The 123,515-nt window shown below is 31.8% G+C and overlaps 12 protein-coding genes across 15 annotated transcripts; 7 read left to right on the forward strand and 5 right to left on the reverse strand.

Moving 5' to 3' along the window:
* Nucleotides 1-3,875: 3,875 nt before the first annotated feature.
* On the reverse strand, nt 3,876-5,425 carry LOC124823211 (1-aminocyclopropane-1-carboxylate synthase 7-like). The gene is made up of 3 exons (XM_047295384.2): nt 5,187-5,425; nt 4,814-5,094; nt 3,876-4,731 (listed from the first exon to the last, which is right to left on the reverse strand). The coding sequence occupies exons 1-3, from the start codon at nt 5,355-5,357 to the stop codon at nt 3,876-3,878; spliced, it is 1,308 nt and encodes a 435-aa protein (XP_047151340.1). The 5' UTR covers nt 5,358-5,425.
* Nucleotides 5,426-16,529: 11,104 nt separating this feature from the next.
* LOC124823245 (Metallopeptidase M24 family protein) lies at nt 16,530-24,756 on the forward strand. Its single transcript, XM_047295425.2, has 16 exons — nt 16,530-16,729; nt 16,807-16,856; nt 16,958-17,018; nt 17,317-17,412; nt 17,498-17,647; nt 17,894-18,025; nt 18,541-18,668; nt 19,252-19,294; nt 19,815-19,898; nt 20,170-20,211; nt 20,572-20,642; nt 21,157-21,210; nt 21,310-21,415; nt 21,529-21,597; nt 23,292-23,435; nt 24,282-24,756. Exons 1-16 carry the CDS (start codon nt 16,598-16,600, stop codon nt 24,414-24,416), a joined length of 1,497 nt encoding a protein of 498 aa, XP_047151381.1. The 5' UTR covers nt 16,530-16,597; the 3' UTR covers nt 24,417-24,756.
* A 2,238-nt stretch (nt 24,757-26,994) lies between these two features.
* On the reverse strand, nt 26,995-30,574 carry LOC124823254 (protein NDL1-like). 2 transcript variants are annotated; one of them, XM_088103151.1, is made up of 11 exons: nt 30,358-30,574; nt 29,150-29,249; nt 28,875-28,972; nt 28,683-28,771; nt 28,484-28,544; nt 28,265-28,351; nt 28,067-28,175; nt 27,952-27,986; nt 27,801-27,856; nt 27,571-27,706; nt 26,995-27,493 (listed from the first exon to the last, which is right to left on the reverse strand). In XM_088103151.1, the coding sequence occupies exons 1-11, from the start codon at nt 30,430-30,432 to the stop codon at nt 27,272-27,274; spliced, it is 1,068 nt and encodes a 355-aa protein (XP_087959277.1). In that variant the 5' UTR covers nt 30,433-30,574; the 3' UTR covers nt 26,995-27,271. The 2 variants fall into 2 exon arrangements, with proteins under 2 accessions (XP_087959277.1, XP_047151387.1); XM_047295431.2 differs by having other exon boundaries at nt 27,952-28,008; nt 28,098-28,175; nt 30,358-30,572.
* Nucleotides 30,575-37,130: 6,556 nt separating this feature from the next.
* LOC124823262 (uncharacterized) lies at nt 37,131-41,599 on the reverse strand. Its single transcript, XM_047295439.2, has 3 exons — nt 41,441-41,599; nt 40,170-40,380; nt 37,131-37,590 (listed from the first exon to the last, which is right to left on the reverse strand). The coding sequence occupies exons 2-3, from the start codon at nt 40,349-40,351 to the stop codon at nt 37,404-37,406; spliced, it is 369 nt and encodes a 122-aa protein (XP_047151395.1). The 5' UTR covers nt 40,352-40,380; nt 41,441-41,599; the 3' UTR covers nt 37,131-37,403.
* A 2,565-nt stretch (nt 41,600-44,164) lies between these two features.
* Nucleotides 44,165-45,631, forward strand: LOC124823263 (Pyridoxal phosphate phosphatase-related protein). The gene is given in 5 exon segments (XM_047295440.2): nt 44,165-44,410; nt 44,505-44,626; nt 44,707-44,908; nt 45,091-45,351; nt 45,353-45,631. Coding segments are annotated over 5 exon segments (807 nt in total). The 5' UTR covers nt 44,165-44,263; the 3' UTR covers nt 45,428-45,631.
* Nucleotides 45,632-50,787: 5,156 nt separating this feature from the next.
* LOC124823264 (inactive protein kinase SELMODRAFT_444075-like) lies at nt 50,788-54,883 on the forward strand. Its single transcript, XM_088103152.1, has 9 exons — nt 50,788-51,645; nt 51,979-52,133; nt 52,240-52,334; nt 52,435-53,459; nt 53,616-53,776; nt 53,883-53,959; nt 54,054-54,201; nt 54,305-54,454; nt 54,549-54,883. Exons 1-9 carry the CDS (start codon nt 51,459-51,461, stop codon nt 54,582-54,584), a joined length of 2,034 nt encoding a protein of 677 aa, XP_087959278.1. The 5' UTR covers nt 50,788-51,458; the 3' UTR covers nt 54,585-54,883.
* A 12,518-nt stretch (nt 54,884-67,401) lies between these two features.
* Nucleotides 67,402-68,721, forward strand: LOC124823220 (transcription factor MYBS3-like). Of its 2 annotated transcripts, none has more exons than XM_088103153.1 (3): nt 67,402-67,824; nt 68,002-68,198; nt 68,288-68,721. In XM_088103153.1, exons 1-3 carry the CDS (start codon nt 67,551-67,553, stop codon nt 68,519-68,521), a joined length of 705 nt encoding a protein of 234 aa, XP_087959279.1. In that variant the 5' UTR covers nt 67,402-67,550; the 3' UTR covers nt 68,522-68,721. The 2 variants fall into 2 exon arrangements, with proteins under 2 accessions (XP_087959279.1, XP_047151352.1); XM_047295396.2 differs by having other exon boundaries at nt 67,405-67,824; nt 68,285-68,721.
* Nucleotides 68,722-73,982: 5,261 nt separating this feature from the next.
* KEA4 (K+ efflux antiporter 4) lies at nt 73,983-88,501 on the reverse strand. 2 transcript variants are annotated; one of them, XM_047295441.2, is made up of 20 exons: nt 87,917-88,497; nt 87,419-87,462; nt 86,595-86,653; nt 86,398-86,476; nt 86,186-86,247; nt 85,999-86,074; nt 85,837-85,911; nt 85,548-85,619; nt 85,325-85,408; nt 85,161-85,229; nt 83,767-83,844; nt 83,505-83,593; nt 76,876-76,972; nt 76,746-76,799; nt 76,289-76,384; nt 75,775-75,963; nt 75,601-75,678; nt 75,325-75,369; nt 74,678-74,767; nt 73,983-74,575 (listed from the first exon to the last, which is right to left on the reverse strand). In XM_047295441.2, exons 1-20 carry the CDS (start codon nt 88,158-88,160, stop codon nt 74,495-74,497), a joined length of 1,761 nt encoding a protein of 586 aa, XP_047151397.1. In that variant the 5' UTR covers nt 88,161-88,497; the 3' UTR covers nt 73,983-74,494. The 2 variants fall into 2 exon arrangements, 1 of the variants encoding a protein (XP_047151397.1); XR_015783255.1 differs by lacking the exons at nt 73,983-74,575; nt 74,678-74,767 and having other exon boundaries at nt 75,327-75,369; nt 75,601-75,696; nt 87,917-88,501.
* Nucleotides 88,502-96,962: 8,461 nt separating this feature from the next.
* On the forward strand, nt 96,963-98,478 carry LOC124823267 (1-aminocyclopropane-1-carboxylate oxidase 1). Its single transcript, XM_047295444.2, has 3 exons — nt 96,963-97,305; nt 97,395-97,618; nt 97,703-98,478. The coding sequence occupies exons 1-3, from the start codon at nt 97,204-97,206 to the stop codon at nt 98,295-98,297; spliced, it is 921 nt and encodes a 306-aa protein (XP_047151400.2). The 5' UTR covers nt 96,963-97,203; the 3' UTR covers nt 98,298-98,478.
* A 2,084-nt stretch (nt 98,479-100,562) lies between these two features.
* On the forward strand, nt 100,563-103,149 carry LOC124823268 (tetraspanin-2-like). The gene is made up of 2 exons (XM_047295445.2): nt 100,563-101,137; nt 102,579-103,149. Exons 1-2 carry the CDS (start codon nt 100,640-100,642, stop codon nt 102,888-102,890), a joined length of 810 nt encoding a protein of 269 aa, XP_047151401.1. The 5' UTR covers nt 100,563-100,639; the 3' UTR covers nt 102,891-103,149.
* A 4,713-nt stretch (nt 103,150-107,862) lies between these two features.
* Nucleotides 107,863-109,165, forward strand: LOC124823269 (cytidine deaminase 1-like). The gene has a single exon (XM_047295447.2). The coding sequence runs from the start codon at nt 107,975-107,977 to the stop codon at nt 108,872-108,874; it is 900 nt and encodes a 299-aa protein (XP_047151403.1). The 5' UTR covers nt 107,863-107,974; the 3' UTR covers nt 108,875-109,165.
* A 9,815-nt stretch (nt 109,166-118,980) lies between these two features.
* LOC148205407 (uncharacterized) lies at nt 118,981-119,830 on the reverse strand. Its single transcript, XM_088110703.1, has 2 exons — nt 119,791-119,830; nt 118,981-119,628 (listed from the first exon to the last, which is right to left on the reverse strand). The coding sequence occupies exons 1-2, from the start codon at nt 119,824-119,826 to the stop codon at nt 118,981-118,983; spliced, it is 684 nt and encodes a 227-aa protein (XP_087966829.1). The 5' UTR covers nt 119,827-119,830.
* Nucleotides 119,831-123,515: the final 3,685 nt, after the last annotated feature.

Here is a 123,515-nt window from a genome sequence, read left to right on the forward strand (position 1 = left end):
TTAAGAAACAAAATGTCAATATGTAAACAAAGATCTAATAATGTACGTAATGTCAATGATAATATGTAGAATTAATTCACAAATTAATTCTATCATGTAACTTATTTAAAATATTACTATGTGATTTAATAAAATGTAACGTTTGATTGATTATTACAAGAAGTTATAATAAAATAAAACAAAGATAAAACGGAAATTAATTTATAAACGTTAGTTTATAAAATGAAATATAATTCTGTCTTGACTCATAAAATTCTTTTATAAAAAAAAAGTGTTAGAAAAAAAATAGATAAAAAAAACGTTGAAGAACAGATATATATTTAAGAACATATTATTATGATTTATGTGTATAAATGTGAGAATGATGAATCTTAATATCTATAATAATTTAATTGAATGAATTAGTAACATAAATAAAATATAAATTAATATAATAATAATATGTGGCTTTCCCTATTCGGCGTTTTCGGAACAAATCACCTTTTCTCGTGCATTGCACTTTCACCTTATCTCATTTCCACCACCATATCATCATCGACCACCGACTTTTCCATTGATGTTGATCCAAAAGAACAAAGAAAAACGGCATTTAATTAATTTTTTTAATTTTTTGTATTTCCATCTATGAAAAATTCAACACTTTTTCATTGCATCTTTAGCTTTAGATTGCAAAGTTTTCCATGCTTCTAAATAAATAAATAGCTATCTTCGATCATATCTCAAATGGGTCACCCTTTTATTCATCAATCTCATAATTTCTCATTCAGTACACTCTTTCTATTTTCTTGATTTAACTAATATTTAAGTATATGTTTTTTATAAATTTGAATAATGTTAATTGAGTTTATACTATTTTTTTAGCCTGTTTAATAATTAACATTTTTATATTTTTTCAATTAAGTTTTTTGTGATTTATAACATTAATGTTATGTCGTTCGGTCATATTTTTTTATCTATCTTTATGGATTAAAGAAAGAGATTTTGTAATTAATATAAAATAACATTATAGTAAGTGTTAAATAATAGATAACTTTTATTATTTTTGTTAAAATATGAATACTTATATTTACAATGCTGAAGGAAATAGTTTACTGATTGTCGTAACTGAAAATAAACTAAATTAAAAAATATAAAAAAAATTGAAATATTGAATAAACTAATCAAATTTAATTAAAAACATTCAAATTTGTATACTTTTTAAAAATTAAAACTTAAAGGAAATAATGTGTTATTTTTGCTTTGAACTATAATGTCAGCATATTCTAATTTTTCTGCTGAGTGTTAAATTGTTTGCCTTTTAGTGAGCTAAGAAACCAGTGACATTATTCGATCACACGTGTGAACGAGATTAATTACAACGGCTTACGTAAAGTGGGTTGATTAAAGTGTCTTGACAATGTTTTTTCCTCAAAGGGTACGAAGTAGGTCACATTCTCAGCCTTCAACGACAACACAAGAAAACTCAGAGAAATTCAACTCAAGGTTTACTAAAAAAAATATCTATAAAGTTTGTGTTGCGTGTAAAAAATAATTCCCTCAATTTCAAAGGAATAATTTATTTACTTAGTTCCAAAATGACGATCTTTATTTATTTTTAATATGTTTGTTTTATTTACTTATATGTTTATTAAATGTTCATTTTAATTTTGTCCATGGTAGCTAAATGAATTAATGAAAGGAAATTGTGGTGTTCAAAAAGGAAGGAACCCTTTTATTGTGCTATTTTAGCATTGGCCATAAAGTATTTTGAGAAAATGTTTATGAAGAAAGAATTTGATGAGGCATTGATTATGATAGGGATAGATCACTCTTGCAATCATGTATCAAACTGCAACAAGAAAAAATTGTGGAATTTTGAAAAGTTCATGTACGATGATGATGGAACCTATGAAAGTACCATTATTCACCATAGCCTCAATTGATGCCTGATAGATTCAAAGTCATGGTCAAAAAGGTATTATTCTTTAAATTCTAGAACCAAATGCTTCTAAACTTGGGCAAATTTTCGGACAAAGGAATTGTTTATTTTATCTCATCTAAAAACCCATTTAAATAACAGTTTAATAGATAATCAAATAACAGTTTAATAACCGATAAAATAACTTATCCAACGAACACAGATCTCAACATAAACTCTAAATATAATTCTAAAATAACATAATTTTAAGTATATCTAAATTCTATAAAATATTCCTCTAAATTTATGTAATAAATGTGAGATTTTTAAGTAATTTCATTTATAAATTTTAATGATTCAACGTAGAAAGTACTATAATTTGACGTAACTACTGAAAATTCAATTTGAAAAATTGGAATCGGAGAGCAGAGATGCGTATTTTCATGCGTGGTCGAAAGACAGCTTCTTGCTCACCTTCACGAGCAAAACGTACGGGTTATTCTGTTCGTAGGATATCATAGCATTATTACAGCCTCAGCATGCAATCCAATAGTGTTTTTCTCAGACTTTATGGGAACTGACATGTAATTAATCATTTATGATTGAACATCTTCACCTTTTTATCCAAAAAGAATCCACGTCACACCCAAACTTCCCACAACAGTAACCTTACGTCGTCATTTATATATCAAACACTTCTATTAAAGTAAATATGAAATTAATTAACGAAAATATGTAGAAAACATACAATTATTGACTGTGATTTTCTTTTTTAATAGTAAAACATACGTTTGGTCCTGATAATTAATAACGTGACTCACGCTAAACTCGTTGTTGTCAAATTTCGGCTCTCGAGAACTAAGGAAGCGAAATCATATGTAAAAGTGACAATAAAAAGTATACCTTTTAATTCGAGACTTAAAAAACTTCAATAAAAGTATATAAAATCGAAGTAATATAATACGAAAATCAAAGAGGTAATCCTTTCTTGTCAATTGTCATATCGTATACAATAAGGAACTGATTAGTCAGCTCAATGTTTGGTGGTGAGATTATTAATATAACCAAGTTTACGCATATATAAAGTAGTCGACCTTTAATTAACTAATTCTTTTGAACATCACGCGCACACCATTAATTAATTACTATATGCTTTTCGGGTTAACTATCGTTAACCAAGTCAGATTATCCATAATTCCATTTATAAATAAACAGGACAATAACACTTAGACTTTGACACAAGAGTTGAATAGAGGTTTTAAATGCTTCAATCATTGAAAAGAAGATAACAGCTATGTGTATAAGACTGGTTTTGCTAGCTGTTGCGCCCACACGTGTGTAATAATTCGGCACCTATCTTATTAATTTATATAACAGAAGTGTTATCCAATACTGTTCAATAAAAATTTATAATAAACTCTATGCTTTTTAAAATTAAATATATACTCTATATCAGAGATGAGAAATTTAGAGATAAAAATACATTCTGTGTTAAATGTGTCGAAGAAACATTAGTCACTGTAGTACGATGGATTATGATTACTATAGTCAATTAGAGTGTAAAAAAACATCCTTAAAATCACAGAATTCCATGACATTAAGGAAAATCTAAGTTCTTTTGTTGCAGTTAGTTTTGGGGTGAAAGATCTGAATGAGTTTAGAAAAAGAACAATAGAAGTAATACAAAGGAAAACATTATACATTAATCAACAATATCAACTTAATGATACAGAAGGAGTTGAATTTCTGAGTAACAACTTGCTAAGTAAAGCAAGCAAACAAGAACTAAGACACTAATTCACCACTTCCTCAGCAGTGAATCCGTCCTACAGTGTATACATGTCCTTTTACACCAGTTTTGGATTTTGATGTAACCCAAAAACAAAGAATTTATCAAAATGGCAAGAACCACTTTAAAAAAAATAAAAAAACAAATATATAGTATAACAACGACATCATAGACCTTATGAAAGTACCGTTACTCTTTGTTTATTCTTTCCATGAAGTTACGTATTCTCTCCAATGCCACTTCCAGTGTGCTCTCGCTCATATTTGCGAAGCAGACCCTGAACCAACCCGGTTCAGAACAACGGCAAGAAGACCCAGGAGAGATGTTGAGTTTCACTTCATGCAAAAAGGCATTCCAAAGCTCCAATTCTCCTTCCCTGTTTGGTTTCTCCAACAGTGGACTCAGATTCATCCAGCAAAACAGCCCTGCATTCCCTTTCAAGCATTCTATGCCAACACTTCTCAAACCTTCGATGATCATTTGGTACCTCTTTCTCAGCCTCTCCCTGTTGGTGCCAATGTAGTTCTCTGTGAACTTCTTATCAGACAACATACAAGCCAAAAGGTGCTGTGTCTGAGAGGATATTAAGGTGAAACTCGACATCCTTCTTGCTGTCGTCACAACGTTATCATTGTACGAATAAATAGTGCCAACTCTGAAACCGGGAAGACCAAGGTCTTTGGAGAGACTATAAACAATGTGAACTCTTTCCGCCTCCTTGTATTGCCGTGCTTCAAGGATTTCTGCTACACTCACGAACTCCGAGGAGGAGAACACCGATCCTGAGTATATTTCGTCTGAGACAAGGTGGATATTCTTCTCAGTCACGAAGTCAAGAAGATACTCCAATATCGAGCGTTGAACGGTTGCACCCAAGGGGTTTGAAGGGTTCGTGATCAGTACTCCTCTCACTTTCGTGTTGTTCGCTTCTGCTTCGTTATATGCAGCCTCCAAAGCTTGAGGAGTGATTTGGAAGTTGTTTGAGCTGTCACAGTGGATTGGAAATATGTTCACCCCAGTTCTCCACCTTAAATCTCTATCGAATCTGTCAACAAAGAACAAAACTTTTAGACTCAAGAATCATATTTTCGTGTGTGTAATTAGTATCTATGGAGCTTGATTCTTACCCTGGATAGTATGGGGTTGGAACAAGGAGAGAATCTCCTGGGTTTGCAAGAATGAAGGTTAAGAGTTCATTGGCTGCAGTTGCTCCTGCTGTGAGGACCACTCTATCTGGGTCAAATTTTGCTCTCCCTCCTCTTATCTGTTCCATGAAGCTTGCCATTGCTGTTCTGAATGATTTGAGTCCATGATAGTCTTGGAACAAAGCATTCTCTCTGAAACCAGATCCCAAGGTTGAGGCTTCTGGGTGCTCCTCCAAGTACTTTTCCAGCAAATCAAATGAAACCTGAAGGGTACAGCATGAAAAGATTGATTAGATTAGATTGCCTAAGTAAATAGTTTCTATAATCTTCTGCTATACAGACGCTATAAACTCACTTGATTTTCAGCCAATCCCATTTGTATAACTCCGGAGGAGTTTGTTAGTTCATCATAAGGGTTCTCATCATAAGCTTTCCACCCAGCAAAATAGGGAGAATTTTCCCCATGAGTTTCAGAAACTGCAACTTTGGAAAGCTCCACACGAGGTTGCTCAATCATTTTCCCCATAACTACTTAAAACTTTCGAAGAAAAAGGGGCTGAGAAAAATTAGAGGGTAACCGAAAGAGACAAAAATAATTTTAAGCTTGGTGCAAAAGCAAAAACAAAAATTGTAGAGAGGCCTTTGTTGAATGCAAAAAGCTTTTAGAAGTGAGAGAGAGAGAGAGAGACTAAAGGAGAAAGAAAGAAGAATATAAGAGAGAATGAACTGCTGAGTCCTGAAAAGGAATCCGTTGATGGAAAGTCTGAATCCTCTTTCTGAATTTATAGGTTTGAAGAAATGAACAAAACATCGAAAAAACTATAAAAAAACATTAAATATTGATAACAATTCGGAGCTTTACCTTGAATGTTTTACTAGAGATTTATCTGACGTGACAACTCTGCATGATGCCAGATCATACGAAAACATATGGTTGTTGTTTGAGGTTGGAATTTTTTTTCCAATATAGTCCCCTCTTCCACTTCATGTGTCGGTTTAATACAGAAGTGTGTTAATATTATTTCTTAATGGCACTATATTTTATCCACAGCTTTGCTCTTTATTAAATTAAAAGTGGTTGAGCTCTCAAAAATTATTTTTCTACTCACAATTGTGATACATACGAGGTATGTTTGAATCAACTCCTCTATTTTTTTAAATGTAATAAAAATAAGAAAAAAGTAGCTTAAAATTTAACGTCGTTTATTTTTGGATTAAAAATTCGAATTTTTTTAAAGAAAAGGATAAAAATGAACCAATCTTTGAAAAAAAAAACGAAGTTAAAAAATATTTAATTAAAAACATATTTAACTCAAAATTAAATTATATCTTAAAAATTAAAAATTCAAAGAAAGTTTTGGGTTATTCTATTAAAATGTAACAAAAATATGCTAATTAACTAGGGATGTATATAAAATAGTTAACGTACTGCAAAAAAAATCTGGAAATTTTCTAAAAGTAGTGTCATAAATATGACTTTGCAGAAAAAAAGGCCAAAAACTCCTTTTGTAATGAAACCAAATTAATAATTTGATTAAGATCTGAATAGGTTGTGTATTTGATGATTGTCTAGTATTTAAGTTTTAATGAGCTGACAATTGACAAAGATAGATCAAGTAACTGAAAAGATTGAACAAGATTTTGATGTGCAAGCAGCTAAAGTGGATAAAAGAGAAGTTCTTCCGAGATCTTCTGACCCTACAACCAGAGCCGTACACATTTGACTCAGTGCTCATTACAGAAGGAGCCAATCATAAACGACACAGTTTAACCACTGCATCTCAATTTTTACATTCTTCTTCATCATTTCACTTTCATTCACTTTCATTCAACACCTTCGGATTGCTATGTCTGCATAATTATAACTCTTCTCTGTAATCATTCATTCATTTTCTGAGGTTCTCTTTTCAGTTTGTGGTCACATGACTACTATATTAGATTTGAAATCACTCGAATGAACACTGAATAATGCGACCATGTTCGTTCACCTACTGCTACATGCATGCTTTCATTAATTAATTTACTTCTAATCATTATTCATCTCTTAAAGGATCGATGAAAAAGCTCGATTCTGATCACTTATAGCCGATATAATCTGCATCAAATCAAATTAAAAAATCTGCAAGAACCTTGTCCGCAGCTTATAATTCATCTAAATTAATGAAGTTCAATCTCAACACAGACATATATTCTTGATAAATAGCACACCATATAACTCATCATTATCATCATCAAGAGCTGATTTGACGCCAATAATTCACGAAAGATACTTAGAAGGTGATCTATGGTTGGATTCTCTCAAAATGTATAAATCAACAGATAATATCCCAAAACAAATTTTATATAATAATTACTAACAGTATCTTACTTATCGTCCAATCACACTGTTGTTAAGCTCTAAAACCAATGCTAATAATTGAAATGGTGGAAACGTTAAGTGAATAATTGTCTTCTGCATCTAAGATTAACTACTTAAGCATGATTTGACTTAAATAAAATGGTTAGATGTGGTGGATGTGTGAGCACGCTCTCTAAATAAACAGTGTCCATTATCTTTGCTCCCACATTAAATATTATACATGGTTGTATGATAATCACTAATATTTAGCATGCATGCAGATGCAGAAGAGGGTTTGAGAGTTAGGAAAAAAAATGGTTTCACTTATAAGATTCATGTTGTTTGATTATTAAGTATTGAGTTCATAATGTTAAAATTAATAAAAATTTAGTAAATTAAGTTATTAATGTGTAATAAATATGATTACTTATCTTTTTACCTTACTCTATATTTATAAATTTTGTTATAAACTTTTAATTATTTACGACTTAATCATGATTTAATTGATATTATTCATGTTTTGTTGTAAATTATTGTTATTAAGTCTAATTATTGTTTATAAAGATAACTGTTCGATTTGTATTATATAATCATTTATTATTGGATGGTTTTGTTGATATTTGTGACTATATAGATCATCAGATCCTAGATAGATGAGTAAGATGATCATACTATACTAAGATATTTGTAGAAATGATTATATTATTTTTTCTTGTGTGTATTTATTGGTGGAGGTTAATTATATATTGTTACTCATAATCAATGTTCGTTAAAATTAATATTTTTTGTAGTGGTGAAATAAAATAAAAACATGATGATTATCATGTGAGAAAAAAATCAAATATTAGAAAGGTTGATTTCAATTTTAATTGAACTTTATAAAATTATTTTATATATATTATAAATTGACATTGATATTATTTGTAAGGAGGGAATTTCAACATCAAATGTGTGAATTATGGTAAATGTTAATGCATGAAAGGGGAAGCATCATATGACAAGTGTAGGGTAGAGAGAGACAAGTATAAAACAATATAAGGAAATTCGTTATTTATTTTCGTATGTGGTAACTGTAGAAGTTTGTAGTTGTACCAAAGTACATACCCATCCATGTTTTTTTAGCTAACCGAAGATAAGTATAATTAATTAGTGTATTGAATACAACATGAATGGCTGGAAAGCATTGAAAGTTATCTTAATTTGGGTGATAAATAGTATATTATATTAGTGTGTATGGTTTGAAAATTGAAGTGTATGTGAAAAGGACGAGTGATGTTGTATTGTTTATGGAGGAAGTTTACAAGACTAGTTCTTCAATTGGGGTCTCTCCGACACCAAGTACTTTTCCAAAAGTCTAGAAAATCCAGGAGTACGTGAGATAGGGGATCTTTTCTTAATTGTTAACAGCTAAGACTGTCAACTCAAGATCATGTCACTTGATGTGATCGTTATTCACTTCAACTAATAACAACTACACTCAAATTTCTATATTTCCCAATTTTAAATAATAAACAAAAACATCGTGCAAGCTGTTTAATTTGCTGTACACTGCTAGCCTAATTAATTAGTACGTACAAAACCCAAATGCTCCGTACCAAATATATAATATATACAAATTTAAATATATATTTTTGCTATCATTTTTGCTTTTAGGGTTTGTAAATCCAGAGTTTAAATAATAACCGAAAATAAATAAATAAAAAATTGCTCCTGAAGTTATTTAATCGAGAAAGAGAAAGAACTCCTACCATAAACTTATGTCATTTTCTCATAAAAATTTCCAATTTAAAGGGACAAAATTTAGGCTGCAAAATTCAACGAGGGTCCTAAAAGTCTCTCCATCTTCATTCCTTCTGTAGAGAAATTATGCTAATTCTTCTTAATTTTATTGATGGTCATTCATCCAAATCAATTCTAAAACTGATAAAGGAAATTTGGCGTGAAAAGGAGCACGTAGCCTACTATAAGTGGTTCAAATTTTTTTTTGTTATTTAAGTAACTATGTGCTTAGAACAAGGAATTATAATGAAATTGGATCGTGCATCTTATACGATTTTTCCATTGAAATATGTTAATATAGCATAAAAAATAAGACTCTCAGAGTCTTAAACAAGACTTAAAAATTAAAATTAACTGTTACAATTAACGTTTTGAATTTAGATTACAATTCTAAAATATTCTAATATTCAAAAATTAATATTTATCCATTCCTTATCCGTAACATTTGAATCGCAAATTATAACCTCACATTTATATTATAACATTATTAGATCATTGTTATATTATCGTTATTGATATGACTATTAAATTTTATTTTTTTTTATATTTTTGTTATTCATTATTATTATTATTATAAATTTATTACTAAAGATATTATTTTCATCACTTAACATCACTATCAATTTTTCTTGCATTAAAATAATAAATTATTATTATTATTTACACTAACGTCTAAATGCTAATTGTCCTTTCATCACTACCAATTGTTGACAATATCACATGTAAAATATATTTTATTATGTTTTGTCACAATCTTGTGATTTTGAACCAATTTATGTATATACAATATAGTATTTTAATGTTTGAGTTGATCAATTTCACGACTGACAATTGAACCTACAAGAGAAGTAACCGATTAAGGAAAAAACAAGACGTAAGATGTATTGATCAAAAGAAAAATCCTTAATTAGTTTCTGGGTTTGATAGTTCGATTAATAGTAACACATGCATGATAATATTGTTCAATCGAAGAACATGAAAGCAGTGATAACACTGTACGAGGCATGACAGAAAATAACAAGAGTTTCATAGATTTAGGAAGAAACAGTGGTAAGTATGGTGGGAGAAAAAACAATGCAGGGTTGCAGTATAGAAAACATTTGACATGGTATGTGTGACTATGAATTAAATATAGGACATGAATCTTCAAGGAAGATGTAGCTTGAATGGTGACACGCCTCGAAGGAATCTTTGTTCTAATCATGATAGGATAGTGTGTCTAAGACAGAGATAAGTACAGAATATCGAGTAGGTCGAACGTTAAATACACTCTCACTTCTCATATTAATATTAAACTTTCTGTTTTTTTCCTATCCTCACTTTTTTTAATTATAATTCTTACAAGCTTTAAAAGTTTGAAGTTTGAATCAGTACTCGCACTTCTTCTAGTAGATCATATCCATTTGCATATGTTTATTTTACATGCAGTGCAGATTCCTACCGTGTTCGTACACACGTTTTCGAGAATATAAAATTTCTATTTTAAGTTTAAATAAATAAATATAAATTAATAAAGAAAAGTCTAAGTATGAAGTATGGCCTTCCAATCTGCACGGACACGCAGACCATTTAATTTGTCTCTCAATGTCACTTTCTCTTTCTGCATGTTTATTTCTCAACTACGTACCCATGAGGATGAGGAGAAAGTGGTGAATTCATAAAAATTATTTGATAAATTACTGATTTATCTCTATATCTAATATTTAATTTTTTGAATAATACTATTTATATGATATTTTTTATTGGGAGAATGATTCATTCTTACTTTAAATAATCATCTACGCAATAAAAAGTTATAGATCTATAGGATATATGATCTCATAAATATAGGAAAAAAAGAACTGTTAATTGTGTATACATCAAATGGAGGTATATGTATGACATTGACCTTGTAGCAAGAAGTATTTTCATGTGAGAGTTCAATAATTCAATAATTATGTTTGTTGCTTTCCGTCATGAATGTTACTTTCTTACCAATATTATCATTCTGAAATCTCCAAATCCCTTATTAAAAACATTCGAGATTGCCTCAAATGATTATTGATATGGTTGCATATGAATCCATTATTACAAGTGAATAAAAATAAAACCAAAAATTTTGCAAACAACTTAAAATGATACATATAAAACCAAGGTAACCTAATATCACGCTAAGTTATTTTATGTTCGTTCATTATACTCTAGTTATATAAATAAATAAATAAATAAATAAAATTCTATTGTTTCAACAATTTTCACTTATTTTTGCGAATGGGATAGAGTAAATAAAAACATCTTGAAATAGACTGAAATAATGACCTCCTACTGAATAAAAATAATGTATAATGGATGAAAATTGAAATATATAAGAAATAAAGTAAAAAATTAAACAATTTTTTAAACACGAATGAAGGAAAAAAAAATGAAAAGTGGGATAAATATATTAATAAAAATAAATAATAATAATAATAAAGTATAATTCACAACATTTTTAATTATTTTAAACTTTATATTTTCTCTCTAAACAATTATTTTTATCCCTTAATTTCTCAACCTGTAAAGACGTTATTATAGTTGCTTGGTTGAAAATAATTCAAAAATTCAGATTTGGGAAACCAGTTTTATTGGGTTGAGATTTGAAAAAAAAAACTACATGAATAAGTTGTATTCCTTCTAAATCGAAAACTATTTTTTTATAAATTTTGTTCACTGAAAATAAGTTGCCTCACTTGTTAAGAAAAAAATAAACTCAAGACTTGGACAAACACACCATAACCTCCTGTCTTTAGTTTGATTTCTATAATAACTACTTTTAAATCGTTTTTTCTTTCTTATTATTTTATTTTTATAAACGTGAACCACCGAATATTATTTAATTCTCATAATCTTATTTTATTTTTAAAAATCATACAAAGGCACAAATTTTGGATCTTTTGTCATGGATATGACAAGAATAAAAGTGGTATGAAATATGTATAAACTATTGCAGAAATCAACATATCAAAGTGTATTTGAATTGTACATCTAGAGCAACTAAATACTCGTTTGCACAATTTTATTTTAAATAAAACAAAGTATCTGTAAAAATAATATATAGAAGAATACACGTGGCATTTGTCAATCGGAATGTGGTAACTGTGTCGGTGCCAGAACTTCTTCTCCGGTTATCTCTGTCTGTTCAGTCAAATCTGGACCCATTCTCAAATATTTGGATCTTCGGGGAAGATGCAAATCTCTCATGTTTTCAGTTTTTGGAAGAGATTGTTTGTGTACATTAAATAATGATTGAAATTGTGGGGAAGGGAGAAATATTTAATACTTTTTTTATTAATTTATAATTGTAATATATTTTCTGTCCTCAATATAAATAATTTATCAAATATTAAAAATATCTTCAAGAAGTTCTATTATTACTTTATCAAATTAAATTATTTTGCGACAAAAATGCGACGAGTCATATAAACTGCCTATAATTCGAGGATTGGACATTTAAGTTTTAAGTTCATCGGTTAGTACAGGTTTGTTTAGCAATTAATATATGGATTAATTTGCTTTTTCTCGCATAAATATTTTCAATTTCTTATTGTGCATTATTATTTGTATGCTTAGTGTAAACTTTACATTTGTTACTAAGTAAATATTTTATAAGGAAGGGACTCTTTGTCGTTAAAAAAATAGATTTATCCGAAAAAAAACTTTTTGATATTAAGTTAGTAATAAATAAAAATAAAATGGTAAACAATAATCATATTAAATGATTCATATTTAGTTTTAATTTTAATAAGTGAATATGGTTTAAATAGTAATAGACATACGTTTGGATTTCTCCTTAATAAATAGACTCAAAAGGTTTTATTAGGTCATATTATTTAATATATTTATTGAGTATGATAGAAACACAAATAAATCTATATTTTTGTTATAATTACATTTAGTTAATATCTTATCATATTTGAAATAATGTATATGAACAAATAATCTTTAAATTACTTTTAATAGTTATATTTAGAGTAAATTCTTTGTTTTTATAAAATAATTAAATTTGAGATTAAAATTTCATAAAATATTAATATGTTTTCTCAATTTATGCAAATTGATATATAGAGCTAACTTAATAGATGTGAAGTAGACAAAACCTATTAATTCATAAGTATTGGGTGGATGAATTAATCTCGATCAGTTTTTAATGAGTGAAAATTGAAACCAAATAAAAAGTAATGGGTAATACTATTTTCACGCTTAATCTCACTAAAATATATTTTTATTATAATATCAGTGATTGTTCTTAATATTTAATCAATTTAAAAATATATACATAAAATGAATTATTATTTTTTAACTTTTTCAACAAATAACTGAAATATCGGTTTTTCATTAATTTTCTAGATCTAATTTTTCATTGAATCTTATCTATTTCTTAACAAAAAAGAACCTAAACTATCATTACTCTATGAATAAAAAAACTCCAATGATTTTGAGATCATGTGCTTTAGAACACGGATTGTGACGCAATACAAGATTTTGATGGAGTCAGCAAACTTTTCTGATTTTAAAGAGATTGAAAATACTACGCGCTATCTGTCTAATTTTGTTTTCATCTTAGTTATTAAAATTTACAAGCAAAATAATTTCTGTGCTTCTAAATTTTCAAAAACCATTAAATACATTTATCTTATCCAACGTAAAACAATGAACTGAAATAAAACTATTTTTAAAATAACTGAAATGTATTTAAATTAATTATAAAGAATTTGAGTAAAAATGTTAGTACAGCAAAACCAGTTATTAATAAACAGTTGGTTTATACTATAAATATTCAAACACCAAATATTATAAAAAAGAGGTATTTCAAAAACATTAAATTTAAATTAATATCATATTAATCAATTTATCCACTTATAAAGTCGTAATTTAAATTGGTTTGGCATATTTTAATTTGGTTCACAGTCACCCTATTGAAGTTTTACGCGAAAGCAAAAATCGAACATAAAATTCTCATCGTATGAAAAATTCTGAAACAAAAATTATGTATCCACTGCTAAATTCTATAATTTATTATGAACAAAAATAATATTTTTTATGGAAATTTATCAATTTATAATAAATTTAATCTCACAACTTACAATGGAGTGATTTTTTTACGAAATTAATAATTTAGAAAAAAAGTATACTAGTTTTATAAATGCTCATGTTGCAATATTTATTTATTTTACTTTAGAATGATAAATGCTAAGTAATATTTTACAAACATTGGTTAAGAAAAAAAACAATTTTTTAATTCATTTAATTTTATATATATTAAAATATATAGAAAATTTAATCTAAAGATTACTGAATAGATAACTATTGTTTGTTTTATATTTGGTTGGAGGAAAGAGTGGAAATGAATAAGATGGATAAATTTGGATTTGTTTGCTGCAATATAAATCAAAGTAAGAGAGTTAAAAAGCAAGCGAATATTATTAGTATTTTTTTTTATTTCTTACATAAATTTATTTATCTTTGTTTATTTTATTTTCACGTTTTTTTTATACTTGGTCAATATATTTTATTTATCTCGTTTTTACTGTGGCTGAAATTAAATGTTTGCTGTAAAAGAAACTGGATTTGTTCGCTACCATGTAATAAAAAATAAAAGAATTAAAATGTAAACGAATTTTATTAGTTTTTTTTTTCATTTGTTATTTATCTTTGTCAATTTCTTTTATACTTTTTTATTTGAATTAAAAACTTTATTTCTAGTTTTCTTTGAAAATATTTTTATACCCCACACGTATTATTTATCTGATTTCTATGTTGTTGAAATGCATTTTCCTTCTTACTTGACCATGAGCATTAATAAGTTGAGAATTTGCATGTACTTTGTCGTAGTATCTCTAATGTACTTTGTCTCCTCAGCAAGCATACGTAGTTTCTCTTGTCTTTATTTTTCTTGGGTCAATTTTCTCGTCTTATTTGTACCATTCTAGCATCGGTGCCATTTATTAAAATGCAATATGGCCCAACAAAGACTTTAAAGCAAACAATTGTATTTTATTTTAATTATAAATTTTATTCCACCATCAAAATAAATTATACAAATTGAACCCTAAAATGTTTTTTATTTACATATGATGATTTGAAATGCAAAATTATCTTTTCGTTTCCTTCATTATGCATGCTATTTAAAATGTAAATATACACTTATTTCTTGATAACATGAAAATATTACTCCGAGAAATTAACCAATATTACAATATGTCACTTTTCATCTTCGAATCTTTACATTATCAAACCAACACAGATCGAAGTGATCAATTGCAATCTTAATTAGAATTTTGAGTAAAATTAACTTCTTTTACTTTGATTTTCCTTACACGAGAAGAAGAATAAAGCAGAAGAATACTAATAAAGTAAAATAATATAAAACTCTTTTGTTACCTCCAAATTTCAAATCTTAGCCATCAAAATAAAAGTTAAATGTGCACCCTAAGCTCTCTTTTATTCACTAATTCTAGACATGCATGATATAAAGTAGGAAAAGATGAAATTAAAGAGAAGATAATGAAAAATCAATAGCTTTATTAGTATATTTAGATTTTTGATTAGTCAGTGTTTCTTTAAAAAAAATACTTAATTGTTTAAAACTATGTCAAATTTTGGATTATACTTTTTTAGGATGTCATGTGTCAAATTAAAGAGATAGAAAAATAATTCAATTTTTGACAGCCAACAAATCGAAAATTTGACAAATGACACTTTTAACATCAATTTAATAGAATAATGAGTCACATTAAGTTTTTTTTTTAAATATATACTTAATTGATTAAAAATCAAATATAATATTAAATGGTTAAATATAAGAACTAAATAACTCATTAAGTCAAAATGAAATTACTTAAGACAAAAGTTTTATATAGATGTTCTAAATTATCTCTAAGTTAGATTCTAGTTTGAAAATCATAAGGAAAAAGGTTAAGGTTTTTCTTCGAACTGAAATATACAAAGAAAATAAGAGGAGAATGAAAGGAAGAATTGATTGTGCCAAATCTAAAAGATACGTGCACCCCACAATTACTAATCGAGACTTGCACCCCACAATTACTAAGCTCACCTCCTTCTGTTTATTTTCATCTTACAAAGCAATAGATCAAAGTATTTGCTATTTACACCACCATAAAACTGCTGACTTGTTACTCTTCAGCTTAAACTAACATACATATATCATCTCCATATCTTAAATTAAAAATTAAATATACTTTAAATTTTTTTATCATTTTTTAATTTACCTCATCTATTTATTTTTAACTCAAATCAATTCCTTACATCAGTCAGTGATCGGAATTCTGTCCTATAATTAATGTACTCCTCTTGATTTGATTGTTAACACAACATCCTGGTTATGCCTGTGTTTTTTTTTTAAAAAAAGAACTAAAAAAATATTTTTTACACTGGAAAAATAATTTATTAGCAACCAAAAATAACAGTTAAAATATAAAATATGGAGTATTGTGTAGGTTCTTAATTAAAATCTAACAGGAAAGGTTCTGAAATTTGATTGTGTAGATAAACAGGAAAAAAATTGAAAATTCTATGAGATGTTAAATATGATTAATGTAATTTTCACTCTTTGTAATACGATGAATGCAAATGATTTGAAAAGAAGATAGAGAGAAGAGAACAGAATCAGCATGGGTTCGTCTCAGTGGCCTCCGAAGGTGTCGATGGAGCTTCACGTCAAAAACCGAGAGAAGCTTCTCGCATCTCTTCGTCAACACCTTTCCGATTCTTCTCGTCCTCTCCACGGCTTCGTTCTTCTTCAGGTCTCTCTCTGTCTGCATTCATCTTCCTTCCATCTCTCATTTTTCTTAACAATCTCTATCCAATTTCGTTCGCGCAGGGCGGCGAAGAGCAAACGCGTTACGACACCGATCACTTGGAGCTCTTCAGGTATCCTAACCCTAAATCCTCCGCATCTTTTCACTTTTTGAATGATCACCGTTACAACGGTTGCCTTTCGATCCATTATTCGTTTGCTTCGCGCTTCGCAGGCAGGAGAGTTTCTTCGCTTACTTGTTTGGAGTGACAGAGCCTGGATTCTATGGAGCTATTGTTCGTTCTGTTTTGCTCTGTTACAATCTTATTATGTTTTTTTTTTTTTTTAATTTTATTTAAATGCTCGGAAAATTTAAAGCTAGTTAGGAATTAGCAGGTATGGTAAGAATATTGCCTTCTGTGATGGTTATTTTGTAAGTTGTATCTAAGGTGACATCTAATTAGTTAGTTGGCGGTGTAACAGTCTTTACTGCTAAACTCTTTTTAATTTTTGCAATGCTTACAAATATAATATGATCACGTTAAGTTGTAGAAAATAGTAGTTTTGATTTGTGCATGTTATTGGTTTTTGAAGGACATTGCGACTGGGGACTCTCTCTTGTTTGCTCCCAGGTTACCTTCTGAGTATGCTGTTTGGTTGGGGAAGATTAAGCAACTCTCCTATTTTAAGGTAACTCTTCCAATAATAAATGTTTAATGGATTTGCGTGCCTTGTTATTGTTTAGTGGTTCATATCTATGCATTCTCCTTTGTAGGAACACTACATGGTTAGCACAACATTCTTTTCAGATGAGATTGCAAGTGTTTTGCAACAACATTACCAGGGTGCGGGAAAACCTTTACTGTTTCTCTTGCATGGACTTAATACAGATAGCAATAATTTCTCTAAACCGGCAGAGTTTCAGGTTCTCAACTCTAACCATTCCTTTTCTTACCCTTTGCTGCGATCATTTATTAATTGTTTTCATCAGGACAGCGGGTGAACTGTTGGGTACATATTATTTCTCACCCCTAAATTGTCGTCGAATAAGCCCTGTCATGTACCAATGCTATTCGGTCCTTTTGTGATGATATGATAATACTTATACCAGCTAGCATATCTTTCTTGAAAAACTGATTCTTGGTATTGTATATTTTTAACTTTGATCTAGGGCATTGATATGTTTGATAAGGATTTGACTACTTTGCATCCTATATTGACGGAGTGCCGTGTCATAAAGTCAAAGCTCGAAATTGCGCTTATTCAGTATGCCAATGATATAAGCTCCGAAGCTCATGTTGAGGTAACTAATGTTAAACTGCCAAAGTTATGTTGGTATGTTGAGTACATATTTTAACATTCATGCGAAGTGTAATATGAGGTTTATGGGAGATCTATAGGAGGAAATAGGTTTTGGTATTGTAATTGTGACAGTTTAATGTTTAGTTTCTTCCGTGGGAGACTGTCTGTTGTAGTTGTGAAAAGAAAGTGATTTTGGGAACTGGGAGGTATCTTTTAACTTTTCTGTGATGTCTTTTCCTCAAGACTAACTGACGAAGTAAAATAGCTTAAGTATAGATCAAAAAAGGCAGAAAATGTACTATTTTCCTATACCTGGCTATGTACCCACTTTTCACCAAAACTTTTGGCAATCTTTTTTTTTGTTGAAATAGGAATATCATAGGGCGGGGGTTGCATGGTTACATTATTGATTAGTAGAAGAATCTACAGTGTCTATGATGAAGTATGAATGACTTAATACATATGCTTTGTGAGAATGCTTTCGTAATAGTTGCAATATACATTCCAACGAAACAGGTCATGAGAAAAACTAAGGTTGGAATGAAGGAGTATCAGCTTGAAAGCATTTTTCTTCATCATACCTACATGTATGGTGGATGTCGGCATTGTTCCTATACATGTATTTGTGCTACTGGTGAAAATAGGTATACATTTCTGAATTCTGATATTGTAACCATATTTGTCTCAATAAATGTGATTCTCAAATACGTTTGTTTAACAATACTTACTTGGTGCTCATTCGTGATTAAAATGGATTTGCAAAAGGAAAAAAATACTACCTTTATTCCTAATTATAAGACTTTTTTCCTAGTTGTCCATTTCTTTAAGACTATTTTTTTTGGCTGTCACTTGTATTAAATATGTTTTGAAAAATACCTTTAACTAATTTACAATTCTTAAATTCATAAATAATAAATATTGGGAAATCTCTCTTTCTCTCTCCTCCAGCATTGGCAAAGTTAAAATTGGACAGAGATCGCAGCTACCATTTTCTTCTTCCAAAATTAGTTAGTTAGGTGAAATTAATTAAGTGGGAAAAGGTGATTGGTTGGTGTAACCATTGACAATTTAATTTGTGTAACAAAATTAACTAATTTTCTCAAAGGGTGTGGCTTGGATAAAAGAGTTTTATATTTAGGAACAGAGGTAGTTGTTTACTGTGTTTTAAGTAGTAGCTACCTTTATCATAAAATAGGTGGGCTGGCTATGATATGTGTATTAATGCAGTGCTGTTCTTCATTACGGCCATGCGGCAGCTCCTAATGACAAGGTATGGCATAAAAGTACCCCTTTTAAAGTCATTATCATTGGCCAGCATTATGTTGCTGTATTAAATCATCTTTAAACATTGGTTATATGACTTTCCTAAGATCTTTCGTGCATTCTGCCTTGAATTGAGCACAATTCCTGTGTTTTCTGTATACTATTTATTATTTCCATTATTTGTTTGGTTGAAACGTGAAATTAAGCAGCACCATGCGTACTTATCTGGGTTTTCTCTTTCACTAGCTAGTTTGAAAAGTACTTGGTTCAGAAATATGTAAAAATGGGAATGCAGAAAACAAAAAATGCAAATGATGAGAAACTCTTTGAAAACACTAAAAATTAAACTCTCTGGTATGTGGGTGACTTTGGATTTGGCTAATTGACATATTAAATATTGAAAACTTCATTCCTTAAGAAACAAGATGAGGTGAAGTTATTATAGTATGAGTTGGATTAACAATGATTGTTTATTTTTAGAGATGTTCAAGTCTTTAAATTTTTCTTAAAGCATGACTCTTCTGCAGACATTGGAAGATGGGGACATGGCACTGTTTGACATGGGAGCTGAGTACAATTTCTATGGGTCTGACATAACCTGTTCTTTCCCTGTGAGTCTTTCCGTTAATAATACATTAGTTAGTGTTTGACCAAATTTTTTGGCTTTTCTTCTCAAAAAGGTGAAGTGCAATTTTGAATAAGCTCTACAAAATGAAAATAGACTTTTTTGATGAAGGAAAAGTAAAAATATAGAGCTTCCATGAAAGCTAGCTGGAGGAGTTTCTACTTTTGGGGATAGAAGCCAAAAAAGCTGGGTCAAATGTTATCTTAGCATCTATTAAATATAATTAGTTTTTACTCAACTTTAAATTTGTGGTGCAGATAAATGGGAAGTTTACAAGCGATCAATCTCTTATATATAATGTAAGTGCTCCCTCATAAAACCGTTTTTGTCAAAGGGAAAGTATTTTATGTTTGTTTACTTAATATCTAAAAAACTGAGCCAGTACAAGCATTTGCAGAGCAAATCCCAAACAAACACATGTATTATTTTTCTGTAAGGGCTTGCCTAACTTCAGACATTCATGTGCATGTTTGTATGGCCCAGCTATAGCATTTCTTTCAAACACATGTATTACTTTTCTGTAAGGGCTTGCCTAATTTTAGACATTCATGTGAATGTTGGTATGGCCAGCCAATGTAAATTTCAACTTCCGTGTACCTCTATGGATTTTTATAGCATTTCTTTAGCATTTATTTGTTGGTGCTCTTCATGTTCTGCAGGCTGTGCTAGATGCTCACAATGCTGTTATATCTTCAATGAAACCTGGAGTAAACTGGGTTGATATGCACATGTATGATCAACTACACTAATAACTTTTTTAGCAACTAAATGTCTGCCTTGCTTGGTTTCTATTTTCAAGTGCTAATAGCTGGGTTGTTATTAGTGTTTCTCTTGCGAGGAAGGTTTGTTGACTATTTAACTAAATATGTGAATTGGAATATAAGTATATTACAGAATTGTAACGGAGGTAATCTGTGCACATGCAGTCCCAAGCATTTAGTTTGACGTCTGCAGCTTGATTGAGAAATTACTGTCATTATCTTGAATGGGGAACCTAAGAGAAAAATCTAGCTGATAGCGATCACTAGATTTCTTTGTGAAACAAACAAGTGTGCGTTTTGTGACACTGCTTTTTTGTTGAAAACAATGTCTTTATACAGAGATAATAAGAAATCTAAATAAGTTCACCCAATATCCATGAGCCTTCTATTTTTGTAAAAAAAATAGAAAATTCAAACTACTAATATACACCACTATCATGCTACTATTCCTTGTTTATGCTCATACCGTTTCTAAAATTGCAGATTGGCTGAAAAAGTTATTCTCGAGTCACTGAAGAGGGGAAACATTCTTTTGGGGTAATGTTTTTGTGTTATTCTATATCTGATGGCTAAATTTCATCTTGATACAATCTCTAGGATCTTTTATGAAGCTTCATATTTGTGAATTTGGTGTAGTGATGTTGAGGACATGATGGCTGCACGCTTGGGTGCAGTTTTTATGCCACATGGTCTCGGGCATTTCCTTGGTATTGATACACATGATCCTGGAGGCTACTTACAGGTATTTTGTAAATTTCATCTGCAGTTACATTTTAAACTTATCCTTTCCCATTCCTTAATTAATGTCATGTGTAGTTAATCTTGTATCAACAACTTTTTCATACCAATTTGCAGGGCCTGGAAAGAAGAAAGGAACCTGGATTAAAATCTTTACGGACAATCAGGGATCTCCGAGAAGGAATGGTCAGTACACTTACTGCTTCTTTCAGTAATAAGCAGCAACTGATTAGAAGCATGATAGTTGTTAATGTTTTGCTTTGGGTTATACTAGATTCAGATTGGCATAATGAGGGCCCCGAAAACTTACTCATTTATGTTTGAGAGTTAAATTTTTCTGGTAATAAGCCATCTAGTTGTCGTTACATGCTAAAGTAAATAATGTTTTATGAGCTTCGTTTGAATAAGATTCTCCATAAGGACTTATAGGAGAAAAATATAAGGAAGAAATGAAATTGACTTCTCCATAAGCTAAAATTAGGTTATTCACAAATAAAACTAAAAAAAATAAATTGACAAGTAATATGAGAGAGCTTCTATGAGTTAGTTTATACATAAACTAACTTTAACTTACGAAGTAGTTAAATTCTTTTTTTTTTTTCTCGTTTCTCCTAAAAGTCCTTTTGGAGAAGCTTGTTCAAACATATATATCTTAAGTTAGGAACTAAATTGGGGTTTCTTTTTAAGTTGTAAATTAAAGTGATTGGTACTTACAATCTCATGGACTAAAGTTGTTTCCCAATGTTTTCTTTGGAATGATGGTTTGTATCTTGTAGACTTACTTGTTAAAATTAAGGTCCGAATTAAAAAGAGAAGGATTGAATAGAACTTTTAATTTTTTTTAACAGATTTTCACAATAGAAATTTAAGTTCCAACTCCAAGAAATTCTAATTTCACACAAAATAATAATTTCACATATAATATGTTGGAGATGTGGGAAAAAGAAAAATACTAGAATTTGTATGGGTTTATTGTCACGAGAGAGTTACATCCAGTTGCTTAATTATCTTGATTAAGCCAATAAACTATTTTCAAGTTTTACAACCATCACTAGATAGAAAAAAATAAATACAACACAAATTTTGAATCTTATAAGATCTTGTACAGCAGTTGTGAAATCCTATCACAAGCAACATGCCTTGAAAACCCTTGTTAAGATCTGAACCACTACTGAAAAAAAAATTAAGGAACAAATCACTTGGACGAGTTTTGACTAATTTAGAATAAAAGAAATGGTGATCTTTAATATGGTTTGCTCAATCTATGATGTTGATGTCATTTTTGTAGTAATGTAGCCCCAGGAAGAAGTATTTTTACATAAGTAAAGGTCATCTCAAAGTTTTATAAAAGTTTTGGAAGTTGTTCAAATCAATTTGTATAAGGATTCAATGAGATAACATATACTTATATTTGGTAGTTTTAATGGATTAAAAAACATGGCCTTGTGCCTTCATGCAACATTTTAATCCATTAAAACGCGTTTTTAATGGTTTAAAAATCACTAAAGTATGCACTTTACGTGATTTTAATCAAATAAAAGTTGACACTTGCAGTTGATGAAATTTTAAGTGATTTTAATCTAATTTTACGTGATTTTAATCAAATAAAAGTAGTGAACAACACCGCTTCATATGAAAGTGTTTATATAAAATAAAACCAAACTTTTAACAGAGGAAGGCAAGCGGACTCTTGTTCTGGGAGGGACTGAGCGCTCACAAACTGCTCAGATTTGCTTTCCTTTCATTTTAATGCTTGTAAACAGGATTACAGGCTGTTATCAGTTGGTCCAAGTCTATTATTTTTATACACTTAATACTATACGGATTTTCCTCATTTCTTATCCCTGATCCCCTGACACCTATCATTTATACACTTGTAGGTTATCACTGTGGAGCCTGGATGCTACTTTATTGACGCCTTGTTACTTCCTGCCATGGATAATCCAATGACTGCCAAGTTCTTGAACCAGGAAGCCATTAATAGATATAAAGATTTTGGTGGAGTTCGAATTGAGAGTGATGTGGTATTCCTCCGTTTACTACTGAACCTATGCATAACCTAGTTTTTAGCTTATCATTTCTATACTATCATTTTATCATTTCTCAATCAAGTAACAACATACATATATTCAATCCTATATTTTATGAGGGAGCTGCTAAAGTTTCACCTACTTCATTTTTGGGACTGTGTTAGCGATATACAACAACGAATTTGATAAAATACTTCTAAAGGTGTAACTTGTCTAGTGTGCTCCTTTTAAAAAAATTAGATTAAATTCCATACTAAATTATAAATTTCACGTGATTTTCTTATTGTTTAATAAAAGATCACGGGAAATTTGTGATTAAATATGATCTAGTGAACTTGAAAATACTCCTAACAGGACAAAGAAAAAGGTTGTGGTAAAATATTCTCATAAATCACAACTGCTAAGAGTTGTCATATTTTTTCTCTCTGTAACAAGGGGGATATACACACACTCTCTTGATTAAAAATACTTGTAAAGTGATCTGAAATTTGTGTTTTAATTGACTGTTCATATGATAAAAGAAACTTTCTCATTTAGGGTCATTAATTTTAAACTCTTCATTGTTTATCAAACACTATGAACATTAGACAAGCTTTTCCATTAGTTTTTTTGTAGAAAATAAACATTAAAACTAGTTTCACCATAAAGTAAAATTAGTTAATACATAAATTCATTTGAGATTATATAGAGGCTAATTTCATAATATTTATTTTTTTCCTAAAGGGACTTTTGGAAAATTTTCTTCCAAACAAGTCTTGTTTCATTCTTAAAATGAATTGTCATTCTTGTAGATGAGCTTATTCGATAATTACTTTGTTTATTTCTTTATGATGTGCTCAGCTTGTCACTGCTGCTGGTTGCTACAATATGACAAAGTGTCCCAGGGAAATAGGCGAGATTGAGGGGGTGATGGCCGGGGCACCATGGCCAGCGAAGAACATCTCTACTCATGACAGAAATGGATTAGAAATCTAAGCTTGATTTCAATCTTCCTTAAGGTGAACAGGTCTGCGTCATCTTTACTTTTTTTCTTTTTTCTTTTTAATGAATAACAGAGTGCAAGTTGCAGTTTACCTGTCTCGTGTCTAAAATGATCTTCTTTGCGCTCTGAATCCCTCCTTCCCTTTCCCAAATAAAAGATCCTCGATATAAGCATTTCAATATCAAACTCAGTAGTACTTACGTTTCCTATGACAAATGTTGAGTTGAGATGTTATAGAAGAGCGGGTTCTGAGAGTGAAATTAGAACTGCTTAAATCGTGAGATTTCTCCCAATCAATGTTAATCATCCATTGCCTTTAGTGTTTTAAAAGAAGAGTACTTGTTGGTGCCTGACAAGAAGGAAGGTGTTAATAGCCCCAAAAAATTGGAAAATACATGTACTTACATTAAATTTGAAGAATAATTAAGTAGATCAATTGACAATTTACAACGACAATATATCTACGGTAGAGCAATCTCAAGCATTGCTTCTTCCACTGATTGTAGTAAGTCGGTGAAAAATTCAAGATCTTTAATGCTCCTGTTAATTCATTTCTGAAACAAAACACTTGGATGCCGAACTGTCCATCAGTTATTATAATAATACAATCGAGACCTTTTGATTCATAACAACTTTTATTTTACCGGTATCAACTGAACTATAAATGCAAGTTAGAACTCTGTTAATTATTTAAAGGAACTAAGATTATAGATTTTAGGACATATTCATGTGGAACCCTTTAAGAGATATTATATTAGGTATCCCATGTGACTCGTTAGTAAAAGGATTGATCACACCTAACTAGTAAGACCACAATCTCGAGCATTGCTTGTTCACACTGATTGTAATAAGTCGTTAAAAAATGAAATACTTAAAAATCAAGTGGATTCGTATCTGAAATAATATAATGCTTTTATGCCAAAGCATTTTGACTATCAGTGAATAACATAATACAATTGAGATCTTTTTGGTTCAAACGCATTTTTTTGTTAACTGATACGAAAACTAGTGGACTCAGCTATTTATTTAAAATAATTAAAATTACAGATTCTAATTGGAGTGGATTGTTCTCTAACTGTTGTAAAGATTTGGACCAAGGCACCACATTGAACTATTTAGTAAAAGGATAGATCACTCCCTAACCTTTCACAGTTCACTTCATTGCCTGAATCTGGAATTGACAATGTGGGGGTTTGGAAAATTCCTTGACGCTGATCCGATCCATCGTGGAATGTGTACCTTATGTTGACAATGATTGTTTCTAGTAAATGGAAATGGAGAGAAAGAAGAAATGGGTAGAAATATAACATTGTGAAACAAAAGGCAATTAATGAAATCAAAGAATCTCAAGTTAACAAAAACATTACTACCCATTTTTATAAATGTATGCACGTATATATATATATGTACATATAATCACATCGTGTTCACACTCGACACAGTCATCATAAGCAACCAGCATTCAGTTCAACATTTCAGTCAATCCCATTAACAAGCTCCTTCATCACAATCCATATTCACTTCAATCCCATAAAAAAAAGCAGGGTCATATGCATAACAGTTCGTAGACATTATGTTCAGTTACATCAGTTCAATTATGACAATGATGCATACGTACAACTAAACAAAAGAGAAAAATACCATACTGAGGTAGCATGAGATCTATTTCAAACCATATCTTGGGAGACCAACAATATTCAATACAAGTTCCAAAATACGACTACAAGCAATAATTAAATCAAAGTTGATCTAAACTATCCTAAAACTTTGAAGTAGTTGATCATTCGATGAGACTTTTTGAATGCTTATACTTTTATTCATACAAATCTAAAGAATTCATTATCCCATCAAGTAGGTTATCGTTGAGCAATGTCTTTCTGATTCACTTACACTACATGATCTCGCTCAACCTTTTCTCTCTTCCATCGAGCGCTGCACAACTCAGAAGTGCAAATATCAACTCAGCTAGTGTCTCGAGTTGTTTATGTAAGAACCAAAAAATCGCACAACATTGCTACTTTTGAAGTTAATTTTTTATCTTTTAATTATAGTGATAATCTAAATCACGCAGTCTCAAGATGTCATAAGAGGCGATTTATAGGGATGCCAATGAAGGACAACCCTTTGTGTTTATCTTCAAAATTCTGGAAGATCCTTTATATATATTGGAAAACATTCATATCTTTCTGAAAACCTTCAAGCACGCAATCCCTTTGTAATTAATTGTTTAAGAAAATCGTTTTCCCTGACTAAACAAGACCAGTGAATTCAAACATCACTGTCTTCCGGTCCTTTCTCTAATCCGAAAATGTCAAAAACAGCACCGTTCCACTTTTCATAATTAAAGCATTACCTTAATACCAACTAAGAATTTTAGTATGAACGGAGACTAAATTCAATGCTTGCGCACGCTGAAATAAACCTAGCATCATTAGCTGAGAGAAGCTCAGTATGGCGGGCCCCAACCCGACCAATTCTTTCCTTTAAAGCATCATATGGCAATAATATATTATTAAATAATGTATTATGCAATTTTCCACTTTAAAAAATGATAAATGGGAAACACGCGTCTTAACAAATGATAAATAAATTAATAGTCCATCTGGAATTTACAGATACAGCTCAACGATTCCCTTATTGAAGACAAACCTACAAATGAATCAACATGCGACTTCTCTTATCTATTTTCAGGTTTTATATGTATTTCACGGCCGTATTCTTTCCATGCCCTTCACTTCTATCTACACAACCTTTGTCCATCTCTCCCCTCTCTTAACAATGAAAAAATTTCAAGATAAACTGCTTCCAATTACAAAAGTCAAAGGTTTTATCATCATCATCATTATGTTCAAACCTTCAGTGAAACACGAGTCTTTATGGGCTTCAGCTTCAGTCCCATGCTTTCCGGTGAAAGGAGCTCAGGAGAGATGCACGATGGGCTCAGTGGGCTTCTTGGGCTTTCACTGAAATGGGTTGGTCTATAAAGCCCATACCCCATGAAAAAGTACTCCATTGGTATCAGCATTGCATGTGGCTGTTCTTCTGTAACCATTGATCCACAAGCCTGCACCTGCAAAATGAAAAACCCTTTTCAATTCACATGTTCAATCACTCAAACCACACTTAAAAATTAGATTTTGCACATACCTCAACCAAGGCACTGTATCTCCTATCAAGTTTTGAAGTCATGTATAGAGCCTCTGAATGGAAAGGAGAACTGTCTCCAACAAAAATAAGTGTTCGGCATTTTAGTCTTTTCAATCCATCTGAAATATCAGGCCTCCTGCAATATGGAAAAACAAAGTGGCAGCACGTAAGTTTTCCATTTTACATACTATATATGTAAAATTGGGATGCAAATATGTAGCAGATTTTACTGATTAATTGCTTGAAGAAACCGCAAAACGTTTGTTCTCTTTCTCTCATCTAGCAGCTGGAAAAGAACAAGGTAAAGGGACAAGGAAACAGTGAGAAAAGGAATAACAATGACATTCCACCTAAAATTAGCTTTTAGCAGTTAGCACTGACTTTTCTGCAGGCTTGAACTATCTCTGATTCTGCAACTGCAACGTTACCGCGAACTTCCTATTAAAATTGTCCAAGAAAACTCAACATTTGAAATAAAAGAGGGAATGCAGCAAACCTAAGGGATTTGCATAGTTCCACCACAATACCTTGCTGAAGTATCGCTGAAGTAAACACTCTTTCAGCAAGCCACACATACCGTAGAAATATAACAAGTTTGACATCACCTAAAATTTGACATTTGATAACAAATTAGCATGCTATCATATCAGAGGATTCGTAAAAGGAAAAAATCTGCAAGAATTTTGAAAGAAACCTTGTTATAAAACCATTCAGTCCAAGACGGTGCTTTGCATAAGGGAGAAACTAGTATTAAACCAAGAACACGCTCCCTATATTTTATCTGTAAAAGGTGCCAAAAAAAAAGTGAATCAATAAAAAGAACTGACTTAATAAGTTGATCAGTCCATGCTTGAAAAGCATCAACTATATGTACAGCGCAGTTTTTCCTTTCAAAGTTGATGAGGGTACGTACAGCAAAAAGAGTAAGGATATAAGCACCAGCTGTCACTCCCATACACATCACTGCACCAAGCCTAGACAAGAAAATAGTTCATGCCATTAGTAAATATAGAAAAAGAAGAGAAGCATGGCAAAAGACCAACTTACATATTGAGTTTCAAAGGAAAGAGCTCTCAAAAACGAAAGCTACACTTTAATTATATATTAATTACCCAAAATAGTTGAGGATCTCGATTATTTGATCTGCTAAGTCTTCAGCAGAAGGAACAGGATCCTCGCAACAAATTGCAGCTGCTCCCAACTGCAAGAACTCTTGTGGAAGTTCCAGAGGAAAATCTATGTGAATAACAATATTCAGTTCTAAATGCAATAAAGAACTCATTCAAATTTATCAACTTACAAACCTCATGTCCGGGAGGACTGATATGATATATGCAGAAGTTGTGAAGCAGTAAAGAAGCTGCCTCTGGACAGAAAAATAATCCTTGGAAACATGACATATCTGCCCCAATACACAGAAGTTAAATATTGAATAATATTTCCAGATACACATAAACAATGAAATCATTTATGTAACCTAAAAAGGAACTCAGACAAATTCAAAAACGGGTGGTAAGAAGAATAGGTGATCCTGAAACAAGTGGAAGTATGTAAAAGAAAATAAAGTGGCAGTGCTCACAGTTTAGAGCCAAATCCGGATAGGTGATCAGAGCTGGTTTGTCAGGATCCCCATAGACTATGACAGACACAGAACCACAGCCAGTTCGAATATGATGCTCCTGAAAGGGCAATCCAAAAACGAACGGTAGAATGAGAAAAGGGTACCAAAATTGAAGTTGGAACTTTTAGAATGAAAAGAACCTTCCCCAAGAGCAAGGGATATCCTTTATTTAGTATACACTCCATTTCAGTAATGTTAAAATTCAATCGTGAACCTTTTTCAAGCTATTCGGCAGCTAACATGGTTCCCCATGTGCTCTTGCTGCTTTTTTGGGCAACCCAAACCATCAAGCAATAACAACACATTAATATCACTATCTAACCGAAAAGTGGAATAAGTAATTCCAGATTCCAATCATATTATGCTCAGGAAAATAATAGTAATAATAAGGGAGACAGAGAAAAAGTGGAGAGTATCTTTGGCTTTTAAAAGGAAAAGAATGACTGAAACTTGTTCAATAGCTAGTATATGTATTCCTAAAAACCAGAAAAAACTAAAAACAAAAGGGAAAATAAATAAAACTTCCTACATCACCCAAATCATATCAAACACCATAAAGATAATTTTCCTCCCCAAATGAGTATTGAGGAGAACAACAAGGTGATCAAATATTCAGAAAAACCAGTAACTTCATAAACGGGGGATACGGAAGAGTAAAAGAATACATGACAATCGACATTAAGGAATGCACAGCAGATCCGCTATTTATTTCTCTCATCAAATCTTCAGAAGATATGATAAACATAAAGCTCGAAGAAAGAACACAAAGAAAGTAAACAAGGGTAAACAAAGGGAATACAACCCCAAGAATTTTGAATGGTCAAAACAAATGCAGAAAAAAAGGGCTTCTGGTTCATTTCTGTAAATTTTCCAACAAAGATCCTACGAGAAACCACCAGACCAAGAAAAATAGACACCCAAAACGAAAAAATTGCCATTGGCATATAATTTGGACAAGCATCTCCATTCAGTATCAGCAGAATCCAAGAACGAAAAATGCCGCAAAATGAATGCCATGTTCTGGATGGCAGCAAAAACCAAAAAAGACGACAAAAGTTATAACGCCCGAGTGAGAAAAACTGGAACTGGATCCACCCTTCGGAAAGAAAGCAAAAAAGATTAAAACTTGAAAACGTAAATAAGAGAAGAGATGAAATGGGTGGGACCTTTCCACCGAGGTAGATCTTCTCCATGTCGAATGAAACGGAATCAATGGATTCTGGCATGGCTGTGGTGAACATGGAAGCCTCTCCCTAATGACGAAAAGCCTCCACCCACCAATTCCCCTTTGTGGGTGTTTCTCTCTCTTGCTCCTTTTATAATTTTTGTATTATGGTCATGTTAATGCTTTTAGATTTGAGGTTGAAGAAAGAAATAGAATACAAGGGTCTCTCTCGTGCCTTTAATGGCTTATATACGAAGCAGTTGGATTGTTCTTTTGTTTTGTCTTGTCTTTTTCTCTCTCTCTTGCAAATGTTTTTAACCTGCGGTTTACAACCACCGACGCTGTCTCTTTTATCTTCTTACTGCGCCTTCACACTCAACGACGTCGTTTTCTCCGCCTAAACCGACGTCGTTCTGCTCATGCAATTTTTTACAACTTGACTTGTTAGGTTTTTATTTGATTAAGAAAGATAAATCGGTAGGTAAGTGCGTTTATGTTACCTATGGATGAAATCATATTTAAATATTTTAGTATTAAGATGCGAAGTCTAGGAGTTGACTACATTCAATATTTGTGATTGGGATATTAATTTCACGTGGATTTTAGGGAGAAATTAATTTACTTCCATTTAAAATGAAATTAGTCAATAATTTTAAATTTAAATTCAAGATACGAGTTCATTTCACAAACATGATTTCTTTTATGCCTTTTTTCTCTCTTTAATTTTGATTTATTCAATTTGTATTCCAATAATTTGAAATTACTCCTTCCTTATTTTTATTTACTTCTTTATTTATTCCAATAATTTGAAAATAAAGAAATATTATTTTATTTTTTAATTTAATCTTGTGATTTTAGCCTATAAATTTGGTTTGTAATTTTGAATTCACAATTCATATTGATATTTTAATATAAAAGACTGTCTTTTTCACTCTCTAAATTTGTAAGCAATTAAAATTCTTTTTTTCTTCTCTAAATTGGTCTCCACTCTTAACTTTATCTTACATCACAACAAATGCATCATACTATAACTTTCTCATCTTAATCAAATCTTTTATTTATTTTTTACTTCAAACCTTTATTTTGTATTCTGAAGAAAAATTAATAAATTTAAGAGACGCCTTGGCTATGTTTTTTTTTGTCTAATAAAAAAAATATAGTGTAAAAGCATTTTTGAAAACAACAACATTGGGTATTAAATAGATCAAATAAACAATTTAACATAGTATTAACCTATCTAAGCCAGCCTATAACTAATGCAAATCTATAAAACTATTTGCCATGAATTTTGCATTACTTTATAAGAAAAACAAAATACCATTTTACATTATTTTGCATAGCCTCATAAGAAATAGATGAGAAAGAAAAATAAAAAATAAAATAAAACTTAGTAAATTAGGGTTTTATTTTTTTCCTAGCTGCTTTGAGTTATGATGAACACCAAACAAAATCTAAAAAAGTCGTAATTTGCGGGATGCGTGTGTCTCTCTGACCCCAACAGTTCCTCTGTCTTTCCCTTCAAACCTATTGTGCGTGCACACCTGTCACTGCCACGTTTCATTTAAAGTCTCAACTTTTTCTTACATTTTTTTATTTAACTTTTTTATTCTTATTAAAAATTTAAGATTTAAAACTTTAAATAAAAACATATTATTAAAAATGAAAAAATAAATAATATATTTGTAAAGAAATCATAAATATAATGTTTTAATTTAAAGATTTCAAGTTAAAAACGATCTCATGTTATTTATTGATATATATGTCTCTCGTTGAAAAAAGATTATAATTATTTATTTATCCTTTTGTAATTAATTAGTGTGAATTTAGTTGTGTTTATGAAGAGGGAGCTTAGAAGTTAAAAAATGGAAGGTTGCTTGGCTTTCATTTGACTCCAATGATTAATGATCTTCAAACACATTGCTTTGGCCTTTTCCATCTCATCTTTATTCATTTATCAATATTCTTTCTCATCTTCACCAAACCCTACTACTAATTAATTCTCTATCAAATCATCTTTCCACTTAGCTTTACATGCTAGCTAGCTTCCAAGTGTCATATTCCATCTCATGTACCTCTCATTTCACACTCGTATTTATTTATAAAATTCTCCTTCAAAAATGTGTTATTCCTTTTAGTTAAACATTTTTAGTTAAATCGTACATAATTTTTTAAAATATTCCAATAGAGAGCTTCTTTGCTACATGGCCATCATTAGATTATAAAATTAAAATGTGTTTAATAAACTTCCTTAATGAAATATACTAATGTGACAAAAAATATAAAACTTTCAAATATCATAATAAAAAAATATTACCTTTTTCATTAAAAGTATGTAAAAAAAATTATACCAATCAAACAAAATATTGATAAAGTCTCACTGTTATAAAATTGGTGATGTAACTCGTGATAAAGTTTATAGTGCAGTTTGTAATAGAGTTTGTCCATCATCAATCTCTTCAAATTTCGAAAGAGAATTCTCAAAATCCACCATACAACACTCACTGCTTCAATCTTCACCAAATTTGACAATCCCAATCAGCACAAATGATATCCTAAAAATGATTTTCACACTAATGAAACACAAGACACATGCAAATAGTGTTACTTTGTACAATATTTTGTTAACGATTTAAATATTGTTACTAAAAAAATCAAATTGATCAAAATTGACGAAAATTATGACCTATTTAATATGCAAAAAGTAGAGTCACATTGAACAAATTAGACAAAAACAGAGTTCAGAATAGTATTTAAGTTATAAAATTAATATTAAATATTTCAAAACAGGGACTTCTAATAAGTAATAGTGAATTCTGTTATACTGTGATTTCTATGTAGAAATTTGGCATATTTAATATTATTGATCAATTTAATTCATTTGTTGTTACGGTGATGGTGTTAAATTAAATATTATCATTTTTCTGAAAGAAATCACTGTATGGATAATTTTGTGTTTGGAATCACATAATAGGAAAATAATTTCTTCAAGTAAAAACATGTTCACAAATAAAAAAAAAACATATAAATAATATTATACAAAAAATTTAACTTATTTTGCACCTCAAGGCTTATATTCCCTAATATTAAAAAAAAGTATTGATAGGCGACGCTCCGAGGAGAAAACGAAACTTGAGAGATCTGGACTCCTCGAGGCCTCCTTGACATCGATGCGCAGCGGAAAGAAGCAGATTTACTCGAGAACCCTAGGTTTCGGAGGATTAATCGGTGAAAACTCTAGGGTTGAAGGTAAGGAAGGATTTAATCGGTGGAGAAGAAGGATTCAACGATTAAATCAATGAAATGGAAAGAAATTATGATTTGACTCAGTAAATGGGTGAATAACGATGGTGGAAGCAAAGATAGAACACCAAACAAAGGTTGGATCGGTGCGAAGGTGTGAAAAGGCAAGGACAAGGAAAATCTGAGATATGGATCGGTGGAGATGACTTACGTGAGGTTTTGTGATGGTAGATCTGTGAGGAAAAGGATTGCTGGAGGAGATGCACTGGAAGAAAGAAGAACGCGAGAGTGATGGTTTATTCTCTCGAATGATTGAGAGAAAAATGATGAGTAGCGTTGGAGTCACAGGCACGCGTGGCAGCGACGTAGGCGCAAACCACGAGGACGCTAGTAATTGGTGAGAGTGGCGTGAGCTGGATGCTACGGAGGAGAGAGAATCCAATAATGGAATATGAAAGAATGATAGTGTGAGATGGAAGGTGGCTAGAGGAGATCCTCTGGGATTCTCTAGTCTTGACTTTCAAGGGAATTAATTTCTGGAGTTCTCTCTACAGAAAGTTTAATTCATTATTCTCAAAAGTCCCTTACAAGAGGTGGTGGCATGTCTATATATAGGACTAAAAGTCCCTCCTATCTAGCACATGCCTAACACCTTTTACACATGTTTTTAATAAAAGTAAAAGAAATACTATACTAAACTAATTAGCCTTGGTCCCCGCGTATCAAGTATTATTACTCATGTAACTTTTTTTTGATAAAAATTACAAACCTTCGTACAATTTTTTCTCGATAAAAATACAAATCTTCTAGTGTAATTTTTTTAAACAAAATTTAATCTCCTTATGTTTTGTTTTTTTTCTTTTTGAAAGTTTTCTTATCATTTATTTTTATTTGTTTAAATATATTTTTATGTGATAATTATAGTTAGATTTTGAAATATCAACATAAATGAAAGTTTATTGATAAGTAATATGAACTTATTTAAAAATATTGATATAGAAATAAATAAACAAATAATAGTATGTTTTGTTATCTTTTACATAAAATATAAAGTACAAATCTCGCACTCAACAATAATTTATCTTTGAATGTACAAATTGTAGTTTTTTTTTAACCATAGATAACAGCATTTAAATTAAGAATTTAATTTAAATATTTTTGAGTTGCATGGTTTTTGTCAATCAATGTGACTAATGAATCAAATGGTCAATTGCTTTAATAGGTGGATATGATATGAGTGATACTATTTTCCTCTTTACCCATAGACACTTTCCTAGTCACACCACTCAATTTTTAATATTCTCTTCACTTTTATTGGTAAAATTATTATCACTCCTTTAAGCGACAAACCTTTTCCACCTTTTACACTAAAGTTACTGAGAGCGACCACCGATGTAACATAACATTGCATAAGACATGCGTTATGCTCTCGTTTTTTCCTAAGTTTTAAAACAGAACATTATTTGTATTTATGAAAGGATACAGTTTCGTTTTTAAATATTACAAGACATTAAATTATAAATTATTTTATATCAAAACTTCTGATATATTTGTTACAAAATTAAGAGTCTCATAACACATTAACGTATGGTCTAAAGATTATATTTTCACGCATTTTATTAATTTTTTTTAATATTTGATTACGATTTTTTTTTCCGACACATATTATGGTAACTTTTGTTAATTGAGATAATCAAATTTACAATCTACTTTATTTTCCTTACAGTCCAAGCCAATCTTATATCTACATTTTATACACACACATATATATTAATTGACTAAAAGTATCACTAGTTTTATAATTTTAATTGTGATTTCTTAGACAATATTATTTAAAGAACTTTATATTATTCCCGTTTCGTTAAAAATATGAAAAAGAAGAAAGATTCCGTTATATTTTTAGTTTTTGAAATTTAGAATAATTTTCGATTTTGTTTCCTCAAATTTTAAAAAATAAAGTATTTTAATACTAAAAATAAGTTTGTTTACATTAAAACGACTTTTTGTATATTTAACACATTAAATCGATGTTCCTTTAGGATAAAATTATGTTGCAGGCATTAAATTTTAAAATTTGCAATACTTTTATTACAGTGATACTATTTATGATTATCGGACTTTACGTTAATGGGTTCTCTATTCATTATTCTCATAATCATTCTCATCAACAGTACTCTAAACCTAACAACTATTTAATCATTAATTTCTAATACAATTACAATTTATATTATTATAAAAAGTTATTAAAGGTCACATACAAAATTAAAACTATTTAAGAATTTTTTTTTATATTTTATATTTTTATTTTCTCAATAAATAATAATAAAATCCACGACCTCTTAACTTTTTGTCCTGTGTCATGATCTTGCATGTGTATTGCCTTCATTCTCATGATGACTTATTTTATTTTAAGTTTAATTATTCGTTTGATTTTTACTTTGGTCAAAAAGTTTATTTTTGTTTTTTTAAAGATTTTAATTATATCATAATTTAAAAAAAAATGTTTCAATCTTTTTTTTAACAAAATCATTAATAACATTAATTACAAAATTTAAAACTTATAAACACTTTTTCAAAAATTAAGACCTAAGTGAAACCTTTTCAATGAGAAGTTAAACCTTTACTTTATTGCTTATTTAATATAGTGCTAAAAGTTTCCGTTATAAAACAGTAATTATTTCCATTCAAATAGGACATTAATAAAATGATTTATTGAATAAAATATTTCCATCTATTAGACGACAGTAATAATAACAATAGTCTGTCAAAATAATTATTATTATTAAAATCATAAAATAAAATACAGTTAAGAATACTGTATTAAAGGTTTATTTGATGTCAAAATAACATATTTTATTATTACATTAACAACCAATGTATACCATATTATTTTTACATTTGAAACTCATAAGAAATAATTAATGTAAAATATTACCATATATATAAATATTTTAAAATAAAAGTTGCACTACAGTAATATTATATTTTTGCATCTCTTCATTAAAATTTAAAAAATAAAATGATAAAATGTTTGACAAATTATCTCTAATTCAAAGAATGTCTTCTAAAAAATGGTCAAACAATTTATAGCTTTACAGAAGGTTTTAAGTGAAAAATATTTAAAGGAATGATTTCTTGTGCCCTGGGCATGGTAAATCGGTAACAGAACACCTACGCTCTTATAATGATCCTTTGCATCTCATCATCAAGTCCAATCAAGTGCAACAAGAAAATTGATAATAACACACTATATAATACACTCAATTCTAGACATTAAAAACCATAACGGTATGAGTAAGTTCAATTAATAGTATGTAAATTCCAAAGAGATTGTGATTTTAATAAATTTTTAACAAATAAAATAAGTGTCTAAGAGGGATCGAATTTCTAAGGAATAACAAATAACACTTCAAGTTCAAAATACGTCATCACTTTTGCGCATGGCACTATCAATTCTCTGGGATAAAGTTTTATTTTGGTTTAATAGTTGATTGGAATAAACAGCAATATAAATTTTCAAAACAATTGCGGGAGTACATCATCAATCCATTCTTGTGAAATAATATTACCAGCTCTCCGACATCACAATAGAACAACGCAAGGTTCATCCCGCTTTCAACTACAAGGGGTTATTGTGACTTATGAAAGCTAACCACTAGGGTTTAAACCTTTCTCCCCAAATGAAAAAAAAAACTCAGAATAACAAAAATTGCCTTGTAGAATGCTATAATCCAGTTTATGTCCAGAGCAGCTGGCTTTTAGGAGTATATAAGCACTGATAAAATCTACACTTTCAAGTGGTTTTTGTCAGACATAATAACCGGTGAAAGTAAATCCCCTTCCAACAATCTCACCACCGCAAAACCATGCAAAGCATTCCAGGCCAAACAAAGCAGCAATACCTGCATCTTCTACCTTTAGGTCTTTCCTGTTCTTCCATAAATTCTTGGCATAATCAAGTTCCTTCCAGAATGACTCTGTACGACCCGGAATACTGCAAAAGATTTGAAGAGTTATATGTAGATGCGAGGGCACCCAAAATTAAATTGGCATACAACAGACTTTACTACATAGAGACAATACAGCATCCATAACAGGTTTTCAGAGTTCATTATATCATTGTTTTGCTAATTCACTAAAGATCGTGGTGAAAACTAGCATAATTAGAAACACATGCCAGATTTGAAAAACATATAAAAGTCAGCCACATAAGCATTGAAATTCACAAATAGATGGCATAGCTCGAGAGGCAGCATTGGCTGAGTACCCGACAGAAGTGGGCTTGAACATAAAAACTACAAGCAACAAGTTGTTGAACCATTGATGCGGGCAGAAACAGAAGAGCTCAGAATTGTTAATGTAATTACACACAACTAACAATAAGTTATAGAGTTAAAAAACTATAGGTGCTTACAATGGCAAGCACATTTTGAGGTGCTAAATTCAAGTAATACAGTTATAAACCAAGCACTTAAAATCATATACTGGCAATCAGATAATTCCAATAAAAAAGTTTCCCATTAACAATATTTCAATTTTATATAAAATCAAAGTCACGTAAAAAAGTTATTTAAGATCAGGACTAAATTTACACACTTCCAGAAGCACTTAGTAGACAAAATGTCAACAATACAAACTCAGTACAGATGTCACAAGAATGTAAAGAACAGCGATCTGTATTTGGCATTAGTTTACTTAAGCACGTAACAGTCAAGTCCCAGTGAAGGGTTTGGAAACCATTGGAAGCAGTTATTGTCTGTCATAAAAATGCACATAAAACTTTGCTGTACATTCAATTGTGGGCTGGTTTGGTGTCAATTCAAATCAGGTTACTAAATTAAGCCTAAACAAGTAAAAATCGCACCAATAACAAGCACCAGGTGCCAATCAGCATGACCACCATATAGAAATTTTTTGAAGCAATGAGACTTCGTTTCCAAAAATGTGATGTAGATAAATAATTATTAAACTGTAATAGATATTTACTTTACTAAATGCTCATTGTTTATTGCAAATGTATAGAGCTGCTAAAGGGATGCGTAGTTTGGTATACTTTGTATGTAGAGATTCCATTAATTATGGTCAGTCCAAAAGTCAGTCGAAAGTCAATAACTTCATACCTTAAAACTCAAAGAGTCCAGTTGATTCTCGAAATCTACAGGCTTGTAGTTTGTACATCTAATGCATTTACAACAATATTCACTAAATTATATACCGAATATATTTCTGGTGTTTCTTCCCAACACAAGACTATCCGAGGTGGACTCTTCCACACAAACCCCTTATCTTCCAATACCTACACATCCTATCCCCATATTTCCCTTAAGATCCAATACTAACTTTAGTGTCTATGGTCTATACAGATTTCTGGGCTGAATCAAATTCAGTACTAAGAAAGGAATGATTTTAAGTACATGATCACCAGGACATTTCTAGTATCTACCAACCCCTAACCTTGCAAAAAGAAAATTGTTTCATACACTGTCCATTTCCTTTTTCAAGAGTCAGCTTCCCCGACCCTAATTGACTCAAACAATCAACCTTCCATGCCTACGTGGTGTGAACTTATCCAACCTAAGTCCCAGTTAATGGGTTGACTGACTTGGTGCTTGTTTTGCTCAGCCTATTTTGGAAGAATATCTGATTATCTTTCCATCTTTAGGACAAATCTTACAATAAATAAGCAATTTTTTCCCAAACATAATCCATATTCTATACCACGTGATCAATATAAGCCCCCATTAGCTTCGAATTATAGCTTGACTGAACCCAGGAGATCATAGGAACCACGTCAAATAGAATTTTTTAATAAAAATGGCAGAGTCCCTCTTACCCCATTTCCTTAGAATACAAACTCAGAAGAAAATGCAGATTTTTCCCCATGTACTACTCGTAAGACATTAACTCCAAGTATGGCCTCACAGCCAATCCAGACCCTCCACATTAAACATAAAACTGGTAAATATCCAAAAAAAATGACCACTAACAACAAATTTGTTGTAATTTAGGATATTGATGACTGAGAGCTTATATCAAAGTCCATATTTTAGAAACTCCGTCAAAAGAGTTTCTTTTGTATACAAACTCCGAAGAAAATGCAGATTTTTCCCCATGTACTACTCGTAAGACATTAACTCCAAGTATGGCCTCACAGCCAATCCAGATATAATAAGCCCTCCACATTCAACATAAAACTGGAAAATATCCAACAAATTGATCACTAACTACAAATTTGTTGTAATTTAGGATATTGATGACTGAGAGCTTATATCTCATAGTCCATATTTTAGAAACTCCGTCAAAAGAGGGCAAAACCAACATGATACAGCAGTATAAAGTAGGTTAGAACCTTGCAACCAAATCACTCGTGACGTTTTCCCTAGTCTATAAAGGAGAAGGAAGAAGCCATTAGACAAGACATGACGAGAAACATCCTTGTGTATTTAACTGTGTCAAAAAGTATTTGAGTCAATAAAAGATGGCCAGCAATCATATAAAGTTAAAGAATTTCATACAGTGAATCCAGACATACACGTTATTTGGAGGAAAAGAGGTAGTTGGAGAAAATATAACCTAGCAAGACGGGTGTAAAACAATTGTTTTGAAAGCAGGTTGCATTTCTCTACTGTAGGAGGCTCCTGAATATATTGCTTGTTCTGCTCCAACAATTGCCTGTAGTAGTTACTCCCGTGTTTGGCTACAAATTGAGATGCTTGACATGCTTTGGACTGCAGCTGGTGCAACTTTGATGCCATAAAGTCTTCAAGTTAAGTATAACAAAACCCTAGACCAAAGGGAAAAAGCCATGTCAGAATAAGGCATAAGGGCAGAGATATACTTCAAGGACTTATTTGAATAAACTTCTTCAAAACCATTTCTAGAAATAAGAAAGAAAAAATGAAATGAATTTCTTCATAGGCTAAAACTAGCTTATGCATAAACTAATCTGTAGAAATTCTCTCACATTAACTTCTCTACACAACAACTTTTATCTCGTCCATGAGCCAATTTTAGCTTACAACTTTTATTTCCTTCTCAGACATGAGTTACATAGATGTTCATTTAAACAGACCCTGCATACCATAAATTCTTCTACCAACACTTAGTAGTAAGAATAAAACGAAATGAACAGCTAAAGGCATAATCTTCAGGTAATACCTAGAACACGACATGACCATTGACACTAAATGTTGCTGCCTCGTCCATTTCTATTCCTAAATTAGGGGGGATTGACCCTGCAGACGATGTTTTACAAATAACTAAAAAAGGCTTAGGATGGAGCTAATCACTGATTTCAAATGAGTAGAACTTCAATTATATTACATTAATTAAATTAAATAAACATAAAAGAGGAAGAAAGAGCCCAATCCCATAAAACGTAAAGGTTTAGTAGTTTAACGTCCCTCATCCCAACAAAGTAATACACCGGTCTCACAAAGAAAAAATGTTCTACAAATCAAAGTATTATTACACCATGTGCATAAAAAAAAAAAACTCAAGCAATGACAGTTTCATTCCAGTCTCTTAAAAGGGTTAATTTCACTAATCCAGGATACTTCAAGAAAAAAAAAATATAGCCACCAAGTTAAAACCCTAAATTATCAACATTTCACATTACGACCAAATAAATAAAACAAAATAAAGTTGGACTATACATGTATAGATGGAACGTGGTTGAATTTAGGGAAGAAAATGAAAGACATGATAGTAAGAGAGAAGAGGATCGGGTAGAGGAGAAAAGGAGATCTGAAGTGGAAATACAAAAGCAAAGGAACGAGGAAAAGTATGTCAAGTGCAGATATCAGAGGTAAGGGAAGAAGAAGACAAGAGGGGAAGAGCGTTGCCTTGTGAAGATCAACGGTGCAGTGATCGGAAATCGCTGAGATAGCTCTCCGTCGCCGCCGGTACGTTGCGACCCAGCAAGCACTAAGGATGCTCTGTTTGACTCTATGCTTTCACTCTTAACCTTATGTTGTGCTGTGCCTTCTTTTCTGTTCAGTTGGTGCTTTCCAATCTTCAATTTCATGGTTTAATTTTGGGCCGTTTGAGCTTCGAGCACAGTCCATATGGATCCCACTATTGGCACCCCTGTATTGCTATTTAAAGTCCTCGGAACTATGAAAACATGTCTCTGTGAGGAATCATTCAAACACTTATAAAAAGACACTATTTACAGATAAGAAATTATACACATTTTAGTACTCCCTTGCTTTGGATCCTTGTACCATTTCACATGAACTTGTTAATAGATAAAATGATGACCATGATTTCAGTGATAATTTCATCGGTTGAAATCTTCCCACACATACATACATATATATATATATATATATATATATATATATATATATATATATATATATATATATATATATATATATTTATATATTTATTTATGACAGTTGTTGAAAAAAAAATTGCATTTTCCTAGATCTTTGATCCCAGTAACATTAACCTTAGTAAATCATAAGTAAGTTTAAGTTTGTTTTCAACACTTTTATCTAATGGAATTAAATGAAAATTGTTCGGTAACATTTGTCCGAGGGTCGGTCGTTCTTTTTTGTTATGTTCCGATTGGCCAACTCTTTAAGTAATCCTTTCCGATTGGTGGTTGACCTGCAGAAGACATTCCAACGCTCAAGTCAGATATGTTTCATAAAGAAATCTATATTTTATTAGGATAGAAGAAGATGATTATACCTGGACATCAGTTGTCTACTTATAAGACTTCTGATAGCCACGTCCATTGATTAACCATTAGTGCAATATATTTTAGGTAATCAAATCCAATAATTAATCATTAATGCAATATATTTGTAGAGCTAAAGACAATCAATTTCGATCGGTATACTTCATATAGTATAGAAATTAAAATAGAATATGGAAAGGAATGTATATAACAATTATTTGGATCATTTAGATTCAAAGAAACAAGCTTATTTTTAGGAATAGGAAGGTAGATGTAGAAGAAGTACTATGACTCGATTGAATGCATAGTTAAACGTAAATGTAATATGTCATACACTGATTGGTATCTAAACATGGTGCAGAGCTTAAAATTAAGGTAAAAATTGTACTTAATGATAAGGGTTGTAAAATCATAAACATCCTTTAGAAATAATGGAGGAGTTGTTAAATTGTGTGGATTGAACTAAAAATTCACTTTACTTTGGAAAGCATGTATGGTTTTTTAAAATTTTCATAGGTTATAAAGTGGACAAATGCAAGTAGCTAAACAATCAAAAAGACGAAAGTAAAGGAAAGTATGTATGGTAAGAGAAAGGAACTCCAGTAACATATGTGAAGGACACAATATGAAATAGTGAGGAAAATCATAACATCAACTATCTCCATCTCGACAACAACCTTCATTTGAACCGCGTAAACATAGTTATTAAGGTTGGAGAGTATTACAAGGATTAAAGTAATTGTATTTATGTATGTTTTATTAAATATGTTTTCCTTGCAAATACATATTAATATATGCTTGTTTGAATTTTTTGAGTTGAGAACAAATTGGATGGTTCGATGGTAGGGCTTTTTTACATCAAATGTACAGGTCTTACCATAACATAGGTGGCAGGGAATATGTACAACTTTTTTTTTTTTTTTATTTGTGTATACAGGTTGGAGTACCTCCAAATATTCTATTATATTTATAAATATTTATACTTTGTTGATTAAAAAAAATGTGGAACTAACAAACATGTCGGGTGTGAAACATAGTAAAATTTTACTATGACAAATCTTTTAATAACAAACTTAATAACTCTTCATTATAATTATATCTGTACTAATGCGTTTCAATAATTGTGATAGATCCATAATAAATTTATCTTTTTCATTTATTATATCAAGTTTTTTTTTCACTCGATATAATAATTAGTACTTTTATTATAAAATGTCACAATTACATTCATAATAATAAATTATCATTTATTCATTTTTTCACTTGTTGGTTAAAGAGAAAAAAATAATATAATTGTATATAAAAGTAAAACACATATTTCTATTAACAATATTAAATAATTAGCTCTCTTGTCATTTAAACAATAGTTTTATTTCTAACATTGTTTTTCATTTAATTTATTATTAAATTTCAACCTATTAATAAATTTAAACATTTATGGTTAATGATAATAAACTAAACTTATTAATGAACACAAGTTCACATTAATAATAAATTTACCAACTTATTTTAATAATTGATTTTAATGAATAGTATTACTTTTAAATTTAAATTGCTTTAATAATTACAGTACCTCCTAATTGTTAAATTATTATTACATTAACATTGTTACTATTATTTCTTATTTATTTAATATCTTAAATTATTGATATAAATTGATTTTAAGTTACATTCAATATATTAATATTAATATAATAATTAAAAACTAATTTTAATTTTATGAAATATTTTTAAAACATAGAAATTAGGTCAAAATCCAGTCCTAACAAATTAAAGTTCCAATCGATTTTTCCGTGTATTGGCTGCAAAAAGATGTTGTATAAACAAAATGAAGTAGGGTTGGTTTTGGTACTTTTTTTAATTTTTTTTAAATTGTATTTTGTTTTTTGAGAAAAAAATTCACACCCTTTTCTTAGGGTATTTTATTATCATTACACCTTCAATCTTTTCAATCAGTGGTAGATTGAGAAGGGCTAAAATGGGCGGAAGCGTGGCGGCGACGGTGGTTTTCGACTTTGATCGAACCATAATGGACGATGACAGTGACAGATGGATCATCAAGGAGTTGGGTCTCACCCACCTATTCAACCAACTTAGGCAAACCATGCCTTGGACCTCTCTCATGGTACAGTAACAGTACCATTTTTCTCTGATACTCGTGCATGAATCCTGTAATTGAAACCCTCCATGCTCATTTTCGCGTTTGAAAATTGATTCAGGATAGGATCATGGAGGAGCTCCACTCGAACGGAATCACTGTCGATCACATTGCAGAGTGCCTTAAAAGAACCCCCTTGCATCCCAACATTGTTTCAGCCATCAAATCTGCACACGCTCTTGGGTAATTTAATCCTCTTCTCTGTTTTTCATCGTTAATTTTGGCTTTGCTTTAATATAACGCTGTGATATTTGAATTTGCAGGTGCGACTTGAGGATAATCAGTGACGCAAATATGTTTTCCATTCGGACCATTCTGGAACACCATGGTTTATTAGGTTGCTTTTCACAGATTAATACAAACCCTGGTTTTGTAGATAATGAAGGACGTCTTCGTGTCACTCCCTTTCATGATTCAGCCTTGTCTCCTCATGCTTGTTCCCTCTGCCCTCCCAACATGTGCAAGGTCAGCATTAACTTGTTGCATGAAAACTTACATTAACTTTAATTAAATTGTACTAATAGAGGATGGATAATTTGATAGTAATTATTTCAGATTAGATATATGTTTTAAGATTTAATTTAGTTTAAAAAATGAACTTTGTTTTTTAAGTATGTACTTTGGTTGTTTTCTTTTTTCTATCTTAGGGTTTAGTGATAGCCCAAATTCGAGGTTCTTTTCCTGGAAATGAAAGAAAAATCATCTACCTTGGAGATGGAATAGGTGATTATTGCCCAACTTTGAGGCTGAAGGGAGATGATTTTGTGATGCCAAGGAAAAATTATCCGCTCTGGAATCGGATTCAAAGTGACCCAAAATTAGTTTCTGCAGAAGTTCATGATTGGAGCAATGGGGAGGAGTTGGAGAGCATTCTACTCAACCTTATAAACAAAATAACCCCCACTAGTTGCTAGGATAGATACTCACACCCTTCCCCTGTGGGTTACCAATGCTCCAGCCTTTGGCACCTTAGAGATTCAATAAGGGTATAACTCCATGAAACTCGAGTGAAGTGATTCTTTGAAGGGGTTTTGTACTCCACCTAACTTACACAATTTCTCTTCATGTATTCCAGCAGATAGGAAAACTATAGGAATAATTATTGTTAGTGCACGCACTCTTCAGAAGCTTTTAAGATTTTTTGTCTTCTGCTAAATACGTTACAGTTATGGAACATTGTTTCCTCTCTCTCTCTCTCTCTCTCTCTCTCTCTCTCTCTCTCTCTCTCTCTCTCTCCTACCATTGCAGCATTTTTCTAATGGCTGAAAGATATTCTTTTAAAAACCAAAACTGTTGGTTTGGCCAGTTTAACTGGAACCAATTTGGTGCTTGTTCATTAATTTTTTTTTAGAAAAACAGCTCATCTGAAAACTAACGAGAACTATTACAGAACCCAACCAAAATCCATAAAAGATTTTTTTTTAATGAACCATAAAAAGAAACATTATTCTGACCTTCTAACCTCAAGTTTGACTCAATGTTAATATTTCATATCATAGCACTCAAAATATGATTAATGTTTGGTTTGATACATCACTCTAGTCATAGATTACAGGGTTGTATAGCCTTGCACTTACCAACACTTTATCCTATACCTAATTGGATATCTAGCAATACTAGTTCCTAGCATAACAGATACATAATCATCAAAAAATGAAATGCGAGATTGATGGAAATGAATGCTAATACTCTGTGTACAATAGTACAGTAAAGACATCTATGACTTTTATCATTCATTCACGATTAATCAAATGAGTAATGCAAAAGATATTTTGACTGGTATTTTATTAAGAACAGATATAACCAGTGAAGGATATTTTTGTAATTGTATCTCATAATACATAAGTCGTTGTAAATTGATTAGATTTTTATCAAGAGAGATGTCAAAGTATTAACACTCTTAATGAAAGGACACTATGCATTGTAGGAATCTTACAAATTTGTGGTTCAGAGTTACTATTTTATATATAAGCATATTTAAACTTTGTTTCATGGTCCTCACCGCTCATACACGAGTTTTAGTGACACAACTCTATACCATCGTTTTTCTCATGTCCAACTATTTCCCTTATGCTTGACCAATAAACATAAATGTTGCTAGAATTCCATATTTTATATAAAAAAAAAGGTAGATTTCGATTTAGCATCTTCAAGTGGTTAGAGATTCTACGTAATCTAGATATGTAATTAAAATATAATATGTAAATAGATAAAATTGTACTTTATAAATTAATTTTGTTGGTTTGTATAATCTAGACATGTAATTAAAATATAATATATGTAAATAAATATAAATTGTACTTAATAAATTAATTTTTTAAATTTAAATTAGACGTGAACTTATATTTTAATTTGTATTCTAAATTTATGAAAAAGGTCAAACACCATACATGATAGACGTTAGTGGATATATTGAAAAGATCGAAATCTTAATGTAACAATAGATATAACCTACGATAAATATATAAGTGAAAATAATTTTTACCAAATATTAAAGTAGGAACAATCTTAACTTAACAAGTCTTATATTGTTACACTTTATTATACACTAATATTTTAATTTGGGTAACGTATTTATATCTTAGACGTATCTTTGTCCAATATTTTGTAATATTTTATCAATATTTATTAATGAAGTATTTAATTTATAAAGCAGTAATACACACTAATTTTAATTTTTTATATTGACAATTTTAATACATATAATTTTAATTTAGATTTACAAAATAACAATCATATATATTGTGTTTTTAAAAATTATTATACGCTTTTCAATATGCATATATAATTTATCATATCTTATATTATTTTCAAAACAAACATATCGAATACATATCATATTTGTACATCATAAGTTCCACTAAATTCAAACTGATTTTATAAAACATATGTTACGTATAGCACGAATTAACCAATTAAATTAAAATTTGTTAAATATAATAACATTTAAAAACAGAACTATTTATTTTAGATAAGAATATTTTAAAATAAATTAATAAAAATATACTTGTCCTTTCTCAACCATCATAACTTCATGAGTTATAAACGACGTCTATTTTTAACAACAATAATATTAATCAGAACAAAATTTGGAGTACTAATGTGGAAATTAAAACAAAAGTGTTTTTGTGTATAAACTGAAAGGTAACGTTAAACATATATCAAAATTAAAATTAAAAGCCAAATATAGAATCTTAATCATACTTCAACCCACGTCAACATTAAAAAGATGTCACCAAATTATTTTTAATTAGAAAAATAAGACAAAACCAAGATCGTTTGTATAGATTGAATACAAAAATATTAAAATAAAAAAGTGTATAATTATAAATAACAAATGAATATGTAAACCTTAATTTTAAAAGGATTACCCTTAAGACATTGCTTAACATTTTCTAGAATCAAAATTTGAAAGTTGTTTTCTCTATAAAAAGAAAGTTTCCCTTGAAAGATCTGAAGTCCTACTTCTTCCTATAATGAATTGTTATAACCTGTAAGAAAATCTGACAACCTCAAACAGCTGTGCCACGTTACCATGTCTAACATGCAAGCAATGGCATATGCAATACAATATTGCTCAATGTTTTCCAACCGCAAAAATAAAATAAAACCACATGAATTTTGGCTTACTATCCAATTAGTTACACCTAACCCCGAATAAAATTAGAGTAAATTACACATAGAGAATATTTAATATTTAAACTTATATAGTTCAACAAATCTATTAATTTTTTAATTTATTTTGAAACTCATATTTTAAAATTTACCCCTTTTTTTCTCAACTCTTTCCAGTATCAAAATATATAAATGCAGAAAAAAAAGGAAATAAGAAAGCAATAAAAAAAATAGTGTAATTATGAATTTTATCATGTTTTAATGCACGAAACATTACTTTGTAAAAGAAAAAGTAAAGAACAACCGAAATTTAAAATAAATAAGAGTAAAAATTTCTATTAGAACTTAAACTCTAATTTAATAGAAAGAATCTTTTTAAAAATTAAGAGTCAGTGGTCACTATATAAAAATTCATTATTTTGTTTATGTGATAAAAATATTGAAAAAGCACTAATTGAGATAAAATTAAAATATACAATACTTGTTCCAAAGTAAAAGTTAATTTGGTTGAATACTTTATATTTATATATAAAAAGTGTAGATGAGTCAGATTTTTATTGAAAATTGAGGAAAATGCACGATTACTGGGATGAAATATCATTTAAGGGCATCATACCCTTATTTTGAGAGTCCAACATTTGAGAAACATAACTATTTATCATTATTTTGACTTTCTTTCAAATGAGCTCATACATTTCAATCCAATTTATAAGAAATATATATTTTCACTCTTTTAATCTACTATGAATATCACTTCATGCTATTGAAAAGGATGATATAATGAAATGATAAATTCCTTTTGAATATTAATGTAATTAAGTGTTATATTAGCAATAAATACAAATTAATTAAAAAAATATATAATGAACTAATTTCATAACCTGATTCTGAAATATCTTTAAGTAGTTTTTAATTAATATATCGCACACTTAATTTATTTTTCTATTTTTCTTAATTAACTTAATATCAAAATGATGATTCTATTTTATTATTTTGATAAATAGTACATTGAAATATATGTGTAATAAGTTTTTAAGCATACACATGAGTACAAGCATGAAAATTGACAATAAAAGTTGTTATTTAACAGAACATGGGCTGGAATCTATCTCTCATAAGGATGAGTATAAATATACTTTACTACCTTACTATAATATTATTACCTATCAGCTTGTGTATTACAATTAAATCACGATATCTTTATTTAATTTTTGGTATCTTTTGAAAGTCTTTGCAAGTCTTTGACTAAAAGAAAAAGAAAACACTGTACTGTTGTATTTTTGTTAGGATGGTAATAATAAATAGTGAGATCTACAAGTGAACTCACAATTTTTTTTAATGATAATCTCAGTCAAATTTTACATAATATAAATTTGTATAAATATGTTATTTAATTATTAATATTATATATATATTGAAGGCTTAATTAAATTTTAACTTTTAATAAATTTAGATATTTTTAATTCAGTTTCTATTAAATTTTTATAGTACTAAAGAAGTTATACTTTTTAATTAAGTTTTTATTAATTAATATTTTTTAACTAAGTGAGATGATAATTATCCCTTCTCATTATCTTACTTAATTGTCTTCACATGTTATTTTGGGTTTAGTTTTGTTGAATATATCATGTGATTTTTTATGATTGGATCACAAAAACTAAAATAAATAAAAAAGTAAGTTTAATTGAAAAATATAGAATTTTGAATATTAAATAAACAAAAAAATTAATAAAGAATGAATTGAAACTTAAAATAACATGATCAACTCTGAAATAATTTTGCATCATCATCTAACTAATGAGAACATAGATTCAAGAATTAGGTTCATTAAATTTGAATTATTTAAAAAATGATTAAAAGTATAGTTTATCTAAGTTTAATATTTGATGTAAACCATTCCTAACTTACATACACGTGTTTATTATATAATAGACATATTAGATATCCTGTTAAACTTTGATCCTATATTAAGACATAAGTTCCTTATTGTTGCTAAGATAGATGTGTACTTGAATTCACGAAACTAGTGTCTTATCAGTCTATGCCATCTTGGCTATATATATGAGAGAGACAGAGAGAGACAGAGAGATCATAACCCATTTGAAACAGTTTCAGCCAAGTATATCTTGATTGTTATAAATCTGCAGTGCAGACATAGTCCATTGAATATGCATATGCACTATGGAGTGCTCTGTAATGACATCACTCTTTCACTTCAACCATGAATGCTTCTTGACCCCCACCAAATGTATACCAAGCAAAGTGGGCATAATGGAGTCAATGGTGTGGCCTTAGGCCATCCTTTCACAAAGGAAAACTTTTCTCCCTTTAATAATACCAATTGCCACCATGAAAGCAACACCCTACTAAATATTTCTCATTTCAGCTCTTTCTATGTTTTGGTATTTATTGCACCTTCTTCTGCCAAATGTTGAGTGGGAATTCACTTCAACTGAGCTGTAATTTTGAGCTCAAAACTGCTAAATTAAATAATCTTTGTAATTGGAATTTTCAAAGACTTCAGTTAGTTCAATGCCTTGTAACTCGCACAAGATGCACCTCCCCACTTAGTTAAAAAAAAAAATCCACATGTCGTGTCATCAATGTCACTCCATTTGACAACTATAAGAGTGATTTCTAAGCAAAACCTTTGTGATCATTTGCTCATAGTATAATACTACTAGTACTTTTAATATCCATTTCCCTCGGTTCAAGCGACATATTTTACACTGCTCTCATTCATGTACTACCTTTTTCATCTCATAATTTTCGGTAACCGGAAATGGCTTGAACTTTTTTGGGTTTCTAAGAAGGGAACTAACTTCGGTGGTTTACATGATTAACATGACATGGGCCTTTTTCATTCATTTTTGGGATTAGTGAACAGAATTTGTCTCTACACTCTCACCTAAAAACTGTCCATTTCTTCCTGTCCTTATTTGATTGGAAATGATCCCTTTTTTTAATTTCAATTTTCAAAGGCGCTTGTTGTCTCAATCATAATACATAATATGTCAGAAGAAAATGGTAATAATAAGAGATGGATGGGGTAATGGATTCTGTTCCCATGGTCTCACGCACTCAACGTGAATTGGGCATCCCTGGTTTGTAATTTTATGTCATGTAATGTAACAAAATCTGTCCTTTCTTCTGTAGCAGTGGAGTCACTGTTAAGCGTGGATTTTCACTTGTGCTTTAACTGGAAGGTTGTTTAACTAAAGTGCCTTGAAGTGTGTGGCCTTCTACTTTTTCGTTTCTGGGTAACACAAAAGAAGAAGACCTTGGTTTCCGAGGGTGTTTGTTGTCACTGTTCATCGCTGCAAAGTTGCAATATTTTGGCTGATTCAGCGTTTCAGATGGCTTTTGGTGGTTGATTCTCCTACCAAGTTGAGAATTTGAGATGAGCAGCCAAAAGGGTCGTCATGAAGAAGAGATGGGCACCTCAGAAACCACCGGGAAAGTGGTTGTGGTTGCAGTTAAAGCTTCCAGAGATATCTCAAGGACTGCTCTGGTGTGGGCTTTGACTCATGTTGTTCAACCAGGGGATTGCATTAAGCTGTTGGTGGTCATTCCGGCTCTTTCTTCAAGTATTGCTTACTTTTCTTCATTCTCTCTCTCTCTCTCTCTCTCTTTTTTTCCTTTTAATTTATATCTGATTGGTTTGGCTCTTTCTTAGTTACATTACTCAGTTTAGTTTCACATTAATGGCTTTATAAAACTGAGTTATAGAAAAAGTAAACTAGAAGATGAATACAGAGAATGAGGCACTGGTTGGCACATTCTACGCAATTCTGTTTTGAACCTTCAAATATGTAAGGCTTTAGGACCTCGGCGTTGCTAGAGATCTGAACAATCCAGAAACCTGTTCTACTCATTCTTGTATCGAGGTTCATAACTGACTACAATTTCTGCATTTGCAGGCAAGAGGGTATGGGGATTTTCAAGATTTACCACTGACTGTGCCTCCAGTAATTGGAGATCCAGTTTAGGAACTGCTTCAGATCAGAAAGAAGTTATAACAAAATCCTGTTCTCAGTTAGTGCTTCAACTCCATGATTTTTACGATCCAGAGAAGGTTGGGACATACATAACATTGTAATAGCTTCCATATATGCATATTCTTTCTTTCTTTCTTTATGTCTAGTGTTCGGTTTTCCTAAACTGTCAAACAATTTACACAGATAAAGATCAGAGTGAAGATTCTTTCTGGTTCTTCATGTGGAGGTGTGGCCGCTGAGGCCAAGAGAGTTGAGTCAAGCTGGGTTATATTGGACAAGTAATTTTTAACTTTCTTTGTTAAAGGCTGCGTTGTTGCTTGATACATCTGTGAAGTTTTCCCAATTACTCATACACCGAAGATGATTGTCTATTTGCAGAAAGTTGAAGCATGAAAAGAAATACTGCATGGAGCAGCTGCATTGCAATATTGTAATGATGAAGCGGTCTAGGCCAAAGATTCTGCGCTTGAATTTGAACAGTTCACCTAAGATGGAACTGAACATGGGTTGTCCATTGAAACTCAGAAGAAACTTGAAAGAGAACACTGGACATGGAGGTATAATCAGAGGTCCAGCTGTTACTCCTGCTAGCAGTCCTGAACAAGGGTCACCACCATTGACTGCAACTGATGTTGGAACATCATCAATATCAAGCTCAGATCCTGCTACTTCCCCATTTTTTCACTCTGACAACTATGAGAGACAAAGGAGAGGTTTCACCTTCGTTCACGAGGGACTGACAAACCTAGAGGATATTGAGTCTGACTCCGAGAGCGAAAAGCTTAGCATGTCGTCCAAGAGTTCATATTTTCAGCCATGGATTGCGAATGTGATTTGCATGGATGGTGATTTCTCAAAGCATGAAGACAACGTGCAGAGATCCAGCGACAAGACTTTGGCAACTGCATATGAAGCTTTGCTTCAGAAATTCTCAAAGTTGGATGAAGATCCTATACTGGGAATGCTTAACTGTAAAATTGATGTGAACTTGAGCAAAAGTGTCAGAGAAGCAATTTCACTAGCTAAAGGTTCACCTCCTGGCCCTCCTCCACTGTGCTCCATTTGTCAGCACAAGGCACCGGTGTTTGGAAATCCACCAAGGTGGTTTACATTTGCTGAATTGCAGCTTGCCACGGGTGGTTTTTCACAAGCAAACTTCTTGGCAGAAGGTGGTTTTGGTTCCGTACACCGTGGAGTTCTGCATGACGGACAAGTCATTGCTGTGAAACAGTATAAATTAGCCAGCACTCAAGGAGATAAAGAGTTTTGCTCAGAAGTTGAGGTCTTAAGCTGTGCACAACATCGCAATGTTGTGATGCTAATTGGGTTCTGTGTGGAGAACGGAAGAAGATTGCTGGTTTACGAATACATCTGCAATGGCTCTCTGGATTCTCATCTCTACAGTAAATTCCTCTGCATTTTGTTGACTTCTTATGATAACAATGACATCTAAGATAGTTTTTTCAGTAGTTGGCCTTCACAGTGTGAACATTTTTCCATGAAAATCTTCCTATGCATTGAGAGAAAATGAAATTCTAAGGGATGATTTGGATTTACAGGACGAAAGCAGAATGTTCTGGAATGGTCTGCAAGACAAAAGATTGCAGTTGGAGCAGCACGTGGTTTGAGATACCTTCATGAAGAATGTAGAGTGGGTTGTATTGTGCACCGTGACATGAGGCCCAATAATATCCTCCTCACTCATGATTTTGAAGCTTTGGTACGTTTTTTTCTTCAATTTTGAAATGTACTAAGCAGTGTTATTATGGTATTAGGTATGTTTTATTATATGCAATGTGTGAAGTAACTGGTGTGATTGATGTTAGGTGGGAGATTTTGGACTTGCTAGGTGGCAACCAGATGGAGACATGGGTGTGGAAACCAGAGTGATAGGAACATTTGGGTAGTGGGAAATGAAACTCAATTTCTTTTTCTCCCTTTTTCCTTTGATTAGTTGTAAAAAAGGTTATGATGATGAAAACTTTTCTTCTTTAAAGGTATTTGGCGCCAGAATACGCTCAGAGTGGTCAAATTACTGAAAAAGCTGATGTGTACTCGTTTGGTATAGTACTGCTGGAACTCATCACAGGAAGAAAAGCAGTGGATATAAACCGCCCCAAAGGCCAACAATGTCTCAGTGAATGGGTAACATTTATTTTTAAGTCCCAAATCGAGTAATGTAAATCTTCTACTTCTTATCGTTCTTACCCACTTTAATCAATTCTATCTTTTAAAATCTGTTGCACAGGCACGGCCATTGCTTGAAAAACAAGCTATTTATAAACTAGTAGATCCGAGTTTAAGAAACTGCTATGTTGATCAAGAGGTACATCGCATGCTGCAATGTTCCTCTTTATGCATTGGACGGGATCCTCATTTAAGGCCTCGAATGTCACAGGTAGGAAAAGCGATTAACGTCTTCATGGTTGAATCATTACATTTCTCTCTTAACATTTTTTCATTCTCACCGTTTTATCTTTTGTTATATGTAGGTGCTGAGGATGCTGGAAGGTGACATTCTACTGTGATTGCATATCCAATTTTCCATTTCCCAGGAACATTAGCGTAGAACTAGAACACGAACATGAACAAGGATAATCAGAATGACAACATTATTGTCTTGTGAGAAATTTCAGGAGGATGCAGAAGTTTGAAACTGAATTTATGTTGTAAAAAGCTTAGTTTTTTCTGTTAGATTTTTTAGCGATGCTGTAAATATTATCTTCGATTTTGTGGAGAGGAGCGTAATTGGAAGTGGTGTTAATTATTTAGTTCATTGTACATAACAACATTTCAGTCTTCGTTAAATCTTTCTTCCGTTTTTCAATTATTTACTCTTGTTGCTGCTGGTTCGATAAGAGTTCTCACTTAGTGGGCTTGGGCTCAACATTTGGTCCTGATAGTTGGGCTCATGGATATGAGTAAGACAATGGTTACTTTTTGCACCACTCTTTCTGATAGTTGTACTATACTTCATTTTTAATTAATATTTCAAAGTATCCCTTATCTAAACAAAATGAATATGTTGATGTTTATTTCGGTACTAAACTACCTATGCATTTTTAAACAGTATTTTGAAAATTTAGTTTCAAAATATATTAAGTATTTTGACAAAAACTTTGGACATTGATTCGCCCCACTCAGCGTGGAAAACTAGAAAGGACTAAATTAAAAAAGCGATTGAAATAAATAAAAGAAGTATGCAGTTAATAGTAAAGGTGTGTAAAAAAATATGTTGGAGGAGGGAAAGGAATGACATCCTTATATGGGTCCAATTGGGCTCCGATGAGGACAAGGCCCATTCGTAAATAATCAACACTTGAAAATAAGACAGTTGCTCCCTCCACCACATTCAATTGCTCCCTGCACTACCCCATACCTATTTTGCCTGCTCTAAAACGGATGTCAACATCCGTTTCACTTTTAACCGATGTAGACATCCGTTTACATATTTTATATTTTAGATTATTATTTTTATTTAAAAAAATGGCATATCCATTTTAATAATAATTATTATTTTGATTATTATTTATATATTAATACATAAATTAAATTAATAATAATTATTTTATTAAATAAAATAAAATTAATTTATAAATAATTAAGTAATAATTTTAAAAAAATTAAATAATATTTATATATTAATTTAAAATATAATAAAAAAAATAAAAAACTAAAAAAAAACTATAACGGTTTTAAAAACATTTTTAAGAATATTTTGATTATTATTTAAATAATAATACATAAATTAAATTAATAATAATTGTTTTATTAGATAAAATAAAATTAATTTATAAATAATTAGGTAATAATTTTAAAAAAATTAAATAATATTTATATATTAATTTAAAATATAATAAATTAAAAAATAAAAAACTAAAAAAAGGAAAAACTATAACGGATGTCGCTACATCCATTAATGTGGCACATCCGTTTCAATAAATTTTTTAAAAATATTTTGATTATTATTTAAATAATAATACATAAATTAAATTAATAATAATTATTTTATTAAATTAAATTAAATTAATTTATAAATGATTATATAATAATTTTAAAAAATTTAAATAATATTTATATATTAATTTAAAATACAATAAATTAAAAAACTAAAAAAAAAACCAAACGGATGTCGCACATCCGTTGAATAATTTTTTCTTCAATAGATGTCGACATCCGTTGAATAATTTTTTCTTCAACGGATGTCGACATCCGTTTAAGAAAAGAGGTGGGGGTGTAGGATATTTTATAATATAAAGGATAGTTTTGGAATTTAAAAAAAATGTGGTGGTGCAGGGAGCAATGTGGGGTGGTGTAGGTCTGAAAATAAAGTGATAAGGAAAAATCAATTGTTAATATTATATATGCATAATAAATCTTGTTTATGTTAGAATATGAATGGTTATTTTTATTTATTAATTAACTATTTTTAGATCCGTGTCTATTAAAGGGTGTTTGTTTGTGTGTTTATTAAAAGAGGGCTTAATTACCTACTTAGTCCCCATGTTCGGAGGTAATTTGCTGTTTAGTACCCGGTTTTAAAAATGTAGGCATTTGATACCTATGTTTTGAAATTTGTATCAATTGAATCCTACCCACTTAACGCCGTTATAAATCTAACGTTTTTCTGACATCAACTTTGAATTGTGGACGAGCGGTAGTGGACGAGCGTCCGAGCATCGTTGGACGAGCGTCCTCTTCTGTTGGACGAGCGTCCTCCTCTGTTTGGACGAGCGTCCTCCACTGTTGGACGAGCGTCCTCCACTGTTGGATGAGCGTCCTCCTCTGTTTGGACGAGCGTCCTCCTCTGTTTGGGCGAGCGTCCTCCACTGTTGGACGAGCGTCCTCCACTGTTGGACGAGCGTCCTCCTCTGTTTGGACGAGCGTCCTCCACTGTTGGACGAGCGTCCTCCACTGTTGGACGAGCGTCCTCCTCTGTTTGGACGAGCGTCCTCCAGTGTTGGACGAGCGTCCTCCTCTGTTGGGACGATCGTCCACAACCGCTCGTCCACAATTCAAAGTTGATGTCAGAAAAACGTTAGATTTATAACGGCGTTAAGTGGGTAGGATTCAATTGATACAAATTTCAAAACATAGGTATCAAATGCCTACATTTTTAAAACCGGGTACTAAACAGCAAATTACCTCCGAACATGGGGACTAAGTAGGTAATTAAGCCTTAAAAGAGATATGAAAGTTAAGAAAATAAATAAATATTTTTAAGTTTATAATTAAGTTTAAAATAAAATCAAAAGTGAAAATGATTTATAGGTTTAAAAAATAATATATTTGTAAAAGTATATATAATAGACTTTCTAAAAATACAAAGGATAAAATATATATAAAAATATATATAGTAGAACGTCTAAAAAAATAAATGACAGGTAAAAATATGTAAAATAAAATTACTAAAAATATAAATCAATATATGAATAAACTAGTCTAATATGTATTGTGACACGCGCGTGATCAATGCATTAACAAATTCGTCTAATATATATTGTTAGACTTGTCTAATCAGCATATGAACATTCGTCTAATGTGTATTGCTAAACTCGTGTAATCAATATATAAATAAATTCAACTAACTTATTTTGCAAGACTCATCTAATCATAAAACAAATAAAATTGTTTAATGCGTATGAATAAACTCATATAATATGTGTATGAATAGATCCATCTAATATATGTTGCTAGATTGGTGTAATCATTGTAAGAATAAAGTCATCTAAATGATTGTAAAACTTGTCTCACCAATATATACACATTATACATTATTTTATTTAAAAAATAAATAATAACTTTAAAGAATTTTGATGGTTCTATTTTATTCAAAAATCCTACTATCAATTTTAAAATTTTAACATAAAAATAATGATACATAACCGAGGAAGAAAATAAAATAAGGGTTTTACTCCCTACACCACCCCACTTTGCTCCCTGCACCACCACATTTTTTTAAAATTCCAAAATTATCCTTTATATTTTAAAATATCTTACACCCCCACCCCTTTTCTTTAACGGATGTCAACATCCGTTGAAGAAAAAAATTCTTCCACGGACGTGCTACATCCGTTAACGGATGTGGCGACATCCGTTGCCTTTTTTGTTTTTTAGTTTTTAGTTTATTTATTTTTTTGTTTTAAATTAATATATAAATATTATTTAATTATTTTAAAATTATTACTTAATTATTTATAAATTAATTTTATTTTATTTAATAAAATAATTATTATTAATTTTAATTTATGTATTATTATTTAAATAATAATTAAAAAATTTATTATAAATATATTAAAACGGATGTGCCACATCCGTGACATCCGTTACTTTTTTTGTTTTCTAGTTTAGTTTTTTTATTTTTTTTGTTTTAAATTAATATATAAATATAATTTAATTATTTTAAAATTATTACTTAATTATTTATAAATTAATTTTATTTTATTTAATAAATTAATTATTATTACTTTTAATTTATGTATTATTATTTAAATAATAATTAAAAAATTTGTTATAAACATATTAAAACGGATGTGCTACATCCGTTAACGGATGTGGCGACATCCGTTGCTTTTTTTTTTTTAGTTTTTAGTTTTTTAATTTTTTATATTTTAAATTAATATATAAATATTATTTAATTTTTTAAAAATTATTATTTAGTTATTTATAAATTAATTTTATTTTATTTAATAAAATAATAATAATAATTTTAATTTATATATTATTATTTAAATAATAAATAAAAAACTTTTTAAAAATATATTAAACGGATCCGTTAACGGATGTGGCCACATCCGTTGAAGTTTTTTTTTAAATAAAAATAATAAACTAAAATATAAAATATGTAAATGGATGTTACGGATGTCAACATCCGTTGAAGGTGAAACGGATGTTGACATCCGTTTTATAGAAGGACAAATAAGGTATGGGGAGGTGCAGGGAGCGGTGGTGGAGGGAGCAACTCTCATAAAATAAATATTAGTTCAACATTCCAGCCCAACATCCATTTTCTTTCTCAATCAACAAATTCTGGCCCAACTTAACTCGGATCAACTCCATTTGAAGTTGGGCCAAGTAGAAGGATGCGGCTTGAAACTTTGAGCTCGCTGGACTTGATGGCTTAGAATACTTCACGTTATTTTCATTCATTTTCTCTTTTAATATTTGACAACTAAAGACAGATGTATCAATTTTTGAGAGTGGTTTTGAAAATGTTTTCCAAAATTCAAGCAAAAAAAAAAAAAACACACACACACACACACACACACACACACACACACACACACACACACACACACACACACACACACACACACACACACACACACATATATATATATATATATATATATATATATATATATATATATATATATCTTAAAAATTGAAGATAAGTAAATACATTTTTTTAAAAATAATTTAATTTTAAATAAAAAGTATAAGTATATATAAAATTAAATTTTGAACTTTTCTTAATTTTTTATTTTTTTAAAATAAATGTTTTAATTAGTTAATTTAAAAACATGTATAAACAAAATTTCCAGCTTTGTGGGCATTATCATATACTTACCTATATTTTTCTGATTAATACAAAGACAATTAAAATACAAATACTATATTTACTAAAAATTATTTATTTTATATTTATTGTAGATTTTATCCGTTGAGTTTGTGAAATCACAATTTTTTTCCTTCCAATAAACAATCATCAGTTGTTATTAGACTAAAAACTTGTTAGAATTTATATATCAATTTGTATAACTTAATAAATTATTAATAATTGTGGTTGAAACTTTTCTATTGAAACTTATACAAAACCCTCCATATACCAATTAAAGTAAAAACTTATAATCATGTTGTAATACTTTTTATCACATAATCATTTATTATCATAGAATAACGGATATATCTACATTTAGATGAGTAACTATTCAAATATTTATTAAATAATTTTTTATTAAAATAAAAATCAAATAAAAAAAATCATATTATAAACATCTTAAAAGTACATACATTTTTCCCTCTACTTGACAATAATAAAGAAATTATAACATATCAATTGTAAACTAAAGTATCAAATAAATTAGAGTATAAAATAATTTAAATAAAAAAAATCATTTATATACTTTCTTTTACCCTCATTCACATTTATTTCCAATAACTTAAAATATTTCTTGTAAACATTAAAACTAAGTAGATAAATTTGCAAATACCAATTTATATGTCATCCTGTATACAACGCGCATAAAAATAATTAAACGATTGTGAATAAATTCTTAACCACTTTATAATATACTATTCTAATTATGACATTTCACTTTTACTTTATTTTTGTCTCATTTCTTTCTATTATCTTTTACAATATGCTGTGTTTTTATCCATCACCAAGATTAACTTCTGAACAAAAGCTATCAATTACTTAAACTTATCTGCATAGAAAATTATTCTCTTATTGAAGTAGAACTCTGAAATCCAAGACGAATAATTGCTTAATTTTTTATCTCATCATCAAAACCAAAGAAAATATGCAATCTTTTTTTCTTAACATATAATTTTGTATAAAAAATTATAGTTAAAACTTTAATAATATGTTAAGAAGAGAATTTTAAATTTATTTTATTTTTATAAAATTAGTTTATAAAGAGATTTTTATCTACATATATTCTCGAAATTGATACGAAACTTTGAACACGAAAACAAAGTTTTTGTTTATTGCTTAAAACGAGATTAGACTGTCTAATGACAAAGATAGCATATAGTTGATAATCACACAAGAAACCTAACTCATTGTGATAGGTATTTCTGTAAAGAATAAGAATAAGAATGAAAATGAAAAACAAATTAAAAGAAGATAATTCAGCAGCTCTTCCACACTCAAACAGCAAAGTTGGTGCCAGAAAATGATGTTTTGTGTTTAAAATGTCCGTACAGTGCATCACTGGGTCGATCCACTGATTAGTTTTATGCGACAATCACAACGTATATGAAACGAAGCTCTAGAACCACTTCATAACAGCTGGCTCTCATGAATTTCTTTTCTAGTTAGATTCTTTTATTCTTATACAAAGTGTGAAAGATTTTATACGTCTGATAAAAGGAAACACACATTTTCAATTTCTGTACAAGTAAGTTGTGGGAAATAGTAACATCTTTTAAGCAAAAATTACTTGTTTATCATTGAACCAGGCACAAATAATTGATTATTTAGAAGAGAGTGACAACATAATAGTTTAAGAAAAGAACTGTTTCTGATATTAAATCCTTGAAACATGTGTGGAATCTTTGGGAAACAATAAACAGATGTAAACGTATATGCATTCTATATTTCTGTGTTAACTTCACCACTCAATAATGCAGACCTGTTTCCATGTTTCTTTTTGGACTAATCAATATCTATCACAGACAAATTTTCTATTTAGAATTAATGAGCTGTAATTAGTAGAAAGTTAGATATATATATATGATACGGAACGCGGGGACCTGTTAATTATCTACACTGTTCTTCAATCTGTCATTGCAGTGGTCTATTTTATCTCACGACCTTTAACTTGTCTTCTTTTAGTTGTCACTTTTTTTTATTGTTTATCCTAGATAAAAGTAGACACAATTACTGTTTCTAACCTTCTTTTATGTTTCTCAATGTGTGTCAGTCATGATATAAAATTCATCAATTCTTTTGTGTTAATTTTTTTCAAAAAAGATGAGTGAGTTGTGTTACACCATGCAAGGACAGAGAGAGAGATATGAATCTCACTGTGCATTTCATGTATTCATTAGCAGTATCTCAGTGATAATTACACACTTAAAGTATATGATTATTGAAGGTGATTAATGTATATAGTTGTGTTGGGAATCCAATTATGAGTTTAAGTGACACAAATGAGAAAGTAAAACACTATATAAAAGTGAAAGGCTCGTTAACTCATTATCTTAAGATTTTGGGTAAAAAATGATGTTGATCTCTTGTATAGTTGACTCAGATGTTATTGATGTCACTGTAAAATTAAACGATACGATGAAGTGACCAGATATAAACTATTGAAATGATTGCAATAAGAAGGAAATTTGATATTGATTATATTTGTATGAAATGCAGAAGACCCAGTTTCCTGATTTGCACAATGATTGTTGGGAAATTTTCCATGTTGCTTTTGACTTTACAGAAAGCGATTACTAGGAAGAGTACCTCTTTGAAAATTAGAAAGGCACTTGGAGGAATCATGTATTAGAAAATTGAATGATTGTCATTATAACAAACATAAAGTATGCATACAGTGATCCTTCGCCTCCGCCAAGTGGTGCCACCATTTGCTTAAAAGTTGTAGGTAGGGCTACTCCTACCAGTACTAATCTATCTTATGCAACTAGTTCTAGGAAATTCAATGTTGTTTTTTTGTTTTGATGGATAAATGAAAAAAATACAACAAAATTGCAAGTTAATAACAATAAACCCTAAATCCAATTTACATAAGATACTTCCTTCGATTTGTGAAATTTAGATTTACATTTATATTTGGAAAATAACTAAAAGTGCTTTAGCATTGGATATTATTAAGTTGAAAACTTCATTCTAGTACTGTAATATTTTAGTGATGCAATCTATCTTTTCAGCTAAAGTGGCACAGTTCTGCTATAATATTTTTCTGAGATATAGTAAGGTTGGCCATGATCGAAAAAAGTAAGTAAATAGTTGCGATTTTAGTTATAAAAAGTTTTCATGAAAGCTAACAACTTCTTTAAGATAATGTGACTATGGGAGGGGAAAGTAAAGAACATTTGAAAAGGATTTGTTTGGTTTAGGATGAGAGGATCAAAATTCATCTATACTAGAGGATTTAACTTGGTGATAAATATAACAGAAATAAAAACAAATTACATGTAGAAATATTCAAGATGAGTTGATAGTGAATATTGAATAAAAATAAATAAGATGAATAATATATAATTAGTACACCAATAAATTTATTTTTAAAACTTTGAATTAAGTATTTTTTGATTTTTATATAAATTTGTTTTGTCCTAGTTTCTTCCTTCAAAAGGTAATTGTAAAAACAAAATTCTCTTATGTTAATTAATTGAAGAATTTTCCATTTTGTCACTAATCAAAATAAACACTAAATATCATCTTGTACAAAAATGAAAAAGTTTAAAAACATATAAAAGAATAAAACCTATAAATTTAATGTTTTAAGATTTCTTTTATACGAATTAATAAAAGAACTTTTGTGAGTGTCACTAATAAAAGTAAACACTTGTTAAATCTTATATTATATAAAACTGAAAAAAAGAGAGTTAAAAAACATATAAGAAATAAGACCTATATTTTAAGGGGTTAAAGTTAATATTTTTTTTTCTAATTTGATTCATATCCCATTAATATTATCAATATTTTTTATATATGTCATTAATATTATTAATATTATATATATATATATATATATATATATATATATATCATTAATATTATCTTTTATCAGTGAATCTCCTAAAAAATAACTTAATGATATAAAAATTGAAAATTCCTCTTAATAACCGATTCTGATGAGTAAGGAACACACTTAGAAAGATTGTTAAATGATTGAGAATATTAGATATATATATATTTGAAATTATTTTTGATAAATATTTTCACGTATATATATTCTGAATATCCTTGATTGATTCTGACCTGTGAAGTAACCTACCCCGTTCTTTAGCCATTGTCCTTTTCCAAATCCAATATATATGATCAAGTGGATGGTCCAATTTGGTAAAAAGAGGAGCAAACAGTGTATCCATGCCTTCTCAGAATTGGATAATTTTATAATATTTTAACACAAGCTATTTATATGCAAATCGTACTTTCACTAAAATTATATACTATAGTAATTATACTCATCCAAAATCATAATGAAAAAACTGATCTTTCTACTTCAAGAAACCATGGATTAAATTTTCATCAAACACTTTCTTATTGGATGCAACTTTCTAGTGGCGCACTCTTATATGCATATGCATGACTTTTGGCGTTTGAGTGCGAGTGGAAATAAATAATATCTATAATATCTATAATTAATTAGCCACTCAATTAAGGAACTCGTCTTTTAGAGATTGATTGATCTAACAAGATATAGATCGTTAGCATTAAAAATACGTAAAGTAGTATTTAGTACACACGAAAAGGTACTATATTAAGTAATATTTAGAGGGTGATTGGAGATAAATTATAATATTTTGTGATGGTTATGAAGAAGTTGAAATTGTAAAAAATAATTAAGGTTGGTAAGAACATTGAAGAAGATTCCTTTGTGTGATAATGCCAAATGAGTCTGAGTTAGATGAGAGCATATATGGATGTGTCGTCTTTCTCATGAATTGAAAGCTTAAAGAAAGCTACAACTTGCTTTTAACTCAAGTTCTACTAATGCTCGCTCTTCTCGACTCAATTTCTTAAGCCTCGATATACAATAATATTGATATTAAAATGGCTAGCTAGGTTAGTAGGAAAAACCTAGCTTCATCAAGGTAAATAATTAATTATCTATTTTTTCTGCTTTCTTTTCCCAACTTTATTCATATATTAGGAATGTCCTCATCAAGAATCACTTCTTTATTTACTCATTCTAAATAATGGAGAAATTAATGTCTTATATCCATGGCAAGAACAGATTTTGCATGATGCTTCTATCATTCCTTTTCACTTTCTTTTTCTGTCTCCCTATGCTCTTATCACAGTATTTATCACATATATATTTTCTTTTACCACATTTCTTTAAATAAAATATAGATTTCGATTTATCTTTCGAAAAAAATCACTAAAAAACATAATATAGTCCAATAATATATCATTAAGACACGAGTTTAGTTTATACATAAAATATTAATATTATTCTAACTCAAAACCTTAAAATATTAAATTTATAAGTTTTTCTTTTCCTTACAATACTTAAAATAATGAGTATATATAGAAATTATAAATGATGAGAAAAGTAATTAATCAAATTCTGAGTAAAAGTATGAGAACTTTTCTACGTTTTTTTGGGTATATAATGCACACCTACTAATAATAATATATAGCAAGCACAGTCTTAGTTTATTTTCTAATTGATGAGTTTTGTATTTTTTTTTTGGATAATGATTATTAGAGTGTGAATATATAAATATGACTTGAATCTAACAAGACACATTCACATTACTATTAATCTAAAATCTTAAACATTATATTTAGGAGTTTTTTTTTCTTATATGATATTTAATTCTGTTTAATGTAAGACTCACGTTTATTATTCCTGAAGAGTCTAATTCATGATTACATATACATAAGTTACCTCAAATATAATTACACTAGTAAGAGACAAGCTTACGGTAACTATTAATAAAACCAAAATTTACTTATTTGATAAGAATGAAAAATGATTTGAAAGAAAAAAAAAACTCAAAATTTACTTATTTTATATTTGTGAACTAAACATAGAAAGTAGAAAATACCAATTATTCATTATGATAATGCAAACTCCAAAATTTAAAAGTCCAGCTAAAATTTAAGTTTAGATTAGCCGAATTTAATATATGCGAAAATAACTAGAAATGTAAAGAAAAAAATAAATGAGACAACAGCATATATATGTGACTCAATAAGAAAAGGAATTAATAAAAATTCGTTAGTAAGTTATATTTATAACATAGAATGAATTTATTATTCTATGTTCGAGTTAAACAATTCAAGGTGAGAATTCTCGATAGTTATTTTTCAAACGGCAGAAAACCCTGATTTGAGCGATATGTTCATTGCTTAATTATTTGTAAATTGTAACCATATGCATATGTTTTTCTCTTAATGTGTTATTTTCTTTTGTAGTTTTTATATTTGCAATTCTTGATGTGATGTGTTTAATAGTTTAGAGAAAAACTAACAGGGATTTTATTTAATCTGCTTTTGAATTTAGGTAACTGTATGCTCTGACGTTAGAGCTTATTGACAAACTTAAACAATTGGTGTTATATGATAATACCAATAATCATCCAACACAGAAAATAAAAAAGTAAATATAGGACAATTAACGAGATGCATTTAATAACTTTTTTAAAATTTAATTTGTAAAAAAAAGTGACTTATCAACAAAATAACACTATTAAATAAAGAGTTAATAAACTACCTTACTTTTTATAGTTAATTAATAAGCGACTTTACTTGGTATCTCACTAGAAATACTCTTGTAACCGTGTTATTGTTTCTTGCAACTTATGTATGTATTTATTTTTCTAATTGCTTGATTGTACGAAAATACATAAACAAAACCATTACAATAACAATTACAACTATGACTATGAAACAAGTAAGAAAATATGACCCTCTTGCAATGAAATTAATCTACTATCAAATCTTTGAATAAACAGACCAACCCACAAAATGGTTTAGTGTTTTGACTTTGAACAGTATTACCAAGCATATACTGCCTAAATACCTTAAAGTTTGTCGTAATCTATGAGTTGGGATAACAAAAAAAGAGTTAAAGTGAACCTAATTATCGATCCGATTTAATTAGTTAATTAATTAAATTGTTAAAAAATATTATATTTTCATTATATAAATAAACAATAAGTTTTCAGAAGAAGTAAATTATGGTTTGTGTATAAATTTATCTGGAAAGTCAAAATAGTTTTATGATTTCATCACGTTCACTTCACGTTTTTAAATAACAGTGTGAATTTGATATGCGTTTTGCAAGTCCCTTCGAATAATGAAATTTTGGTTGACGGAGACAACTTTCAAAGTCTTCCTCTCCATACATACATACACACACCATATATATAATATATATATATATATATATATATATATATATATATATATATATATATATATATTCTTGAGTCATACAAAGACCAACCTTGATTGAATGAAGAGAAATTCCTGATAGTCTTGCTTTTACACTCTAATTCAATATTCATGTGTTGAACAAGAATATGCATGGAACAAATTAAAAGAAAAACAAGTAGTTAATTACGTGGCACCTTAATTAAGTCTACCAAGAGAAGAATATATATATGTTTTTATGGTAAAGTTAATTAGACCATATAGAAGAAAGAGAGTTCTATAAATTACTCTGATACAATATCATTATATCCATTAATCATAAAATAAGTTGAAGGTTGGATAGAGGGATCCTGTGTAGTCCCAGAGGACATAAATGCTCCAAATAAGATAAGGTATCCCTATCTTTATGATTTATTTATTTTTATTTTTATAATATGGAAAAAGTTGTAAAAATATCCAACAATAAACTATATCCATCCAATCAAATTTCGTGGGTGTCACTACGTTTTCATTAACCCCACACATTACTCCATCATCATCATATATACCTTCAAACCAAACCATTTTTCTGCTCTCTCTCTCTCTTTCTCTCTTTCTTTCTCTCTAACATACACACACTAATTACATGCATATACATCATAAAGTTTGGTTTTTGATTTGAGGGGGTTTCAGAAAATCTGAATCTGGTGAAGAGAAAATGGGGAGGAAGTGCTCGCATTGTGGAGTTATAGGGCATAATTCAAGGACCTGCACATCTTTGAGAGGCTCTTCTTTCGTTGGACTTCGTCTCTTTGGCGTGCAATTAGACACTTGTGTTACCATCAAGAAAAGCTTCAGCATGGACTCCTTACCCTCTTCATCATCTTCCTCATTTTCTTCTTCAAGAATAACCATCGATGAAAACTCTGACCGAACCTCTTTTGGGTATCTATCAGACGGTCTCATAGGTCGAGTTCAAGAGAGGAAGAAAGGTATCGTTATGTTTCTTTCTTCTTTCAATCTTCTTTCTTATGTTTTTTTTTTTGTTGTTTTTCATCTTTCCAACCTTCCTGGAAAATCTTTAGACTACTTTTCCTTGATTTTTAGCCACATAGTATCTACCATTTCATCGAATAACATCTAACATTGGTGTTATGCATATCTATCAGGAGTGCCATGGACAGAAGAGGAACACAGAATATTCCTTGTCGGACTGGAGAAGCTGGGAAAGGGTGATTGGAGGGGAATCTCCAGAAACTTTGTGACCACAAGAACTCCAACACAAGTGGCAAGCCATGCTCAGAAGTACTTTCTTAGATTGGCAACTATAGATAAGAAGAAGCGACGTTCTAGTCTCTTTGACGTGGTACATATATGCAAAAACTTAACCATGTTTATGTTTCTCTTTACACTGAAAAGCTATTTACTTTTTCTCTTTTCCTTCTACTTCAGCAGGTCGGTAGCAACAACGTAGGAGGTTGTAATTCAGTTTCGGGTTATCATAAAAAAGATGATTCGAAATGTGAAGTTAAGAATAGTGATGCGACTTTGTCGTTGCTAGGGCGCATAACCTACTTTCAACAAGAAAGCAAATCGGATTATAAGAAGCAAGAAAAGCTTGAAAATTGCCCTCATCAAGTTCCTAATCTGGAGCTTACTCTTCGTTCCTGCTTGGGACAATTAGTGTGACTTCATCAGTCATGTGTTATATAAATACATATAAAAATTCTCTCAGGAATTAATGTACCCTTTTATCTGTTCTCAACTCTGATAAACTCATGTGGAAGAAGATCATATGGTCAAAGAAACACATTGTTCTTTGCAGCAATTGTAGTGATAGTCGTTATTACTCCCTATTATCTATGGAATAATCAGATCCCTTCAAGATATATATATATTATAGTTGACTAAAATTATACCACATATTTATATGCAAATAAAATCTCTGTGGCATCCAAATTCGACCAAGTGATTAATGAGTTTGATTAAATAGTGTTTAGACTTCAATAAGTAAGTTTTTCTTCTGCCTTTTTGCTTAATCAAAACCATTATCAAGAATATCCCTAATGTTTGTTAAGTAAAGAACTCAGTGAAAGAAAGAATAACTAACCACAGGAAGCCCAAATATCAAACACTTTTGGATCATTGCTTTATGAGCAAGGAGTACTCATCAACCTCGTTTTTGAGTATAAGTCTTGTATAAGTAAATAAGAAGAGATAAATAAAGAGAAGCTAGAAATTCAAGAACATCAATGGAATTAAAAGGAACACCTCAAAACTCAATATTGCAGATTATATCCTGATATAGATCAGACAAAAGAGATGACACATGACACAACTTTTTCCTTGTAAATAAAGTGATGTGCGAAATGGAAAAAGAAATATCATTAGGTAAAAATTCCAGAAAAAAAAAATACCATAATTGTTATTAAGATAGAAAAAGGCTGACCTAAAAAGAATAAGTACGGCATATTACAGTTTTTCTAATTCTTATAAAGAAAAAAAACTCATCATCTTCACTCATGTTAACATCAGTTAAAAGCACGGCAAACAAGATATTCTTATTCTTAAATAAATATTCTCTTTTGCTCATTAATGACATTTGACGTGTAATTCATATTTTATCTTGAACATACAGAAAATTCAAAATTTAGATAAAAAAAATACGGATTTGTTTTTTTTTTAATATAGCATCGGTGTTTTTACAAGATATCCTTAAAACAGCTTTTCAGTCAAATTCACACGGATCAATTAATTTTTTTGATGAAACCAAACTAATTATCCCCCGAAGAATTTGATTCAACTTTTTTTACACTTTTATCGAAATCGGATCTAAACAAAGTTATCGTGATATTATTTATCAATTGCTTATCTCGTCAGACAATGTGCATATATAAATTATGCATATGCAAAGGTTTTGATAAGGCAAATTTGGTTTCTGGAAGAAGAAATTATTGGAAATTCAATAGTTATTACTATTGGCTTTACTAATGTCAGAGAACTTAACCATTTTTTTGTCCATAAACAGAAGAAAAGTAGAACGTGCATTGCACTGCAAGTTGAAGACTAAGTTGTAAATCAGTAGTTTTCAGTGTTTGACATTTGACAACAGATCACACCCATTCTGTAAATATTTCAGATTTCTTCTACACTGTCAAAGTTTTAGAGTCTTTGACTGCTGCACATTGCAAGAGAAATTTCGGTGACTCCAGTCAGATCATCTTAATTTTTCATAATATAACAAAATCAGTAGCAAAAAGTGGTTAAGATCTGATGAAGAATTCGTACGTATTCATAAAGTTTTACTTACAAGTTGGTGAAGCCTTTTTCTTCTAGCAACTTCGTGTGTATCATTCTGAGTACAATTAATGTGTAACAACTTTCTTTTGTGATGTGATGAGCAATTAACATGTTTGGAAGTGAGCAGAAGGGCAATCCCTTTCATGCACATTATCTATATATACCCCAAGATACCAGCATTGGCACCATATACCATATGCTTCCTCTCACATCACAATTCACATTCAAAATGATGTCGATGTGCAGAAAAAGACTCATGCTTTTCAGAACAAACCATATGGCCCCCCACATCAACACAGACATTTTTGTCTTCACTGCTACCACCCTTCTCCACCATAAATTAACCAAAACAAATCAACAACACTCCTAAATCAGCCAAATTCTCCATCTCCTTTTATTTCCATTACTTTTTACAGATTCTTAATTTCATGTTTTTTCACTCGCTTATCTGATATACATGACATGACTGTCATTAACCTTTCTAACAAACATAGCCTGACTTTCTCGTTTTGATGTTATTGTCAACCAGATATGTTTTTTCTTCGTTTTATACTCTGATAGGAAAGTGTAAACAATCAAAGATTAGATGTTGGACTGTTTGTTTAATTAACTTTTTAATCTTAATATCCTTGATGATAGAATGTTATTATTCCGTGTGTAGAAAGTGAAGAATATCATCATATGTATACTCGTGTTGATTATAGATGTGAGGATAAGGAAATAAGGAAATAAAAGCGCGTCCACAAGATTCTGCAGATAATATATGCCAAACAAACCCTTCTGGGACTTTCTTTCTGTCCTCAAAGCTGATATTAATTTCTGCTTTTTTTGTAAGATCCATTCACGAGGTGTTGCGTCAAAGAATTCATTAGATGCCATCGTGTTTCTTAACATTAAATTCTGTGGAAGCACTTTTCCCTTCAATTTCTCAGATAGTATTATTAGCTTGAACTTTGAAAGTAAAACTACTTACCAAGAATATTAATACAACCTAGGTTTTTCATCTGTCTGTACTCTAAATTTATTTATAAATTATAACAAAGGAAATATTGTGACACAAAATTATCTAATTGACTTAGAGTATAATACAATTCAATAATATATATATTGATAAATAACGAGAATATCAGTAGAAAAAAAATTGAGAAACTGGCGTCATGAATAATTTGATTGTAGAGGTTAAGTGAGAGAAGGCTTCATGTTGAATGGCGTAATTGTGGTGAAGTTCGTATGAAAGTGTTATTGGAGTTGTTAACGCGCTTCTTGAATCTTGAATTCTTGAACTTTTAGGTCTGCGCCTATATAATTTTTTAAACAGCAAATGTTTTTTAATAAATGCTTTTTTGTTTTTTACTTTGATTTTCTTAGCCATTACATAGATAGGATGCTTAGCATTTACTTTAGTAATTAATTGTGTGTGTGGAATGGATTTTAACCAAGCGAATTATTAAATTTTATAAAATTATTCTGATAATTTTGTATATTAAAATTTTAAATAAAAATTATTTATTTGTTTCAAAATGCATCTTATATTTAAATTGTCCGAAAAAATATAAATATATTAAAATTTAAAATATGGATGAATTATATTTTTTTCGTTTAAATTAAACGACTAAAAACACATTTAACTTTTTTTTAATCATAATATATAATACATGTCATTAAAGTTATTTCACTTAAATTTAATGGTAATGATATGTTTACAGTGTATGTGATGAAGATTAATTATTCTAAAACATAAGGATCAAGTGACACAAATAAGGAAAGTGTTGTTGTTTATGGCTGTACCTAGAAAATTATCAAAGGAAAAGAAAAGAAAATGTAAAATTAATAGGAAGAAAATGAACTTTCAGTAACGTGAGAATAGAAAGTAGAAAATAAACAAATCTATAACTAGTTTAACTAACTCCACAACATAACTAACTAACTTTACAAAATAATGCAATTGTAAAGAAAATACAATAAATTATTTAATCAATAATGTTTCTTTAAGTAGGTAGATAAGTATTTGGGTGAAATTGTTGCATTATATGAAGTTTATCATGAAAAGGATGACCCTACCAAAAAAAGTCATAAGTTTGTATGAGATTTTCAATATGCATTTTTAAATTTGTACATATTGATAGTAACAAAAGAAAACAAACTTACTAAAATGTAAAATCAGTGTTTAAATTAATAAAATTATGGTAATGGGTACAAAGGAAAAGTAAGATAAGCTCCGTAAGAAAAACATGGTTGTGGAATTATGTTCAACATTCATAAGCATGACATGGATAAAGGAATATCATTGAAGGACCACCTTTTTCCTTGGGGAAAAATAAATGCTGCCGTGTTCTCTCCATAGACGCCTACCTTGTTCCTCCTTCTGTCAATGTCATTTTGAATATGCAATCATGCCACTCATGGCCTAGCTAGTTACCACATACCATTAAGTTAGATTCCACGAACGTCACAAAATATCACCTATAGCATAAAAAGTAAAATGCAAATAAAAACTGGGTTAATCACAGCTCATAAACGAGAAATTATTTGAATTTATGAAGTAAAATTGATGATCTGTGTAAGAATTAAACGTGGGTATCTAGTTGAAATATGAAGATATTAAAAAGAAAATGCATTGTAAGGATTTGTTATAGTGAAAGAAGGTAGAATATTTTGGGCCAATGGGAGGGATCTTATGGTTCATGATTTTGTTAAAATATGGAAATAAATGAAGGGGACCACTGACGATTCCCTTTTGGTTGATGTTGAATTGTGAATGAACAAAAATGTGGAAGAAGTAACCTGCTGAATAGTGATTGGATTTGGAAGAGACCAACGTCACTGGGCTTGCCACCATTCATTCTTAGACCGATGATATGACAGCACATGCTTGTGCTTAAATGATGAACAAGCGATTTAAATAAAATGCATCAGATGCCAAAAACATCAAACCAAACCCCTTCTGGCTTTGTTAAAGTTCCTGCAATGCGTTTTGTCATGTCTGTAAAATTTGAATCAGGTACATATAATGAATGGCTGGTTGGTTACCCATGCTATGATTGTCCCTCTGTGGGTTTATCACCACGTACTGGAGATAAATGCATTTCTATAGACAGAGAACCCAAACATCTAGTCCTATATACACCACATATCCACTTATTTTATCATATTTACTTGTGTCTTATTGAGCCGGATTAAAAATAACAGAAAATATACATACATTACTGAGGGTGTAAGGAATTTTTATAATTAGAAACCATTATGTATTTCATATTTTGTTCCAGCGACTATTTTCAAAGTAATACTGTATATCATGAATGAAGGAAAACTTTTTAATTAACATTGCATAGAACTTTAAAGAAAAATTCTAAACTTCGGTACAAAGAGAAATTCTTAACCAATTTTCTTATAAAAATTATTCATCGATAACAAAATAATTACTCAATAGAAATAGCTTCTAAAACAATCAAGTAACAGAGACATTAATGATTTCCAAAATAAAAATGCGAGCATAAGATATGCTAGCTTCAGTCTACGGAACCAAAAGCCACTTACTAAAATTTAAGTGCGGAAAAGTAATACTTATATACACTCCTAATTTTTTATACCATCACTAATCCCCTCTTCTGTTATATTTTCTTTTTTTAAAAAATTGAGCTTTTTTCTAGATAGTATAGACAAACACCATCCAACGACTGTTTGCAATTGGAAACTTCAAACAGTTGCTAGTTTATATACGTTGACTCAAGAAAACCAGCGGTTTCTTGGGCGGTGATGACGGACAGATATTTCAGGTTACTCAGTAACCGGTGAAGCTTGTTTCCCACAAACGACAGATTTCACGTATTTAGTAAAGAATTACAAGAAATGAATGGCAAATCAAATTATCTTCCATTATAATTTCAAAAGTTATGAACATGGTACATTTGACTTTGATGACTGCCTTAAGTCTAAAACTTGTACAGGGAAAATTACACATTCCAAACTTAATCAACCCAAAAAAATTTGAATAAAATAAAGGGAAAAAGTAAGGGAAAAAAAAATCAAGAGGATTGTATCTAAAATGAAATACACTAACTGCAACTACATATTACTTTATACACAACAGGCCATTCAAGTTAATAACATGGCCCCAGTTACTAGGTTAGTTGCTGTATCCGGTTGAAACTCCTGGCTCCCTTGGCATACTTTCGCCATTTACTCTTACTATTCCAGTGCGTGTTCTGAAAGCAGAGAGTATATAAAGTATTTTGCAATGGAAAACTCTTTCATTTAGTAAACCTTATTTGTTTTGTTTTTAGCACTTGTCCTCCCGTAGTATTGAGAAGCCGTCAATTAAAGCCCGCAAATTTCATTTCTTCTTCATAGTAAATGTGAATATCATGAATCATGAGAGCCTTGAACCATCAAAGTAATACGCTTAGCACTGTCTACACGAAAGCTGTCCCCTTTAAATGCAATCTGAGAGTAAAATCATTCAAAAGTCAGAATCTTTTAGAAATTGAAGCAACAAAAACTTATAAATTTTTATATCATTTGTCAATTATTAAAGCTATAAAATACCTCAGTTGAACTATCAGGAGGGAACCACCGTAACAATGCCCCAAGATGCACAACTGCAGGAATTAGCTTGAAGAGTAAAGGTGTAGTCACCTGCACTATTTCTGTTTGTGTAAGCTTCAAAATCTCCTCAAAGAGTTGTGAACATAATACTAAAAACATACAAGGATTACACATAAAACTGGCTATAGCATTCAAAACTGGCACAATAATTTTGCGTAGGAAGGTCCAATGTTTTTACTAGTGATAACTTCTTAAACTTCAATCACATTTACTAGTAATCCCTTGCTTAGTTAAAATAAAGATGATCAACAAACAGAATTTATCTACCAAAAAAACAACGCGGTTTACGGGTGGGGGCCTTGAAACAATACTTTGCCAAAGTAGGAGCAACTTGCAACCGAATCATAATGGATATAGATACCTAATCCCTATCCTGTGTGTATTAAGACCATGAATTTATCATATGATAAAACAAAACTCTAGTGATGTTTAGTAAATGCTTGTTCGAATCCATAAAGTAACCACACCAAGATTGTTAAAAGACCAGTATTTCAACATTGTTGTGTGATCGATAATTACTAGTTTACTAGATATAAAAAGGACCAGTGGGAGCAACATTGTTATTCTATAAAATAGTGCATGCGTACCAAACTAAGAGCTGTTGTTCCCAGGAGCAATAGATACAACTTTCCCTGCAGTAGGAATCAGACATTCAGTCCATATATTTAAATTAACTGCAGAAACAATGCAATTACATTCACATTTCAAATGATAATAAGCACTGCCAGAAAACTGATTTTTTTTTTTTAAAATAAAACATATTTCCTTTATTTATAAATTGCTTCCTACAATGCAGAAAGATAAATTGCAGTCTTCATAGAAACAAAGTAGCTGAAATGATTGTCTTGAAATGAAGTACATACCTCAACTAAATGAAGATTTGAAGCACGGCTGAGAAGAACAAAGGCAAATTCCCCAATTTGTGCCAGGGACATCCCAACCTACGCATGTGGAATAACCTAAGGCTCTTCCGTCAATGAAATGTATGATGCAATCAACAGACAGACGTAATTGTATTAATTGATGACAAATCTTACAAGAAGTGAAGTCTTGTTGCTGTATCCAAACCCCTTAACAACAGATGCAGCTACAATTGTTTTTATAATGATCACCAATATAACAGCTGCCAGTAACATGTCAACATGATTCCAAAGGAAATGGACATGTATAAGCATCCCAATGCTGGCCAAGAACAGAGCAGCAAAAAAATTGCGAATTGGCTCAACCTATATATCAACAACCTTGAGTAAGCTCAAAACTATAGCAAAACATGAGTCATCTCAAAATATATATGCTAGTGCTTCAAGAAGGTTTCCTAAAATTCATTTGGGTGCCACCACCTTACATGAATCCATGATGAAAATACAAAGTTGTATCAAGCATAATATAAAAGCATCCTCATTCCACTAAACATGCTTAACATGTACCCAAGAAAAAAAAAAAGAACATAATAAATACTGAGCAAATGATACTCCTCAAAACACAAGTTTACATCCAAGAACATAGTAAAACTAGTCACTACAAAGAACAGACCCTAGAATTATTTCTTACTTGTTCAAGTGTATGCTGACCAAGATCTGTTGTTGATATCATCACTCCCGCAGCAAAGGAACCTAGTTCAAGACTTAAACCCAGCTTATCACTACACTGAAATGAAACAACAAATATTAAAACATTTTGTTGAAGGCACACATGTTGTTCGGACATTGTAAATGTTATGTATAAATAAGTCAGACATGCATATATTATCTTTATTCAAAGGAAGTGAACATAGGTACTAGGGAGTTTACAACAACTCTGCCAACTGAGATACTTGGTAGGCATACATGCATTTAAGCAAACCCTTGGATTTAGGAAAATAAAGTTTGGTGAATATTACTCGTCAATAGAAAACAACCACAGACTCGTCCAAGATTAAGGGCCTTATACATTATAGAAGATAAAACAGACAACTAAGATGACAAGGTTTGGCAAGTAATGAAAGATTGAGATTTGATAGAAGACACACCCAAGCAACAAGTAGGCAGAAAGCCACTGATGCCAATTGATAAAGTTCATTCGTCTGCACAGAAAAAAAAAATAGTTAAAATCTAATGCACAAACAAACATTTAAAACAGAGAAAAAGATCTATCTTCACCTGAGAGGATAAACTTATCATTAGCTTAAGGAACCATGGTACACAAGTACGAGATAACATTGTCAAAATGGCCAAAAATGCAATTAAGGTCACCAATCTGAAATAACAGAATTAGTAAACCAGTAGGAATAAATGACTGAAAAAAAAAGTTAATATCATCAGCGCATCAAGTGAAGTTAACTGTCTTATGAAATTCAACAAGGAAATGGAGTATATGTTATATAATTATGCAACAATAATACTTGTACTTGTAAGTCTTTTATTTTAATTTAGATTGTTTATGGAATAGAAATAAGATTTTTTATGACATTCATCTGGTCCTCATCTCATGGTATCACCAAAGAAGTCTTCATCTCAAGAATGCAAGATGAACAAAAAGCTTTATTCTATTCATGAGTTTGTTTTCTTCTTTCTATTTTGTTGTTTTGCCTTTGGTAGGGTAGAATTTTGTGTACTATTTTATATGAACTCCTTTCTTGTAGCCTCTTATTATAATTATAATTATTTTTTTTACAAAAGATTTTTAAAATAACTTTATCATAGTAGACAATAGTGAGATTAAAATTTATGCACCACCGTGTTTCTCTTTATAAATTTTACATGTTGAGACATTCAATAAGTGTAGTAGAACTGTTAGGGCCTGGCGAGTGTATGAGAGGAAGAAATACAGGAGGGAGATGGTGGGCGAGGTCGAACGTCCTAACATGGACGAACGTTCGGAGCAAGGGGCGAGGACGAGCGAGGACGAGCAGAACATGGACGAACGTCCTAACAGGGACGAGAGGACGAGCGTCCCTACGATGGGCGAGGACGAGCGTCCTAACAGGAACGAGCGTCCATAATAAATAGCTGGCTAGCGGAAGGATAGGCAGCGTATTTTTGTAATTAAGGCAGTAATAAATAGAGTTAATAAGGACAGATTTATTCTTTCCAGATAATTATATTAATTAGGCAATTAAGTTTAATTATAATAAATTGGCAATTGTGATTATTCCTTACCATTTCTGGAAGGAGTAATTAGTATTAATTAGGAGAGGCACCTAGGGTCAGGGTATGTTTTTGATTATTGGAATATTGTAAGAGAGGTTATGCTCTCGTGTGACTGAAGGAGAACCTGCTCCCAGTCATTGGTTGTGTTCGTTATTTCCAGAGTTTCAATAATAAAGAGTTTTTATTCACTTGAGTATTGTTCCGTTCACTGTGTGAAGGCAAGTTACGTGGTCAGGCACGTAACAAATTGGTCCGACCTGCCGGATCTTATTGAAGGGTGGAGAGCGTAATGGAAGGAAAAATGACTGCTATGGACGGGAGGATCGAGACCCTAGAAATCTCCATGGGCGGGCTGGAATCGGCAGTCCAGGAACTAGTAAGGATACTAGGCGAGCGAGGTCGACGGGAGGAGGGACGCCTGGATAGTAGCCAGGGGTCAGTAAATGGAAGAAGGAATGACGAGGATGAGAGAGCTGGAGGAGGCTTAGGAGGGGGACACCGAGAAGAGCAACCTTATTGGAGGAAGAAGGTTGAATTGCCCGTATTCGAAGGCAGCGAACCTATGAACTGGATTTATAGGGCGGACAAATTCTTCGAACTCCAAGGGGTGCCCGAGGACGAGAAGTTGCGGCTGGCGTATATCAGCATGGAGGGAATAGCAGGACACTGGTTCAGGTTTTGGAGGGAGAAAGCCCGAAACCGGTCATGGGCCGGGTTAAAGGAGGCATTAGTGGTTCGGTTTGGAGGCCGAAACCAAGGAACGGTCTTTGAGAGACTGGCAGCCTGCAGACAGTCGGGTTCCGTGGGAGACTACATCCAGGAATTCGAGGTATTGGCGAGTCAAGCAGAACAAATGCCCGAGGCACAATTAATGGGGTATTTCATGGCCGGCCTACAAGAGGGGATTCGTAACCAACTCAGGTTGCTAGACCCAAAGGACTTCATGGATGTCATGAGACTAGCCAGGGACGTAGAGGCGTTCCAAGCAGGGACGCGGGTGAGTGGAGGAATCAGCAACAAGGGGCAGTCGTGGGGAAAGACGAGCGGGTCAGTGGCAAGGGTGGACCCTAGCCGCAACACCCAGAACCGGACGAACGCCGAAGGAGGCCCCAGGAGAGGGGATGAGCGTACGTTCTCCAACGCGCAAGGCAGGAACGTACGGGATTTACCGTACGCAGAGTACGTCAAGCGAAGGGAGGAGGGGAAGTGTTTCCGATGCGGAGGACCGTACGGTCCAGGCCACCGCTGTCCAGAAAGAGGAATTCGGACGCTGATATTGGCCGAAGAAGAGGAGCCAGGAGGGGAAGAAGAGGTGGAGGTAGAATGCGAACAACTGGAGCTGTCTGCTTTCTCAGCCGGAGGGCTCACCCAGCCCCAAACGATGAAGCTGCACGGCCAAATAGGGACGCATCAGGTGCTGATCCTGATTGACAGTGGCGCCAGCCACAACTTCATAAGCAGGGAGCTGGTGGAAGAACTATCCTTACCCGTAGTGGATACACCACCCTACCGGGTGAGCTTGGGGGATGGACGGAGGAAGGAGACGCGAGGCTGTTGTGAGTCAGTAACGATCCAGGTAGGGGAGATAGTGATCAACGAACGTTTTCACCTGTTCGAATTAGGCGGAGTGGATGTGATTCTGGGGGTCGAATGGTTGGCTAAGCTGGGCGAGGTAGTCATAAACTGGAGGCAGCTAACCATGGCGTATGTACAGGCAGGGAACAGGGTGATTATCAAGGGAGATCCAACGCTAACTAGGAGGTTGGTGGAACCGTCAGCTTTGCTTAAAATGACGGAAGTCGAGGTCTGGTTATTAGTGTGGGAGCTAGGAGAGGCAGAGAAGGAGAAGGAACCCAAACCGTACGTTCCGGAAAAAGAGACGTTCGGTCCAGAACTGACTCGGACGCAGACGCTCGACATGCAGCGAATACTGGAGCGATACGCTGAAGTGTTTCAGGAGCCGGAGGGACTTCCGCCTGATAGAGGAATGGTTCATCGAATTCCCTTGAAGGAAGGTACAGACCCCGTAAATGTAAGGCCGTACAGGTACCCCCATGTAATGAAGGAGGAGATTGAGAAACAGGTGGCGGAAATGCTGGCGGCAGGCGTCATAAGATCAAGCACCAGCCCGTATTCAAGCCCTGTAATTTTGGTGAAAAAAAAAGATGGCAGCTGGCGGTTTTGTGTGGACTACAGGGCCCTAAACCGAGCCACCGTGCCTGACAAATTCCCTATTCCCTTGATAGAGGAGTTGTTGGACGAACTGCGGGGAGCCAAGTACTTCTCGAAGGTGGATTTAAAATCAGGCTATCATCAAATACGAATGGGAGCTGGTGACATAGAGAAGACGGCTTTCCGGACGCACCAGGGCCACTACGAATTCATGGTAATGTCGTTCGGCCTAACCAACGCGCCAGCCACTTTTCAGAGTGCCATGAACCAACTGTTACAGCCTTACTTGCGGAAGTTCGTACTGGTATTCTTTGATGATATACTGGTGTATAGCCGCACCTGGGACGAGCACTTGGAACAGGTGGCGACGGTGCTAAGGGAATTGGTGGCACATAGATGGGTGGCCAACCGGAAGAAGTGCGACTTCGGCAGAACTCAAATAGGGTATTTGGGCCATCGGATATCAGAGAAAGGGGTAGAGATGGACGAGGACAAGGTGCGGGCAGTGATGGAGTGGGAGAAACCGAAGACAGTAAAGGCTTTGAGGGGTTTCCTAGGGCTGACAGGCTACTACAGGAGGTTCGTAAAGGACTATGGGAAGATTGCCCGGCCTTTGACCGACCTCCTCAAGAAAGGACAGTTCGCGTGGACGGAGCAAGCAGAGGACGCCATGCTTAAGTTGAAGAAGGCCATAACGACAGCACCGGTATTGATCCTTCCGGATTTTAATCAGCCATTCCACATTGAGTGTGACGCATCCGGAAGAGGGATAGGAGCGGTCCTCATGCAAGGGAAGCAGCCCATAGCTTTCTTTAGCAAAGCGCTATCGGAGGGAACGTTAGGGAAGTCAATCTATGAGAAGGAACTCATGGCCCTGGTTTTGGCCATACAACATTGGAGGCCGTACCTATTGGGGCAACGGTTTGTGGTTCACACGGATCAGAGAAGTTTGAAGTATCTATTGGAGCAACGCATCACCACTCAAAATCAGCAGAATTGGCTGGCAAAGCTCCTGGGATACGACTTTGAGATCGTGTACAAATCCGGGGTGACCAACAAGGTGGCTGACGCCCTATCCCGCAAGGATGAGGATGACCTGCGAGACGAGAAGGAGTTGACGGTGGTGGTTCGGCCATATTGGCAAGATTTCAGAGAGATTTTGGAGGAAGTCGAGGCGGATGAGGAGCTACGGAAGGTGATTGAGGACTTAAAGAAAGACCCCAACTCCCACCCCTCGTTCACGCTGGAGAACGAGCGCCTGCACTATAAAGGGAGGCTCGTGCTGTCAGCGCGTTCGGCCTGGGTGCCCAAGCTGATAGCCGAATTTCATTCCACACACACAGGGGGCCATTCAGGGGTTTACCGGACGTACCGCAAGGTGGCACAATCACTTTATTGGGTGGGAATGAAGAAAGCAGTGACCGAATTCGTGGCCCACTGTCTAGTCTGTCAACAGCATAAATATCTAACCTCATCTCCGCAAGGACTGCTGCAGCCGTTACCCATTCCCAACGCCATTTGGGAGGAGATAAGTATGGACTTTATTGTCAAACTACCCAAGTCTAGAGGATATGATGCTGTATTAGTGGTGGTGGATCGACTCAGCAAATACGGTCACTTCATACCCCTAAAACACCCATATTCCGCTCGCACCATAGCCGAAATCTTCGTGAAAGAAGTTGTCCGCTTACATGGGGTACCACTCTCGATCGTAAGTGACCGGGATCCACTGTTCTTAAGTAATTTTTGGAAGGAGTTGTTCAAGTTACAAGGCACGCGACTGAAGATGAGCACGGCCTATCACCCGGAGACGGATGGACAGACGGAGGTCCTCAACAGGGTCCTGGAAGGGTATCTGAGATGTTTTTGTTCTGAGCAGCCCAAGGGCTGGAGCGCTGTGATTCCATGGGCGGAATATTGGTACAACACCAGCTATCAGGAATCAGCCAAATGCACGCCATTTGAAACTGTCTACGGACGACCGCCACCTTCCCTGCATAGGTTCGTCCCAGGAGAAACTTTAGTGGAGTCCGTCAGTCAGGAATTACAGACCAGAGACGAAGCCCTCCGACAGCTAAAGTTCCATCTAGCCAGGGCACAGGAATTAATGGTAAGGCAGGCAGATAAGGCAAGAAGACAGTCCCAAGTAGGAGTGGGAGATTGGGTCTATCTGAAGATTAGACCTCACCGTCAAACGACGATGTCGTCCCTGGTGCAGTCTAAGTTGGCCGCTCGCTATTTTGGTCCCTTCCTGGTTATTCAGCAGGTAGGAGCAGTCGCATTTAAGCTGCAATTACCAGAGACCGCCCGAATACATCCCGTGTTCCATGTGTCACAATTAAAGAAGGCAGCAGGGGACCACCAGGTCGAGTCAGAGTTACCCCAAGATCTGGAGGTGGAAGAACCGTCTCCACGACCGGTCAGAGTGTTGGACAACAGGCAAGTGCACCAGGGGACGGACGCACGACAGGAAGTCTTGGTCGAATGGCAAGAGGGAGGACCTGACGAGGCTACATGGGAAGATGCCCTCACCATCCAAGACCAATATCCTGACTTCAACCTTGGGGACAAGGTTGATCTTCAGGGGGTGGGTAATGTTAGGGCCTGGCGAGTGTATGAGAGGAAGAAATACAGGAGGGAGATGGTGGGCGAGGTCGAACGTCCTAACATGGACGAACGTTCGGAGCAAGGGGCGAGGACGAGCGAGGACGAGCAGAACATGGACGAACGTCCTAACAGGGACGAGAGGACGAGCGTCCCTACGATGGGCGAGGACGAGCGTCCTAACAGGAACGAGCGTCCATAATAAATAGCTGGCTAGCGGAAGGATAGGCAGCGTATTTTTGTAATTAAGGCAGTAATAAATAGAGTTAATAAGGACAGATTTATTCTTTCCAGATAATTATATTAATTAGGCAATTAAGTTTAATTATAATAAATTGGCAATTGTGATTATTCCTTACCATTTCTGGAAGGAGTAATTAGTATTAATTAGGAGAGGCACCTAGGGTCAGGGTATGTTTTTGATTATTGGAATATTGTAAGAGAGGTTATGCTCTCGTGTGACTGAAGGAGAACCTGCTCCCAGTCATTGGTTGTGTTCGTTATTTCCAGAGTTTCAATAATAAAGAGTTTTTATTCACTTGAGTATTGTTCCGTTCACTGTGTGAAGGCAAGTTACGTGGTCAGGCACGTAACAAGAACTTTATGTTAACGTATCATGATCAATACTGGTAAGAAGTGGCCGACTGGTCTCGCACACCAAAATTTCTTAATTCACTTGCATCTTCATCTTTAACTCTCGTAACAAGAAAAGAATCAAAACTATGAGCAGAATATCCTTAATGGATCACAAAATATATGTTGCTGCTTGGAGAACCTTGGGGTTTAATATCATTTATCATAGATTTCATAAACTATGGAGAGAGAAGATAAATGAGGAACAATTCATCCTACAATTAACTTACGACTTAGCCATGGATACTACTCCTTGAAGAACACCTGATGTTCCACCCAAAACAGGAAGCAGTGCAAAGAGCAAACCAACGGCACAATCCTGAAAAGAACCAACAATTTCAAACATTTCACAAGACGACAAATGTGAGAAGAAAAATCTTAACAAGGAATATCAGGGTCATTCATAGCTTCTCCACTCTTTTTGCACAAGTAGCAGTAGCAATGTTTCAGTCATTCATGTGCATTCATTAACACAAAAATAACAGTACATACCTGCAGTATCAGAGTTCCAATTGTAACCTGACCATGAAGGGCATTGACGCTATTCCTTTCCATTAAGAATTTCAAGACCTGGGGATCAAAGAAGGAAAAAAAAAAAACAAATTTAAAGTAAATAACAAATAACAATGTTAGAAAATCTGCTTTCCATATGCCAGAAAAGCTTTTTCTGTTACCTACTACTTCTACCAGCATTAGTACGTATAATCCTAAATCGGTAACCTTAGGTTGTACTTTTTTTCCCTATATCAGTGTAAATAACAACAGATTGTGGATATATGATATTCTGCTCGGTGTTTTTTGAAACACTCAAGCAGTACATACGAATCTTCCTTGTTCTCAGCTGAGGAAATAATATATTTGAAGTTAATGCTTTGTATAGATGTGACACCAAAGAAGTTTGCTAACATCTAGAAAAGAAGTGATCATAGCAAGAGCTTAGCCTTTTAGTTTTTTCATCAAGAAAAATCCGCTCAACTACTCAATACAACAACTAGAGTATTGCATAAGAATTTCCCCTCAAATAAGAATTTACCCTCAAATAAGAATTTCCCCTCAATCAAACACTAGATAGAACTGTTTCCTTCATAACATTCTACCAATGATCTTCATTCTTTTCTTGATGCAATAAATCCTACTATAGGCAAAAGAAAGACAATACAACCAAGAGATTCTCATAATACAAAGGAAAAAAACAGCCACAGAGACGATGCAACAATTAATCTATTCATATCATTAATCAAAAAAAGCATGATATAGGAGCCCCAAACATGATAGCATACCACACATAAGGGTAAAAGGACAGTTGGAAATGCAAGCAATCCTCTCCAACTTAACAATCCCAATGAACATATACATCCCAAATTCACCAAACAATTAAAAAGCTTTTATCAATTCATTAATTAATTTTTCTCTAGCTCTTATGGCACTGTCTATGAGATATGACTATCATATGATCAAATAATCTATTCTGCTCCACTAAAGGCAACTATTTTGTCCTTAAAGTTTTTGCTGGATTTAATCTGATACTGAAGCTATTGTAACACTTTTTCCCCTAAGGACCACCATCTTCCAAAAAGAAAGCCTTTATTCCTCATATTTGCTATTGTCCACCAATAATTAACACTTAGCTGAAAAACTGACAGCTGTGTAGAATATAGAAATATGAACACCATCAAATCTAACCAAATAGCAACCAAGAAATGATTGCAATAGTTTGTTGCAATTATAGAAGTACAGCCTTAGGTTACTTAAACACTATACGCCTATGGTTAAATATTAAACAACATAACAAGTTTATTGTCCAACAAAGTTGCAATCATACTTGAGATGGTATAATATTGAAAAGGGATACCAAAAATCACGTTACAGTGAGGTCAGGAAATTACCACAGCTGTTGAAGACATGGATAGAAATGCACCTACAAATATTCCTTCAGATGATTTACCACCACATAACTGCAGGCAGGATTTAGGTGCATTTATGAGGAATTTATTTACATCAAAGTGGAAACGTTTTTTGTAATTAATATTTCTAAAAGTAAAATGCATACTGAAGCTGTTATTCCACACAAGCACATAAATAAGAAAATTTGGAGTAGGCCTCCAAGGATAGCCACCGCTCGAACAACTCGAAGCTGCAAACATGAAAAGAAATATATATATATATATATATATATATATATATATATATATATATATATATATATGGTAAGTATGGCTGAGATAAAAGTTTACAAGTTCAAGCTAAAAGAAATAATGAGTGTACAAGCCAACCTTCGTTGCTGAAAACTCTAAGCCCAATGCAAAGAGCAAAAAGATGACACCAAATTGAGCAACTGTCTCAACCTGCAAGGAGTGGAAGCAATATGCAAGATCACTAGCAGAAAAAATAGATGACATTCGATCATCACTTCATTTCAATATGTCTTGTAGAAAGAGAGTATCCATCACACATCGTGATTGCATTCAATCAATGATTTTATTTTTGTAAAAAATGTGGCTAGCTAAAAGAAGGGAGGGGGATATTAGTGTACATGACAAAAGAACTATAAAGGATACATACTTGGACCATTTCACTAACAAAACTCAAACCTCCTGGTCCAATGATTGATCCTGCTAGCAGATATCCAGTCATCACCTGCAAATTTGTATGTATGGATTACTTTTTGGAGATATGTCATAGAAATATGTACTGAAAACCATAAAGCAAGGTTTGTAATCAAACTGGTTGTCCAGCAGAAGCAAAGGCAATGCCGCCACAGGTTGCAGACACAATGACAACCACAAGATCTGATATCAATCTGAAAATATGGCATAAAAAGGATAAGCAACCTAACTAGTTAGTAGTTGCAAGCACTCATATATATAATGTTATTAGAAAAAGAGAGAAAAAATACGAACAGTAATTAAACCTCAAGTCTAATTGGAGAACTGGATACTTTGACTTAGGATTGGATATGATAAAGACATTGTCCTGTAGTTGAAACAATTGGAAAATTACAAAAAATTAAATCAACTTCTGACAAGATTGGTAGAATTGAGTTTTTCATGCATATTGTAATGATGTGCTGTTACAGAAATTATTTCAATGTTTGAAAAACTTCAACCGCTTGAATAGACATACCTTCCGATCAATTAAAGTTGGCATATCGTCTGCTCTATTCTCATTGTCTAAGTTGAAAACATCGTGGAACTGAAATGGCCTGATAAAAAACTTAACAAATGTCATGGTTCATAGTAAAGGCCTTTGCATTAAATTTTTAAAACTCGGTACCCTTTTTCAGAAAAAATATTTGACTTTTACAAGAAAGAGGTGCATACTTTTCTTCTTTGCTTTCATTTTTCTTGGGCATAACTCTGGCAACAGTTTCCAAGACAGCCTGATACATTAAAAAAATTATGAGAAGGACCTTAGATCACGATCTTTTCAAGTGAAAATAATATGCCACATACATAAAATCCCGTATCACAAGTGATATTTATCAAAAAAGGATTGACCTAGACAGAGGTTCCCACCCTAAAATTCATTATCCCAGAGAATCTAAAACAAAATTTGACAAGTCATAAGTAAATTATGAACAAGTTATTATCTATTGTAACTTCTGAGATTGAATCAGTTTAATGCTTTTCTAATGAATTATCATCCACTGACTTATTACGTTAGTTTTTCAGTTTGGGACTCATTAATACTCAGCTAGAAATTGATGCTTCTCGCATAACAGTGCTTTGGAACGAGTGCAACATGGATATAACATGTATACAAACATATTATGAAGTGTTTGAATTCTCGTTTGGAGTCTCCAAAACAGACTTTCACATTTTCCAAAGGAGAAAACATAGAAGCATGAGTATTAAGTGGGAGTTTGATTTATATTTTGCACACGTGTCAATTGCAGCTCAACGTAAAAGCATGTGATAGTTTGAGCCTTTCTGGCCAAAATCCAAACACACAAGAACGCCAGTTTGTATAGAATGAACTGTTTCCCTACTACACTGTTAAGTCCTGACCAGATTGAAGTCTAGCCTAAAACAAGACACCTAAACTACCTGAATTAGGTCCCTAGAGTGCTACATTCAATTGCTCCCCAGGCTTGCAAAAATTTAGAGGCAATTAAATATATTATGTAAAGCAATTCACTGCACACCTGCTGTTCAGCAACACTGTTGTTGAAACCACCAGGATCGGTACCTGCAAAAGACTCGGCGAAGTTCACTGAAAGCATTCATTTGAATTAAACTTTCCACTACACTACTCACATGTCGTCAATGATTCAACGCATTCGTTACAACGTATCCATGTGAAACATTTGAAAGTTAACGGCGTCTCATTGGTTTTTCGTCATAAAAGCCAACAAAAGAATATAGCAAATTACAGGATTCTAATCGCAGCACACACGTTACTGCGGGAGGTTTTACAGAGAATGCAAGTTAAATCCAGCAGCACAATGCTAATCAGGAAATTGCAGAAAAGCGCATACGAAGAAGTGAAACGAAACTCGAATGGAGCGGCATTTTCAATAATTCACACTGCAAAGGCATACGGCAACCACGATCCAACGAGTTGTCGGAAATCATTTACACGAAAATGTTTAGAAACGCTTGAGCATTAAAAAATTAAAGTGCGACAAGCTAGATCTGCGAACCTTCATTCTGCTCATTCTCGGGGAACTCTCTTTCGAGAGCCCGATCAATCATGTTCGCGAAGCTATCATCGCCGGATCTCCCAAGCGAGGCATTGACGACGGAGGTTGCGTTTTTCCCGGCGAGGAGAAGCTGCGGGTCCGACTTGGCGTCAGCGACGAGGAGAGAGAAAGAAAATGTGGGAAGACAAAGAAGGAGATCACATAGAAAGAGAAGGTTGAGAATGGCAGGTGATGTTAACCTCATCTCCCAGACTCAGAGAGAGAGAGAGAGAGAGAGCAATGGAAAAGCTCTGAAACGAAACGACACCGCTGGCAGTTAGCAGCACCGTCGTGTTTGGCGCGCGAATTGTTTATCTCTTACGCGCAGAAAGATGTGACAGAGAAGTTGAGTGGGTTAGAGGGACAGGTAGAGTGCGAGAGGGAAAGTACCGAAAGGTCCTCGACTCGATGTTGTAGAAATTGAAAACGGAAGTTCGAATTCGAACGCGAGAGTGAACACTTGGCACTTGCTATGCACCAACGAGGCGCGTGTTTGTCACTGCAGAGCTGATATGCTTACTTTACTTCTGAGTGACTCATGCAACAAGGAACGTTGCCAACAATCTATGGACACGGCCAATAAGTAAGGGATTGAACTTTTGCTCACCTCACTTTTGGATATTCAAATTTTCCCATTTATCATATATTTCTTCATTTTGAACGATAATATTTTTGGACTGTGACATGTTAACATTTTTTTCCCACTTCCATTTTATAATTATAAGAATATTATTTTATTTTAACTTTGTTATATTATTTTTATTTTATTTTAAAATTTTTATATTATTTATATTATAATATAGAAATAAGAGAAACTAATATAGGTCAAATATTTGTAAGGATAATTGGTTCTTTTTCTAAATCTATATTTAATAATATATCTGATTTTAAATGCTAAAATTTTTTGGTATTTCCACTGGATCTTATATTTCTTCTCGGTTAATTTTAATGATATGAACTTTTTTGAAAGTATATTGGATCAAATTAAATATTGATTATAGTGTAAAAAAAAGACTATCCAAGTTTAACCGTGGTAATATTTTTAAATGTAGTAAAAGAAAATATATTGATAGTTTTACCTACTTTATAGAGTTTGAAAAAAAAAAATATATATATATATATATATATATATATATATATATATATATATATGGGGTTTGCTAACGCGCGTACGCCTGTTTTTCAGTTGGTACATTTTAGCAATGTGTACCGGATTTTAGTAGACAAAAATACCCTTATATATCATGGATTTTAAGTTTTAAGGTTAAGGGTATTTTAATAATTTTCATTCTCAAAACTTAAAAAAAAAAAAAAAAACCCCAAACCCTTACTCACCTCTCTCATTCCTCTCAATCCTTTCTCTTTCATCTCTCTCACTCCAACCTTTTCTCTGTCATACCTACTGTAGCCCCAATTGAAAAAATCAGAAACACTTGCCTTTAAACAATTTACCTTTGTAAAGAGTTGAGTCATTGACATATTCACCTTCAGGCAAAGGTTCATTCAAGATCTCTTCAATTTCACCATCTTCACTAATTTCTCTAATTTCATCATCTACATATGTTGAATCATCATCTCTAAAAAAACCCTCCAGGCCAATTACCAATTCTTTCGAATGTCATTATGCTTGTGAAAATTAGATAAAATTATATACGACAAAAATTATAAAATGAAAACTCATTATAAAGTCATTTTTTGTAAGAAATTGTTTAACAACGAGTGTTTCTGATTTTTTCCAGGCTAATTACCAATTCCTCTTATGTCATTATGCTTGTGAAAATTAGATAAAATTATATAAGACAAAAATTATAAAATAAAAACTCATTATAAAATCATTTTTTGTAAGAAATTGTTTAACAACAAGTATTTCTGATTTTTTCCAGATCAATTACCAATTCCTTTATGCTTCTGAAAATTGGATAAAATTAGATGAGACAAAAATTATAAGATCAAAACTCATTATAAAATCATTTTTTTGTAAGATTGTTTAAGGGCAAGTGTTTTTTTCAATTGGAGCTACAGTAGGGTGTTTCTGATTTTTTTCAATTGGGACTACAGTAGGGATGACAGAGAAAATATTGGAGTGAGAAAGATGAAAGAGAAAGGGTTGAGAGGAATGAGAGAAGTGAATAAGGTTTGGGGGGTTTCTTTTTTTAGTTTTGAGAATGAAAATTATTAAAATACCCTTAACCTTAAAACTTAGAATCCATGGTATATAAGGATATTTTTGTCTACTAAAATCCGGTACACATTGCTAAAATGTACCAACTGAAAAACAGGCGTACGCGCGTTAGCAAACCCATATATATATATATATATATATATATATATATATATATATATATATATATATATATATATATATATATATATATATATATATATATATATATATGCGCGCGCGCAAATTTTATGGGAGTTATCTATGGTATATGGATTGTATTTGAAGAAAAAGTTTCTATATCTTTAGTGAAATATGACTTTGGTGTAAAACTTTTGATAGTCAAAATATAGATCTTTAATCAGACGATAAACAAAATGTTTGGCTCTTTGTATAAATGTAAAACTTGGTATTTTAGACAAAGCAGGAATTTCATATTCTCAAAACATCTAAAACATAAACATAAATATTTAGTTTCCCTTACCTGACAAATAATAAAATTGCTCTACAAAACTTAAAAAAGTTTTAAACACACAATAAGTTTTATATGTTTCTACAAATAAATATAAACACAATTAGGATACACTATTAAAACCACTAATAAGCAAGGACTCAAATTGATGACTCAAACGACACATGCAATCTGAGCAGAACCCACATACAATAGATACAAGAAAAGACCAATGAAAAAGGATTGAAAACTCAACTTATTCAAACGGATAAATTGATTTGTCCATATCAAAGAGTTCATTGTCAGGACTATGGTCTTGGTTATTCAATCAAACGAATAGAAAATGAGAACTCCTAGAGAAAAGTCAAATAATTCTATAAAATTATTTATAGAGATGGTGTGTTTTAAAATTATGAAACTCATTCGTAACAAAACTATTTGTATTAAAATAATTTAATATTAAAATAGTCGAGTCTCATTATATTTAAACAATTACCACTTCTAAAATCTTATTTCTAGGTCTTTACAATAATCTTAAACACTTTAAGTGGACTTCAAATTAATTCATCATAATAAGATAAATTATAATTTAGACATATTTTTTATAATATTGAAGATATCATTTACATAACAATTTCTAAAATCTAAGAATTGATTACAAAAAGATAAATTTTGTTTTTTCTAGTGCTCTCTATCTTAATATATCTAAGGAGATGTGGTTGTTCCTTAATAAGTAATTATATTGCCTATATGAAATAAAATACAAAATAAAAATAATATTTTATAACGGTTTATTATGTTAATTATATTCCGCCTAGTATAAATAAGCACTGTAGTGATATAGTTTTAAATATCGTAAGATTTCTTTTGTTCTGGTTATTTAACCGTTGTTAATAGTCATTCTTCAATAGTATCTTGGATTCTTTTATGTGCATTACACCAGAAGCCTAACCATTTGACAATTAAAAATACATTAGAAATGTAAGTTTTTTGTTAATTTATTTGTAATTTATTTTTTTTGTTATATAATTTAAGTTTCATACCTAATACAATTTGAATATACATTAAGTTTTACTAAGCAATTGATGCTCATTTGAGATTTTGGGACATCAAACCGTCTTCAAAAATAGTTAATCTTTAAACTATTGAAATATAATTATCAAATATATAATATTTTATGAATTTAACTTATAGTACTCATGTCAAGTGAAAAAATACGAGTGTGAATGTTCTATATGAAACACATGAAATCATATATGCAAACACGATTAACTTGTGAGATATGATAATATATGTAAAATTTATAGTTAAAATATTAAACATTGTTTATTAAAAGATTGTTGAGTCACAGCATTGTTGATTGTGTAGGTATCCAATAGAATAAAAAATCTTAAAAAAAGTTTGTGTCTTTAAATAAGTTTGTGTGTAGTTGATATTCTTTCTTTTGAGTAATTATTTCAAAAAGGTATTATTTTATGTTTTCAAAATGTACTTTGAATAATATATATATATATATATATATATATATATATATATATATATATATATATATATATATGAGATTTGCTAATGCGTACGCTTGTTTTTCAGTTGGTACATTTTAGCAATGTGTACTGGGTTTTAGTAGACAAAAATATCTTTATATATCATGGATTCTAAGTTTTAAGGTTAAGGGTATTTTAATAATTTCCATTCTCAAAACTAAAAAAAAAAACACCAAACCCTTACTCACCTCTCTCATTCCTCTCAACTCTTTCTCTTTCACCTTTCTCTTTCATCTTTCTCACTCCAATCTTTTCTCTGTCATCCCTATAGCCCCAATTGAAAAAATCAAAAACACTTGCCGTTAAACAATCTTACAAAAAAATGATTTTATAATGAGTTTTCATCTTATCTAATTTTATCCAATTTTCACAAGCACAAAGGAATTGGTAATTGACCTGGAAAAAATCAGAAATACTCGTTGTTAAACAATTTATTACAAAAAAATGATTTTATAATGAGTTTTTATTTTATAATTTTTGTCTTATTCAGAAACACTCGTTGTTAAACAATTTCTTACAAAAAATGACTTTATAATGAGTTTTCATTTTATAATTTTTGTCGTATATAATTTTATCTAATTTTCACAAGCATAATGACATCCAAAAGAATTGGTAATTGGCCTGGAGGGTTTTTTTAGAGATGATGATTCAACATATGGAGATGATGAAATTAGAGAGGTTAGTGAAGATGGTGAAATTGAAGAGATCTTGAATGAACCTTTACCTGAAGGTGAATATGTCAATGACTCAACTCTTTACAAAGGCAAATTGTTTAAAGGCAAGTGTTTCTGATTTTTTCAATTGGAGCTACAGTACAGTAGGGATGACAGAGAAAAAGTTGGAGTGAGAGAGATGAAAGAAAAAAGATTAAGAGGAATGAGAGAGGTGACTAAGGGTTTGGGGGCTTTTTTTTTTTTTTAGTTTTGAGAATGAAAATTATTAAAATACCCTTAACCTTAAAACTTAGAATCCATGATATATAGAGGTATTTTTGTCTACTAAAATCCGGTACACATTGCTAAAATATACCAACTGAAAAACAGGCGTACGCGCGTTAGCATATCCCTATCTATCTATATATATATATATATATATATATATATATATATATATATATATATATATATATATATATATATATAGTTACGTGAGTAGTAGAGAAAGAAACAATTTTGTTATTAAAAAAATCATTTCCTATGTCAATGGTGCCTTAACTGCAATATAAAATAACTTTTAATATTATAATTTTTGTTCTGTGGTCTGTCTATGTGTTTAAAACTGATATATAATGTTTGACTTTTTATGCTAGTTCTCAAGTAGATATAGAAAATATTTTTTAGCTAACATAAAACGGCTTTCCTATATTAAATTATAGACACTTGAACTACGTGATTTAAAGTTATCATAACTTTGAATTACATCAATAACATAAATTAATTAACTATTTAGGTGTCTTGATGAAAATAATTTTAGGAAAAGATACATATTAAGGTTTTTCTTTCAAAATATATGATGGAGTAAAAATAAATAAATAAAATATTAAATCATTGGTAAAAATGTTATTAAGCCTAAGATATAAGATATATATAATACAATCTTCTTATATGGTCAAATAGGTGATGAAGTGTATTTGGTCATTTGGGTAAATTATCGTCAAGTTCTCCTCATTCAAAGTTTGACTATTGATAAAGAAACACATTACTTGCGAAGGCACTAAACATGAATGACCAAGTTCATAGACATATACAAGTTAAATAGAGGTTGAAGTTACTTAAAATAGATTCACTGTTTTTATCCTATGTGTCCTTAACATTGACTTTTATATTCTGACGCCGTTTTCCAAGGTTTTGTTGACAAAATTAATACCATGGTTGCATTTGCATACATGTGTTAGGGAATTTATAAGACGTTTTAATGTTATGATTAAGGAAGACATTTATAACAATAACAGTTTTTCTCTATTTACAGAAAATATTGTTCAAATTACAAATCTTCTTGATTATGATTTTAAAAATACTTTGGTGAAAATGTATTCCAAATTTTTATTATTTATTCTTAAGGGTTTTTAATTTCTATGTTAGTCATCCAATAAATATAATCATATGGAGTATTACTATATTTTATTAGCGCTTTTTAAAATATTTTTAATGTAAAAAATATGTGGAAATTATCTAAATAAGTTGGCAATAAACTAAACTCTTTAAACTTCAATATCTTAGTAATATTTATTAAAAACTTGTTTATAGTACCCATAAGAAAGAAAACTAAGAAAAAAAAATTAAACGAGTTCCTACTTTATAATTATTATTATTTTTTAAATTTAAACTTCTGTAGTTAATTTTAGGTAAATAAATTTATTTATTTACTTGTCCTAAAAATTATTATGGAAATTTTTTACACATATTCTAATTCTATTTTTAAATTTAAATTTTTAAACAAATATGATATTAACACGAATTATATTTAAAAACGTGTCAAAAGGTTGAAAAAAGAAAAATTGTAATTACATCGTCTGTAACATTTAAATGTGAAATTATTGAGTGCATAAAAGTAATATTATTTAATTTTTATAATTTGGTTTATTAATAATGGTTTTAACTTTATTGTTATCTCCTATTATGTTATAATATAATTTCACATTCAAGTTTATATACATATATTTTATTAATATATTAAAGTTTAGTTGTGTGTCTTTTATAATTTTAAGTTTTTATTAGCATTTTTGTCGTATTAAAAGAATAATTTAAATCTATTATGGAATATCCATTTCAAGATTAAAAACACAAATAACAACTTAAAAAAGTTCAAATGCTAAAAACTCATTTATAAAAGATCTAAAAGTCCTTATACAAATATATAAATTTTTCTTAAAGATATTTTTACAAATGACCACCTTTGGATAAGGTCCAACACCGGTTTGGGTCATGTTTAAGATATTGATTTACATATTTTCAAGATTTGTTTATTAATTTATTTATACTATTCAATAATTATTATAAAATATTATTTGTATAATTAAAAAATTATAGTAATTATTTTTGTAACAAAATAACCATAAAAAATAAATAAATAATTATATTTTCGTATATTTTAAATTTACATAGCGTTCTTTTAAGCATATATTATAATTGTTCTTGACGATTTTTTACATTCCAAATTACTTTGGATGATTTTGTTGAAGTTATAATGCTTGTTATAGTATAGTTATAAGCTTTTGTTTCCTATTCCTATATTATAATAAAGTAAAGGATAAAGGTATTTTGACATCCAATTTTTTTTATTCTTATATTATCTTTCACTACCACTCACTCTTTCTTTTTATCACCATTTTATCCCTATCAATTTTTCTATACGAATTGTAAAGATACGTTTCTTCTTTTTATGTGTTTCTTTATCTGCGATAATACTTCGAGACTCTTTTAAGATAGATGAATTACCATTCACAATAAAATTTTCTAAAATTATAAAAAAATATTTATCTACTATGCGATAATGAAGTAATATCTTGAAGCTCTAGTAAAAAAAATATAGGCGGTAATCGGTGATATCTTTATCTACAAAAAAAAAATCACTTGACAATCTAAAATATGATTTTCTCAATTTTTTTTAAATAGTAATACATATTATTATAAAAAAGGAATATTGTGAATAAAATTCATTGAATACATAATATATAATTAGTTAATGTGAATGAAAGAAGTGAACGGGTAGAAAGTTAAAAAATAAAAGGGTCTTGAAGAAGTTTTCTTTACAGAAAGAATTGATTTTTAATATTTTTTAAACAATTTATAAGAACACCTACTTTATTTGCTGTCAAAAAGTGGAAACAAAAAGTTTTAAAACCTTTTTTTTATATGGATAATGATAGTTTAACAACATTTTTTTGACAACATTTTAACATCATCTACGTGTCATTTTGTGATTGGTCCATGTTAGTGTTTATGATTATTATTATTGATTATGGAATAATTTTGGACCAATCACAACATGACACGTAGATGATGTTAAAATGTTGTCAAAAAAATGTTGTCAAAGTATCATTATCCTTTTTATATTGTTATTATCAGTGAGACACGGTGAAAATTGAACCCGCAAGATTGATAGTATTATGTCCAAAATATTAAAACAATGAATTAATATGATTAAAATTCTAACAAATTTCAGGCTATATTTTTCTACACTACTATTTAACAATCATAAATATTATTATTTTATTTATATTTACTTTTATCAGCGAAATGTAACATTTTATAATTAAAATGAATGGTAAAGTAATAGTAATAGAAAAAGGTGATGTAAAATGATAATTTTTTTTAGTATACATATATAAAGCAAAAATAGGATCCAAAGTCGGCAAACAATGACCAAGCAAGCAGCCAAGATTCTTAATATATCGTCAGATTATATTCGCTGTTACTGTGGAGATTGAGCTAGAAACTTATGAAACCTGTCTCCTAGATTCTTAATATATCGTCAGATTCTTAATATATTCTTCATTTTCTACGTGTGCGACCTAAACTCTTTAAAATGAACATGTTTGTCTTATAACCCAGAAAAACCCAAAAAAGTCTTGGAATACTGTAATAATTTGATCATTATGTCATGCATGATGCATAGCTAAATCACCTAGAATCGAAAAGATGCAATAAAATAAACACTGGAGAGTGTGTGATCTTCATCGTAATCAGTAATATCATGTTGCAGCATTCAGCCAAAACCGCCCACTGCTTTGATTCGATCCACCCACATTCCTTTTGAACATTGTAGCAAGTGTTCGGTTTAATATACATAACTTTTTATTCACTTGATGAGTTGTTGATTTACATGAGAAAAAGCTTCTAGTTGAAAGTAAACGTCAGTTAAGATATTTTTGTGTAAATCAAAACGACGACTTAACGTAAGGTGAAGTTTTCGTTTGAGAAGAAAAGAACGAAAAACTTTATTTCAAAGGGAAAATCTGTTGACCATTGGCATAGAAGAGTAAAAGATGTACATGATCACATCCTTTCCCTTAGAATATATTTAAAATACCCTATAAATACCCCATTTCTGTAACATATACCTTCAACACAGAAACATCGAGTATCTAGTAATGGAGATCCCTGTGATAGATTTCAGTGAGCTCAATGGAGACAAGAGGGGTGACACAATGGCGCTATTGCACAAAGCTTGTGAGCAATGGGGCTTCTTTATGGTATAGAAAATGAAAAAGATGTTAATAATTAGTCCCTTTTGTTTTCTTCTTCTTCTTCATTCCTCCAATTATTGGATATATATATGCAGGTTGAGAACCATGAAATTGACACACAATTGATGGAGAAGGTGAAGCAGTTGATCAATACATACTATGAGGAAAACCTGAAGGAAAGCTTCTACCAATCTGGGATAGCAAAGAGGTTGGAGAAACAAGAGAATGCTTCTGATATAGATTGGGAAAGTTCCTTCTTCGTTTGGCATCGACCCACTTCCAGCATCAATGAAATTCCTAACATCTCTCAGGAACTCTGGTAACACATTCTTTAACACTCTTTCTACCATCCCAGTATCATGAGAAAAAGTTTTACATTCCACGTACTGTTTCTTAAACGCAGGCACGCAATGGATGAGTACGTTGAACAACTGGTGAAGGTGGGAGAGAAGCTATCTGAGGTGATGAGTGAAAATCTTGGTCTGCAGAAGGATTACATGAAGAAAGCATTTTCTGGAAGTGATGGTGATGGTCCTGCTGTGGGAACAAAAGTGGCAAAGTACCCTAAATGTCCACGTCCAGAACTTGTGAGGGGACTCAGAGAACACACAGATGCTGGTGGCATCATTCTACTGCTCCAAGATGACAGAGTGCCGGGTCTAGAATTCTGCAAAGATGGCAAATGGGTGAAGATTCCACCCTCCAAGAACAATGCCATTTTTGTCAACACGGGTGATCAAGTGGAAGTGTTGAGCAATGGCATATACAAAAGTGTGGTGCATAGAGTCCTGCCTGACAAGAATGGAAGCAGAATCTCCATTGCCACCTTTTACAACCCCATTCGAGAAGCCATTATTTCACCTGCTCCTAAGCTCTTGTACCCAAGCAACTTCCTTTATGGTGACTATCTGAAGCTCTACGGCAGCACCAAGTTTGGTGAAAAGGGTCCTCGATTTGAAACCATGAAGAACACGATCAATGGGAATATTCTGGCTTGAAAGTTGAAACTTTTAAGACCCTCTCAGTGTTTAACCCTCTGGGGTTGCTAAAATTACTACTATATAAGACACTTACTTTTGTCATACAAATGTTTCTTTTCTTTCCTGTTTGGTGTATGGCTTTGGCCGCTATAAGTATCAAATAGATACCTGTAAACGTGACCTTTGATTCCATATAAAGAAAAAGCTTTTAATATCGTGGTGTCTTTTCTTGGTTTTACTTTTTCTTTTCTCAACTTTTCTTTTCATGAAAAAAATATATTTTTACGTATGTAAATTTTTTACATTTAATAATTTTTTTTACTTTTTATTTTATTTTTAAAAAAACACAAAAATTCATGATGATTTTATTTTTATAACGTGTGTCAAATCAAATAAATATATCATCGTATCATTCCTCTTTGTATCAACAGTTAACTGCGTTATTGGTCTAAACAAGCCAACCGTGTGCTCCAATGCTTAATATTGGTAAGCTATAAAACTGATTTCAAGTGAAAAAAAAATCATAAATAAAACTCTTAAGTTAATTAAAAATTATGCATATACATTTTGTAATTTTTAATAAATTTGGTTTATCCATCAATGATAAAATGTATCCTACCCGTATTAAAATATATTGTTAAAATTTTTCTTGAAGAAAATGAAGCATCAAATGAGCAAATATCAACATTTGAGAATATTAAAAGCATAGCTAAGCTAAACATGATGCGAACTTAATTAGCATATATTTTATCAGGAGTAGTCCTCGCAAATAAAGTGAAGAATCACGACTATATATGTGCCATCTTAAAATGATACTTTCATGATTGAAAAAACCTATAGACCAAAAACTATACCTAGATATTAGTATTTCAACACACAAAAATTAAAGGTATGATAATAGGTAATAATTTGTAAGTTAATTTTTCTTATTATGGGTTTAAATGGAATTGGGTTAAAAAAATAAAAAAATACTAATTGTGGATTAAAATTAACATAATTCTCGGTTAATCTTAAAAAGATTTAAATTTGATTATGGATGAATTAACTTATTTTTATATTGGAAAAAAATAAAAGAATTTAAAACTAACTTATTTTTATGCGTTTTGGTTCATATTTTAGTAAATTTTATTCAATTTGATTTTTTTTCATGATATCATATAAATTGTTAACAAAAAAGTGTAAAAAGTGGATAATTTCTATGACCTAACAATATTTTATCTAAAGTGTATGTTGTGACATGACCATTCTCTTCTTATTCATAAACATTTAAGTTTCATGAACTCATAGTTGTCAGAGACATCGACAACTATAGAGATAAGCACAACAACTCCAAAAAGATTTTCAATTTATTGTGAAAAATGGATTATGAAAGAAGAAGAAGAATTAAATCTGTAACGGTGAAAAATGATTGCATTGTGAAGATGAAAAATGGAATGGGTGAAGGAATGGAGACCGAAAGTACAAATTGGTGAATGAAATATGTGTGAGTCAGATGATTGTTGATAATGGAAAGGAATTGAAAAGTGATGATTTCTGTGTGTGAATTATTGGAAAATTAATTTGATTGGGGAAGGGGTTGAAAAAAAATTGGATGCAGGTTTAGAGATTTTGTGTGCACAAGGAATTGTTGATTTTGTGTTAACAATGAAGGTCGAAAATTGGTGCATGCTTGAAGTGGATTCATATTTTATGGTGGTGCGATAAAGAAGATACGAGAGGTGCATGGCTATTCAAAGATAGATCTATGATTCTGGTATAGATATGTTTTTGTCTCGCGATGGTAGTGGACCATGATATTTTGCAACTCACCCAGACCACGTAAGCAAAAACCGCTTAGCTCATTCAAATACTTTCACTACATACACTCTTTCGTTAATAATTTAGATAATGTTACGAGAAAAGATTAAATTAAATAAAAAATATAGACTAAATTGAAAATAATAAAAAAAATGAAAACCTATTGAAAAAAATGGACTAGGTGACCAAATAAGTAATTAATACAAAAAAATGTATACATTTAACAACTCAAAATAATAATGTTTTAATTATATTTATTTAATTTTTTAGCTTAAAATGTTAATATATATTATTATATTATTAAAATGAGAGTAATATTTGGAACGGGTGTCAAAACATTATTTTTCTCAAAGAATAAAGTGTGATTGCGTGAGAAAGGGAGTAAGTTCTTTAAACTGAGATATTTGATTGTGTGAAGGAAAATCTCATATCCCATTATAATTTCCCCAGTGGGACCCTACGAGAGATAACCTGCGAACAAAAAGTAAAACAAATACAGATAAGTGATTAACTACACTGAATACAGTTGAAGAAGCATAGCAGAGTGAGAGAGGATTGGAATAATGGGTGTGAGCAACAACATCACCGCAGTTCTTAACTTTGTGGCCATCATATGCTCAATTCCCATCATAGCCTCCGGCATTTGGCTCGCCTCAAAGCCCGACAACGAGTGCGTCGCCAACTTCCGCTGGCCCATTCTCATAATGGGCCTCCTCATCCTCCTCGTCTCCCTCGCGGGCTTTGTCGGTGCCTACTGGAACAAACAGGGCCTCCTCGCCCTTTACCTCTTCTCCATGGCTCTCCTCATCGCCCTCCTCCTCATCCTTCTCGTCTTCGCCTTCGTCGTCACCAGACCCGACGGAGCCTACGATGTTCCCGGAAAAGCCTACAAGGAGTACAACCTCAGCGGCTTTTCTTCCTGGTTCAGGAACCGCGTCACCGGCTCCGGCAGCTGGCACAAGATAAAGCCCTGTTTGGCTGCTTCCGATGTCTGCACTAGGCTCACGCTCAATTACATCACCGCCGATCAATTCTTCGCTTCTCACATCTCCCCCTTGCAGGTTCCTTCCTAATGCTTTTACATACACCTCCATAATTTTCACCTAATCGGTTTACTCTTATCATTGAGTTCCTTCCAAGTACTTAGATTCTAAAATAGTATCAACTAAGTTTTTCTTAGAATTCAGCAACTAAATTTAACCAAAAAATAAAATCTTCTCAAGACATTTTTACCTGCGAATTTACTTTTCCTTTTGTACTCTCCCCGGCATTGAAACACTCAAAAGTACAAATTTAACAAGTGATTTCTTGGAAACAAGCAAGATTTAACTTGCGTAGAAATATTGCTTCTTAAAGTACTTTTTTTGTTCCTCAATTGTTGTTGCTGGACCCACATCACATGACACCACGTTGTGTCTTCAACAAGATTTTCAAATGGCTGAATTTGGGAACTATTTTTCTTCTTTCTAGGGATGTGGATTGGATCTATGAGCTTTTCTTAGTCTTCCATGTATACGGTTCTGATAAGATCACCGTGACCTTCCTTTCGTACCCGTATACTGTGTCCCATGGATTAGTTGCGAAGTTACTCGATTATCACGGTGGTTGGGAAATGATAGTAACCATCGGTTTTTAGATGAAACCGGTGGAGATTCTCAATTAGCATGGATTGTGTTCAAACTCTGCTGGAGCTATGATCTTAACATGCTTTGAGTTTTAAATTGTGGAACTAATTGTTATAGTTTTGTTTAGTGATAAACTTCATGTATCATATGAATTTTCCTTCTTACTCCTAGCTTGACCCACTAGTAGGGTGTGGATTAAGTTTTACTGCAAAATTTGATGTTAACACCAGCAGAACACGGGGTTCATATAAATCTAACCACCATATATGTCCATTTTACGTAACTTTCGATGTCACAAAATCAGCAAGATGAGAATGCCTCTTTAGAAGACATTAGAGACATCTTTTATTACCAGCGTGAGTGACAGCACATTGGTGCTTTGTGGGGCCTTTCCGGTATAATTGATCCCCGGAAAGTTGAATGCAGCTGAAATTGTCACTCATTGATTCACATGTAGAGAAATAATGCAAAATTTGGCCATATTAAATTAATCATCCAAGAAAGTCAAGATCATTGTTTTGTCGTTATAGCACAAGAAGATAAAGTTATATTATTGTTGCCTGCTGCTTGGTGGTGTGGTTTGGTAGCTAGTCACCCCTCTTCTCTTTTTCTGTCTAAGACTCCCAGTTCCATCTTTTATTAAATTTAACTGTACTTCTGTGTATTTTCATTTTGAACATTCGGATGTGTAATTTCAGTTCTATTTTTTAACTTAGCATTTAATATTTAGCATAAATAGTAATGTGACACTCTTATATTGCTCAGTCAGCATGTTGACATGATTTTCTATTGTGCTCTTACCATTTATATTAATACAGAACAGAAATTATTGTATAATTAAAATTGTGGTAATGAATTGGTTTGATTGATTTTACAGTCAGGATGTTGCAAACCTCCTACAGTTTGTGGTTACAGCTTTGTAAGCCCCATACTTTGGACAAACCCTGTGAATCCCACAGCTGATCCTGATTGCTACTCGTGGAACAATGATCAAAATCAACTATGCTACGATTGTAATGCGTGCAAGGCTGGTCTATTGGGTAACCTCAGAAAAGAATGGAGGAAAGCTAACATCGTTCTCATAGTAGCAGTGGTGGTCCTCATATGGGTCTATGTCATTGCTTGCAGCGCCTTCAGGAATGCACAAACAGAAGACCTCTTCACCCGTTACAAACAGGGTTGGGTTTGATCCTATTTACTCTCAATACTCGGAAGTTCTTTACGTAAGTTTTTGTTTTTTTGGTTATCGTTCTTTCTTGTCCCTGTAACTTCGTTAAAGTCTTTGTCTTTAGTGTACATATTGGAAGTAACACGGGTCTCGTTGCTCAGGGAAAACAGAGAATAGAATATTCTACCTATACTTTCTCTGAGTGTATGATTAGATGAAATATATATTGAGTTGTTATTGTACATTTTTGTTTTAAATAAACTTTGGTATTTCATGCTGCTGTTCAGAATCTTGATAATCACTTTTTTAAACACTTAATTAGATAAGTACAAAATGTAAGAGACCGGCACCACCGATTGTAAAAGTGCTTTTGAATTTGATGCTCTTAGATCTATGAATGGACGCTTGCGTATTTTTTTCGTAGGACCCAGTTTTTTTTCGATGTTTGGTACTATAATCCATGAAACCAGACAAGGGAACTCAATTTAGGAGAAATGCAAAAAATTTCACCATTAATATAAAAAATTAAAAAAAAAAATTGTTTTAAAATATATTATAAATGCCCAAAGTAGAGAAGTTTTGTAACATACTAATAAAGTAGGGACTTTAGAGCTTGACTTGCAATCCTACTAAATTGACTTCTATATGTATGTATATATACACCAATTTATTATTTTTTTCTCTGACTATCTTTAAAAGAAGTATTCTCTTTAATTATGTTTTTTTTATCTAGAAGATTTGAAGATTTGAATTCAAAATTTATTTAGAAAAATAAAGACTAAATTTGGTTTTCCTAGCACCAACAAATTTTTATATATACATTAAACTTCAAGTGCTAATGTGAAAACCAAATCTACGTCAAAGTCTCAAACACGAATTGTCAGTTTTAGATTGTATAGTATGAACCCAATAATGTGAAATCACGAATATGACTATTTAATTAGTACAGTGAAGAATTATTATTGGCCTGTGGGCTCAAATCCACTGCTGTGGGTAACTAAGTTATTTAATTCATGAATAATAAATACGCTGTGATTTTGGAGATTCATTGGTCTTTGAGCTAAATTAATTGTTCAGTTCATGTTGTTTAATGTTTGTGTTTGACTAATTAAGATAGTTTCGTTCATCTTTTTAATGTGGAAAAATGAAATTAACTTTTTAGCAAATATTTTTTCAATATGTTTGAACTCAATGAAAAGAAAACACAATATTGCAAGGACTAATGTAATACTGACATTATTTTCATTAATTTGTTGTAATTTTATATTCATATAAAAAAAAGTAGTCTCTGTTGTTACATGTTAAAAAGCTGTCTTTGATGTAAAATGATCGGGCGAGTCCTCAAAGAAATTTAAAAAATTGAACCTAATTTATAATTTTTTAGAGTAATAAAAAATACTTTAAAAAACATTTAATTCGCATGACAAGATATTGAGATAACCAGAAAAAACACACATTAAACTGAATGTGAGCTCCCACTTTATTACAAGTAAATGCATCTCTATATAGCTTAGGCTTGGCTTGTCAGTGACATATTATCCTTTCAATAATACTTTTACTTAAATTAATACATTAGACTTCTTATATTGTAAGGATAAAAACACTGCATGAATATGCGGTTTTTCTTGTTTAATGAAATAATTTTGAAAAGATATAGGATAAAACTTTTAAGTTACATTTAAATGTATAAACTAGACTTTTTAGCATCTAATTATTTATTTTTAAAATTTATTATTTTTTAAAAAACTGTTTTGATATTTTTCTATAGTTTACCAAAGTTATTCTTTATTTTTATTTGTAATATATCCTTCTTGATAATGGGTGGTTTTGACTAAACCAATCTTATTTTATTAGAATTTGTTGTGTTATTATTTTATTGTAAACTTTTTTGTGTCTTTTTGCTTTCATTTTCATCCATGAATATAGTAGAGTTTCACGGGTTCACATAATTCAGAATGTGTTCCTTAATTGTTTTTTTATCATTGTTTATTTAATAAAGTGATATAACATAAAGTCCCTAGTCTCTCAGTTCTCAATTCTTTCTACGTTGAACATGGAGTGAAAAATAGCAGTAAAGATTAATTTTAGGTTAAATCATTTTATTCCTCTCTTTAGTTTTTTATAGCAAAATCGCAAATTGGTTTCTTTATTAATTTTTGTTTTAATTTAGTTCTTAATTTGAAAATTTTAATGCAATATAATATTTGTTATTAAATTGACTAAACAACTTTAAATAAATCTAGACATGTTATTATGGAGTTTTAAAATGATGTAGTTTAATAAAAAAGTATGTGATGTTAAATTTGATTTTTTAGAAATAAAAAATTAGTGAATATTTGATAAAAAAAAATTAGGAATGCATTCATTGAGGAAGTTTAGAAATTAAGAAATAATTACTGAAATTATGGCTCATTTAATAAAATTATTACCTCTTATTTTAAACTTTCGATTTTCATCTTTTTGTAGACTATCATTGAATCTTTGCAAAACTTTAACTTTAGAAATCTACTGAATTATGGTCAAATAATTAGGAAATCTTCAAATTTAACGGCAAAAACTAAATTGCATCAATTTTTTAAAATTAAAGACAAAATTAGACAAAAAATAATAATAAAATAAATGATTTAGGATTTCACTACAAAAATAAATCCAATAAAAGAATTTAACCTTAATTTTATATTTAACTAATTTTGATTTTATATTTAGCTTGATTATTTATATTGATTTTTATTATTATTTTATTTATTGACTTCCAATATCTACTAAATTAAATCAATTTAAATATTTTTTTAAATTAACATTAATATTATTTAAAAATATCACGTACCAAAATCTGTTTCATCTTTATCTTAAAATTCTCTAGATTTTTTGTTTTTGTTTTTTCCTCTCTATCCATCTTCCTTCATTTTCCTCGTCTTTTTCTACTCTCCTCTCACCCTTACTTAGTATCTATTTTGCACCATTTTTAAAAAATATCATATAAAAATATACCAGTAACTAAAGATTAAACATAAAACTAGTATATCTATAGTAACTAAAATTAAATGTATTTTATTAGTGGAGCTAACTAAAAAAATAATAATATCTTTTTCAAAATCAAAACTAAAATCAAAATTTTATATTCATGATGAAACGGGAAATAAATTTATGGAATGGCCAATTTTATCAAACAAAAATATGTATGAACAAATTTTATAAATTTTCTGAAGGCATAGCTTTAAGATAAGTATATTAAATATACATTTTAATTTATTATAAAAATATCATAATTTAATTTTAAAATATAAATTATTGTTTATATTATATATTATTATACATGCAAAGAAAACTTTCAGCGGGAAAGCTCAGCACTAGCCCCCTCTGTATATGTTTATAATTAATTAAAAAAACACTAATAAATACTCTAAAAATTGTCTTTAAGAAAGAGCAAAATATTATAATCACGAGTTTATAAAAAGAATTATAATGTTTCATTAAAATCAATAATTACTGAATATTATGTTTAATATATTTGTGTTAATTTAATAGTTCCTTTAAAAGTATTTAAAGTAGTTATTTTTAATATTAACATAATTTACTAGAATTTTTATTTATTAAACAATAATATTTTTTACTGTTGGAAGTTTAGAATAATAAATTAAATATAATATTTTTCTATTTAAAAAATTACCAATCTCTATTAATGTCCATTTTTGATGGTTAGAAATATACCTTAAAATTAAATAGTAAAATTTATTGTGTGTGAAAATAAAACAGAGTCTTCTTTTCTTAAAGAAAAAAAAAATAAAAGTTAAAAATATGTAGACGGGATGTTTCTTATAATTATCAAAATTCAGGAACTTCTTATAACTGAACTGACCTACAATCTTCAACTTGTTACCTTATTTTACTTTATGTGACTTTATGGAGAAGAAACTAGTAAAACATTGTGAAAAAAAGAAGTTGATATAAGTCATTTAATGTATAACTTTTCAAAGTATTTAGACATGCACCTTTTGAAAAAAAAATATATGATTTTTTATTTAAATTTCTATAAGTAGGAAATTTTTTAATCATGATAAATATGTCACTAATGATATCATCAAACACTTTGGAAATTGCCATTTTCAACCATACAAGCAAAATTCAACACGCCATGTATTACAGTGACTAAAATTTAACTAAGCAATCTGAAAAAGTACAAATAGAAAAGAATACTAAAATTGGAGAATTATTGAAACCATTATTTTAACCTCAACCCAGTTTATTAACATTTCTATTATCTCAGTCAGGGAGATTATGTATAATTATTGAAAATTTACAATATTAATCTAAGTTTAGCTTTTCTTCTACTTTAAAAATTATCAGTTTTTATTAATGTTAATTTTTAATTGTTAAAAATAGAAATGCTAACCTAGACAAACAACCAGTCCTAAGAACGATCATTCATAATAAATGTATTAACTATTAAAAATTATATCTGTCATGTTTTTTTAATAATTGACAATGTTTTCAACACATTACACTCATAATAATCTCACATGAGAAAAAAAATCTTTACAATATGTTATTAATTAATACACAAACACAATTATGTCTTGAACTATTTTTAATTATGCACAGACACAACATATGATCTTAATGATTACTGCAAATATTTTATTTTTCCTAATTTCAAAGCTACCATAAAATTACTCTAAGGCTTATTGAGTTCTTCAAGTTCATGACCTAATTACTTTTTAAAATGATTTATGAGACAAACGATTAATATAACCTATAAACCCTAAATTCCAATATTAATGCCAATTTTACGATCATTAGCATTTAACTTTTATCAATTGCCTATATATTGAAATAATATTTTATGTAAAAAAAATAAATGAATAATGTGGTCAACGGTGACGGGTGAGAGTAAAGTAATAAGTAAATACCGAATCTAACCCTGTTGTGAATGAGGTGTGATGGGTGGAGGGAAGCGAGAAGAGTGATGGTTACCCCCTTGTCGGTAGCAAAAGGATCTGAATGGCATCGCACATCTCTATAAATACGATCATTGTTCGCCAGATCCAATCCACTCTCACACTCTCTCTATAAATAACTAACACTCTTCTGCAATTCCCAATCCAATGGATCAACCACCCAAATTCGTAATCCAGGCATCGGAAGCCCTCGCTCTCGCCGAGTCCAACGCCATCACACTACCGGAACTCCTCCCCAGGCTGGTCCCCGCCGCCCAGTCCCTCGCTCGCCCACCCATCTCCAACTTCCAGGTAGCCGCCGTTGGCCTGGGCCCCTCCGGCCGCATCTTCGTGGGTGTCAACCTCGAGTTTCCGGGCCTCCCCCTCCACCACGCGGTCCACGCGGAGCAGTTCCTCGTCAGCAACCTCTCTCTGAATGCGGAGGCCAACCTGACCTCCTTCGCCGTCTCCGCCGCCCCCTGCGGCCACTGCCGCCAATTCCTCCAGGAACTCCGCGCTGCCTCCGACGTGAATATCCTGATTACCTCCGACGACACGCCGCAATTCACGCCTCTCTCTCACTTCCTCCCTCACCAATTTGGCCCCCACGACCTCCTCTCCCCTGGCACTCCCCTTCTCTTGGAAACCCACCACAACGCCTTAACTCTTCTCCCAAACCACACCAACGACGACGACGCCCTCTGCAACGGCCACCTCCACAACCACAAGCTCAAGAATGCGGCTCTCGAAGCCGCCAACAAATCCCATGCACCCTACACTGCCTCCCCCTCTGGCGTCGCCCTCCTCGACCGCCACGGCAATCTTTACAAAGGCTCTTACTTGGAATCCGCCGCCTTTAATCCCAGCCTCGGCCCCGTCCAGGCCGCGCTCATCGCCTTCGTCGCCGCGGGCGGCGGCGAGTTCGACGAGATTGTGGATGCCGTTTTGGTGGAGAAGGAAGACGCCGCCGTTAAACAGGAGCAGACGGCGAGGTTGCTGCTTCACTCCATTTCGCCCCATTGCAACTTCAGCACATTCCTTTGCCACTCCCAACCTTCACCACCCTAATTCCATGAACCAGTAGCAACAATTACAGTAAAAACATCGTTGCTTTAAATATTATGGTTGGAACTATTAATCGCTGCTACCATGATTAATGAAACGGTTTGATGAGTTTAAATGTTTTATGGACAACATGGGAGCTGATGAGCGATCGTGTGTTGATAAGCTTCGATTTATTTATCGTTTAGGTTGAATTCGGATGTTAAAACAGATATCAGTTTCACGTGTTTTGTTAATCTTTTTAATATGTGCGTCTGGAATCAAAATTAACATCACTTAACAACAGGATTATAGCTTCATCCATGCTTTTTGTGGGAATCTACATGTGAACCATGCATGTGCTGATATGTAGTAATAGTAATATAACATGTTCTTAATTTATGCCTTATCTTTATGAATAAAATACTTTTCACCCCTTTATTCTATATATTATCAACCATTTATCTTATTATTTTATTTCAAATGTTTTATATATTTATTATTATCATCTCAATATGATATTTTACTATTAAAATGGCTTTTAAGAGAAGGTGGGTGTCGATCTTTACCGAATAGTTTTCTCCCTTTTTCTTATATTAATTCCTAATAATATTTTGTCTTCCCTGCCCAATTGAGTTGGTAAAAGTGGAGAAGCACCAATCAGACGTGAACACGAGTGTCCGAGCGCGTCTCTTCACATTCTCTACTCGAGGCAATGTATGAAAAATATTTTATTTTATGATTAAGAAATAAATAGTTAAATTAGCAAAAAGAACGGATTAAGAATAAATCAACTATTCATTTTAATATAACTTTGGATTGGTTTAATTAATTTTTAATTCTATGGTACATTTGAGAACTTTTAATTTTCTTTTTATTAATTTTTTGTAATTTTATTAAATTTTTATTATCTAACAAGTATAAAAATATTCATGTTATTCACCTATATAATTCGTTATAGATAGTAGATAAATATTCGAGAGTAACGAGAGATAATTCAATATTCGTTAATAAACGAGTTAAGTGTATCACACTATCGACACAAGCATGTATTAATTATTGGTAAAAAATAAAATTAATTTATATTTTATTATGTCAAATTTAATTAAAATTAAAATTTAATTTATATTATACTTTATATTTTTTTTATAATTTTATTTATATTTCATTTTAAAAATCTATAATTTTTTTTAAATATCTACAATATCTATGGATATTTGTTGATTTTAAAAAACTTGCAGGCATCTTGTAAAAGAGTAAAAAAAAAATTTAATTACGAGTAAACATCATCTGTATTCCATTTAACTCGTTGTCATTTCTAATTGAATCTTTAAAATTTTAAAAAATTTCAATTAACTTTCTACTATTAAATTTTTCTGTTAATTAAGTGATATGACCGTTAATGTAATTTTATAATTTTATAATCTTGCAATTGTAATCTTATAATCATATATATATATATATATATATATATATATATATATATATATATATATATATATATTTATAATCATATAATTATTTAGTTTTGTAATATTATAATAACATGATTTTATAATCCAATATTAATACATATTTAACCTTATCATTAATCTTTTCACTGAAAACCCCCCAAAATAGAGAATAGGTAAGAAAGTTTAAAAATGATGAAATTATAAAATTATATGTAAAGAAAATAAAGCAGGTTGACGAGAAAAAATAATAAACACATCATCAAGTTAATAACTACATCACTTAATTAGTAGAAAAATCTAATAGTTGAAAAGTTTTAAACTTTTGAGAATTCAATAGAATATAAAAATTGAATAGAAACTAAATTGAAAGTTTTAAATTTGTGAGTGAGTCAGAATTTAGTAAAGTCAAAAGATGTTACAAAATATTTTATAATAATAATTATTTTATGTCGAGATAGATATGCATGTTCATTATTTGAACCACTTAAACAAAAGAATTTGCTATCCAAAAAATCTTGGATATTGTTTCAGGTATTAATCAAAGCAAAGGGTTTAGCAAACTAAGAATGAATTGTGATAGCATTTTTTTAAATACCAATTATATTTTAACAATTTTTTGACAAGAGATCATGTGTCACTATTTTATGGTATGTATATTTAAAAACAAACTAATCACAAGTTATCACATAAGTTGTTGTAAAAAAATTATAAAAAAAAATTATTAAAAAGATATTTTTCTTTTTAAACTATTGGATGACGGTAGATGATCATCCTGTGTCTAAAGCATGCACATCAGTATTCAAGTAAGTGATTCGGTACAATTATTGAACCTTTCAAAGACATGTTTCTTTTTTTTGTCAATAACCATTCTCAGTGCAGAAGCTATATCAAATGTTTCTTTATGGGCCTACCGTGATAGCCCAATTTAGGTAAAAAGCAATGCAGAAAAGTCGAGTTATTTCTTAACAGGGGCAATTTCCTCCAATAGCCGCCCACCCAAAAACTACAAAAGAAGGATATCAAACAACACCCATTTTAATTTAATGAAATGTGAGCAAACTTTAAGGTTGTTATCATCACAGCAACACTTTCCTCTATCCTACTCCTCTAAGCACAACTCCTTTGTAAAGAACATTGTTAGCTTATCAAACAGGACCAGGTGCTCTGCATGCAACTTCAATGGTGGGGCAGCTGGAATCGACTGAATTATTATGACTAGAAACTACTTTTGGAAGTTGCAATTAGCGCGATATGATGCTGAACTTGCTCCTTTATAGATGAAAGCTCGTGTTTCTTTAACCATGTGTAAAATGTCACTCTACTTTTAAATGTGTGGACAAAGGGCAATACAGAGTTTCCATTAGGATGCAACTCATTGAATGAGGAAAAATGATGGCGTTCTCAAAATTGAAAAACGCTTGGAATCACAATCAAGGTACTCAAGTTCTTGTTTTTGCCACCCTTAAGATAATAGTATACTCAATTGTTCACTATCAGTTTCGTAGAAATGTGTGAACTAAAAATAATAATATTTGTGAAGATTTGACTAAGTAAAAATCTTGACAAAAGGAACCTAAAGTGTCTAGTAATAACAGAGTAAATCATCTTAGTAAATTGTCTAGTCTTTTGGTAATAAGCTTAAAGAACAAGAAACGGAATTTGCTGGCATAAAATATAGAAGAACCCTAGCCTCCACCAACATTAACCCTAGCCGGTGGTGGCTTAGAGGTACAGGATTTGCATATGAAGTGTTGATAATGCATTACATGAAGTGTTCATTCATGATTGTATGTTGGGCTTGCACATATATATGGTTGTACTATGGTTCATATTTATGGTTTTGTTTAGAGTATTGGCAGCTAAAAACATTTTTCTCAATAGCACTTGAAATTTGTACACATTTATTTTAGATAATTATATGAAGAACAAATCTCAAAGTTCTTTGCATGTGTCTTATTTTCTGTTGAATTTTTTATTTATTTTTTCTAATTAAATTTTGGTGGAAATATCAAGATTTACTTTTATTGTTGATGTGAAGTATGAGAAATTGTCTTTATTTTTTGCAAATTTTAAAATATTAGTCATGATCTATCTAATTATAAACGATTACAACATGATGTTAATGTTATTTCTAGTAAAGAGAAAATAATTGGCGCAAAAATACAACGACATTATCGTCCTAAGTTGATTGGTCACAGGATGAGACTATACAAGATCTTTAGCTCAAGTGGTAGAGTATGTGATAGAGCCTGTGATGAAACCTATGACTAAGCTTGTGATTCAGTTTTTTATGGTGTAACCTGTTGCAGTACAACCTGTTGTTCAATCAGAGCCTAAACCAATGGTGGTTAATGATGATAATATTTGTGTGATAGGCCTTATTTAGAAGATGTCACTTCCATTATGAATAGATTGCAACATTTACAACAATTATGTTCAAATCATAGTAATTGAGCGACAATTTTTAATTATTTGATTTCTAAGAAGACTCTATGGAGGAATTGAAAATAACTTTTAAATGAGCTAATATATTTAATGGGAGAGAAAATTCTAGTTCTGAGGAAGATGATGAGCTAGTTTAAACTATAAGAAAATTTGGTAAAGGTAGACCAAATAAAGTTAATACTAATTCTTCAAAAGCAAAAACTTTTTAAATTAAAAATTCTTTTTTTGAATGTGAAAGGATTGACTAATGATATTTTTTTTAATATAATTAAGAATTTGTTTTTTTTCTTCTCAAAATATGAAATAATTTTTGTAAAGGAAATCATAATTTTTTTTTCATATTTGCATAGTTTTTGTCTATGTATACGATATAAGTTTATTATAAATTTGATATGATCTTTTATATATATTTTTTAATAAAATCTTCGTCTAATAATAACTAGACCATGAACTTATTTGAAAATTGTCTAATCTCTTTATATTTATTGAGTTTTAGATTATTTGGTGTAACTAGTTTGTTTTATAATGAGAAATATTATTCACACGTATTATCAATAGTGAAGACATATTTCACGTGTGTCAAATATTACAGTGATCTTTGTTTTATAAACAGAACCTTATAATTTCTAAAAAAAGTTAAATGTATGAGTAGTTGTATTCTGAACGAGAATTTAGTGGAAAAAAAACCGTGTTAAGTTTGTAAGGTATATAATGTAATAAATTATTCTTTGGATGTAATTGAAATTCGTTAATATTTTAATCGATCTATGTTATTTTTGTATTAAATTCTCCTGCGATGTCCTACTTACAATTTTGTTTATTATGAGTGGGGTTGACACTTTATAGTGAATTTATGAGTTAATTACTAAACTGTCCAATATATAAGCTAGGTTGTGATGGAGAATAAGATAGCTTCACGGATAAGAAAACAAAATGAATACTCATATATCAAATAGTATAAATTAAAAGGAAAATGTTATTTGGACAACGAAATTTTGACACAGATTTAACAACGCCACGTGTCAGCTCTTGATTGGCCAAATAAATTGAAAATAAAACAGAGAAAGGGTTACGGGGCGAGGGGTATTTTGGGATTTTGAGGTTAAAATTTGAAGAATTGGGTTTCGCGGTTTAGGGTGGGAAAGACGTTCGTTCAACCCTTGTCGCTCTCTCGCTCTCTCGCTCTCTCGCTCTCTCGTTAAAATTTAAAGAATTGAGTTTGGGCGGTTTCGGGTGGGAAAGAAGTTCGTTCAACCCTTCCATATTGTGTCTCGCTCTCTCGCTCTGTCGTTCGTCTTCGAAGCTTCCATCTTCGCTGTCGTTGTCTCGCTCTCTCGCTCTATCATTTTTACTTTGTGTTAATCTCACTTATAATGACAAAAGTAGTGATTGAAAAATGAACGCAACATTATAATAAGAATTTGAAAAGTACGAGACCATTTTCAGTAAAATTAATGGTAATTAATGGGAAGGAGTTGATCAAATTCTGAGTGGGGAGATGGGTGTTGGTCATTGATGTAAACGCAAGAAGTGTGGAGTGACCCGTGATGAGTAGGGGGACGAAGTAGTGCAAGGGATGAGTCAGAGTGTTGAAAAAATGGTCTCGTAATTGTTTACAGAATCCTGGTAAACGATTACCCGAGAGAAAATTGGATTTTGTACATAAAGTTCAACACAGGTAGTCAGCCACGTGAACAGGGGTCACCATTGGAAAAAAAGCTCAGTTTTAGGTAGTTCTGCACCTGTCTGAGGCTGGTCCAGGTGTTTCAGTGGTGGGAGAGGGTGGTTGGTGATGTGATGTGTGTCCAAGGAATGTGGGGTGACCCCTCATCAGTTGGAGGAGCAACCTCTGCAAGGGATGAGTGAGGGTGTTGAAAAAAGGGTCTGGTAATCGTTTACAGCATCCCTGTAAACGATTACCCGAGACAAAACTGGATTTTGTACAGAAAGTCTAACACAGGTACTCAGTCAGGTGAACTGGGGTCACCATTGGCCAAAAAGGTGAGTTTTAAGCACTTTTGCACTTTTCTTATGCTGGTCCTGGTGTTTCAGTGGTGGGAAGTGATGTTTTTGCACCCCATGATGAAGGAAAAAAACAATGTTTATGAGATGAGTAACTTGGGTGAGATAACATGCTGTCAACTTTGACCTTTGCTGGCTATTTTACTGATAACTTTTCCCAGCGACCTCCAAATGATGTGATTCTTTTTTTATTAGAAACTAGACTCAAAAATCTTTCCAATGACTACTAATTTGTATTTTTTGGACATCTGAGTTGGTACAGTTTATTCTTTCAAGTTAGCGTTCCATATATTTTTGACAACTCTGACCTTTGCTTGTTCTTTTGCTCATAACTTTCTCCACCGAACTACAAATGAGTTGATTCTTGTTTTGTTGGAATCTATACTCAAAGACCTTTCAAATTATGCCTTAGAAATCAAGTTTACACCTTTTTTGACACTGTAATCGATTACAAGGACGCTGTAAACGATTACCCGAGACAAAACTGAATTTTGTACACAAAGTCCAACACAGGTACTCAGTCAGGTGAACTGGGGTCACCATTGGCCAAAAAGGTGAGTTTTAAGCACTTTTGCACTTTTCTTAGGCTGGTCCTGGTGTTTCAATGGTGGGAAGTGATGTTTTGGCACCCCATGATGGAGGAAAAAAAAATGTTTATGAGATGAGCAACTTGGGTGAGATAACATGCTGTCAACTTTGACCTTTGCTGGCTATTTTACTGATAACTTTTCCCAGTGACCTCCAAATGATGTGATTCTTTTTTTATTAGAAACTAGACTCAAAAATCTTTCCAATGACTACTAATTTGTATTTTTTGGACATCTGAGTTGGTACAGTTTATTCTTTCAAGTTAGCGTTCCATATATTTTTGACAACTCTGACCTTTGCTTGTTCTTTTGCTCATAACTTTCTCCACCGAACTCCAAATGAGTTGATTCTTGTTTTGTTGGAATCTATACTCAAAGACCTTTCAAATTATGCCTTAGAAATCAAGTTTACACCTTTTTTGACACTGTCATCGATTACAAGGACACTGTAAACGATTACCCGAGACAAAACTGGATTTTGTACAGAAAGTCCAACACAGGTACTCAGTCAGGTGAACTGGGGTCACCATTGTCCAAAAAGGTGAGTTTTAAGCACTTTTGCACTTTTCTTATGCTGGTCCTGGTGTTTCAGTGGTGGGAAGTGATGTTTTGGCACCCCATGATGAAGGAAAAAAACAATGTTTATGAGATGAGCAACTTGGGTGAGATAACATGCTGTCAACTTTGACCTTTGCTGGCTATTTTACTGATAACTTTTTCCACCGACTTCCAAATGATGTGATTCTTTTTTTATTAGAAACTAGACTCAAAAATCTTTCCAATGACTACTAATTTGTAATTTTTGGACATCTGAGTTGGTACAGTTTATTCTTTCAAGTTAGCGTTTCATATATTTTTGCCAACTCTGACCTTTGCTTGTTCTTTTGCTCATAACTTTCTCCACCGAACTCCAAATGAGTTGATTCTTGTTTTGTTGGAATCTATACTCAAAGACCTTTCAAATTATGCCTTAGAAATCAAGTTTACACCTTTTTTGACACTGTAATCGATTACAAGGATACTGTAAACGATTACCATAGTGTTTTTTCTGCAAATTGGGTCTGCACTTGTCCAACTTGGTCCCTTCAGTAAGATTTACTTTTAAAACAAACCAATCAAACAACGACACGTGGCGTTGTCAAAACAGTGTTAAATATGCGTTGTTGGAATATCGTCAAAAGTTGGTGCCGTTTAGAGTTGTTGATGTGTTGATGAGCTTAGGTTTAGAAATAGGTGGTTTAGAGATTCCCTTTGATGAAGTAGTTGGTGGATTGGTTGGTGAATTGTTCAAATAAAAAACCATCAGTTTGAAGGACTTGACAGACATGTTTAATGTCATTGTTGATGATAAAAACATTGAAGTCGATGTAGTGTGTAGGTTATATATATTAGTTTGTTTGGTTGTTTTCTATTTCCCTAGGAAATCAAGGCATGTTTGTAACATGCCTTTTGGAGTGTTAGATGACTTAGACCGTTTGTGTCTATATGATTGGTGCACCGGTGTACATAAACACATTGTAGAGAATTTAAATAAATGTAAGAAGAAAATTATGGGAGCAGGTATCCCCCAGTCAGTCACTCTCAGTGGCAATGTGGCAGTGTTGCAGGTAATATGATATGTAGTTCACTATTTTGATGTAGTGCAGAACATTGTGAATTATGTTTGATGAAATAATTTTATGATGTTTTAGGCTTGGGCGGTTGAGAGACTTTCTTTGCATGGTCATCCTTCGCACCGGTTTTTCCCCCGCATAATGAGATGGTTCCCGTTTAAATCAAGGACCGAAAAAATTGAAAATATTTTTATGACCGGAGATGTAAGTGTTTTGTTTTTCGTTATTTTGTATGTTAAAATGGATTGTGTATTTTGTCTGAATTTGTTGTGTGCTATTGGTGCAGTTAAATATGGAGTGGTATATACGAAATGAAGATCGTCATAGGCCGGAAATCCGTGCAGCTTTCAACATGGATGACGGAGGAATGAGTGAAGGATCCAAGGTTGACCAAGACGATGATGAAGACGAAAGCTCTGATGACGGGGCATGGGAAGCAAGTGCGGAGGAGAGATTGAGGAAAAATAATGAACATATCAGAGCATTGAATGCCAAGATTGGAGTTCTGACTAGGGAGCTATTTGAAATTTATCAAACTCCAATCTTTCATGAAGAAGATGCATGTGCCACTGATGAAGAGGTTGGGGGTGGAGTTGGAGGTGAGGAGAATGCTCAAGTTGTGGGAGAAGAAGAAGGTGATGGACATGGAGTTGGAGGTGAGGAGAATGCTGAAGTTGGGGGAGAAGAAGAAGGTGATGGAAATGAAGTTGATGACCCCCTAGGTGCACATGCTGAAGTAAGAGGGGATGATGAAACTGTTCGTAATATTAATTTTATTGAAATAGAAGATGATGCTGATGAAGGAGAACCGGAGGTCGTTCCATTGGCTATACCCCCATTGCGGAGTTTTGTTGGTGATCCAAGCACTAGTGTTGATGTAAACCAATTGTATACAGCAGTCAGCATCAGAGAGATGAACGTACACAGGTATGTGGTATGAATTGTAGTTGTGGTTGAGGAATATGTATTGTTTGTCATTGACTAATATTTGTATGTTTAGGGTTGTAAGCGAGATAATTGGCCAAAGCTTGAGCACGACTTCAATTTACACTTTGGCCCCAATGAAATACGTTGATAACATGGTTAGTATTGTCACATTTGGTTGTGTTTCATGTTATAGTTTATTTTAGTAATGTGAAAATTTTTTATTGTGTAGGTGGTGTTCTTTGCTTGTACGGTCTTTATGTACTTTGAGAAAAGGTTGTGCGGTGTTGTTAAGAGGTTTCATTTTAGTCCGTTATACTCGGTAAATAAAATTTGATATTGTCTCATATTTATGATTGAAGAAAGTATTTTTGATCGATTTTCCAATGGTGACCTGTGTTCACCTGACTGAGTACCTGTGTTGGACTTTCTGTACAAATTCCCAATTTCTCTCGGGTAATCGTTTACAGGATCCTGTAAACGATTACCAGCTCCTTTTTTCAGCACTCTCACTCATTCCTTGCACAGGTTGCTCCCCCAACTCATGAGGGGTCACCCCACACTCCTTGGACTCACATCACATCACATGTTACTCAAAATGACCACTCAAACACCAACATGTTACAAACAAGCCTGCAACTTAGGAGACAAAAAAAATTACGACATTCTGAAATCGACAAACCCACAACTCATAATAACAATGGTATTGAATAGATAAAATATGAGACCAATTCAAACCAAAACTCAAATTTTATTTCATTGAACCAAATCGAATACATTGAACATTGTTTTCTTAATCTATTTACAATGATTACAATTTTCATTACTTTCCAAATAACATTTTCAATCAACTAAATACACAAATCACTCATTTTTTATTCTAAGCATTACGGTCCCGGTGTATGGAGTCCTAAGTGCTCTTCCCTTGTAACGCCTTCGTGATCCAACCCTAACATACGTCTTCAAAGGTTGTTCATTTCCGTCAATGTCAGTAGGTGGAACAAACAGCTCAAAAAACCATACCTAAGACAAATAAATCATCTTAACTTGTAACAAACTTAATTCAAATAACATTTTAAGTAAGTACATCAAATACTATTAATTACCTGCAGCATGTACACACAACCGTTGACGTAAACGTTTGAAATACCTTTACCTTTCTTCAAGCCTTTTGAAGCTTTGCACAAACTATGTAACAGAAAACGATAAACTAGACTACCCCAACAATAACTACCCAAAGCACTTAAGTTGTCAACAACATTAAACATTACGGGAAACACTTTCCCACTACGTTTTGGAAATAAAATCTCACTTATCCCTACCAGGAGGTAAAGGCTACAAAAATGAGAACAAGGAATCTTCTTCTTTTGTTTTCGCATTAGAATTTTGTATATTGAATTCAATTCCTTTGTTCCTTTGCCTATGTATTTCACACATTCACTATTGCCCAGCTCTTCCTTTAAGTTAATGTTTGCACCATCTGTACTCAGTCCCAACCCTAAATAAATATCATTTTCATTTATATTCAAAACTTTATTCCCAACTATAAAACCACTACTACAGTCGTCCCACTTACCCAATAACTCACTCAGTATATTTCTACCTACTTTAACATTGACATTGACATCTAAAAACCAAGCAAATGGAGTTGTCGCAATCAATGATCGATGCTCCTTTGTTAAGCGTTCGTTCAAAGTACATATATACTTTGTCGAAAAAGAGTGACGAACACTCAACTGCATAAACCAAAATCAAATCATCAAAACAACGAAACCCAATAACCCAAGCACCACAACACAACGATACGAACCCCAAACATTAACCCAAATCAAATAACCATGCTACGTGATGCCCAAACCGAATAACCAAGCTACGACATGGAATGGAAAACCACTTACCTTAGTCGTCGGACAATCGTCACCGGAACTTGCCATTACGCACGATAAATACCTAGTGAATTGGAAAATATCCTGATTATCATTTAGTGAAGAAAAACCTTGCGCTAGTGGCTGTTCATGATCTCTGACAAATCAGTGATGTCACTTACCCTGCTGGTAAAGCTCCCTTTAAAACTTACTTTTATTGATCGGAGACTTAGAATGATATTCTTAGATTTTCAGTATGTTGTTTCTTTTGGCCTAAATTTTCAGCTGTTAAAATGCCATTTGAGGTGGGTCTGCATTTTATGATGTCACTTTGTTACTAGCTTATGTTGTATATAATTTAATAAACAAACACTGCTATGAGTATATTACATAGCAACAAAGATGAACATAGGAAAACAAGAATGAACCACACGGGAGAGGAAGGTTCTGCCCAATCCTTTTTCTCTCCACCATCAGCTTGACCTTTACTATATTTGTCTCACACACATAGTCCTTGAACCGTATGTTAATTATTTTGGGTTGTGGGATTTTCCTTATTTTTTCATCATTTCAGCTGCCATGTGACCTATTTCTAGCTGTCTCTATATTGTCCTCATTTGTCTTTTATGTAATTGGCTTCATTGCAAATTTAAACCAGTAGCCGATGCACATTGCAGTGGTTAACTACAGCAAATCAAACGGAATATGGCCCAACCATATAAGTTTCCTGTTGTAATTTGAGATAATATCTTCATAATCTTCTTAATTAGAGGAAATAAATACATAATCTTTTATTTTATTTTATTTTTTTCTAGTTTTCCTAGTTTCCCCATTTTCCTATTTAGGAGAACTAGATTATTACAAATAGAGGGTATGAAAATGTATTTTTTATGAATTGAGAATAATAAAATAAGTCTTATTTTCAACTTGGTGTCAGAGCTCCTGATTTTGGGACTCGATTCCGCTACAACAAGTCGCACCGCCGCCGTTGTCCGACCACCACCGCTGTTGTCCGACCATCGCCGTTGCCTGTTGGGGTCGTTAATGGGGCAGAAAAGTGCGCCCAACACTGGCGATCACAACGCCTGAAGTCGCTTCGTGAGAGGAGCCGCCACCGCGTGTAGCCCACGCGCCCACCTCCGACGAGACCCACTCGCCGCCGCCTCCACAAACATGGTCGCCGGAGCCCCCTGAGTCCGTTCCTAGGGTCGGTGACGACTCTTTTTGGCTGTATTTGAGTAGATCTGAATTTTAAGTTTTGCTCTTTTATTCTCGGTGTGACCCACTCGTCGTTGCCGCCACAGAAGAGTTGCTGGAGCCTCCTGAGTCTGTTTTTAGGGTTGGTGACAATCCTGTTTGGCCTATATTTGAGTAGATCTAAGTTTTAAGTTCTGTTCCTTTTTTCTCGGTGTGACTCATACGCCGTTATCGTCTTGGAGACTCCTGGTTGCATTCTACGGGATGTCTGAAGTAAAAATTATTCCTTTGAAAACAATGGATGAATCAATAAGTAAGCCCTTTGGATCATGTACTCTGTCAATAAAAGGTAAGATTTGCCTCAATATTGTTGATCATGTGTCTCAAGGTATTTGGATCCTTGATTTGGGTGCAACTGATCATATGACACCTTTCAGTATGTCCTTCAACTCATATGGTAAAAGAAATAAAGAACAACTTATTACAGTTGTGAATGGTCAGGGTATACCTATATGCAACTTTGGGAATATAATTTTGAACTCATCTATTGTATTAAAGGATGTTTTACATGTTCCTCAATTAGCTAATAGTCTTATCTCTGTGCAAAAACTCACAAAGGATTTAAATTGTTCAGTAACATTTTTTCCAACTTATTGTGTTTTTCAGGACCTTGGCACGGGGAAGACAATTTTAACTACTAAGGAGTAGAGTGGGTTGTATTTTTTAGTGTTTAATGACCAAAGCAACACAAAAATCATGAGTCAACAAGATACATCTGAGACGTGGGCAAAATATCAAATATGGTTACATCATCAAAGGCTTGGGCATCCTTCATTTAGTCTTATCAAGTCCTTGTTTCCCCAATTGTTTACCAGAGAGTCTGTTGAATCTTTTAAATGTGATATTTATCAATTGTAAAAACATCATCGTGCATCTTATCCTATTAGTCACAAAAAGAGTATTTCGCCATTTGATTTAATTCACTCTGATGTTTGGGGTTCTGTCATAGATTCTATTTTCGGAGCCAAATGGTTTGTTACCTTTATTGACGATTGTATCCGTGTCACGTGGACATACCTTATGAAAAATAAATCCAAAGTTTTTCAAATTTTTGTTAATTTTTTCTATCTTGTCCAAAATCAATTTGAAAAAAATATCAAAAGAATCAGGTCTGATAATGATACTAAATATGTGAATCATGAATTTTTCAATTTTTTGTCTCATAATGGTATTGTTCAGGAACTAACTTGTGTTAACACCCCTCAACAAAATGGGGTTGTAGAAAGAAAGAATTGTCATCTTCTTGAAGTAACTAGAGCTCTTCTTTTTCAAATGTCTGTTCCAAAAAATTATCGGGGAGAAGCTGTGTTAACTGCAACATATCTCATCAATAGGTTATCCACTCGTATCTTAAATGGCATTAGTCCTATAGAGTCTCTATTGTCTTTTCTTCCTTCTTGTTCCCTACTAACGAGTTTACCTAGTCGAGTCTTTGGATGTGTTGTTTTTGTTCACTCTCATCATCCTAATCGTGGTAAATTAGATCCCAAAGTTCTTAAATGTGTCTTTATTGGGTATCATTCTAATAAAAACGGGTACAAATGTTATCATCCTCAAAGTCGTCGCGTCTTTATCACCATGGATGTCGCCTTTCATGAAACACAATCCTTTTATGTCAGTCCACCACTTCAGGGGGAGAAAGCACTTAAAGTGGATGAACTCTCCTTCTTGTCTTTACCATGTTTGTCTTTGCAGGATGCCCAAGACTTCAGCAATAAAGCTACCATAGTCCACAGTGAGGAAGAAGAGGAAGAAGACAATTTTTTTTTGCAAAAAATATGAAAGAAGAGAACAACCCACTTCGACTCTCAAGCAAGAAAAATTGTCTACTAAAGAGGCGAGGATCCCTGAAGATATCAATGAGGAGGAGGTAAGTATTACTGAGGATTTACCTGTAAGTATTACTAAGGATTTACCCATTGCATTGAGAAAGGGAAGAAGATCATGTGCTAAATATCCTATTTCTCAGTATGTTTGCACTAACAATCTCTCTGATAAGCACAGAAGTTTTATTGCTACCATTGATGCCACAAAAATTCCTACCTCAATCCAGGAGGCCATGAAACTTGAACATTGGAATCAAGCCATGAAAGAAGAGATGAATGCATTAGAAAGAAATTCCACTTGGGAAATTGTTGATAAGCCAAGAGACAAGAAGGCAATAGGGTGTAGATGGATATTCAGTGAAACATAAGGCAGATGGGACAATAGAAAGATATAAAGCTAGATTGGTGGTAAAAGGATATACCCAAACATATGGGATTGATTATGAGGAGACATTTGCCCCGGTGGCAAAGATGAATACAGTTCGAGTTATTCTCGCTTTTCTCGCTTTGGCTGCCCATTTTGGATGGGACTTACACCAGTTGGATATGAAGAATGCCTTTCTTCATGGAAATCTAGATGAGGAAGTATACATGGAGATTCCCTCAGGTCTTGAAGTGAAAAATGAAAGAAACAAGGTATGCCTCTTGAAGAAAGCATTGTATGGTGATGAGAGG

This window comes from Vigna umbellata, chromosome 1 (assembly GCF_029865625.1).
Source record: "Vigna umbellata cultivar VRB3 chromosome 1, Vumbellata_1.0, whole genome shotgun sequence".
Taxonomy (NCBI): Eukaryota; Viridiplantae; Streptophyta; class Magnoliopsida; order Fabales; family Fabaceae; genus Vigna; species Vigna umbellata.

Bases quoted from the DNA above. Each gene is read 5' to 3' on its own strand.
- LOC124823211 (XM_047295384.2), bottom strand. From the start codon at position 5,357: ATGGGGAAAATGATTGAGCAACCTCGTGTGGAGCTTTCCAAAGTTGCA. The intron at 5,095-5,186 runs GTGAGTTTATAG...TGTACCCTTCAG, and splicing joins TGGGATTGGCTGAAAATCAA to GTTTCATTTGATTTGCTGGA. The intron at 4,732-4,813 runs GTAAGAATCAAG...CTTTGTTGACAG, and splicing joins CCAACCCCATACTATCCAGG to ATTCGATAGAGATTTAAGGT.
- LOC124823245 (XM_047295425.2), top strand. From the start codon at position 16,598: ATGGGTTCGTCTCAGTGGCCTCCGAAGGTGTCGATGGAGCTTCACGTC. The intron at 19,899-20,169 runs GTGAGTCTTTCC...TTTGTGGTGCAG, and splicing joins ACATAACCTGTTCTTTCCCT to ATAAATGGGAAGTTTACAAG. The intron at 20,643-21,156 runs GTATGATCAACT...CTAAAATTGCAG, and splicing joins AACTGGGTTGATATGCACAT to ATTGGCTGAAAAAGTTATTC.
- LOC124823254 (XM_088103151.1), bottom strand. From the start codon at position 30,432: ATGTTCACCACAGCCATGCCAGAATCCATTGATTCCGTTTCATTCGAC. The intron at 28,973-29,149 runs GTGAGCACTGCC...GTATTGGGGCAG, and splicing joins TCCGGATTTGGCTCTAAACT to ATATGTCATGTTTCCAAGGA. The intron at 28,176-28,264 runs GTTTCTTTCAAA...GTCAAATTTTAG, and splicing joins CTGAATGGTTTTATAACAAG to GTGATGTCAAACTTGTTATA.
- LOC124823262 (XM_047295439.2), bottom strand. From the start codon at position 40,351: ATGGCATCAAAGTTGCACCAGCTGCAGTCCAAAGCATGTCAAGCATCT. The intron at 37,591-40,169 runs GTTATATTTTCT...AATCTTTTGCAG, and splicing joins TTTTACACCCGTCTTGCTAG to TATTCCGGGTCGTACAGAGT.
- LOC124823264 (XM_088103152.1), top strand. From the start codon at position 51,459: ATGAGCAGCCAAAAGGGTCGTCATGAAGAAGAGATGGGCACCTCAGAA. The intron at 54,202-54,304 runs GTAACATTTATT...TCTGTTGCACAG, and splicing joins AACAATGTCTCAGTGAATGG to GCACGGCCATTGCTTGAAAA. The intron at 54,455-54,548 runs GTAGGAAAAGCG...TGTTATATGTAG, and splicing joins TAAGGCCTCGAATGTCACAG to GTGCTGAGGATGCTGGAAGG.
- LOC124823220 (XM_047295396.2), top strand. From the start codon at position 67,551: ATGGGGAGGAAGTGCTCGCATTGTGGAGTTATAGGGCATAATTCAAGG. The intron at 67,825-68,001 runs GTATCGTTATGT...CATATCTATCAG, and splicing joins AGTTCAAGAGAGGAAGAAAG to GAGTGCCATGGACAGAAGAG. The intron at 68,199-68,284 runs GTACATATATGC...CTTCTACTTCAG, and splicing joins GTTCTAGTCTCTTTGACGTG to CAGGTCGGTAGCAACAACGT.
- KEA4 (XM_047295441.2), bottom strand. From the start codon at position 88,160: ATGAGGTTAACATCACCTGCCATTCTCAACCTTCTCTTTCTATGTGAT. The intron at 85,230-85,324 runs GTATGCATTTTA...TCCTGCCTGCAG, and splicing joins TGTGTGGAATAACAGCTTCA to TTATGTGGTGGTAAATCATC. The intron at 74,576-74,677 runs GTATTTTATAGC...TTTTACTCTCAG, and splicing joins CTCCTGATAGTTCAACTGAG to ATTGCATTTAAAGGGGACAG.
- LOC124823267 (XM_047295444.2), top strand. From the start codon at position 97,204: ATGGAGATCCCTGTGATAGATTTCAGTGAGCTCAATGGAGACAAGAGG. The intron at 97,306-97,394 runs GTATAGAAAATG...ATATATATGCAG, and splicing joins AGCAATGGGGCTTCTTTATG to GTTGAGAACCATGAAATTGA. The intron at 97,619-97,702 runs GTAACACATTCT...TCTTAAACGCAG, and splicing joins AACATCTCTCAGGAACTCTG to GCACGCAATGGATGAGTACG.
- LOC124823268 (XM_047295445.2), top strand. From the start codon at position 100,640: ATGGGTGTGAGCAACAACATCACCGCAGTTCTTAACTTTGTGGCCATC. The intron at 101,138-102,578 runs GTTCCTTCCTAA...TTGATTTTACAG, and splicing joins CTCACATCTCCCCCTTGCAG to TCAGGATGTTGCAAACCTCC.
- LOC124823269 (XM_047295447.2), top strand. From the start codon at position 107,975: ATGGATCAACCACCCAAATTCGTAATCCAGGCATCGGAAGCCCTCGCT.
- LOC148205407 (XM_088110703.1), bottom strand. From the start codon at position 119,826: ATGGCAAGTTCCGGTGACGATTGTCCGACGACTAAG. The intron at 119,629-119,790 runs GTAAGTGGTTTT...TGGTTTATGCAG, and splicing joins ACGATTGTCCGACGACTAAG to TTGAGTGTTCGTCACTCTTT.